This window comes from Ptychodera flava, chromosome 16 (genome assembly GCF_041260155.1).
Source record: "Ptychodera flava strain L36383 chromosome 16, AS_Pfla_20210202, whole genome shotgun sequence".
Classification (NCBI taxonomy): Eukaryota; Metazoa; Hemichordata; class Enteropneusta; family Ptychoderidae; genus Ptychodera; species Ptychodera flava.
Genome location: NC_091943.1, coordinates 1,724,609 through 1,868,668, shown reverse-complemented (window position 1 = coordinate 1,868,668; position 144,060 = coordinate 1,724,609). Strand labels below are relative to the sequence as shown.

Sequence of the window (144,060 nt, the reverse complement as noted above, 5' to 3'; positions counted from 1 at the left end):
CAAACTGCAAAAACATTTTGTATTTCAAATACAACATTCGTTGAAGCAAGTTATCTTTAAATGGAAACTCCATCTACAACAGATAAATTAATTGATTTTAGTGAACCGAAATTTCTGAATATCGCCACCGTTTCAACGTCTTTTTTTTTTTTTTTGGTGATGCGAGGTCGTTTGATTCGTAGCGTCATAAACGCGTTCGGAGCGCTAGAATCTATATTGTTATGCAGTGTTTACACATAAGCAAACAAGCATTACTTCGTGCTGAAGAAATTGTTTTAATTCGCAGAGAAAGTTTACACAATATGGCAGCAAAGCGACCTACTGGTATTAACAACTTGTCCGATTATATCGAAATAATCGATCTTGATTCAGCCAGCGCCCTCAATGCTGTGCAGAAAGTCAAGAAAATCAATGTGAGACCCGCGAAAAACTCCGACGTCTTGCGTTCTGACTACGACGGCGAGGCTGGTGCACCGAACAAGAACTCGAGGGTGCCCATCCTTGTCAAGGTCGACGGAAGAGTGAAAGATGAAGGGCGGTCTCTGGAATCTGACGTCGTTGGTCGTACAGCTTGGGATGAAAGTACGGAAACGGCGAAGGGAAGGAAGAAATCCTGCCGTAAAGGAAGTAAGAAGAAGAACGGTGGCGAGGGTAAGAAACGCCGCGGCGAGAAGAAGAATGCCAAGCGCCACGATGATGGCGATGTACCAAGCGAAAGGAATGCCCAAAAGGGAGAATCTACCGATGACGAACCAGCCCTGTCTTGCTTCTCGGCTTTTGCTGCTCGATTCACTGAACTGAAGCAATGGTTTCTCCTGAAACTCGGCCGTACTGTGTCCATCGGTCCAACCTTATCAATGACTTCCATGTCACCTCAAGTAGGTTCAAGGCCTCAGTCTGCACTGGAGAACTCCTTCAAGACTCCGAAGTCTTCCCAGGACAGCGGGGTCGGCAACGATGCAGGGAAATGGACTAATGGTAAGTTTTTAAAGAAGAGAAGCCATGACTATGTTTGTTTCGGCAATTGACTTGTAAAGCAAATCCATTATCAACTAAGCTATGGAGTACGAGTCTACGCTGACCCTGCTGTACACCACAGTACCACTTGCGTCGGTGATCGGTCATGCCCTGTGGGAGAAAGCTGAGTCTTACTGACTTGGCGTAAAAACGAAAACAAAGTTTGCTGATTCCACCAGAATTTGCATATGTGACTAGCACAGTTACGTGCGGTTGATACATAGCGGCCGCCGCTATGTATCATACCATGCGCGCGGCGTACTGTGTAGCAGACGACAAAATGTAGTCATCGGAGGCGGCTAATATTTGACACGTAAAAACTGATGTTTATGTGGTATTGGTTAAAAATATAATACAACTGATTTAGAATAATGAAAACGACAAAAACTACGGAGAAGTTTTAAAAAACGTACCTGAGGTAAAGGCATAATGCTGTATATAAAGTCTTTGCAGTGGGAAGTAAATTAATTGTGTCGTTAGAACTTATTGTAGACTCCCTAGAATATCGTCAATCAGCACAACAACAAATCCTCGGGGGATTTCGGGTCAAAATCAGAAACGATCGTAAAATTTCGGGATGTGAAAAATGCGCTCGGGAAATGACATGTTTTTATCGATATCTCGCGATCCGCGCGCAGTGGCCACGTCAAATATCGGTCGTTGGCATTAAAAAAATGTGCTGTAAAAATGTTACCAAGTAGGAGTGCCTCTTTAAGGCCAAAAAATTAATTCTTCTGTTCCGATAATATGGTTTTCAAAAATAGAGTAGGTATAGTCGACAGGAATTTTTTTTCCAAAATATTTTTATTTTAAAATATGCATTTGCGGGGGTTAAGGGCGGTCAAACACTGGCTACAACATTTCCAGAAAAATGTATCATACATATAAAAGGAAAAAAAAACATAAACTACATCTTCGTTGAACGCGTGATATAACGGTTTTTATTCTTTCTTTTATTTTTACTTCCGTGTTTACGTGTTTACGTGTTTATCGGAGCAGCAAAAATTTTTTTTTTGTTCGGCCTAAGAAAGATTCGATCGACACCAAGAGGTGGCTGAGAACGCTGTTCGCGAAAACATGTTCGCGATGGGTTTCTTCGCAGAGGGCGCACAATTTTTATTGCACATCGGTGGGCAAGGGCGTTGATATTCCTTTTTACCGAGCGACACGGCAAAAGTCAAGCGAGCGGAGCTAGACCTTAGGAATGTAGAATTATCGGAATTCGGTTGTTCTGGGTGGGGAGTTTCGTATGGGTAAAGTGAATATTATTTAGCAGAAAGGGGGATTGGTAACGTTTCAATGAGGCAAATGGAAAAATGATAAAGTTTTGAACTATTCCGGAACTGAAGCCACGACATGATGTTTCAGTTGTTACTTTATCGTTTTATTTTGTTTGTGGTCAGCAAATACATTGGTTTTGTTTTACATATGAAATAATATTTGATTAACACCAAAGGGTAGCCAACAAAGCTGTTCCGACGAACAGGTGTCACATTCAATTTCTTTATGCATGGAAGGGCATTTGGTTCTCCTATGAGCAGGTACGGAAATTTTGATTTTGTTGTCCAACTCTGAAAAGCTCAATATGCGGGGGTATATAGAATATTGTAACACACCTCATCCGCAGTCTGTATTCTAATTCGCCAATTGATAGTCACGTGGGATGCGTTCTTTTTGTGCTGATCCACGTAAACGACGTCATCAGGCATCATTTGTTTGAACTGTTGCATGCCAGGCATCAGTTCCGAAAAATGATGCCCGCTGACGTCAAAAACGACATTGACGCGAACGCGGACCGGAATGTAAACAAAGATGTCGTCTGCGGCCGATCGAAACGATAGTCGAGAAATCCTTGGTTTATCCTATTTTCTGAAGAAGAATTGAATGCTTTGGTTTCCAACAAGGACTCGATACGGACAAAACTATAATCAACGGTGTATTGAACGTTTTGCAGATCCTTTTGGGAAAAACTTTTTCTTACTGAACCACTCCAACATATTACATCGTAGGCGTACATGCGTCAAGTTTTGTGTATAGTACGTTCTTATGCATGGCTACGGAGGAGATGTGTTACAAAACACATATTGACTGGCCATGAGGGCAACAGCATACGTCTGTACCCCTCGGGCCTGTGAGTCACCCCCAAAACAGACTGTTTTCCTCGGCCTACGGCCTCGGGAAACAGTCTGTTTTAGGGGGTGACTCACAGTCCCTCGGGGTACAGACGTATGCTGTTGCCCTCATGGCCAGTCAATATGTGTATACTGAATTCGCTTATTTCGGGAAGTTCACACTGGGGAGAGCAAAACTTTTTGTCAGAGAGAGGGGATCGGTGACAATGCCGGCAAGTAAACGAACAGTAAGTTTATTTACTTGTTCAGGTATAGAGGCAGTGACTATGTCTCTGTAGGCTATCGATGTGTTTGCTTTTAATAAGCAAACTCATTTTTGTCGTACATGTAACATAAGATTCGATAGACACACAGGGACAGCTAGCAAAAATGTCATCAAAAACATCTTCGCAATTGGTTTCCTAGCGAGCGAGCGAGCTTTACTCTTCGTATCGGCGGGGTGAAACATAGAATTTGTTGTTTTTTAAGGGGCGGGGGAATTCCCCATGAGGAGAGTACAATTACGCGGCGGAAGGAGTATACTGATGAGCTTTTATAATGGCGAAAGGGGCACGTTCGGAATGGGGTGAGGACTAGCGGGGGAAAGGGAGTTCCAAGTTGAGAGTTGGGTTGGCAGCTAGGACTGTAGTAACTGGGCAAACTGCTTACAACTTTCACGCTTCCTTTCGAATTGACTTTTCTCCAAAACGCGTTAGAATGATACGTTTTCATGAAACAATCTCTGAGAACAATTTGTCATTAAAAGGCCAGTTGACTGCCCCGATATAGTTTTCAGTGTGGTATGTACTAGTTGAGCAATTGAGGTGTATTCAAACATAAATATATTTTGGCAAAGAAAAAAGAGCAAATTATGATAATTGCGTTGAGGCCAAAAATAGATATGTTAGATATTCTTCAGATGGTAGATCAGCACGATGTAATCACAGTTACCTGTTACAAACACACTACAAAGTCGAATGTTGAGAGTTATCCGGAAAATTTCCTCATCTCGACCTCATTTTTTTATTTTGCAGGAAATGCTCCGTCCTACAGCGGAAAACTCGACGGACATGCTATAAACATCGTCGCAAAGTCTTCAATCATTGATGGCCGCAAGAGCTTGTCTTACAAACTCGAGTTTGACGTCTCCAAGCCGGTCAAGGAGCCCCCCACCTACCTGAGTCTGCTGAAACGAAGACCAGTGATGCCACTCACGGCTTACGCCCTCAACGATAAAATCAAGAGGGCGGAGGAGAGGCGAAGAAAAGCCGAGGAAGAGAAGAGTGCGAAGGCAGCGGCCATGAGCAAACGACTCAGTGCTGATATCGTTGAAGAGGATGGAGAAACGGCTATTCCGAGAGCAGAAATGGAAAGGAAGAAGATGGAAGCTGAGAGGGAGCGACGAGACTACTGTGAGCAACTAAGAAACCGAATCCAAGAACAGAAGAAAACGCAGGAGATCAATAATAAGGGCAAATTTTTTCCATAAGACGTTGCTGTCGTTTGAGAGAGAAAGATTGCATACTAAAGAAGGATGCACAGAGGAGCTACAAAAAAAATAACAAATATAAATCAGCAAATATAAAATATACAAAGGGCAAAAACATGAAGCTGCACAGGGGCACCAGTGTCTCGGTCAGTGGTGAATAAGACTCAGTGTTCGTAATGTCAACTTGTCTTGAAGAGGATGGTGAATCAGAGAGAGGTGATGTTGACCAAGAGAAGTGGACGGAAGAGAGATGAGCTGAAAGAAAACTGATCTGAGAAGAAAGGAATCGGCTCAATGGTGTAACTGTTTTAGTCTGAAGTATACGAGACCCATCGGAATGACTTCAGACGGTCCACTTGTTTTGAATACGATATTCAATCATAGAAAAAGATGACCCTGGTGGAGAAATGCAGGCAAAACAGAGAGAAGTTGCAATTTAGCTGATCTACGAAAAGAGGAAACGGTGCCTCAGTGCCAATGCCTCATTCTGTCATAGTGTATGGGACTCAGTGTTCGTACCGTCCACTTATCTTTAATTGGATGGTGAGTGATAGGAGGAGATGATGTTGAGGCAGATGTGTAGAAGAAACAAAGATAAACTGAAAGAAAGCTGAACTGAGGAGAGAGAAAACGGCACAGCACTGTCACTCTCTCAGTCCATAATGAATGAGACTCAGTGTTTGTACCGTCTTCTAGAGTTGAACGTCATGCAAGGCTGAAGATGACGATGACGGAGAGATGAAGAAGAAACAGACTGAGATAAACTGGATGAAAGCTGATCTGAGAAGAAAGAAAACCCGCACAGCAGTGCCACCGTCTCGGTTCGTAATGAATGAGACTCAGTTGTCTTTCAGTCTACATGTATTGAAGAGGATGGCGAATCAGAGAAGGAGATGATGTTGAGGGAGAGATGCAGTAGAGACAGAGATATTAAGCTAAAAGAAATGTGATCTGAGAAGAGAGAAAACGGCACAGCAGTGCCAGTCTCTCGGTTCATAATCAATAAGTTACAGTGTTCATACCGTCTACATGTGTTGAAGAGGATTGTGACTAGGAGGAGGAGATGACGGTGAGGGAGAGATGCGATAGAAACAGAAATAAGCTGAAAGAAAGCTGATCTTAATGCTCTAAAGGATAATGAACAAAAATGTGTAAAATATACATTAAAAATGAAATGGCTCACCATGCCTAAGTCTGTAGTGAATGAGACTCGGTGTTCGTACCGTCCACTTGTCTTGAATTTTATGGTGACTTATAGAAGGGATGATGTTGACGGAGAGATACAGCAAAAATAAAGATAAACTGAAAGAAAGCTGATCTGAGGAGAGAGAACACGGCACAGCTGTGCCACTGTCTCAGTCCGTAATGAATTGGACTCAGTTTTCGTACAGTGTATCTATCTTGAAGAGGATGTGAATCAGATGTAAATCAGAGAAGTATGTGATGTTGAGGGAGAGACGCAGAAGAAACAGAGCCTACGAAAGAGACCACAACGGAGTTTGACAAGAAATGTATTGAACGCAACTCAACAAAAAAAGTTTAAAATATAGAATGAGGAAAAAATGAAAACAGAGCAACTGTCTCAGTCCGAAGGGAATGTGACCTAGTGTTCCTACAGTCTACTTGAAGTGGGCGGTAAATCAGAGAAGGAGATGAAGTTGAGGAAGAGATTCAGAGGAAACACAGAGAATATGAAAGAGAGCAGATGTAAGAGAGGACAAATGACTTTTTTCCAGAGTATTTAAAAGGATAACTAAAATATATAATGAAAAAATTGCAATGGCGCAGCAGTGCCACTGTCTCACTCTGTACAGTGACATGCCTCAGTCTGTAAAGAATGGAATTCAGTGTTAGTACCGTCCACTTGAAGAGGATGGGGAATCAGGGAAGGAGATGATGTTGATGAAACGAGGCGAAAGAAACAGAGAGAAAGTGAAGGAAAGCAGTCCGAAGAAGAGAGGACACACGATTTCACTGAGAAAAATTCAAAAGGAAAATTAACAAAAAAAGTTCAATATATGAAATGGAAAAAAAATAAATGGCACAGCAGTGCAACTTGTCTCAGCGAATAAAACAAAGTGTTGATACCGACCACTTGTCTTGAAGAGGATGGAAATTCAGAGAAGGCGGTGGATGATGTTGAAGGAGAGATGCAGAAAAAATAACAGGGAGACTCTGAAAGATATCTGATCTAAGAAGAGGACATATGGGTTCACTTAAAAACATTTAAAAGGGAAATCAACCGCAGAGTGTAGGATATAAACCCAAAAAATGTAAATGGCTCAGCGGTGTCACTGTCTTAGGCTGTATTGTATTCGAATCGGTCTTAATACCGTCTATTTGACTTGAAGATGATGGTGAATTAGAGAAGGTAATGATGAGGGGAAATGCAGAAGAAGCTGAGAGAAGCTGAAAGGGAGCTGATATAAGAAAAGAAGGCACAGAAACTCACCAAGAAACATTCAAATATAATTAAAAATATATTATCAAAAAGTTTTAATTATTGAAACTTGAAACAATGTGTAAAATAATAAAAAACACAAATATATTAGAGGACAATCACTTGGATGGAGATCTAATGAGATAATTAAAACTCAGTGGACGAGAAGTAAACAAAATGAAGAGTGTATTTGTTTTACACATTAGGAATAAATTAATAGGAATAATATTTAAAAATGACAACTTGTTATCCTTAAATATTCAGATTTTTCATGGTTGTCGGAGAAGGAGAAGTCTATTTTTAAATGCAACAAAAAGAATTGAAGATGCGTCCAAAGTTGTAGATTTAAATAGAGCTTTTATAACTGATACTCGAAGAAACAGTCTCTGTTTTAATGCGACATAATACAATAACATTGAGTAAATTTGTGTTTGGCTTTTACAACCATCCCTACACGCATAAACATGGCAGTCTATCGCACCAAGGTTAATTTGGACGAATTTTTCGACACGACCTTTGAAAGCATACTTAAAATCTGGTCAGCATCATGGTAATTGTTTCAAGCTCCATTAACTGAAATGTTTAATGTTTTCCAATTCCCTTTCGCATTGTTTGTAAAATACAGTTTCCAATTTTGCTATTCAAATCATGTGGAAAATGCTGTATTCATTACGCGATTGATTGATTGATTGATTGATTGATTGATTGATTGATTTTATTTGACGGGTCAACAGGCCCAAACGCCTAATAACAGACTCCAAGAAAATAAATACAAGCAAGCAAGCAAGCAAACAGTACACTATCAACGAGCAGAATAAAAAATTAAAAATACAATATGCACAGAGAATGGACCCTAAGAATAAAAATATCTGGACACAAACGTCTTAAAAGCAGTACTGGGTAAAAAAATCCACAGGAAGGTCATTACATAGTGTAATAGATCTAGAGATAATTATTAAGCAAATTTCTAAGATTCAATCTGCAACGTGGAACTTGAAATAAAGACGGGGCCCTGAGGCGCCTAAGTGGTGCATAAATTGGCAATTAATATGTAAGGTAGGGACAAGAAAATCTCCCTGTAACTATTTAGTTATAAAAAGTCAGATCTAAAATCTTCCGGCGGAGCGAGAGAGAAAGGAGATTAAATGCATACAGGACTATTTGTAATTTCAGACACATATATTTCAGAAAACTTTTTTGAACTTTCTCTACATTGTCACTCAAATATTGACAGTTTGGAGACCATACCACAGAGCAGTACTCTAATCTGATTCTTACGAAAGATACATACAATGATGTCAAGCTCTCGGAGAAGAAAGTGTATTACAGGATCTCTTTATCAAACCGAGCATTATGAAAGCTCGTTTACACATTTCTTCAATATGCCTTTTAAAGGATATATCAAAAATTAAGATAACAACCAAGTCTGATCTCAGACACGTTGTCAGACAATCATCGATAGAATAATAGTACAAAACAACATCTCTCTTGTTGGTGAAGGAAATAACATTGCATTTCAGAACATTAAGGTTATTACAAAGTACACCAATTAACAACCCTCAACAAATCCTCATGTAACAGAGCACAATCCCCTATAGAGTGAATTTCGCGAAAGAATTTAGAGTCGTCAGCATACATACTGATCTGACTGTGAAGAAGGACATTGGGAAGGTCGTTAATGTATAAGACAAAAAGCAGGGGTCCTAAAATTGAACCCTGAGGCATCCCAGATGGGACATGGGTGCTAAAGGATGATTTACCATGTATCTGTCTGTAAAATAAAAAGTAAAACGTTTAAGAAGTGGACAACACAGACCAAATGAACTGAGCTAATTTTGACACAGCAGTTTGTGGTTGACAGTGTCAAAGGCCCTAGCAAAGTCAATATAAATGGTGCCGACTTGATTCATTAGAGAGAAAATCAACAAATGAAACTAAATTAGTTGCAGTTGATCGTCCCTTAACAAAACCGTGTTGGTACTTACAACATATTGGTGAACATAGCTTTCATTTTCGTCGACAAAATCATTTCACAGAATGCACTATTGACAAGGCTGATATCCAGTGCCTCAACACACCGATGGGAGAAGGAAAAAGATTTGGTATTTGTTTTGTAGTACTAAAATTATGAAAATATTGTCATAAACTACGTAGCTACTGTCCCTCTTAAATACCATAAGGCATTCTAGCGTAGCTTAGTTAGGCTTTCCAACCGTAGTGGACATTTATAACTATAAACAGTCCAATGTCAAAAGATCAAAGGAACTCGAATGCAAGTTTTTTTGTGAGAGTTTCTATGAAATCTTGTTTGATACTTTCTAATCAAGCATGATTTACTTTTTGCATGGACCTATGTGGTGTATTGGCGTTGGTAAGATCATTTTACTCGTAGAAGCACCATGACTTCATTCAGAGGGTTGGTTTGTGTGGCCAAGAATATACTAGTATGCTCGATCCGAAAAGAACTCGAAACCTACGTGTTGAATATCGCAAACATTTTCCTGTTGTTTAGTTGAAGCTCGTGGCGCTTTTTGTATATGCATGTCATTCTATAATGCTGGTTCACGGCTTTGCCGATAGGATAACAGCTCCTGACCAGAGTAGCTTCGAGATGTTTAAACATTTATGGAATGACTTTTAAAAACTAGTAAACTTTCTGCCTTGTTTACTACAGTGTCGCAGCTTCCGAGTCATTGTCGCAGTTTTGGACGGTTGGTAACCACTCTTCTGTTTATGAATACTCCTACCTGTTGTCATGACCAGCTTGACTTGAAACGAGGTTCACGTAGGCCTAAAGACTTGAAACAAAGAATGTTGCATCAAAATTAAAGGTAGTTTGCAGGGAAAACAAACCAGGGGAGCAAGTAGACCACCATGCTAAAAAATCATCAAAGAGAGCGAAAGTTACATTTGATACAAGGTTGTCTGAGATCAGTATAGAAGTTTAAAGAAATCCAGCGGGTATACCGATAGATCTAGAGCTCATGAATCTATATACTTAGCATTTACATGTGATCTGCAGGGGAGTAGTGGTTGTTTTAATCAAAATGTAGGATGGTTTCTCGATATTGAATGGCATGAATGAGGCCTTCTACACGACTTCAGAGTACACAACGCGGAATACTTATACCTGAAGGTGAAGGTGTACAGTGTTCTACAATGATGACTACTGAGAACACTAGCTACATCAATTACTGTGTGTCACTCCGTTGATAATCAGACATAGAATATACCCTCTGATAAATATGTAAAATTTACCGGTGAACATCTTTGGAAAGTTAGACTTACTGGCTATCACTACCCTGCAATTTGCGAATAATTACTTCTGCAATGAAATCTGAAAATCGTCGACGGGCTTACTTGAAGAACTCCTGGATCAATGTTCATTATGAAAACAATAGGATTTTCTCAAGAGACTACCATGTCCACACAGCTTTAGGAATCAATTTGATGTTTCTAGGATCATGCTGATTCATAAAATTAATCCGTGTAGGCCCTGTACTATTCAATATTGCCCTTCGACGCCAACCAATGGCTATGTGATGACAAATCAATTTTCAAGTAGTTCTTGTTCACCAACATTACTACAAAACTGCCCTCCCTTATTTTAGACGAGAGAACAAACGCGTGCTTCCACGAGGGACAGTTTGTTCTTTGGTGAGAGTCGCCTGTGAATAGACTGTTCGGAGCCACTCACATGTGGCATGGTGCTTCACAACTGTTAGACAAATATGTTTAAGTTTACATTTGTTAGGTATTATTCCTCTGTACTACTTTTGTCTATATTATTGCGTGAATACATTATTCACCCACGATCTGATATATAAGAGAGGCGTCATGGATCTGCACTTTACACCATGTGAGGGCGTATTAGGCTCCCCTGATCGCCAAACTCAACTGCAGCCAATAATAAATGAGCTGATCAGAAAATGGTCGGTAAGATCGATATTCGTATGAAACTGAAATAATTACAATCGAGTAAGGAAACATTTTGAAGGATCGGGTGCTGGACGATATTTTAGTGCATAGCATCTGCATTAATGTCATATTTATAATCATGTTGATTGAAAAAGGTACTCGTGTCTTTTGCACAAACGAATTTCAAGGTAAATGGTTGGAAATTAATTGACTGCATTTAGTTAGCTGTCTGGCATTCACCGCCCGGCATTCATTCAGAATGTAACACACACACATTCAATTCTTTTTGTTCTATTCGTAAAATAATTCCTTTTTCTTCGACAACAATGAAAAATCTCAATATTAAAGGATAACAAGCTGTAATTAGATAACAAAAATTCTTATTACTTTATTCCTATTGTGTAAAACAAATGCACTTCATATTTATTACTTCTCGTCCATTAAGTTTCAATTATCTCATCAGATCTCCATCCAAATGATCGTCCTTTCATATTTTAGTGGTTTTTTATGTTCACATATTTTTTCAAGTTTCCATATTAAACTTTTTGATTTATATATTTTCAATAATATTTGACTGTTTCTTGGTAAATTACTGTGTCCTCTCTACTAAGATCAGCTTTCTTTCACGTTTTCCCCAACAACATCTTCTCTGATTCACTATTATCTTCAAGTAGACGGTAAGCTTAGAATGGTGAGTCACATTCACTATTGACTGAGACAGTGGCACTGCGGCACCGTTTCCTCTCTTCTTAGATCAGCTTTCTTTCGGTTGCTTTCTGTTTTTCTACGCCTTACGTTCAACATCATCTTCTTCTCTAATTTACAATCATCTTCAAGACAAGTGGAAGGTACGTACACTGATGTTCCTTCACTACAGACAGAGACAGTGGAAAAGCTGCGCAGTTTCTTTTTTATTGACTTTTACACGTTTTTGTTGATATTCCTTCCGAATGTTCCTTGGCGAAGTCCTGTATCACCTCTTCTTAGATCTTGCTCTCTACAGCTTTTCTCAATTTTTTCTGCATTTATCGATCCCTTTATCTGATTCATCATCCTCTTGAAGACAGGTAGACAGAACGAATAGTGAGTCTCATTCACTACAAACTGAGATAGTGCCCTCTGCGCCGTTTGCTCTCTTCTTAGATAAGTTTTTCAGCTTCTCTCTGTTTCCTTCAAGTTTCCCACAATTTCATCTCCTTCTCTGATTCACTATAATCTTGAATACAGATGAGTCTAGTTTACTACAGACTTAGACATTGGCATTGCAGCGCAAGCGCTGTTTCAATTTGTTTTTATTTTAATTCATGATTCTGCACGAACTCATGTGTGCCCCCTTCCTAGATCAGCTTTCTTTAGGGTTCTCTCATTTTCTTCTGCATCTCTCCCTCAAAATAATCTCCTTCTCTGATTCACCATCTTCTTCAAGTAAAGTGTATGCTATCGACACTGAGTCTTGTTCGCTAAGACAAGTAGCACTTCTGTGCCTTTTCATTTTCTTTTCCATTTTTTCCATGTGACGTATTGTTTACTGATTTCCCTTTTGAATGTCTTTAGATCAACCTCCTTCAGCTTTTCTCTGTTTATTCTGCATATGTCCATCAACATCATCTCTTCTCTGATTAAACATCCACTTCATTTGACTGTAATAAAACTGAGTGGCATTCAATACTGATTGAGACAGTGGCACTGCCGCGCCATTTCAATTTTGTCATTTTATATTTTACAGTCTTTAAGTTTTACTTATGAATGTTTCTTTGTGGACTTCTGTGTCCTCTCTGCATCGGCCAACATTTCATTCAGTGTTTCTGTTTCTTCTCCACAGCTCCTTCGACATTATCCTCTTCTCTGATTCTCCACCTACTTCAAGACAAATAACAGGTACGAACTATTTTGCCGTTTCCTCTCTTTTTACATTAGTTTTCTTTCAGCTTCCCTCTTTATTTGCATCATTCCCTCAACATTATTTCCTTTTCTGATTCACCATCCATTCCAAGACAAAGTGGATGGTTCGAACAGTGAGTCTCATTCACCACAGACTGTCATGCTGGCAATGCAGCGCCATTCCAATTTCCATTTTATTTTAACTGCTTTGGTTGATTTTCCCATTTATTGGTTTTTGATCAACTCCTGTGTCCCATCTTCTTAGATCAGCTTTCATTTAGCTTCTCTCTGTTTGTTCTGCATCTCTCCCTAAACATCATTTTCTTCTCTGATTCACCATCTTCTCCAAGACAAGTAAGCGGTAGGAACACTGAGCCTCACTCACTGTGGACTGAGTGTCGTTTTCTCTTTTCTCAGATCAATTATCTCAAAGTTTCTCTTTTTTTTCTGCATTTCTCCCTTAACTCATCGCCTTCTATCATTTAACATCCAATTCAAAACAAAGGGACATAACGAACACAGAGTCCCTTTTACTGGTGACTGAGACTGCTGTGCCGTTTGCTCTCTTCTTTGATCAGCTAAAGTTCAGCTTCTCTCAGTTTCTCCAGCATCGCTCCCTGAAAAATGTCCTCAAGACAGCTTGACAGTCAGAACACTGAGTCTCATTCAGTAAAAACTGAGACAGTGGCACTGCTGCACCGTTTCCTCTCTTCTTCGATCAGGTATATTTCAGCTTCTCTCTGTTTCTTCTCCATGTTTCCGCCAACATCATATCCTGCTCTGATTCATCATCCTCTTCAAGACAAGTAGAAGTACGAACACTGAGTCTCATTCGCTACAGACTGAGACAGTGACACTGTTGCTCCATTTGGTCTCTTCTACAACACTTTTCTTTCAACTTCTCTTTCTTTCTTCAACATCTCTCCCTCGAAATCATATTCTTCTCTGATACAGCATCGTCTTCAATACAAGTTGGTGGTATAAACACCGCGCCTCCTTCACCACAGAGTAAGTCAGTGGGTGATGAGCTGCCATTTCCCCTCTTCTTACATAAGCTTTCTTTCAGCTTCCATTTCTTTCTTCAGCATCTTTCTCTAGACATCATCATCTTCCCTGATTTACCATCGTCTTCAAGACAAGTGGATAGTACGTACACTGGCTCTCGTTCACTTATGACTGAAACAGTGGCACTGCGGCACCATTTCATTGTATTCTGTTTTAGTTGATTTTGCTTTTTAATGTTTTTTTTTTGTGAATTCATGTGTCTGCTCTTCTTAGGTCAGTTTTCTTTACGAGTCTATGTTTCTTCTGCATGTTTGCCTCAACATCATCTCCTTGTCTGATTCACACTCCTCTGCAAAACAAGTACACGGTACGAACATTGAGTCTCATTCACTACAGACTGAGACAGTGCAACTGCTGCGCCGCTTGCTTTCTTCTAGATTGTCAGCTTTCCAGCAGCTTCGCTCTCTTTCTCTTTCACATCTCTCCCTCAACACCACATCCTTCTCTGATACAGCATCATCTTCAAGACAAGTGAACGGCGCGTACACTGAGTCTCATTAACTATAGACTGAAACAGTGGCACTGTGTCATTTGCTCTCCTCTTAGACTGACGTTCTTTCAACTTCTCTCTCTTTCGGCTCTGCTTCTCCCGCTCAACATCTTCTCCTTTTCTGATTCAAGATCATCTTTGAGACAAATGTAACTGTACGTACACTGAGTCTCATTCATTTCAGATTGACAGTAGCACTGCTGTACCATTTCCTCTCTTCTACAATGACCTTTCTTTCAGCTTCTCTGTGTTTCTCCTGCATCTCTCCGTCGACGTCATCTCCATCTCTGATTCACCGTCCTCTTCAATTTGATAGTAGGAACACTGTGTCCTATTTGCCACAGACTAATACACTGGCGCCCTTGGTGTTTCATGTTTTCCCTATTTTATATTTTACATTTTTGTTGATTTTCATTTGTTTTTGTTTTTATTAGCTCCTGTGTACCTTCTTCTTTAGTGTCCACACACACACTCTCTCTCTCTATCTCTCCATCTCTCTCCAGCGACGGTATCAGCTCATGAAAAAATATCGTCTTTATTATTGATCTCCTGCGTTCTCTTCTGTTCTTGGATTCGGTTTCTTAGTTGCTCACAGTAATCTCGTCGCTCCCTCTCGGCTTCCATCTTCTTCCTTTCCATTTCTGCTCTCGGAATAGCCGTATCTCCATCCTCTTCAACGATATCAGCACTGAGTCGTTTGCTCATGGCCGCAGCCTTCGCACTCTTCTCTTCCTCGACTTTTCTTCGCCTCTCCTCCGCCCTCTTGATTTTATCGTTGAGGGCGTAAGCCGTGAGTGGCATCACTGGTCTTCGCTTCAGCAGACTCAGGTAGGTTGGAGGCTCCTTGACCGGCTTGGAGACTTCAAACTCGAGTTTGTAAGACAAGCTTTTGCGGCCATCAATGATTGACGACTTGTTGACGATGTTTGTAGCATGTCCGTCGAGTTTTCCGCTGTAGGAAGGAGCATTTCCTGCAAAATGAAAGGATGCGGTCGAGATGAGCAAATTTTCGGGTGAACTCTCAAGCGTTCGACATTGTAGTATGTTTGTAATGTGTAAACGTGCTTTGCATCGCCCTGACCTACCACTTGAAGGATCTCTAACAAACCTGCAGCTGTTTTTGACCTTAACTCAAGTACCACAATATGTCTCTGCCTGTTTGACTTATTCCTATTATCTTTTCCCAAAAGATATTAATGTTTGAATACACCTCAATTGCTCAACTGGTATATAGGATACTAAAATCGATACCAGGGGCAATCAACCGGCGTTTTAACGAGAAATTGTTCCTGGAGCTGTTTTTCATGAAAACGTATTATTGTCAGGCGTTTTGGAGAAACTAAATTCGAAAGGAATGTCGTAAGCAGCTTGCCCATTTACTAGAGTCCTAGCCGCCAACAAACTCTCAACAAAGAACTCCCCTCCACCAGCTAGTCCTCACCCCATTACGAACGTTCCCCAGTGCCCTTTCGCCATTATAAAAGCTACACAGTATACGCCTCCCGCTGTGCAATTTTGCTTTCCCAATGGGGAAAGTAGTAAATAAACGTGGGCAACTGGGATGAAGTAAGAATTTTACACCCCATTTTATTCATTTATCTACATGAAGCGAAGGAAAAATTAACCATCCATGTAACTAAAGTGTGACCCTGACCTATATACGAACTCACGCACGCGCAGCAGTGCATTGTCCTGAACTAAGCGGGAAATTCCCTGCTGAGCATGTTTATACACGTTCCGAAGGTGTACGGGAAATTCCGTGTGAGTCATCACCATCAAACTAGCCTATATAAAGGACCCCCGTTTTCAGTCCGGCCGGCCGGTCGCGGAGTCTAGCTGATGTTGACACGAGAGTTCCTATCGGTGGCGAACTTGTTCACCTGATAGATAAAATTTTAGTAATTTCCTCTGAACTTAAAATGTGACGGAAGACCATTACTTCAAATAATATAGACGTTTCAGATGAATGGTACTGATATCTAAAGTGTTCACTCTTTTATCTCTACGTACAAATGTAGTTCCTAAGTCGTTCTCTATTCTATTCCCACCAACAAAACATTCAATACTCATTTCCCCTCCCCGATCTTTATCAATACTTATGATAATATCACAAGTTGTTCTGTTATCTGTTTTCATAGCATAATATCCAACCAAATCGTCAAATTCATCTCCGTAGCTAACTTTACACATCTAATGAGAACTGTACCATGTTGAAGTATTTTCATATTATCAGTCATCTGTTGATTTACAGTCTGTAAAGTTAATTCAGCTGCCTCATCACCGACACTTTTAAGACCCAGTTTCTTTAAAGTTGTGTCCCAAAATAATCTAACTGGAACTCCGCTAGCTGTATACGAGCAATAATTCTCCCCCTCGTTTATCCACCTTCTTAGTGTATTATCTGCCTTCATTATTGTATTAAGAGGACTAATTTTAAGATGAATTGGTATACCAAGAAGTGCAATGTATGGATTTGTAGGAGTAAGCCAACTACAAAAATCTAACAATTTATATTTGTTTACATTGCTATCAAAATAAATCACATTCGGAGTTCCTGGTGGTTCAGCAACACCTCCTGCAATTTCACTATCCAATATATCTAAGATGTTACGCGGCACATTATAAGGCATGAATTTCTGACTATCCCCATCCCATGTCAGAGCAAAAGGAGTAGGATCATTCGAAGCCTTTGTGGCGTCAATTACAGTTTCATCAATGTCTTTAAGTTCGGAAAATTCTACAGCATGTTCGTGGGGTGGCGCCGCGGCATTGGCTAAAACGAAATATTTTTCGCGGTCTTTATAACGAAGGACGTAATCCTTATTATGATTAGCAGCCATTTTAGTATTATTGTTAACTTTAACATCACTCAGATCTTCAAGCTCAAGATTTTGCATACGAATTGTACCTAGACCGAAGCCACTTGGATCAGACATACTCCGTAGGGACCTATATACAGTGAAAATTAAAATAATACCTTGTAATATACACAACCATGGCTTCAGCTATAGGAATGACAGTTCTCGGTGCTGTATTAAATGCAACGGCATTCACAGGAGGAAATATTATCGGACAAAAGCTTTCCAGGAATGGTGATGCTCTTATTGAAGAGAGGGTCCGACATGATAAAGCATTAGAAAAATTTTTTGAACATGATCGCAACGTCTGGTCAGAAAAAAGATTACTACAGGCTGACTGGGAAAGAGAAAATCAGCAAAGGATGCACATGCTGCGGCAGAATTAAGAGATACAGATGTAGAAATCCTGGAAGAAGCAGAAGCGGTGCAAAGCAACTCTACGTCAGGCCGTTCCGAAGGGCAGTTCAATTCTCAGATTATTATCACCCCAGCCCTGAGCAAAAGAAATATGAGATGATCTATATTGCTGGAGGATTAGTCGTGGGATGGTTTATGTTACACCGGTAGGGGGCTCCTTCGGAACCGTTCCGACAGGGCTTCAGAACGACTACAGCAATTCAATACAAAAGCTAATTGGCCAGTTATTGAAATCGATCATGTTCCCATCCTGATCTGTTATCCAGATACGCATTGAATTCATGTAATCTCCCCCTTTTCTCAATGGCATAGAAATTGCTCCGTTTTTAAAATCGTAAGTAACCTTTTCACTTATTTCTCTCGTATCCCGGATGGGAAGTATTTGTAAACAGTTCGATACTTTCCCCTGTATGTATCCTCCGGAGGCACCCGAACCAAATGAAACATAATTTCCAGTAACATCGACTACATCTGAATGAACTATATATTTAGTGACTGTTAAGAAATCCACTTTTCTTCGGACTCATAGTATTTTTATAACTGGGTTGTCCTCAGGTTTATCTGAAAAACCACTACGTTGGCAAAGCTACCTGTAGCATTGAAATAAACTTTAACATCTTTAGCCAAAGTTAGAAGAACGTGGTTTGTCGGCAGATGTTTTTCAAAATTAATTTTTTGCTTCAACCCGATTGCTTTGTTTAACGTATCGATATTGTAGTTACCTGGACGTATTGATTTAGTCTTCTTCGGTTGGTCACCTTCTTGATATTTTATTACATTATTCGTCGATGTTATGTTATGCCATGAATTATATAGTCCGCACTCTAGCAGTCTTATCTTCGTAAACTGTGTCGTGTCAATGCAAGGGTAAAAATTAACAGTGACTGGTTCACCTGTTTGGCTTTCAATCCAAATGATCATTGTTGTGCGCTGTATATATTACTAAGTATAAATGTTCGATGAATATTATTATTATTCCGAAGGTGCCCATTACGAAGTATAAGGTTCTGCAGGAATAATATTTTTCTGTTCAAGGAGATCTTTGGTTGCTACCGCGGCAGCAGTCGCACCGCCTAATTTTGCCAATCGAGTCAAATTTGGACGACTTGGATCGCCAACCTCTATTTTCAGAAATTTGCTGGAGATCATAAGATATCCCATCGCAAGTCCTGCGATTACAATACCATCGTACATTGTGTTTACAACTGTTTTAATATCCATGATTGCTGACTAGTATATAAATAAAAAATAAAATAAAAATATGGGAGTTAATCCATCTCATACAATGTAGAGGAGCTGGGTCCTCCCTCCCCCTCCCCCTCCCCTCCCCTCCCCTCGGAACCCCTGTCGGAACTGTTCCGGAGGGAGCTGCTACGTGCTCTGTTTTTTTTCGCTTTCTGGGGAGGATCTTTCCGATCTGGACTCGATCGATTAACGGGACAGGGGGTATGCCGAGCACGCCCCCAATATAGCCCTAATGCAGTCAATGAAACTCCCACAATTCCTAAAACAAGATAACATTTATTATACCAGCGTGAATTATTATCACACTGTTCTTTCATTGTAGGTGGTAGGTCTGCTACCGCATCGCTCCCCCCTCTCCCCCCCTCCATTGCTTTTAGTTTCTTCTCCCTGTTTTGCCTGTTCCATTCCGCTAGTCGCTTCCCTGAAGCAACTCTCCCTGGATGCTTCGGCGGTAACGTCACTTTCTCTATGTTGCGCTGTGTCGGAATCGTTTCCGTTTCCGGTGTGGGCCCCGTCGTCGGCGGGCTTCTGACGGAGTCCCTGGCGGAGCCGTTTGCTGAGTCGGCGAAGTTGAATCCATTTATTTCAGGTACTATATTAAACCGATTTTTTTAAAATTTAAATGTTTACCCGTAATTAAACCGTGGAAATTACAGCAATCAGGGCCCCCATGTGTACCCTATCCGTCCTGATAATCGTTTTATTTCACTGTTTAGAATAAAATCCTTTTTAAGATCAGTGGCATAGTTATCTCGATCATCGATTGGAACTACCTGACTGATTGCACGGGCTCCTAGATCTATGAAACTTTGAGTGATGGTATCACTTATAAGAGAACTGTATTTCGCTTCATAGACTTTAAAGGCTCGTGTTATGAATTCATCTTTCCACGTTTCCACTTCTCTAACTGTAAACTCCTTACCAAAAAATAACTTACTTTGACACTTGCGATGACACAGAGTATTTTTTCACGTTTTGTCTCTATTATGGATCGATTATTGTCCGAAGGCACCGAAGGCGCCGAAGCCCCTTCGGAATGCGCTGCCATATTTGCAGCTGCCGATGACTTTATTAAATTCTCCATTGTTTGCAGTATGTTATCTATTCTTAGTAAAAATAAAAAATTCGTTTAAACCTGAATCCGAAATAAAGTATTAACATAGTCTGGAATGTTAGTACCCCTAACGTTCCAACAGGGATTCCGGGAAAATTCTCCTCCATTTAATTCTATCTGTATATAGAAACACAAATAATGAGTACAGACCTATTCCCAGTTGCTTTTCAATTGAATAAGACGAGCATACCAACAGTACAGCATGCTGATATTCCTTCCAAACCGGACGGGGGAGTAAAACCTATTCTCATTGACTTAGAATATATGTAACGCCAACAGATAAATTTACTTTTCATCCACGGGATATATTTAAAGATAACGTAATCACTCATCGATCAGCGAAAGAAAGTAATGTCTGGCTGGGCAGTCCAAAGATGAAATACTGGGACCAGCAACTGAATTTCGCTGTATGGTGTAGCACTACTGGTTGTGGTATATCATTCACCCATCTCTTCGATAAGAAATTTCCTCCGCAAATACGATCATTCTGCCGTTTCCATGTATATTTTACAATACGTCGTATCCTTCATGAAATGGGCGTTGCACTTCCAGACGATACCCCCACCTTCAAAGCGGGCGACAATCCATACAATCTCGTCCAATATGAACTTCTATGTACAGAATTTGGAAATATAAGTCCAACGAAGTCCGACTTTCGTTATCGAAAAGGTCAAAATAAAGGTCTTGGTTATGGTTATGAATATTACACTAATCGTGGTCCCGTTCGACAGCCAAAGCGATATACAACGGTCATGACTTTTTCCTCTCCGCCAACGGAGGCGTTTTCTATACACATACCATTTTTGGAAAGAAAAAACATGTACTGCCCGACAAAGACAGACCACACTATTATTTCTTCCGAAATGATGGATCGGAGGGACAATACAATAGTTTCATTCCTCTGAAGGGAGACTCGGGACTAACAAAGGCCGGTCTCGCCCGCCTCAATGAAAGCCTTGAAGCCTACGTATATTGTATACTTGGCGCACAAGCAAATATTCGTAGTACCATTGTGGGCGATACTGGCAGTGCAGAGCAAGTCCGAAAAGAATTCGGCATTCTCCTCGAAGATGAAATTCGTAATACCGACAAAGTAATCAGTTATAGGCGATATCAAGACACAATAATGAATACTGGTGTCAAACTTGATATGGCAGTCTCGCCCAATTTACTTCTCTTGCCGTCTGAGATGGTCATTCTTTCGGGCCCGGCAATCTCGGGTTATAATAATGAATTGCAATACGCTACAGAATCTATGGTCTTCGGGGTGAACGGTGATATAAACACGGAAGTTCGAGAAAGTGCTGTACACGAGATGGAGGGGGGAGATCCTGTGAAGTGGCAAGACGAGCCCGGAGAGTCACCACCACCTCACAATGACACGACTCGGGGACCCCCTCCCCTCCCCTCCCCGGAACGGGCAGCATCTGCAGACCCTATTCACGAATATGGTAAAATTGGTTTGTTATCTTTAGCAATATTCATTACTATTGTAGGTACTGGAATAAAGTCACTAACTATATAGTTCATTCAGATGCTGTCGATGTGACTGGGTTTCATCTAACTCGAACCAGTAACTTAAAAGAACTAGAAGAGATTCATTAATTTACAGTATATAGATCCAGAGGAAATGTCAATATACGTAACCCCACCATTCAACATGATTATAACTGGACCGACATATTCTGGCAAAACAGAATTTATGTTGGACCTCCTCACCGGTCCGTACTTAAGGAAATTCGAATATGTGATATTCATTTGCCCAACATTCATGAATAATAAAGCGTATAATAGAAGATTCATTTTCACCGATGATAATGTGTTTATATTTCCAGTCGGACTCGATGCAGTGGATGATACATTAACCTACGTACATAAGAATGGGCTGGAACGAACACTTTAATAATCCTCGATGACTGCGCCTCGTCCAAAGATATGAAGAAGCGCAGTAACGTTTTAGTCCAACTTGGTTTCAGCGCAAGACACGACGGATTATCTGTCTGGGTTCTGACTCAACAATATACTAGTATTAGTAAACCATTCAGGGAAAACATACAGATGTTAGTACTATTTTACACACCGAACAAGATAGACAACAAAACTATTATAAAAGAATATGGAATGGAGGTGTCAGAACGGGAAGCCGTGGGCCTAATCAAGCAATTGAAAAGTAGGCCATTCAGTAAACTAGTATTTCGTTTACGGAATCCGTACGACATAAAATTATTCGTATAATATAGCAATTATGGAAGCTGAAGCCGAAGGCACCCCCGAAGGAACTCTTAGAGAATTATATTACAACCCGAAAACTGGTTTTGGAGGTGTACAAAAATTGTATGACGCAGCACGGGCCAGCGGACTCCACGTCACTAAGAAAGAGGTGAAGGACTGGTTAAAACTCAGCTAACTTATAATCTACATAAACCGGTACCTCGTTCTCATGCTACGGGCGGCCGACGCGTTTTTGTAACATCGATAGACTCACAGTGGCAAGCAGACCTTGTGAATTCCCTGCAGCATTCGCAAAAGAGAATCATAACATTCGATACATGCTAACAGTAATCGATGTACTCAGTAAATATGCCTGGGCTAGGCCAATACAGTCAAAACGGCCGATGACACTCTGAAGGCACTACAAGATGTGATTAAGAAATCTGGGAGAAGGCCCGACAAACTTCAGACAGATGAGGGGCGGGAATTTACTAATCAAAATGCAGGGGTGGCTCCAGGAGTCAGGCATTCATTGGTTTCACACCTACAGTGACAAAAAAGCTAGCGTCGTTGAACGTTTTAATCGGACCCTCAAGACGATGATGTGGAAATACTTTACATACAGACAGACACGTGAATGGCTTTCTATTCTACCCCACCTTCTCGAGAATTACAATAACACCGTTCACGGAAGTATCAAATGAAACCCAGGGACGTAACAGAGGAGAACGATTGGCAGGCATTTTATACACTATTCGGTCCTGAGTTAGCAGCCGGGGAGCCAACCCTGAATTCAAGCCGGGAGAACGTGTCCGAATTACAAAATACAAGACCACTTTTAAGAAAGGATATTTGCCAAATTGGACAGAGGAGATTTTCGTAGTTTCAAAAGTTTGTGTACGCAGCTGGCTTGGGAACACCACCAGTTTACAAAATAAAAGATCTGAATGGAGAGGAAATACTCGGCACTTTCTATTCTGATGAACTTCAGAGCGCACCTTCAGAACGTGGTGCCGACGAGCTGTACAGAGTAAAGAAGATTTTGAAGACGAAAAAAATTAGAGGAAAGAAATATTATCTGATAAAATGGAAAGGTTATCCAGAAAGTTTCAATAGTTGGGAGCCGGAGGAAAATGTTATTAGAACTTCGTAAGTTCCTGTGCTGGTACTACGTAAGTACTTCGTAAGTTCCTGTCCATGGTACTTGTCAAGTACTACGTAAGTACTAACGTAAGTATTTACGAAAGTTATTCAATAAGTACCATGGAAAAAGTCTTAATTTCTTGAAAGCCGAAAGTGTCAGTTTACCACCCCACTTCCACCCCCCACCTGGCCAAGTATTTATCATGTACTGTCGTAAGTAATGTTCACTTACTGCATCTTTTTCGGCCGTATGTGGATGAGGTGGTACCCCCTCAGTTCCTGAACATATTAAGTTTGCAAGATCTTCAAAACGACTTCTCATGTTACCACAGTCCGTTCTTTCGAGTCCCCCTTGTTCAGCTTTATCGATAAGTTCTGGTTGAAGTATAATGTACACAACTGACATAAGCCATAGACAAGTAACTTCAAAGTCCGGTGTTACAGAACCGTAGGGTTTCATAATGTCAAGTGCTCGTAGGTCAAACGAAGCATTATAAGCACACACAGATTCACAAGCGTTAAGAAGTTTGTGTAGGTTCTTTAGTGAGACTCGAGGTTGTTCTAGTTGTTCTTGACCAGGTGGGAAGTACGCTTTTTCAAGTTCCTCCTCCTTGAAACCGTCTATTAAAAATCCCTGGCTGCCGCTATCGCGTGAGCTGCCCCATGCAATTCCAAGTCAAAGCTCGTGGATATTCTACTGGTCCGACTGTCTCGGTATCAATTGTTGGATTAAGTATATTCTTGAGAACGAGGGGGGTAAGAGCGTTCCGAATTACCAAACATGGAAGTCTGTAGTCGTGGCAAATTTCTAAGAAAGTCTGTTTGAACTTATTGTGAATCTCTTCTAGTTCTTCTAAGGCGGCTATTTCGTACGACCTGGCTCGAGTCAACACATTCCGCCTGCAATAATCCCAAGGCATATCTTTGAATATGATAATGAAACTGGGTAAATGGTCAAATGCTCTAGAAACAATCTTTTTTTCTTCCACTCCGTGGAAACGCCCCGGATTCGAGAAAAAGTCAGATGTTGAATTATGGAAGAGTCACAAATAATGTATTGTTCTGAAGGGAGGGGGGTTTCCTCCCTCCTCCTCCCAGCCTGACATTGTAAACTAAGCGTATGTTCTATAAACTGGTTCTGAAAATCGGCAATCGAACGTGGGTGACACGCCCATTATAAAAGTCGGCAATGTTGCTGGAAAAACTAGTGTCAAATTCTGGTACGTGATACGGATCCAAATTTACTGCATCGTAACTCTTACCACTTCCAGTTGGTCCATTTATGAATATGTATGACATTTTTGGGATACTATATCATAGAAATTTTTTTTAAATTTTTTTTTTATTAAGATATATACGATAAGACAATGACAATCCTTTCTATTTCAGATGCAATAAAAATACTTGAAACCGGAGAAACATCAAAATTGATGATGGAGGCAAATTAGTATTTGGTGAATATGTAGATCCTTTCATATACGTAGACAGTGAGCTAGAAGTAGTTTTCAACATCGGACCTAAATATGGTTCGGGAGGAGATCCAGCTACATGTGATGGGGTGTGTGTCCGTTGGCAACCGAGTCTTCAAAAGTTTACTGATTTAATAATATTCCGTACCCTAGGTGAAAGTTTCGATGCATCTACTGCTAAAAGTTATGCTCTAAGCCTGGCCGCTCACTCCAAGAATAATTCCTGCGGATTTTACAATCCATCTAAAGTGTATCAGAAGCGAGGGAGCGAGGGGCCTCAGCCAGTGGCGTATTTTAAATTTCAGTTTAAAAGCGCTACATGTATTGATATGGTTCAAGAAATTGACTGTGCTTTTAAAACAGTGAGTCCGTTACTACCAGTCCGAGAAAATCCTGCTATTGTACCTCGTAATATCCGAAAAGGTAGTAAGATAGAATTCTTAGCATTTAAACCGCGCTTAAGTAAGTGTGCTCTTTCTTTCACTGTTGAGAGATTAATATTTTGTGCTGCGCCTAATAAACCAGAAATTCAAGATGTGGAAGAACTAGTCGACTTAGAAAGATTAGGTGAGATATATAAACAAATAAATGCTGACAAAAATATTATAGTGGATTTTGATGACCTATCATAGAATAATTATTTTTTCATTTTAAAAAATTTTAGGATAGTATATATCATAAAGATTATTATGGCCCGTCGATTACATACAGCATTCAAGGGAGCAGTTTTACGAAAAGAATTTCCTGAAGTCAAGCGAGTCAAGGATATCGGGGAGCTGGTGGATATTGAAGGTATGGTCAAAGGGGCCCGAAAGATGTACTCTGTTTATACCGAAATGGAAGTCAAATTATCGGATCCGAAAACTGGTAATACACAACCGCGTTCATTGTATGTTAAATTAAATGATACATACACAAAAGATGTAGAGGATCGGGATCGGATGTGGGGCAACAATTAATAGATCGCTACGATCGTATGCTTGATACAATTGAAAATGTTGAGGGTTCTGGTCTCGTTCTCGAGGAGATACTTAATTTTGAAGTAATTCTAGTAGAAGTTTTACTCGGGGCTGGGGCTGGCGCAGTCCAACTTCCCAGATGGTTAAAAAATAAGCATTGTGTGAGCGATCTGGTGCTACCTTCGGGCAGCGAGAACTGTTTTCAATACGCCATCGTAGCAAGTTTAAAGTTGGCCGACCCCGAGTTTCGTGAAAAGAAATGTGGTCAGGTAAGGAGAAAATGGAATACGTACGCCCCATTTATGGCTGACTACTGTTGGGAAGGTATTCCCTTTCCTACGCCCGCCGATCTGACTGTATTCAGGCGCTTCGAGCAGCAAAATCCAGGCATCAAACTTCAAGTATTTCAGATCTACGAAAATGATCCCGCTCCCCCGTCCGACATAACTGTGTTATATAGTGCCCCTGGCGGAGCCGAAGGCGGAGCCCGTTCCGAAGGTGATAGGAATCAAATAGCAAATATCTTACTGATAGTTGGCGAAGACGGCGGCCGTTCTCACTTCGTACCAATTACTGCTGAAAATCGCCTTCGTAATTCTCGTACTAATCGAAAGAATGAGCGCAGACGGAAGTGTATTTGTATGGTTTGTAAAAGAGGTTTTAAGTCAACAGAAGAATTAGAAAAACATCAGGTATACTGTGGAACAGACACTGCCCAGCCAGATTTTCCTAAGGAAGTGTGTCAATTTGAAGGACATCGGAAGAAGGTTCCTTCTCCCTACGTCGTCTATGCAGATACTGAGGCAATTATTGAGAAGGGGACCGGTCGACACATTCCAATTTGTCTTTCGTATGTTATGGTGGAACGGGGGTGGGGACCTTCGGAACGAGGCCCGGGCCGACCCACTGTTTATGGTAAAAGAACATTCACAGGTCTCTCCTGTGTTACAGACTTTCTAAAGGATATGAAAGAACGGGCCGAGTATTATTCTAAATCGTATTATTGGAAAATAATACCGATGAGGGATCCTTCTAATTACCGGCGCGACGGATGTGATCCAGTCTGTATTGCATGTGGAGAGCCGGCAGGATACCGAGTAGTGAAGGAGGAGGCGACCTTCTATTGCGAAGGATGCCGGCCGTCGAGAACCATTCCTATCTACTTTCACAACCTCAAGGGATACGATGGTTCTTTTATTTTGAAAGAATTACATGAAATCGTTACCGAAGGAGATGATGGGGGTTCCGGACCAGAGCCTAAAATCATAGCTAAGACGAGCAATGGAGGAATTATGGGTCTCTCGAAAACATTTATTTTTCACGCCTCAATTGTTGTTGCCGGAGGGAAGAGGGAGATAAGAACGTTTCTTTTCTATAAAGTTTATGGACAGTGCTCAGTTGATGATGGGGTCATTGGCGAAGTTGGCAAAAACTGTGCCGGAGACCCACGGGTGGACGGCGGCGCCACTTTCGTACCCGACATTCAAAGGGCGAAAGGTTTCTTCCCCTACGAATATTTAGACTCGGTTGACAGATTAGAAGAGGGTGAGCTCCCGGAGAGGGGGGAATTTTATAGCGAATTGACGGAAGAGGGGATTTCAGAGTCTGATTACGAACATGCATTAAGAGTATGGGACGAAGTTGGATGTAAAACGATTCGTGATTATATGGAATTCTATTGTGAGACTGACGTTCTACTTCTTGCAAATATATTTGAAAATTTTCGTGACACATGTTTAGAAGCATATAAGTTAGATCCAGCCCACTATATGTCAGCGCCCGGCTTGACATGGGATGCTATGTTACTTTACACAGGTAATAAATTGGGCTCATTCAAGATGCTGAGCAGATGAATTTCGTACAGAGGGGGATTCGAGGCGGTATCAGCCAGTGTAATATTCATTATTTACAGACAAATCATCCTGCTTACGGGAATTACGATCCAGAGAAGCCAGTGACCGAAATAAAATATCTCGATGCAAACAATCTCTACGGCTGGGCAATGAGTCAGGCAATGCCTACGGGCGGACTTCATTGGATGACGATGGAAGAGTGGGAGGAATGGGAAGGCGGAGCCGGCGGAGCGGGGGGCGGAGCCGGAGGGTGGGGACCTGGTTCCACCTTTCCACCAAGTTTTCTAGAAGTAGACTTAGAATACCCAGCCGAATTACATGAAGAACACAGCGATTTGCCATTAGCACCGCATCACTATGAATTTCCGAGGCAGGGCGGTCGACTGATTACAAGTGTGATGGATAGAGAGTCCTATGTCTTACACTACAAGTTGCTGGAATTCTATCTTCGGATGGAATGAGATTGAAAAGATTTATCGGGTGCTTGCTTTCGATGAAGCTCCATGTCTCGCGAAATATATCGACTTTAACACTAAAATGAGGGCAAACGGGAAGACAGATTTTGAAAAGAATTTCTATAAGCTGATGAATAATGCAATGTTCGGTAAGACAATAGAAGATGTTCGAAAGTACAGAGACTTTAATTTGTTTCGGACTGGAACGGCACGGATAGTGGACGTAAAAAGATTCAGAAGTATAATCCAAAGATGAAACATATAACTTTCATAACTTCCGAAGAGGATGGCGATTCCTGCGACAGTGCCCTACTGGAACTGAAAACGGATGAGCATAGATATGTAAAACCAGTTTTCATCGGCGCCGCAGTACTGGAACTTTCTAAGCTGCTTATGTATGAGACGCATTACAATTACTTTCGGGCTCAGTTCCCTGGAATACGATTAGCCTACATGGATACTGACAGTTTTGTTTACAGTGTACCAATACCCTCCCCGGATCCGGACGTAACTTTCAATGATATAGTTCGGGAAGATGTGGAAAAGAATGGTGAGAAGTCTATATATGATACTAGTGGGATGAGTGGACCCATGGTGGCCCCCAACTTTCCGAAGATTAATAAAAAGTGATAGGTAAATTTAAAGATGAGTTGAATGGTGAACCTATTCTTGATTTTGTCGGCATACGCTCGAAAGTGTATGCTTTTCGAACTCCAACTTCGGAGACGAAAAAAAATAAAGGGGTGAAAGATGTTTGTGTTAGAAAACATTTAAACTTTGAAGATTATAAAGATCTATTTGAAACTGGGAAGAAGCCCGAGCCGGCACAATTTGTACAGTTTGTACGGAAAAAGGCTGGAGAAATCCGTAGTGAAAAGCGTAGTAAAATCATGATGGCGCCAAATGATATCAAACGTGTGCAGCTATATATCCAGACACGGGCGAATGGTTGGCAGAAACATGGCCGATAGGACGGACGACGGGTCATGGTTAAAATTGTAAAGACATTAATCTACTATTTTCAATAGAGACTAGGGCATCACTGATAACATAAATGTGGGCAAATATATTATCATTGTGAGCGTCATCGCCACCCCACGCGGTATCTTTCTTCAGGATCTCAAGTTGAATTCCGTCCTTTGTGTTCATTACTTTTAAACCATTTCCATGAAACTCAATATCTTTAAAACTACGCAGATCGATAAACAGACAGAATTTATTCTTCAAATAATCGGCCTCATCTATATCAATTTCACACCAATCTTTATCTTCAGCAAAATACCGTCGCACCTCTCGCCAAAATTGTCTTGGTATCATCTTCTGAGCGTACACTTTATTTGCAATGCCTTCGATTGATACAGACACAGATTCAATGGAGGGGTTAAAGAAAAGTTCACTGTTCAGTTCTGACTGATTCTGATTTTTAGTGAAGAGTATAGCGATACCTCTAATGCTACGTCGTGGTACATTTATATTTTCATTGATAACCGTGTCCGATTCTTTGAATGGGATTGTTCTAAAATAATGTATATGCTCGTAAAGGTAACTTTTTCCACCGTTGTAATAACCAGCAGTTGACCTCGCGAGATCGAGGTCAGAAATTGTCTCGTATTCCATTTGAATGTTTTTTAATTTATAATTGGTTGTAATAAACTGATTACTGACAAGTAATTGGGGGGCGGGTGCCAACGTAATTTCCCATTCAATATGACTCCCTAACGCTTTTGGATATGCAACTCCATGGCCTGTTATGAGGGGATGAGTGAGACGAATAGCATATTTTGTTTTATATGTGTCGAAAAGTAAATTATCGCCCACGACGGCAGCATCTGCATCGGTCGCAACCGCTTCTTAATTTTCTTAGATTTTCGTTCTGAATTCCGTACAGTGTCATGTTCGTTCTCTCCTTTTTATGTTTGAAGAGATCACGATAGCATTCAATAAAGTTATATTTACTCAAATCGGAAAGTGTCTGCCCCTCGAATGTGAGTTTCATTCGCTCCACCAAAATTTTTGCAACATTTTGTACTACACGGGTAGTTCCACCTCCCGTTACTTCGAGATCAAAACCAGGTCGAAAGTATCTGGAACTAAGAGTACTCCGCTTTCTAACTTCGGACATCGTATGATAAGTGTCTGGCCTGGATCTGCCTCACTTGGATTATGAGCAATCACGTGATGAGTTCTTTCTGACTTCGTTCCATTCGGTATTCGGTTGGTGAAAGTCGGTGATAATGTTCTATCGTACCCCATTTTCGTGTAATGTATATAGTAGAAGAAAAAAAGAAATTAATCACATCTTTACGTAAATATTTCCGTCTGACTGAAAGATAAATCGATTGCCTGTGTCGCGAATCAATCGAAGAACCCAATATTCTTGGAGATGATGAGCCTCTTGGTCATCCTCAGTATCCTGGAATACAGCTATGAATTCTAGTCGCTTAAAGAAGTTAGTCTTTTGACATTCCTTCACGAAAGCTAATATGTTATGATATAGATTATCATCTTTGAGTCGGACACCTGGATTTGCTCGAAGTATATGTCGATTTACTCGTCGGAGTTTGCACCATTCCAATTCGACAGAGAAACCAAACAGGTCTTTATTTTTAGAAAGAAACTTTGCAATATTCTTTTCACCAACATGTCGATGCCATATTAATACATAATTTTATTATAATGACTAATGTTAAACCAGTTAAAAATATCCATAGCTGTTCTCCAACAAATCCGACAACCGATCCTGCTGTTTTTAATAGAAAACTGACGAGGGAACCGATTAGACTGGGTATTGCAGCAGCACTTTTTGCGGCCAAGGTTTTTAACCATTCGCCAAATTGCTTTACAATTTCTTTCGCTTTTGTATATACTTTGGGCGGACCTGAACCAGACCCGCCAGTTCCTGCTCCCCCTCCCCCTCCTCCTACTTTAGTTACAGCCAGGGCAATTGTTGATATTGTCATTCCAAGGGCAGTCAGTATTGCAGCGATTGTTATACCATTTCGTTTAAATAACTCTGTCAGCTTCAGCCTGAGTGTCAATTCTGGATCGGAAATTACATCACGAAGAGACCTAGTTGTAGCGAGACTTTCACGTGCCTCACTGATCTTACCATTTTCGTATTCAATTCGATTGTCAATTTTAGCTTCTCTTGTTATGAGTTCAGCTAGTAGTTTCTTGGCTTTTTCTTTTCCTTGGGTGTGATCTTCAGGAATTTCCTTTAACTGTTTTTCAGCTTCTCTTTTCAATAGCCTTATTTTAACTTTTTCGTTGTTAAGGTCGCTAATACGCATATTCGCAATCCTTAATTCATCATTAATAGCTCTATATTCTGGTTTAGATTGTTCCATTGTTCGATTTTATTTTCAAAAGCTTGTATTTTATCTGCATTACCAGAAGCATCTTGCCGTAAGACTGTCAGTTCATCTTTGTATATACCCATGTCTTCTGGCGTCATCTTCTCAGCCGGTATTTTATCGGTTATCACATCTTCAGAATGCAATTCACGACTCACATTTTCGGGCTCACTATAATTATATACTTTCCTTACAAATTCAGATCCTCCTTCTACTCTTTTTACTGTCTCGAGTGATCTAAATCCACGTCCTGTAGTTTTTTGATAGCCTGAGGTTTTTATAATACAGCTTTCCATACCTAATCTTTGCATTCAAAAATAATTCGTTTCGTGCTGCTTCATCAGTAATATTATTCTCATTTAAGAATTTTTCAGCCACTTGTATTTCGATTGTTACTCTCTGTCTAGTCGAAGGATCTACCTGCGGGCTCTTCGCGCTTGAGCTATCCCGGTAAGGATCGACTTCTGCAAGGGCATTATCATCGTCTATAAAGAATGTTTCAGCAGTAGCGTCATCATCATCATTTACATTTGCATCATCTAAACCCTGGAGTGGTATATCTTCTCCTCCTTCTGCCATATTGTATTTCTATATTACTACAATTATTTTTTTTATCATCCCTTACATATACAGTAAAAATGCACATCTCAGTTGTTGAAAGCGTTGAACAATTGGCTGATTACATAGAAAGAACAAGTGCTGCATATCGACGAAGTTATAAATTAATGGGTCGAATTGATATGGCTCTCAATATTACTAAGGGAATTCTTGTAAGTTCTGCTGTAATAGCGGCAATTCCAACAGTTCCAGTTCTTTTAGCTTTAACTCCTATACCAGGTGTTGTTATTGATGTAATACAAGGAAAAACGGGTGTAGCAAAGAGACGAGAGAAATATAAACATTATTATGTTCAATATAAACAGCTGCTTACACAAATACAAGAAAAAGGTGCAACAACAGAGGCTCCGGGGTCAGAACTTATTCAGGATATATTTCATCAGGCGCTAGAAATTCAAAACAAGAAGGATTTAGTCCGCCGCTGGAGCGATATCTACGATATTATGGATTGAATGGATATGAAAGTTAGTTCGTACCGATAGGAACTTCGTGTTCAACATCAGCTAGACTCCGCGACCGGCCGGCCGGACTGAAAACGGGGTCCTTTATATAGGCTATTTTGATGGTGATGACTCACACGGAATTTCCCGTACACCTTCGGAACGTGTATAAACATGCTCAGCAGGGAATTTCCCGCTTAGTTCAGGACAATGCACTGCTGCGCGTGCGTGAGTTCGTATACAGGTCAGGGTCACACTTTAGTTACATGGATGGTTAATTTTCCTTCGCTTCATGTAGATAAATGAATAAAATGGGGTGTAAAATTCTTACTTCATCCCAGTTGCCCACGTTTACTTTACTACTGGGGAACTTCCTTCTCCCTGAAGAAACAGCAAATTCTTTGTTTCACCCCGCCGATACGAATGGAAATAAAGCCCGCCCCCTAGGAAACCGATTGCGAAAATGTTTTCCGGAACACCGTTGTTAGCTGCCCCTGTGTATCAATCGAACCATACGACAACAACGAGTTTGCTTATTACAAACGAATGCATTGATTGTCCACAGAAATATAGTCGCTGCCCCTACACCTGAACAAGTAAATAAACCTACAGTACATGTATTTGCCGGCATCGTCGACGATTCCTCTCCCTGGAAAAATGCTACTCTCGATCCCCTGTGGGTACTTCCCGAAATAACAGAATTCAATATTCTATACCTCCATATGTTGGATTTTTCACAGTTGCCCTCTGGAAAACAAATTTAAAATGAAAAATTTCCGTACCTGCCGATATGAGAAACAAATGTCCGTCCCATTAAGGCCGAACAAAAACATACTGTGCTGTTCAGATAACCCAACCTACCCTATTTTTACCTGCCGCCCCTAAACTTTTTAGAGCTACGTAAACAGGGAAGTAGACAAAAGAAGAAAAAAAAAGACGTTAAATCACGCGTTCGTTACTTCGCGTTTGGTATTTGCTTAAACGAGGGTATCTTTTATGTTTTCATTCCTCAGGTATGATACTTTTTTCTGGAAATGCTATGGCCAATGTTTGACTGCTCTGAACGCCTGAAAAATGCATATATAAAAATAAAAATATTTTGGAAAAATTCCCTGTCAACCTATCTACCCTATTTTCGAAAACCATGTTATCGGAACAGCACAATTTATTTTATTGGCCCAAGAAACTGAATGTGGACACCTGTTAATCAGAACAGATTTTCGGCTATCCCTTTGTGTTGATCGAATTTTATTTCGTATGTAAGACAAGAGAGATTGATTTGCTGATCACAAACAAAATAAATCGATAAATGAAAGACAGAAGAAAGTCGCGGCTGCAGTTCCTGAACAGTTCATAAAACTTATTATCTGACCATTTACCTCGGTGAAACGTTGCCACATTCTCTTCCCCTTTCTGCTGAATGATTTTGCTTTACCAGTACGAAACTTCCCAATGTGATAAGAATTGCCCACACTCGACGGAGAAACCTAATGCAAAAATTTGCTTTCGAGAACATCCTGTTTACGGCGTCTAGGTGGTGATGGATGTTTTCATAAGATGTACAACAACAGAAAAATATTTGCTCACTACAAACCAGTAAATTGTCGAAACAAACATAGTTATGGTTTCTCTATTTTAAAAACTTACTATTAGTCCATTTGCCTGCATCGTTGCCGACTCCGCTGTCCTGGGAAGACTTCGGAGTCTTGAAGGAGTTCTCCAGCGCAGACTGAGGCCTTGAACCTACTTGAGGTGACATGGATGTCATGGATGAGGTTTGACCGATGGACACAGTACGGCCGAGTTTCAGGAGAAACCATTGCTTCAGTCCAGTGAATCGAGCAGCAAAAGCCGAGAAGCAAGACGGGGTTGGTTCGTCATCGGTAGATTCTCCCTTTTGGGCATTCCTTTCGCTTGTTACATCGCCATCATCGCGACACTTAGCGTTCTTCTTCTCGCCGCGGCGTTTTTTACCCTCGCCACCGTTCTTCTTCTTGCTTCCTTTACGGCAGGATTTCTTGCTTCCCTTCGCCGTTTCCGTACTTTCATTCCAAGCTGTACGACCAACGACGTCAGATTCCAAAGACCGCCCCTCAGTTTTCACACTTCCGTCGACCTTGACGAGGATTGGCACCCTGGAGTTCTTGTTCGGTGCTCCAGCCTCGCCGTCGTAGTCAGAACGCAAGACGTCGGAGGTTTTCGCGGGTCTCACATTGATTTTCTTGACTTTCTGCACAGCATTGAGGCGCTGGCTGAATCAAGATCGATTATTTCGATGTCATCGGACAAGTTGTTAATACCAGTAAGTCGCTTTGCTGCCATAGTGAGTAAACTTTCTCTGCGAATTAAAACAATTTCTTCAGCACGAAGTAATGCTTGTTTGCTTATGTGTAAACACTACATAACAATATAGATTCTAGCGCTCCGAACGCGTTTATGACGCTACGAATCATACGACCTCGCATCACCAAAAAAAGACGTTAACGAAACGGTGGCGATATTCAGAAATTTCGGTTCACTAAAATCAATTAATTTATCTGTTGTAGATGAAGTTATTTCATTTCCACGTTTATAAAGATTACTTGCTTAAACGCATGTTGTATTTAAAATACAAAACGGTTTTGCAGTTTGATTATTTCAAATACGACGCGTTCGAGGAGGTACCACGTGATCGGCATCGGAAGCAATCTGCAGCGCTCTCTCCGCGGCCGCGCGGCCGATAGAGATACAGATGTCATCGCTTGAAGCACAGTGATACACAGACAGTAGCTACCAGTGTTCTCATTCTTTTTTCATTTTTTTCTTTTTCCTTTGAAATCAAAACGTTAAAAAATCAAGATCTTAAATGTGCTTTACGAATATGGTTCAAACAAAGTTATCTGACTCCTGTTACTTTCTCCGAGTCTTTGACTGGACTGGCCTATTTACGTTCGACTTTATTATTGCTGTTTGTCTTTATCTCTATCATCTCTATCATTATATTATGGTCTCAGAGAGAGAGAGAGAGGGGGGAGGGAGGGGGAGCGTGTAGGTGAAGTAATGAGCGAATTAAGGCCTGCACGCAAACACACATGCCGGAATCACAGTACCTGGATCCGGGTCCGTGCGAAATCGAGCAGCTCATTTTGCCTAAATGTTTATTTTAGAGAAAGTGAAAATATCACGAATATGTTATTTATTTTACTTGTATGCATGTAGACATTTACTAATATTTAAATAAACAGATATAGCCGTACTTACGTCGCCGCTTCTTAAACATATGGGTTTGTAAATGATTTTTATTTTTGATTTGGAAAGGGAATCACTAAAAGTTTACTCGATGAAAGTTTGAGCAAAAGTTATAGTCTTTCAGTTTTGATACGCGCACTTTACTACTGATCGGAAACTTTACCGCCAAAATGTTACTTAATCACCTTTTATTATCGCTATGAATGAATGAATGCTTTATTTCACCAGATGCTTCACAGTATGTACAATAATGAAAATTATCAGAAAACTGTGTATTACTGAAATTGTACAAAGTCAAAGAAAAGAAAAGAACATTGCAATATTGTAAAATCTGGTGGGGGCCATGAAAATAGTCTAAAAGGACTAGTCGAGTTCATGGCCCGTGAGTATACTAATAACTATTCGGTACAAGCTTAAGTGTGATGGAGGATAGAAACAAACACAGATTTAATGTAAATTCAGTAAGTGATGTTTCAATGCAGACTTGAAAACTTGTCTACTTGACAATTGTTTGAGATAGTCAGGCAGCGAATTCCAGTGTTTCACAGCTGCATACCTAATGTTATGTTGTGAAATTGTCAAATTTGAGCCTGGAATACGAAAATTTTCAACTTGTGTTAATCGTGTTGGATACGAGTGCTTTGGAATCTCAAAATAGTGTTCAACTGTATGAGGAAGATTGTTATGTTTCAAATCATAAACAAACATACAAGTACAATAATTACTCAGTTTGTAGATATCTAAAATATTCAGTTTGTAAAACAGAGGTTCGGAATGAGCAATGAAATGAGAAAAGGTAATTGAGCGAACAATCCGTTTCTGAAGGCGAAAAATTGGCTCTAAATAGCTGGAAAAGTGTTTCCCCAGATTTCCAAACAGTACATTATATGAGGTAAGATAAAGCATTATATAGTTGAATGAGAATGGATTTTGGAACATAGTGTCTTAGTCGTGTAATGATACCAATTTTGGGTGTAATTACTTCAATGACCGTTCGTATATGATATTTCCATGACAAAGATGAATCTATTGTAACTCCTAAATAGCTTGCACAAGAAACTTGTTCTATTGTATCATTCCCAATTGACAGATTTCCTTCAAATGTGGTGTTTCGCTGTGGTGTCTTTATGATCATATAATTGGTTTTGTCAACGTTGACTGTGAGTTTGTTGGCCATACACCAACTGATAATTTCGTTAAATTTGGCGTTAATTTGAGTAAGATTTACATTCTGGGTACGTAGAGATTTAAAAATATTTGTATCATCTGCAAAAAGTCTACAATTAAAATAGTCTGTTGAATTACAAATATCGTTAATATATACCAAGAATAAAGTCGGACCCAGAATGGAACCCTGCGGTACACCACATTTGATTTGCCTGTAACAAGAAGATTTACCATTGACAATTACAAATTGATTACGATTTGTTAAATAACTATGAAATAACTTTAGTGATGGACCTCGCACTCCATAATGATGTAGTTTGTTAAGAAGGATATCATGATCTATAGTGTCAAATACGGTGGCCCCTACACGCCATGGAACTCTACTACTTTTGAATATAAACTCTAATTTTTCTTGACAATATCTTTAATATTTGCAAGAGATTTTATTTCTCCACCGCAAACTTTTAATTTTGTACGGGCAACTTTATCTTAACATTATCTTAACTTTAACTTCTCGAAAGTAGTTTTAGTTTTAACAATAAAGAAAATATGTTTCTCAAAAGTATTTTTTATTTTGTACAACAAACGTAAAATTTTTTCAAGATAACAAACTCCCCTACACGTCATGGAAATTTATTTTTTTTGAACATTAACTCATATTTCTTGGCAATATATTTAATATTTGTAAGAAATTTTATTTCTCCACAGCAAACGTTTATTTCTGAACGGGGAAACTTTATTTTTGGGGTAAACTGTTTTTAAAAACTTTTAACAAAAACACTTTAACTTTTAAAAAATAACTTTAACTTTGAACAAAATATTTGTTTCTCAAAAACGTTTTTTATTTCGAAAAGAAGTAAAAATTGTTCACAGCAAGAGTTGAAGATTTTTGCTGAGCGCGAACTGAGTTACTTAAATGACATAACCTTATGTTTTTAGAGCAGAAAACTTAAATTCTTAAAGAAAAGTTTTATTTTTCAAGAGTAAAATTAATTTCTTTATGGAAAAAAGATTTCTCAGAGCAGCAAATTGAAATACAGAGAATAAAACTTTTTTCTCAATGGAGAGAAATTATTTTCTGAAGACAACAAAACTAATTCCTTCAAGATATATTTTCTACATATGAGTGTGGTTTAAGAATTTGGTAAAACTGAACTGAGAAAGAACGAAAAAGGGATGAAAAAGTCAAACTTACTTTTCTTCAGAGCGAAATTTATTTCTGAGAGGAGAAATATTTCATGTGAGGGCGCAATTACCTATAATGCATAGCAAACTCTTTCTAGCGAGGGTAAACATATTTTGGGGAAGAGTAAAACATTTTTTCGACGAGCAAAACTATTTTAACGGCGGCGGAAGTTAAAGTATCCCACCATGCAACACCCAAGTTTGATGACCCAGAGTCTCCGAGTTGGTAGCCGGTATCGTGTCGGCTACATGGACGATCTGCCCTCCGAGACAACCATGACTGACTTCATCGGCGACACGGGCACGCCAGCCCGGCCCTACCCTGCCTGCGTACGATGCTGCGTGTTGGGGCCGTATAACGCCGGGAACTCACAACATCGTACACAGGGCTACGGGCACGCGGGTCAGTTGCCACTTGTCTGAGTCCCCGAAGAACGGTTTTATGTTTGAGTGATTCATCCTGACGGCAGACGGTGTGCGACGGGACCGCATTGGGGTTCTTCATTTAGCTCTGCATGGCATAGCCCTGCGTACAGGTCTGTGTGTTCGTCCCGGCGTTTAATACGCCGGGAACACACAGACCTGTACGCAGGGCTATGCATGGCAGGGCTGTGTTACCGGCGTTATACAGTCTCCCACCACTTAACACCGGCAAGACACAGCCAATGTGAGTGATATTCATCTTTTCTAAGAGGAGAAGCCAGATTCGTAATTTATAGAAACTGAAACTGAACCGAGCCCGCCAGATTTGACCACAGTCGCGGACTGGTTTTGACTTTCACGTGTGGTGTGCGGGGTCAAAAACGTGAAAGTCAACCAGCCCTTAAAAGGCATATCCCGTCCGAAAACACCACAGCTGTGGACCCACAACTGCTGTATTGAACCACACCCGACTGTGGTCAAATCTGGCGGGCCAGGTTCAGTTTCAGTCGAAGACTCTATCAATTACGAATCTGGCTGATAGAAAAGATGACTATCACACAACATAACATTAACAACACAGCAACTGATGAAGGAATAGCTCTGCATGGCAGGGCTGTGTGTTACCGGCACAACGTCTGCAGTCAGGACGAATCACTCAAAGACAAAACCGTTCTTCGGGGACTCAGACAAGTGGCAACAGTTAAACTGACTCGTTTGCGTGCCCGTGCCCATAGCCCTGCGTACGATGCTGTGTGTTCTCGGCGTTATACGGCCCCAACACACAGCATCGTACGCAGGCAGGGTAGGGCCGGGCTAGCTGCAGTACAGTACGGCAAACCGTCCGACCCAAATACCGAGGTAAAACCTCGAGGTGTACTGTACTGCAGCTAGGGCTGGGCTAGCGTGCCTGTATCGCCGATGAAGTCAGTCATGGTTGTCTCGGAGACTCTGGGTCATCAAACTTGGGTGTTGCATGGTGGGATACTTTAACTTCCGCCGCCGTTAAAATAAAGTTTTGCTCGTCGGAAAAATGTTTTACTCTTCCCCAAAATATGTTTACTCTCGCTAGAAAGAGTTTGCTATGCATTTTAGGTAATTGCGCCCTCACATGAAATATTTCTCCTCTCAGAAACAAATTTCGCTCTGAAGAAAAGTAAGTTTGACTTTTTCATCCTTCCTTCTTCATTCTTTCTCAGTTCAGTTTTACCAAATTCTTGAACCACACTCATATGTAGAAAATATATCTTGAAAGAATTACTTTTGTTGTCTTCAGAAAATAATTTCTCGCCATTGAGAAAAAAGTTTTATTCTCTGTATTTGCTGCTCTGAGAAAATCTTTTTTCCATAAAGAAATTAATTTTACTCTTGGAAAAATAAAACTTTTCTTTAAGAATTTAAGTTTTCTGCTCTAAAGACATAAGGTTATGTCATTTAAGTAACTCAGTTCGCGCTTAGCAAAAATCTTCAACTCTTGCTGTGAACAATTTTTACTTCTTTTCGAATAAAAAACGTTTTTGAGAAACAAATATTTTGTTGAAAGTTAGTCATTTTTTTAAAAGTTAAAGTTTTTTTTGTTAAAAGTTTTAAAAAAACAGTTTACCCCAAAAATAAAGTTTCCCCGTTGAGAAATATAAGTTTGCTGTGGAGAAATAAAATTTCTTATACATATTAAATATATTGCCAAGAAATATGAGTTTATGTTCAAAAGTAATAAATTTCCATGACGTGTAGGGGAGTTTGTTATCTTGAAAAATTTTTACTTTTGTTGTACAAAATAAAAAATACTTTTGAGAAACATATTTTGTTTATGGTTAAAACTAAAACTACTTTCGAGAAGTTAAAGTTAAGATAATGTTAAGATAAAGTTGTCCGTACAAAATTAAAAGTTTGCGGTGGAGAAATAAAATCTCTTACAAATATTAAAGATATTGTCAAGAAAAATTAGAGTTTATATTCAAAAGTAATAGAGTTCCTTGGCGTGTAGGGGCCACCGTAGTCAAAGGCTTTTTTCAAATCAACAAAAATACCTAATGTTACATAGCCAAGGTCCATCTTCTCTATAAGATCAGCAACAATGTCAGCGAGGGCAACTTTAGGACTGTATTTTTTGCGAAATCCATACTGCGTATCAATTAAAATATCGTACTTGTCCAGAAAAGAAACCAGTTGTTTGTTGATAACTGCTTCAAAAATTTTACTAAAGACGGGCAGAATTGAAATTGGCCTGTAATTACCAACATCAAATGGACAACCTTTTTTATAAAGAGGGGTAATTTTTGCAACTTTTAGACTATCAGGGAAAACACCATTTGAAATCGAAAGATTGATAATATGCGAAAGAGGGCCAGCGATATACTCAGCTGCATGGATAGTCAAAAGAGGATGAGTAAAATCATAACCAGGTGTTTTTGAGGAATCCAGGGAGAGTATTTCTTTCCTAATGTCTCCTGGAACAACTGGTTGAAAAAAGAAAGAATTGCTACGACTCTGCTTCAAATAATTCTGGAAATTGATATCAGTGGAAATTTTGGACGCCAAATTGGGCCCAATATCAGAGAAATACTCACAAAATTCATTTGCAATATCTGTACTCTCTGTTATCACCTTGCCGCCAATTTCACTGAGTTCTAATTTGTTTGGGGCCATACTACTCCCATTATTTCTATTGAGAATTTCATTTATAACATTCCATGTTTTTCCAGAATTCCCACTTACAGAGTTTAATTTATTACAATAATACATTTTCTTTGCGTGTTTTAAAACCTTGGTTAAGACATTACGGTAATTCTTATATATCATTATAACATCATCGTTCATGGGACGCTTCTTACTCTTTGAGAAAAGCAAATGTTTTTTCTTGATAGAAATAAGCAATCCTTTTGTTATCCATGGTTTCCGAATTGACTTACTACGGTGTTTTTTTGTCGTCAAGGGTACATGTTTCATAGCAATAGCGTGAAATTTTTCATGAAATATATTGTAGGCATCATTCGCATCACTGCAATCATACACTTCCTGCCATGAAGTACTACTCAAGTCAGTCAAAAAGGACTCACGATTGTAACTAGAAAAATCGAAACATGTGTGTTGCGTATGCTGTTTGAATACATGCTTCAACCCTTTTACAATTGCAAAAATGGACAGGTGATCTGAAATGTCAGTTTCGATGGAACCGCATTCCAGAAAGTGATCTGTTATATTGGTAATCAAGTGGTCTATTGTTGTACATGTATTATCAGTTATCCTGGTTGGGGTGTTAATTACTTGATGGAAGTTATACGAATTCAAAAGTGTTGAATAAGAAGTATTTGAATGAGACGATGAAGACGTATCGATATTGAAGTCTCCAACAATTATGCAATTTTTGTCTTTCGATGAAAGGCATTCAATGACTTTCTCAAAGCTTTCAAGAAAGTCAGATGTCGGAGTATTGGGCTTTCTATAAACTACACCAAAGACAACATTTTTCTTTGCAATTGTAACTTCAAAGAAAAGTGACTCACAGCTTGCAATATGCAAATTAACCATTTGTGAGTGGGCAAGTGAGGAATGGATGTACATTGCGACACCTCCACCCTGGCCACATTCCCGATTACATGTGTACAGCTGATATGATGGCAGTTGAAAAAGTGACTGATTTACATTTCTGTAATTACATTACTATCATTATTAGTTCCAGCAACTTGAAGGTAGAATTCATCTCGGGGAGCTATTTTCTACTCATTCCTAACCAACAGCTTCGAAGACATCATTTGAAACCTTTTAAGAAAGTGAGTTTTCATCCGCCTGTCTCCCTGTACATCCAAAACTTCGAATTTTGAATAGTTTGAAGGATTTCCTCTCTTATTCAAATCGTTGCCACATTGCCGCCGAGTTTATTCGTGATGATGAAACGTGATTTGAGGGAAACTTTGAGACAAACAAGAATCTTATTCCAAAAGTGCACACTGTCTTGAAGCGCACTTTTCGGTCCGCCCAATGTTTATTATTATTAAGAAATGAAACAAATTGTCCTTCAGTAGTCTTTCTGTGACACATTTATACTATAAATATTATATTATACGGTTACATGGTCTCTCAATTCCGCTTACCCGATAGGCCTATTGGCCGGAGGCCACAAGTACTGAATAAACTGAAATTGTGAATTGTGAATTCCGCTTACCCGGCTTGAAAGCTGTGGAAATTATTATCGAATCAGAATACATGATGTGTACCCGATTAAGTTGACACATGTATATGAAGAAACGACAAGGGATTCGATTTGATTGGATGTAGTCGATAAAAAGTGAGTAGATGATATGATAAGATTTTGATATTATACGGGAGTTTCAATGGCCATGCTGTTCACCTGTACGATTACGTTTTACAAATTATGTGTGTATCAACTCAATCGGAAAAAGATACTGTTACCTACAAGTGTGTGTTCCCTGATGTTCCCAAAGTAAATAAAAATGCATGGTACTTCCATTCACAACTAACTATCACATGATAACAAAGGCAACGTCCATTACATAAATTAGTGCATGAGAAACAAAGGTGTTTGCCTGCATGTAAATTATTCACCGAGGTAGAATTAAAAAAATACGGATTTTATTTCTTATTAAATTAAGTTTGGATGAGCTAAACTATCAGTCGACGTGTCAGACAAATCGTTGACTAAGTTTATGAATAAATCTTTATGGTTGATACACTAATCAAACACGCTTGAAACTAGAAATTGTTGTTCGGAAGGGCTTATCCTGATCACAAGGAAGCATCCTATCTGTTCAGAGGAATCCTGGATCACAGTCCCCTGTGATCTATTCCGCTCTTGGACTATGCGCCCCATAGACGTGTGTACATATGCTTGAGAATTAAGGTTTTTTCTCGCTTATGTACACACGTCTAAGGCGAATAGTCCCAGAGCTGAATATCAGCTCACGAGTGACTGTGCCTGGATCTTGCCTGTAGCCTGGTGGCACAAGACCACTAATTCATTTCCCATAGGCCACCACAGTAGCGTTGAGCTCGATTTTCCTATTTTAAAACATTCAGCGGCACGAATCCTCTTAACAGGTGTTAGGTCAATGTCAGCTAAACTACTGATTAATTTTTCGTGTGGGCAAGTCCACGGAAATTTTGAGATAGCGATGAAAATAGCGCCCTCAGTGGTGTTTTCGACAAATTTCAGGCTTATTGTTATGATTTCTATTAGCCCTAGAACTCCTCATATTACCACCAAATGCTTCAGCCATTATTCACAACAGTCTGCATTTTGATTCAGGCAGAAAAATATCTTTACAAAAATTCTTGACGTTAAAGCTCAAACTTAACAAGCATCCATGCAGATATCAAAACTTCAAGGGCTGCACTATTTTTTTTCCGAACTATCTTCGTGAATTAGTGATCTTGTGCCTGGTGATCGATTGGTGGCCCTCAACGAGCTGCTTCCGCTTCTCCTTCGTTTACTAATTTCCCATAATACGTTGCAATTGCATAAAGAGCCAAGATGGCATCTTTCGTGCGTTCCGCATGCCAACTATCAACTACCGGCAGACGGTATGTACCGAAACTGTTGCGTCGGCAAGAAACATTCATAGCAGAAATACGTCTAGCCTCAGGAAGCGCCAAATCTCGTAGCAAGGGTTTTGGTTTCAAGATTGGCGTAGGCCTTTCTGCCGTTGCGGCTTCTGCTGCCGTGACGTTCACATCACTGAACTACTTCTTCCAAAGGGAGAACAAGCTGCTTGCTGCTTCTCGGGAATCAGAGTCGGAAAGCGTGAGTGCTCCGACATATCGCGTACAAGGACCGGGGGATAATGACGGTCTACGCCTTACAATCTATCAATACCAGACCTGTCCGTTCTGCCGCAAAGTACGAGCATATCTGGATTTTTACGGCCTCACCTATGACGTTGTCGAGGTCAACCCAGTTCTCAGGAAAGAGGTGAAGTTCTCTACCTATCGTAAAGTGCCAATAGTGATGGCAGGGAATGAGAGAAGCGTCAAGGTAGGATAACTTTGACGTCATGACGACACTGGACACCGGCAAACAAGACTCGACCCCATACGCTTTACGTCCATCAACTTTCATGTATAAAAGTTTCAGTACTAATATTGTTGTTGTTTTCGTAGACTTTAACTTTCAATTCTTTACCTGTCCCCCGATTATCATCAGTGGTTCAGAACGATAATGATAGTGATGATTATCACCATGCTTACACTCCAGAAGTGTACATGTATACTTTTAATATAGCAGAAATGTTATATGTATTTGCATCCAGTGTCACGATTTCAGGCGTAATAGTGAAAGCGAAATTGTTACGACCAATATTTACACGCATGTTCCTTAAAGTTATACAGTATGATTCTTATGCAACCGTGATATATTTCGTCACACATGCAGTGCTGTGGTCACTGATAATGCCAGCCGTTGTGAGTGACAAGTTGTTTGGGTTGGGTTGGGTCTCAGACCATTCCATAGGGAACCATTTACTCACTGAAATAATTATAAATGTTGTGAGTTATTTTAAAATCCATCTTTCTCTCTGTTCCTACAGCAATTCAATGACTCATCCGTCATTATCAGTGCGCTGCATGCCTACAGACTCGGCGAGAACAAGAATCTGGATGACATTGTCAGCTTTTTCCCCGAAATCATAAGTAAAAATGAGAAAGGCAAAGAAAAAACTGAATATGGCAACAGATATGAGATAATGCTTGGCAAGCCACAGCCTAGTAATGACAGAAAGTAAGTGTTTCTGGTGTTGTTTAGTGGTTTAAGCTTAAAGGGAAACAGTCGTTGGAACTGTGCCTGCGCGAATTTCTTTGTTTACAAACAATGTATTTCGTCCACAACATCTAGATGCACCTCATCATCATATCTGCAACAATGAACTTATACGATTTAGATTGTGATAGACATGTTTTAACTTTCATCAATCACCATCATACCTTGGATACAGTGTTTACAGTGGTGGTATGGGTCCCATACGACTAGGACCAGGAAATCCGACCACATTACCCCCATACTCATGCAACTTCACTGGCTTCCAGTACATCATCGCATTGTATACAAACTTTTGCTGATTACTTACAAAGCCCTAGCTCCACAATAGCTCAGGAATTTAATAACACCTTGTGCCTCATCACGTGTTCTTTGTTCATCTGATAAATGCCTTCTGCACACACCTAGATGGAATCTAACTACCTATGGTCGCCGCTCCTTCTCTGTAGCAGCTCCTGTCCTTTGGAACTCTTTGCCCCTGGACATAAAAACCTCTCCTAATGTCAGCATTTTCAAAAGACGCTTAAAAACTTAAATCTTCCAGAGAGCATTTTCATTGTAACTCTAAGCGCCACTGAGCATTGTTTAACTTTGGATATTAGGCGCTATACAAATTTTCTAGATAGATAGATTTGAGCGCAGTTCTGACCACTGTATCCCTTTAAGACTCATTTCTTCAAGAGAGCTTACATGTAACCTGTAGTGCAAAGCACCAGTGAACATTGCTGATGGATACTGGGAGCTATATAAATTATTTGTCATATCGTAGATTAGCCATGAGTGTCATACATACAGGAAGAGCAGTGGCAACTTTCTTACTCTTTTATCATGTTTAGAGGAAAACATCCCACTACTGAAATTCTGATAATATCTAATCACGACAATTTAATAATATATATTCAATCAGAAGAAAAATCTCAAATTCCCCTGCAAGGGAAAATGACAATTCTTGACCGCGGACATCAGGGAACTTGCAGTTTTTCACGTCATTTTTGCGTCACACTGCCATGAGAACAAAATATTGAAGTGTGGATTTTTCAACCTTTACATCAGTATTCAAAGTTTCAACATCATGTCAATGACAAACACTAAGTTCTGTCCTTTGTCACATAATTTCTGCATTGTTCACTGTCCTGTATAGTCAAATCCCAATTCACCTCACTCGCGTGCGTGAGGTGAAAGTGACGTCACTCCGCGGTCAAGAATACCGGTAATAAATATAGTAATGTGTTTCCTCTGGTGAAAACCAACTCAACTCCAATTTGAAATACAGTAGTTAAAATTCCCCCTTTGGTGAATTTCATGGCAGTTTTCATGAGAGGTGCTTCTAGGAACTTAAGTATAGTCCTTCATGAATTGTCATCCCGAAATGATTTTGTCATGTCAGTCAGTTGCCTAATAGCTTAATATTTCTCTTTTTACTGTTCAGAGAAGAGAAGAAATGGCGTCGCTGGGTGGACGCCGTGTTTGTCCACACTCTGTCGCCCAACGTGTACAGAACCCCTGCAGAAGCATTGCAAGCATTTGATTACATCAGCGAGACGGGGAATTTCAACAGTTTTGAGAAGTACACTGCTAAATATGTGGGTGCAGCCGGGATGTACTTTGTTAGCAAGTACCTGAAGAACAAGTAAGAACTAGTAACTTAATAAAACCAATCCTACCACATCAAGCAGAGTTTGAACTTAAATTTGGGCAAAGCAAAGTGTAGTTCAGTTTCTTGTGTCTGAACTTCCATCCATATAACTTTTGTTGATACATCACCAGTATTGTGTATTGATAAAAACAACTTGGTCATAACTTGAAGTCCCTCACTCAATTTCCCTAGTATGTAGTTTCACCCACTCAACTGAAAGCAATTTTGATGTCACAAGTATGGTGATAAAGTGGTTGCGTACTACTCGACGAAAGCGTGTAAAAATGACTTGAAATGCACTCTCTTTGAATAAAAAAATGTTTTCCTTGCAGATATTTACAGAGAAAAGTTACAGGACAGGTGTTGGTGTAATGAGTATTATGCAAGGTTTGTCAGTGAAGGTAAACACACACACAGTCAGTAAACAAACAATTTTATGTACTGTATTTATATCCTGCAGGTGGCATTTGAAAGACGATGTGCGAGAGTCCTTGTATGATGGCGCTGAAAAATGGATGAGGGGTGTAGGCACCAAGAGGGACTTCATGGGAGGTGATGAACCAAATCTGGCTGATCTTGTGAGTTTCCTGTTTTTATTTTCCATCGTCCACTTTCAACCATCATGTGCATGCTAGGGTTAACATCAGCATTTCCAAACACAAAATAGTTTATGCTGGTTGCTTACACTTTATCCTTGATAACAGAGTTACACTCAGCTGTGAGATGGGGAATAATTAAGAATGTGAATGACGTAGAATTTATCAGTGCAAACATCAAAGTGTGAATGAAAATAACTCTGTGTCATAAGAAGATGCACTCCTTTGTGAAACCAAAGTTCAATAAAACAAAGCAAACATTGTCACTGGAACTTGTTCAAAATACTTGATATTGTTGCAGTTTCTATTTCCACCTCAGTATGTGCATGGCCTCAGTCGTCAATCCTTGGTATTTCAAGTCACATCAGTACATGACAGCTAAATTGACAACATCGATATGGAAAGAATCAAACTATCCATTGACAAAAATGAAGTCACACCAAAGCCAAAGCGATCAAATTTAACTGAAATAGCTGTATTCCATAGACTGTCATACCAAATGTATAGTTCAACTCCTTTGAGTGTTTTCTGCTAGTGTCAGTGCAGAACAGTTTGTCTGCAGAGAGCGCAAAGCAGAAACGTTTACCTCAGGTTTCTGCAACACATCCAGAAATTCTCCAACCAAGTCTCTTGCATTTATCCACAGGCAATGTATGGAGTGATCAGTGCCATAGAGGGCTTTGATGCATTCAACGACATGATGAAGAATACGTCTATTGAACCTTGGTATCGAAAGATGAGCAATTCCGTCAAGTCACATGCAGGTGCTAGGTGATGACATCATTGACAAGAAAACCCTTGGATCCATTATGGTGATCTTCCACACAAGTTTTACAACAGACACTTCCATACACAGGGACAGTGGCCGAAATTGTGATACTTTTTCAGCATGTTTGTCTGTTCAGAGTTTTAATGAGATTTTTGAATATTACATGTATTTTAAAAATGAATTTCACTCAAATGTAAAGCATGTGTGCTGTAGCTAGTGTTCTCAATAGCTTTGGAAAACAGAGGGGTGATAATGTATCAATTCCAAATTATTTTATTGTGAAAATATACTCTTTCGTATGGTTATTAACATATGAATAAATTGCTTGAAAACAGACAAAGAGCCACCCCCCTTCAAAATCCCCTTGTGATGAACAGTGAACTAGGAATTCAGGTTTAGGTCTTGTTTTTTAGCTACTATAGACTATAGTCTATAGAAGCTATTGGGATGGGTATCCGTCCGTCGTCGTCAGTCTGTATGTATGTATGTATGTATGTATGTCCGTTTGTGAGGCGTCCGTCCACTCAAATATCTTGAGAACCGCAGTACTTACTGATTTGATATTTGTTTTGTAGATGTAAAGTATGATTTTGAGAAACTATTTTTTTTAATTTTTTGATATTGTTGAAAATAGGCAAATTAATGCCAAAAAAGGTGTTTTTGGTAAAAAATCTTCTTCTTCAAAACCGCTGGTCAGACAGCTTTGTTATTTGGTATAAAGATCCCTAGGGGTAACCCAACTTAGATTTGTTCAAATTGTGATGAAATATGCAAATGTGTATTTTTAAGGAATTTTTTTATCATTTTGGTCAAAATTTGACTTACATGTATGTAATTCTTGTTCTGTATAAACCCTATCAATTCACCCAGAAAAAATAATTAATATGATTTTAAATAATTGAATTAGTTAGGAAATCATCAAAGCCAAAATAATTTTAGTGTAGAATTATTAGAAAGTTCAACCTTTTTTGACAGTTCATAGTGAAATGCTTACCATCTTGGAGGATTAACCCTTTTCCTGCCAGACAGTACTAAGACTATTACTTCCCCATCAGCCAAGTCAGTAAAAAGCGGTATTAAGCCAAAACATGACGTATTTTCACCCGCTTGGCTTGGTATGTTATAGCATCTTTAGTCCAAAAAAATCAAGTTTACAGTATTTATGTTTTCAACAGCCTTCAAATGTACAGTATTATGTTAAAATACACTATATGGAATATGATGTGTTTCATTAATTTTAATCATCTTGACCTGATGGTGAAATATGGACTTGGCAGGAAAAGGGTTAAAACATGTAAAGGCAACTTTCCTGAATCCCAACTTTGACATATTCTGAACCGTCATTTATTGTGCCCTGTATGTTATCTATAAGAAATTGCTCAAAATAGTCAATAGAGATAGAGATAGATATAGAGAAAGTTCTAATTTCCAATTATGGTTGACTTGGTAAAGATAAAATAAAAGTACTTTTTGAGGAAAAAAATAGAGTGGTCAATTAAAAGAGTGGTCAAAGTGATAGGGTTTTTATGGTACAGCTGGGCTGTAAGATTCCTCATGTGCTATTTATAGCAATTATGCAATCTGTGTAAACAGTGCAATGAAAGTTACATGATTCCTTATAATGCTTTTGATGACCTTGAACTTCTTAATTTTCAAACATTTGTCTCTTCAGTGTGCTTTCTCTGAGTATGTACAGTCTCAACTTATTCAACAGAACTCACTTACAATGTTAATAAAAGATATCCACCTTCTTCATCAATACATGTGTCACAACACAGCAGAGCTCTGTCAACTGTTGAGTTGCTTGTTCTTTCAAAACCGCTGGTCAGACAGCTTTAATATTTGGTTTACAGGTCCCTAGGATGACCTAAGTGAGATAATTTCATACAGTCAGGAAATACTTAATTTTGTATCCATGTCTATAGTAGCTTCAGGGACTTTGGCCCTATGTTTTTTCAATACTTTTACAGTACATCTTACATACTCTGAACCGTGGACAAATTTCAAACAATGCAATAAACCGTGTTCATAAGCAAAACTAGCAGTAAGTTCTGTGATGCCAAAATACATATGAAAAGATCAAAAAGGCGTTTTCTAATGTCTCATTGCTTGTTCATTGTGAAAACTCTAGCTCTTTGTAGTTTATGCTATGCTGTGTAATGTTTTGCAATTGGTCTTGATGGTTTTATCAAATATCTTTTTAAAAGCAAAATCATTTAAATCTACCGTTATTTTAGTACTGGCCTATCATATCATAATGTGTATGCTCTACTTGCATCAAAACGACAAACCTTGTTTGTAAAGCTCACACACTAGCTCTTCCTCACTACCTCAAATTGTATCCAGTGTTTTAGTTAGACCAGTACCCCGGTAAATGTTACCGGGGTTCCCCTTGGTATATCAATCTAATCAGATTTAGGGACAGCAGCAATGTTACCGGGGTTCCCAAATCATTTACCAATATTCCCCAACCTTAGCAAAAACACTGTTATTTGGTCAAAACATTTTAACAAACGATGTGAAATCTATTTCATTCTACTAGTAATGGATATGTATTCCTGCAAATCATAGGACAAGGAGAAATTCTGTATTACCGTAAAACCCATATAATGCCACCTATCTATTTGACTCCAAACAGAAATGAAATTTCATCGATTCAAGCTGGTTTAGTGAGTCATCAAAAATTCTCTTCAGTCATTACTTGTAATATTGACAGACTTAACATATCCCACAAGCCAAATGTGGTCTATTGAAAGTTTATCTGTTTGAGGGCATCCTTTTTTGAAATGTATCTGCATAATAGTTACAATTATTATAGTGTGTTTTGAAAGAAATTGAGCAATTCATCAATAACATTGCCAAGAATAATAAACAAGTATAATATTAGGTGCTTGACATAACCATGCTAATTCCTGGACACTTAGATCCAAAACTTTGCCTATAAATAAATATCTCTCAGGAAACTGCAAATTAGATTGTGATCAAGGCAATACTAAGTTCCCCCATGGTAGAAAACATCTAGGGCCACAATACTGGATAATGGGATACATTATCAGTAATAATCTTGGGGATGATGTCACAAATTTCACGAGTATTTACGAGGCTATAATATAATTCTACATAAAACGATCCACATCTACAAATTCTTTAGCGCTGCCATAACTATAAAATAATAGTAATAACGTACCCCCTCCCTACTCACCCGAGTAAACTTTGCACTCAATAATGCACTTGCTTTATCTACCGGTAGTACTGGTACATCATGTCGTGCAAAGTTTGCTTTCCTCCATTATGAGCCACGAGGGATTCATCTCATTTAATTGGGTTTTATTAAGTGATAGGAAATCCTGCATGCAGCCACCTAGCTGTGAAGTGACAGTGAGATACTGGAAATAGTGATGATTTGTAAGTGAGAGTCAGGAAGGGAAACTTGCATGGAAAATATAGTGTGTATGTAATTTTACAGTGGATGTGATGTGATTTGACACTGAACAATGGGTAGGTGCGATATGAGTAACTTAATGTGCTTTCAGTTTCTCTTGATGTTTGTCATTAACTGAAAGTCTGCAGGTGTGGACAAAAGTGATTTTCAGTATGCAATAAAAATTTCTCTGTTAAGAATTCCAGTGGTGCTTAGTAGTGTTAACTGCCATGTGAGACATCTATGACATGTTAAACAGTATTAAAAAATATCAAATTCTGCTTGTCTTATGAAACTTCATAACAACATGAGAAAGGAACTTTTTTCTCAAAGTGAATATTGTGTACCCAGATTTAAGGGATAAAGTTCCCCTTTTTTGGTAATATTCTACATCATAAATACCACCTTAAAATCATGAACCCATTATTTTTTTCTTAATCATGCATAGTATTTGCATCAAATGAACGATTGGCTTGATACCATGGTTTTCAGTTTGTCAGAGACGAAAAAGGCCCATCAGCATGCATTTGTTGTCAATAACAAATTGTGTCAGTGCTTTCCTTTACCATTTCCAAGGAAAAGCCAGGTTGAAAACATGTTCAGAGAACACCCTCTCTGTGTGTTTTCAGGTCTCTTTTCTGTAATAAACTTCAAAAATATTGCAGAATGGACAAACAAAACGCCAAAATGCATTTTTTGTCCCCCAGTGTAGACAGACAAGAAGTGCCATTTTGTGCAACTGGTCAGAATGAACATTTGATTTTTTTCAGCAAATAAAGTACACTTCAGTTACTCCACTTGATGTGAACGATTTTTACAGTGACCTTGTCACGAGTCTTTCTTGTGAATTGTGATTTGTTGGCAATAAAGTATATTTGAAGTATCATTATTTATTGCAAGGTCGGTCTTTTATAAGGTTGTGTCAGAATTCATTCAACAATCGGAACTCAGAAAGTTTAATATACATGTAGGTCATGCGAAATCAACTTTATAAAGTGGGGCATCAAGACATTTTGGAAAACACAATGTTTGAAATTCACTGCAGGTTTGGAGCAGTTATAAAATCACTCCTATGTGAATCATTCTCGTGTACAATATACATAACCAGTTCTTGAATTCACCTTGCAGACACATTCTCACCTGTTGAACCTTTACTAATCAGTAAGCAAGATCTGATCTGGTCTGATAGAAAGTCTGTTAAGTAAACTTTTGAAGAGGCACATTTCTTGATAGGTCTATCCAATTGACTTTGTGTGGAGGGATTATTGATATCATTGAATTTTAAATTTGCTGCAACAATTTGATTTCTGATTGTACCTGTGAGAAATATGCATTCTTGCGCCAAGTTTGCCATAGAGTACCAATGGAACACTAGCTAATGAGTAGCTTCTGATTTCAACAGATATGGCAACCAACTCTGTGCTGTAAAAGCAATAGTATCAGTGCAATGCTCTGAGTCAATATTTAAGTCACCTTCACTTGCACCTGCACAGTTATGCCTAACCAAGTGATATGATACGCGTGAAGAAAGTAAATGTGGTGTTCTTGCTACTAATTGTGTGCCATTCACATGTGGTTCTAGACTGGAAGATCCATCACTCGAGGGCGCTCTCTACGCTCCCCCTCTTACCAGGGGAAAGTCCTCGAGCAATGGATCTTTCAGTCTAGTGTGGTTCATATTGTGGCATAAGTGTAAACCTCAAACATACTTTGATAAACACATTACACGAAACACACTACACTACACAAGGAAGGGTGTGCATTTGAGGGCAATGGCATATGGTTACGTCAACCAAATTCTCATCAGCTAGAGCTTTTTAGCTCCACCAACGACCACAAAAATCAAGGCAGTTGCACAAGAAGCTGATGCTGCAAAGAGGTCTATGGTTTACAACAATGTTCATTAAGCAATGGTATGAATCAGCAATTTCTGCAATGTTGATCCACAAGCCCACTGCTGTTGCACTTGGCCAATCACCCTCCAAACATCAGCACCCTTACAGTGTGTACTGACTACGCAGGAAACAGCTGTCCTCCAACTGTACACAGATCAAGTAGCGTACAGGAGAAGCACGCTGCAGCAACAGAGCAGTATACAGCAACAAGAACAGTCTACCCATCATTGTGAGGATCAACTACTTGCCTGTAATACTACTGGTGGTCCAGTCCCGGTTCCCAGACACTTCGCACCAAAACCACTTCGCACCATACCATCTCGTCCCATACCATTTCGCACCAAAACCACTTCGCACCAAAACAACCTCGTACCAAAACCTCTTTGTCCCAAAAATCACGTCGCCCAAAACCATTGTGACCCGAAAAAAAAACACGACTTAACTCCCCAATTTATCGGTAACCGTTAAAAGCTGAAAATCACCAACCACTGCCAGTGAAGTTTTAACCACCTTTCCTACCATCCCAGGACTGAAATCTTGAAATTGTACACATTTCGAGAAAATGACATCGCATCGTGCAATACCGCGCACGGCACCTGAAATGTACCATTTAGGCCTAGTAGTTTCTTTTTTCTAATAAATCGTATGGTTTCATGGAAGAATAAATGGTTCGTGGTAGCCAAGTTGCAGGTAAAAACAACGTTATGATACATCGTGACATCGATGTTTTAGGACGAGTTGAAGGAACTATACGGTAAGCGAAGTGGTTTTAGTACGAGGTGGTACTTGGGGCGAAGTGGCGTTGGACGAGGTAGTACTTGGGACGAGGTGGTTTTGGTGCGAAATGGTTTTGGGACGAAGTTGTGTGGGGCGAAGTGGTTTTGGTGCGAAGTGTCTGGACCCCAACTAACCAGGCCATAGGGTTACCATTTCTGAAGCTACTTACAATGTAAAGGGATACAGATCGGAACTGCACTCAAAGGTCATATGGGACGATAGGACCAATGTAAACACTGTATCCATGTTACGATTGATGAAAGTTAAAACATGTCTGTCATAATCTACATTGTATAATTTAAATGTTGCAGCAATGATGACAGGGTGCGTCAAGATATCACACATAAAATACAATTGTTTGTAAACAAGAAACTTGCACAGGCGCATTTCTGATGACAGTTTTCCCTGTAACTACCACAGCTGAGCCCGGGTAGACTGTTGTTTTGATTGTACCAATACTGCTTGGTTGCTGCAATACTACTACTGCCATCATTTGGACCAGTCACTTGGATCAACTGGCGGTCCAAACTAACTAAGACCATAGGGTTACTATTACTGAAGCTACTTAACTGAGAAGGACACTACATGGTAACCATGCTCTCTTCAAATCACAAAGGACAACTCATCATATGGCTTTACTGAACCATCAGCTTTATTCCTGGCAACATTTATATCATACAACACAAAGACAGATGTTATTCTTTGACAGCATATTTCCTCATTGGATAAAGTCTTTGTTTTCTCTGTTGTTTCTTTGTCTTTCTTTTCAGTTCACCAGGTGTCAGCGCCCTCCTCATGGCTCGGGTCTTCTTCAGTCTCAGATCCAGGGGCTTGTATTTCTTGCCCTTGTAGAATTTACGCAGATTTTCTTTCTGAGTTTGGTTCATGACTGTGAGAATCCTTGCGATACCCTTGCGAACCATTCGACTGGAATGAAACAAATATTTCGATGATTCATTGTTCATTTTGTTGTTCATGTTTGATGTGGCAAAACTAGTATTTGCCATAGATCATGTTCAATGTTGCAATAGACTTGTAAATCTTGCATAGCTTGGGTTATTGCATGAAGGTGTCGCACCACAAGAAAAGCACATTGTCTACTGCGTTGACATGCACTACACGCATGTCACAAATTTTGACATCTACACTCAAGTCACAAATTTCACTCAAATCACACGAGCTCCCCATATTCATACAAAGCAAATCTTGTAAACGCATCACATAGCAGGCTGGATATGAAAATGAAGTACTGGAAGAGTTTTGATGAGAGGAAAAGTCAACCCTTGTGCAAGGTGTATGGTGGTAGTGATACCAGGTGTGTAACCTGATTATAGAATACAACAGTATTGTGGTACAGAGTACCAAACTAAATAGCTGCCTTCAACAGGTAAGGCATTTTTTTAAATTTTACACTTGTGAATCAATTCATTGTAGTCAATGTCAATAAAAGCAAACAATTTGACAAATTAAGGTATGTCAAAATGTGCAATATCTGTGACTTTCTGTTGTCTTACAGTAAGCCAAATGAATTGTTAACCATGACTTCAGTTGGACTTTATCCTACTTGTTACACACCAATATCAGACTGCACTCTGTGTTTCCTCTGGCTTCTGAAATTTTATAGTAAATTTACGAATTGGGTATCGAAACTTTTCGTAAATTTTGAAATTTATAAGTAAACTTAACCGTTCCAATACCGAATATCATTCAATCAAATTCAATTTAAGTACCACATGTGCTTAGAACGATTTTCAGGTTTGGGGGCCTTCAGCTCTCAATCAACTAGCTGCTTCCTTGCATTCGTATATTTACGAATCAACAATGAAAAAAATTAGTAAATCATCTAAAAAATTAGTAATTTTATGAATTTGAGAGTGGCAGAGGAAACACAGTCTATATGTAATATGTACAATTTCTGATCTCGGAGTCAATGTGTAAATATCTTGTTTCATCACATTAGCCTGATACAGATGCATGTAACATAGAAATTTTTTTGAATCAAAGATCAAAGAGAACACTATTGAATGTGTTGCATTAAATTGGCTTCATGTCCTCCTGTATAACACCCAACCCTCACGGAGGTACATAACCAAATTCCTGTTTGTACTTAAATCACTTGGAGATAAAATTTCTAAAGGTGCACAAAGCTCTCACAGTAGTGCAGGGGTTCCACGGCATGAAATAATTGACCACCGTCACTTACATTTTTGCTAGTTTTGAGGCAGCGCCACCAGTGACCTTGGCAACTCGGAGTTGGGACAGCTCTTCTTTCAGCTTGTTGAGCTGTTCCTCCATCTCCTCTTTCTTCTTGCCCCGCAACTCGTGTGCCTTGATCTTCGTCTGTGAAAGCGAGTAGAGCATACATTATTGATATCCATATTCAAATATGTATTGTACAGAACCTATGTCATCAGCTCTTTCCATTTACCAGATGTCCCTGTCATGTTATTGGACATCTTACATCTTGCTCAGAGTTCCTTTGGTTCTAAAAGCATTCACCAGTGCTTACAAATGTTAAAGAAACAGTGACCTAATAAATTTGCCAAGCTGTTCCTTTAACCCTTTCACCACCATGGTTTGTCCCAAATCCATTGTTTTCTATGGTAAAGTTGGACCTATATACAGGGAACTGGGGGTGAAAGGGTTAAGTACCCTTCTGAACACAAACACTGGCAGCTAAGCTTTACAGCACACACTGTCTTTTACTTAAGGGCCCTGTCACACCTTGATTATTTAGCCAGCGTAGGCCGACGAGTCAAAATTTCTCTAAAATGCTGGCTACTATTAAATGTTGGGCATATACATAGAGTGTTCATAATGTACTCATAGGTTATAATACCTTTTGGGTATGCTAGACAATTATCTTGACACATTTCGACTTATGAGTAACTTACAAGTAATGGGTGTCAACGGGCGCATAACCTACCTACAACTTGTGGCCCCCTTGTGCGGGACGTATGAGCCATATATGTTGGGATACGTAGAAAAGTTGTGTGCATGCACAAGATACCAACGTGCTTCAGCGCACTCTTAACCAATAGGGAACTTCAGATGACGAAGTAATTTGCATACACTGAGCGGGAGTTTCTGTGTTAGCGCTGGGTTTGGAAAGCTGTTAGCCACTGTGGCGAATAGTTTCAAATTTTATTAGCCACAGACAAATTTTATTAGCCACACATTTTTTACGAAAACAAAGCTTTCTATAATGCTATAATCTCCAATGTCGGTTGCATGCACAAGAATAAACTATCAACACATCAACCTTGTATCCAATGTCTTCATTTTAACACTGGAAATTGCTTGATTCTGGACCACGATGTAGCCCTGCGTACGATGCTGTGTGTTCCGCTACAGCTAATCGCCCGTGAGCGGGGCGATTAGCTGTAGCGGTTCACACAGCATCGTACGCAGGGCTAGACCCCGATGCAAATCGAAAGCAGCACGCAACGTTGAGACCACGATTAAAATGAACTGCAACACGGAAGGTTGGGACCGCGATGCAAATCAACAGCATGACAGCAACACTGAACGTTCAGACTGCGATTAAAATAGAAGTTTGGTTACACGTAATTACGTTCCATCAGTACACGTAGCGTCTTTGTCACGTCATACAAGACGTCGCGTAAATGTGGCACAGACGTTCGGAACATCATCAAACGACACTTCCACATGTAGTCTTAATTCTGTGTAGTAATTTTTAGATTTTCATGGTGATTTGCGGGAATTTAGACAGGAAATCTCGTTAAGTACTAGTATGAGTATCATTGTAAATTAGCAAACATCTTTGATATCAGAAAATTCCGTAGAGTTCACCTGCACAAGACGTACGCGCTAAGATTTCCTGACAGAAATGAAATGTTGTCCAATTCACCTTTTTACCTGAAGCTGTCACAAAAATTTCCGTAAACCACATAAATAACTGTATTACAGAAAATCGGTAAATTTAATGCGAGGATACAACGAGCTTGAATAGTCCTCGCCTAGAGAAACGAATTTCGTATGTTTCTGAAAAAACAATACGGCAAAATCAACCAAAAAAATTACAACTGAGCATGGATACGCGGAACGTCGAGAACGGAACGGAACGTCGAGACCGCGATGCAAATCGACAACAACACGGAATGCGTCGCTGGGATGGCGATTTTAATTAACATCAATAGGGGCCCATGAGGACCGCGATGCAAATCGACCACCATTAAATAAGACCTCGATTAAAATGCGCAACACGGAACGTCTAGACCACCATGCAAATAAATTTCAACACCGAACTTTGTGACCACGATTAAAATGTTAATGCGTGTGTCTGCTGTAGCAAAAGTTTCAATTCTCGCGAGTGTTCGCTTTGCTTGCTGTACACTAGACAAAATGACGTCAAATTTATCGCGAGACTAGGGCTCGATTGCGTCTGCCTGCATTTTCAATTCTCGCGATAGTCATTTATGTGCATGCTGTACACTATACAAATTGACGTCAAATCTCTCGCGAGACTTGGCTCGATTGCAATTGCGTACGTCGGAGAGAACAATACGGAAGTGGATATAGTTTTTTTCGGGAATCGCCGAAAGAGAAGCGCAGATCAACAAAAGACTAAAAACCCCACGTTTTTGCTTATTTTGCGGAATTTTTTCAACAAAAATCACTTTCGCCACTGTGGCGAATTAGGATCGATTTTTCTTCGCCACTGCTGATTTCAATTCGCATTTGCGAACGTGGCGAATGGGCAGCGCGAACACAGAGTTTTAGATAATGATGATTGAACCATGCATGCAATGAGAAAAGTTCTTGGGACAAGTTTATTTTCATATGAAATGGTTTTGGGACAAACTTGTGTGGGGCGACCTGCTTTAGATGTGAAGTGTCAGGAGCCCAGACTGCCTTCCCCGATATGCATGATCTTTGAAATTAGGACCAATACTTTTTTCCGAGATGAAAGTAATGAGTTGAAGTAGTGAGTTTCATTTTTAATGTTCTATATTCACAATTTAGAATTCTGGATGCATGAAATGTAGTGTATGTAACATAGGCTATACAACACAGGTGATTGGAGAAAAATTCTGCTGACAATCAAATTGTATTCAAGGAGTGGGAGACATCGTAGCATGAGAATCTACATGTTGTATATCAGTTACAATATTAATCGAAGTTATTAGTCCAATTCCACCCTATACTTTCACATATGTAAATTAATTTATCAATGGGTGACCTACAATGTGAATGAATGAATAAATGAATGGCAGCAACATCCAATGTAGGTTGGTATTTATATGCATGCTGTTTCTGACAGGATCTAGATTAATGCATTGATTACCAAAGAAAGCAACACGACCTTTGGGTACCACTGGGCAAAATTATTTGGTGACAGTTCAAGTGTTACTACTGTACTGTGTCATTACATGAGTTTGGAACACCGACCCAGTGAGAGTGACTGAGAATATACTTAATTAAGACAGGAATTACAATATTCTGTGATCTTAAGGGCAAGTTTCTTATCGACTTTATCTCTGAGCAAATTGACTAGCCATGCACAAATTGACTAGTCATGCACAACTTTCAAGGGAGAACAAAGGACTAAAATCACATAGACCGTCAATGTCAACAACCACCAGTGCGAGAACCAGGGATTGATTAGACTGCCCGTTCAGTTTTAGAACCTCACTGCATCGATGCATTGACGTAAAAAACAGACCCCCAATTGCTCCAGGATCGAAGGTCGTCCTCTTTCTGTCTCCCTCTATATTCTATTATTTACTTGACAATAAATCATACGTGACACCATTTATAAACCCTAGGCCCGGTAGTAGCACAAACTGTTCCGATATCGGAAGAAAATGGCGTCTTCCATGTTGTAAACAAATCACCCGGCAAAGATATTCGGATAAACCATTGTTATCGTTTGTTTATACATAATCTTCAAACACAAATTTGATTTTAGATTGTATTACTGTCACTTAATAGCTTTTGGACGCAGGAAAGCTTTCGATATGGTGAGATGATGGCGGATATTGCACACCGACCACCTTACACTCACCATCTTGAATGCTGGTCAAAGCGGAAGAGACCGACTGCAATACCCATGACCCTACGAGAATTTCAATTTCCCATAATTCCAGAGGAAAGTAAGCGACAACTTGTGCGTTAATTGTCCAAACTTCAGATATTTTCGATGTATCTTTGCTACAGGGTTTTTATAAACGTAGAGAACAGAGAAAAACGCCATCGTACGAACAACTCTACCCATGTAATATCAAGGAGCAATTTTGTATTGACATTCATGGAATAAGGTGATACTGAAAACGAGGCAGATCGCCATATTAGAAGGAGTGTCTCCAAAAGAATCAGGAAGTGAGTGAGTTCTACATCGTCTGTTGTGTGTCCAACTTCTTTACTTTTTGTGTTTTTCGGAGAGAACTGTTTTAAAATGTCTAAGAGCTCTGCTAGCACAAAGTTTAGGAATGTCAACGTTGATGAGTTCGACGAAAATAATTTCCGTGAGGATGAAGTAGACGAAATTGCAGGCGGACCTGATGAAACAGAAGTCGTGGGTTTCCTAAACCAATATCCTTTATCATATGTAATCGCGTTCCCACCTTGACGAAAGGTGTCAAAAGGTGCATCTTTTAATTATTATTGTCTCGTATTTTTCTTTCTACGTTATTTGTGTCTTCAGTTAACCTTCTAAGGCTATCTTGATGTTCAAGAGGTCCAATTCTATCGACGTTGTCCAAATTTGAAGAGCCCACAAAAATGAGGAAGTTACTTTATCCAATATAGTTGTAGATTAATTATCTTAATAATGTAAAAAGTGTGAACCCCCTCTGATGGTTGAATCAAAAGTCTGAATTACAGGTTCAAAACGGGATCAAAGTGTACTACAATTTAGATAAACTTGTTTGTTGGAAAGTTGCTCATTTCCGGTCAATTGGCAGGTACCACACCTCACTGCCAGCAGACTTTGTGGGCATTTGCTCTGAACTTGTGTATCAGTTAAATTTGTTGATTGTCAACAAAAATGTGACAGTGACTCCTTATCTACTGCCTGTTATAATTGTCTTAGCTATATCAAATGAGAGAACAGTAGTACTTCAAGAAATTAAACCATGCTGCATATGTGCATTCGTGAGATTGGAATGGGAATTTCTGGAGTACTGATACAATCAATAAACTGCAAATAATATTGCAGGGTTGCTGGGTCAAAACATCTGACTTGTGCTGTAAAAGTGTGATGATTCAAACATAGACACTGATATTCTAACAGTGCGTAGGTATTTGATATATGGATTGAAGACATCAAATAAAAATAGAACTTGAGAGGCTTTGAACTTAGTCACAAATTTATTGAAAATTGGACTTGCATGTGGCAAAAGTTTTCTCAAAAAATTTGAATTTCTACCCTGTAATGTTTAAAGAGCAACAAATCACTGAAAACTTTGAAATTATTTGAAATGTTTTCCGCCGTCCATTCAGGTAACTGTAAACTTTCACCTATCCAGCCAAAACTTTATCAGGCCCAGGCAGGTCAGCAAGCAGTTATTTTTCCTACTTTTCATACATAAATGGTATATAAACGTAGGTACGAAAATTTATTAATTCATATTTATTTGTACATTCATTCATTTGTTAAGTTTATATGCCAATATTCAAACTTCAGGATTTGATGTGGTTAAAAAAGATGGAAAGGATATACAGTGATATACCTTTTTGTTTTGTGTTTATTTGTTTTATGCTGTTAGACTGTAGCTTGCATAACAAGAAAAACTATTTTGTAGTACAGTTTTAAACAATATTTCAGCTTGAAAGTGGTTTTGTGTACTGCTTCTGTTGGCCAGCTAACTGGAAATGAACCAGATGAATGATAATTTTAAAATATGATTTTCATTTATTTATTTGTTTGTCTGATTTTAATGAATAGTAATCATTGTTTTTTTGTCAGATTTCCAGAAATACCGGTAGTAATCATATAATTTAAAATAAGCCATATAGCTGGTGTAAAAGCAGACTGCCAGATGTTTTCTTTGGATTACTGATTGTTTGAACATAGTTGTCCACTTTGACTACCAAGCTAAAAGTTATTTTGAGCCCTGTATGTTGCGCAACTATGACAAAATCCTGTAATTTGCTAGTCATTTTCTGTGTGTGATAGCTATTTCAAAATTTACAGTAATGTACTGACCTTAACAGAATGATTCACAAAAAAGAATGTGGAGGCATTAAAAGCAGTTCTCCGAAATCCTCCAATAGGTTCTAAAAACCAGGCTATTAAGGTGAGTATGTGACTTGGTACAATCATTCCTGAATATTTTTGTTTTAGCAAGAGACTATGGAACATGGAGAATGAAGAGTTAATCAGCTAACATGATTGTTAAATTAATTCTATGACATCTTGTTATCAGATCTTACAATATCTTGTATGGGACTCACAGTAGTAGCATCATACATATTTATGCATTTTCAAATATTGCCAAACTTGTCCTAGCTCATGGCATTATTGATATTTCTGTTTCATATTCAATAATGTGTAAATGAAGGTCATATTTTTCCAAAGTTACCGAGTACTTTACGAAAAATCTGCGCAGATATTTTTAACTATCCTGATTTGAACATTCGTTGACCCTTATCCTGTCAGACATGTCACTTCTCCATCTGCCGAGTCAGTAAAAACAGTAGTGTGCCAAAACCTATAGGTATTTTCACCTATGTGGTACAGTATACCAGGTTCAGTCTGCAAAATGATGTTTACACAAATTACAGTATCTGTATTCAGGAGCTGTCTGTTTCAGTGCAACATATTGGTCATAACCAACTTGACCTGATGGTGGAATATGAATTTGACAGGATAAGAGTTACTTTCTGCCATGGCATTATGAGGAAATGTGAAACAATATCCTACATACGTTGCTTTTCTGTGTCTCTCTCCTGACAGGACAAGGCATTAGGCATTGTGATAAGGGTACTCTCAGCATTCAAGGCCGGTGAAATAGAAAAAGCAGTCAATGAACTTGATAAAGACACAATAGATGTCCTTATGAAATACATCTACAGAGGTTTTGAAAATGTAACAGATAACAGTGGTGCTACACTGCTTTCATGGCATGAGAAGGTAATTCGTTTTTAAGAAATCGGTGCAACAGGTAAACTTAAAGGTATACAGTCACCTGTAATCTATATATGCCCATATATGGTCAAAGGGTCGTTCCTTGGTATTCCAAATGCCCATGTGAGGGTGCTATTTTTAAAAAGCGGCCACCTGCTTAAAATCTGTGATTGGTTAAATTTTCTCTTTCCATTGTAACTGTGGCAAAATTGGAACAGGTGACAGTATAGCTTTAAAGTGCTGAGGCAAGGATTGTTGATATGACTGCTAGTGTTGACGTCTTGACATCCATGTATAAAGCCTGTTTCACATTTCCAGTTTTCACATCAGCTTTACCACTTTTTTTGGCGTATTTAGTCTTTTTCAACCCTTTCATCACCATGGTTCAGCCCAATGTTGGGGGTGAAAAGGTTGATTAGATACCTTATCTTGGAATGTTTGGTATCAGTTTCTACAATGTGGAAGTGAGGACATGAGGTACTATCAATGTAAAGACAATGCAAATGTATGATTGCAGTTTCTGCTATATTGACCAAATTTATTTTCGTTTTTGATCCTGATAAGTTTTGTGAATATGTAATAAGATGACAGAAGCTCCTGGCGAGACAGTGAAAGTGCAACATACTCTGTGTGTTTGCACACGGCTGGAGATGTATTCTGCGGCTGTTCCCACATGACAGCAGAATACTCCGCAGGTCCGAGTGCAAATACTGTGAGTACAAAGCACTTGCACTCTCACCATGGGGTTCTGTTATTATTACATATATTAATATGGAAATATAAACAAAATGATACCCAGTGCAAGGTGTTCTTCATGACATCTAAAGTTTGGTGGAGTTATTTGTGCCAAGTTCCTACTTTTGTAACCAAGTTTAATGTATAATGATGTCAGTGTTTTTTTATTGGCTACTTATGCCACACCCCGTTTCTGATTTAGCAAAGTTATTTACATGTTACTTGTGTTGGCGGAACAGCTCTTGCTCTAGCTTGTAGATGACCATTTTCAGTTTGCTTACATAAAGCATGGAGGTAGTAAAGATACTACTTTTTCACAAGCAAAAGTAGTCCGGTTACGAGTGCTTATTAACATAAGGTTATCACATGTTTTTGGTATTGAACTGCAGTGCAAATACCGATGGTACATGCTCTGATGCAAGTAAACTGTGGTACATGTGAAATAATGAGTACCATTGTGACCACATGAAATAAAAAAAAATTACCTATTTTGTTTGTCTCACAGGTTGTAAACGTTGGTGGTGTTGGATGTATTGTGAGAGTCCTAACAGACAGAAAATCTGTGTAAGTTCAGCTCCTTCAGCTCACCAGCAATCTTGAAAACACATGTTTTATCCAGAGATGTCAATCGGTCATCATCATCATCATCATCAGAGAGCGACAGTTGTGCAGAATAGTAACGCTTAATGCCATAGTCTTCCAAAATGGTCTCCAGCTGTGTAGTCTGTGAACAGTATATACTATAACTGATCTCTAGGAACATTGTTAAATCCTTGCTTACATCATAGTGTACACAGGTTACTTTTGAGACTTTTACAGGTATACAGTCACCTGTAATCTAAATATGCCCATATATGGTCAAAGGGGTGTTCCTTGATATTCAAAATGCCCTTTTGAGGGCGCTGTTTTTAAAAAGCGGCCACCCGCTTAAAATCTGTGATTGGTTAGATTATCTCTGTCCATGGTAACTGTGGCAAAATTAGAACAGGTGATCGTATACCTTTAACAAAAATCTTCAAAAGGGCAAGGTCACCATCTCTTGACATTTATTTTTTTGTAAATTTTGCACTCAAGTTATATTTGTTGGACACCCAGAAATATGTTGACTGTGGTCAAAATAATATAACTTTCCTGAGGAGAGACCTGGCTTTCATTTCAAGAAATACCAACGTGCTAAAGGTTGTTCAAAGAAACTGTCAAACTCTGTGTACAACAATGTTTTTGATAAGGATGGTAAACTGGTAAATGTTACACTACACGTATAGCAAGATTGTGGATAATACTCGCATATCATACCTGGACATATTTCAATTCATTGTTGATTCAGATAGACCATTTTATTCTTTCTCAATCCAAAGCTACAAAAAAGATGACAACGTATGTCCCTTTAATCAAGCTAAAATTTAATTCTGTACAGATTTGGTTTGTACTTCATCTTACTAAGTACGAACTATCAGCAAACACTAGAATATCTTTTGTGTTTGGTTGAAATATGCACTTTTTCGTTGTTATATCAGGTATTTCAAATTTCAAAATCTTATTACTGCGCTTTTTAACTCATGAGTTATGTGGACATAAAGGGGCGTAGTCCGAGTCTATTATGTTATGTTTGTTATTCAGAATGGAATTATCAAACATTAGAGCACTTTTTGTCTCCAGCCTGTGGAACAATGAAGATAATGGTGAATTAAAAATTTCATACTTAAAATAACCGTTCTTGTGTCATTTATTTGTGATGACGTCAGTGCTGCTTTCTACAGAGGCAGTTATGTTGTTTATGAGTATTATTTGGAATTTTGTTCTATTTCAGCCGTCAATTATATTGCTGAAAAACTTTCTGAAAAAGTGCTCAAGAACATTATTCAGTTAACTAAACTCAAGCAGGAAAAAAAGGAACAGTATAATTGTGGCGTCTACCAGAAATGTATATGTGAATGAAGTGAAGGATGCTCTGATGAAGTGTAATCCTTAGCATTGGGTAAAGTTTGGTTTGATTCGACATCCATGGATAATCAAGATTATTTTGAATTTACGGTTGAGTTTCGTGACATGAAAAACATGTGCAGTGCTCATCAACACTGTTAAAAAAGACAAATGAACTTCAAGGCCTTATAGTAAATGCTCAATCTTTCATTGCACAGCTAAGATTTATGCTGTAAGATAGTGCAACAGTATAACTAGCTACTGGTGTGTTCTTTCACAGTGGCCTTCCAATTAGAAGAGCGCCCTCAGTGGCAGTTGAGGTGAACACTAAATTTGCCAGGTTACGTGATTGAGGACAATCTGTGAAAATCAGATTTAATCAGAACTTTTTCTTGTTCTTTGCTGTTTACGTTGGCTGATAGTTGTAGTGAGGCGACAGTCAGCTAAGGAGAATATCAAAGAACAAGCAAAAGTGAAAAGCTCGCCATCTCTACATTTGACTTTAATCACATGGGATTGTAGACTGCATGTGCAGCATAGGGTATTCAGGCTCCGATGATGATGATCAGATGGTGATGATGATGATGATTAAACAATAAAAATGAAGAAAAATAAAAATATATTTGGACTCAGTAAAGTTGTTGTTGTTGTTATTATTGTTGATAGTATTTGCAGAAAACAACAAATTATGCACTGCAAAATTCAATACAGCCTTACTGTAGAAATTGAGGTATTAAAGTTACCTCCATGCTATACACATGCGCTGCAAAATTCAATACAGCCTAAAGTTAGGCTGTATTGAATTTTGCAGCGCATGTGTATAGTATACTATAAAGGCTGTAATGAATTTTGCAGTGCATGTGTATAGTTTGGCTGTATTGAATTTGCCACCCATACTTTGTTCTTTTCTACAAATACTATCAACAACAACAATAACAACAACAACAACTTTACTGAGTCCGATTATATTTTTATTTTTCTTCATTTTCAAATATTTAATCATCATCATCGTCACCATCTGATCATCATCATCGGAGCCTGAATACCCTATGTGTGCAGGGGCAGAAATTGTAAGTAAACAGTTGTAGCTGTGCTACGGATGGACGTAGCCACAAAATTCAATTTGAGCATCACTTTTAGTGATGATTTATGCCCCTTAATCCTGATGGTATGATTTTCCTCTCTGGAAAGACCATCAGTTTTGCTGTCCATGCTTTTGGCAAATGTTTTCTCACCAAAGTGGTCATAGGGTGATACCAATGTGCAAGCTAATATTAAAGTTGATGTGCCTGTGAGTGACATTCAATTGTCAGAAGCGAGCAAAAAGTATACAACACTCTGAGGTTATTTACTAACAGCTTCCTGGTTGTGTTCTGACCTTCAACCCAACCTTCAGACTTTTAAAAACCTTTAGCTCATCACAAAAGCTGCCCATGCAATTGGCATACATTTTCCCAGGCATAAAATATCAATTGAGTATTTGTAATTAATTAATCAAGGGTATATTTTTATTGTTTACAATCATGGATGTTGGTACATAAAAAGAAAGTAGTTGTTTTAGCTTAATTAACAATGCATGACATTTACCGTATGTTTTACTGTTAACTAAAATGGCAGCAGAGCCTGAGAATGTCAAAATTGTAAACACCCTGGATGTGACAAATTTTTACACAAGGTGGTGGCCTCTGCCAATTTCTCTCTTTTACTATATACATTGTAGGCAGACAGTATGTAACACAGAGTGTGGTACTAAGTCCATCTGATGAAAATTTTAGAAAATAACTTGATGGGATGACTGACAAAACTTTGCAAGAGTCAATCTAAGTTGTACCTGTAATCATTGATTGACAAAAAGAGCACCTCAAGAACACATATTCGGACTCTCAACATTTTACAATTCTTTTCTGATATACCACTTGTGGGGGTTCATTTTATAGCTCTTGGTGTAAGAAAACTTTTCATCAGCTTAGTTTTTCAAAATTCGAAAACTATATTTTTCTCCATAGAGTTAATACAGGGATGATGGCCATTTTGAATTTTAAATATTGGTAAATCTTGGGTTATTTGTTTTCTAGTACCAAAATTTGCATGGTGACCTCCCGATTTTTATTCTTGATTTTGAAAGAGAATGGTTATAAGATTTTTTAAGGAAAGTTTGAGCAAAAGTTTGTCTTTCACTTTCAAGTCGCATACTACCTTGAAGATAAAACAGAGCTTCAGTTTCATAGATAAAACAAGTAAAACATAGGGCCAAAGTCCCTGAAGCTACTATGGACATGGATACAAAATTAAGTATTTCCTGACTGTATGAAATTATCTCATTAAGGTCATCCTAGGAACCTGTAAACCAAATATTAAAGCTGTCTGACCAGCGGTTTTGAAAAACAAGTGACCCAACAGTTGACAGAGCTCTGCTGTGTTATGTAGAGAATAACTTTTTGTGACACATGTTTTGATGAAGAAGGTGGATATCTTTGATAGCTCATTTTAGGATGGCCTGACCAAAAATGGCAAAATTAGCTGCAAAAATACAAAATTGAAGATTTCATCATAATTTCAATATATTACATTAAGATAAAGCCTAGGAACCTGTATACCAAATATCAAAGCTATCAGATGAGTAACTTTTGAGAAACAAATATTTTGACCAAAAATGGCAAAAATTGACCAAAAAATAAAAAATTGAAGATTTAATCAAATTTCAAGATATCACACAAAGACAACTCCTAGGAACCTGTGTACCAAATATCAAAGGCATCAGACAAGTAGATTTTGAGAAACACATTTTTTGACCAAAAATGGCAAAAGTACAAAATTGCAGATTTCCTCATATATTCAATATATCATATTTAGTTCATCTGTAGGAACCTGTATACCAAATATCAAAGCTGTCAGACGAGCAGTTTGATGAAATAAATTTTTGACCAAAAATGACACAAAAATTCTTTAAAAATACATATTTGTATATTTCATCGCAATTTGAACAAATCTAAGTTTGGTTATACCTAGGGACCTGTATACCAAATAACAAAGCTGTCTGACCAGCGGTTATAAAGAAGAAGATTTTTTACCAAAAATGCCTTTTTTGCGCTAATTTGCATATTTTCAACAATATCAAAAAATTAAAAAAGAAGTTTCTCATAATCATATTTTTCATCTACACAAATATCAAATCAGTAAGTACTGCAGTTCTCAAGATATTTGAGTGGACGGACGCTTCACAAACGGACATACATACATACATACATACATACATACATACATACATACATACAGACTGACGATGGACGCCGGACGGATACCCATCCCAATAGCTTTGATAAAATAACTTTTTGACCAAAAATAACAAAAAAATTCCTTAAAAATACAAATTTGCAAATTTCATCACAATGTGAACAAATCTAAATAAGGTAATCCCTACGGAGCTGTATACCAAATATCAAAGCTGTCAGACAAGCGGTTTTGATGAAATAACTTTTTGACCAAAAATGACCAAAAAATCCCTTACAAATACAAATTTGCATATTTTTCATCACAATGTGAACAACTCTAACTTAGGTCATCCCAAGGGATCTGTATACCAAATATCAAAGCTGTCAGATGAACGATTTTGATGAAAGAAAGTTTTGACCAAAAATGACAAAAAAATTCCTTAAAAATACAGAATTGCATATTTCATCGTAATTTGAACAAATCTAAGTTGGGTTATCCATAGGGACCTGCATACAAAATAACAAAGCTGTCTGACCAGCGGTTATGAAGAAGAAGATTTTTTACCAAAAATGCCTTTTTGGAGCTAATTTGCATATTTTCAGCAATATCAAAAAATTTAAAAAAAAACAGTTTCTCATAATCATATTTTTCATCTACAGAACAAATATATAATCAGTAAGTACTGCGGTTCTCAAGATATTTGAGTGGACGGACGCCTCACAAACAGACAGACATACATACACATATATATACATATATACAGACATACATACATACAGACTGACGACGGACGCTGGACAGATACCCATCCCAATAGCTTCTATAGACTATAGTCTATAATAGCTAAAAATGTCCCAATCATTGTTTAACGTTCGCCCTCATAATTTTGTCACGAGCACATATTATGGTGAAATTAGAAAACTGAAAATTTATGCTAGATTAAGGGATACTGGTAGTTTTAATAGGCTCACAGAAATAACACCAATAATGCTGTTGTACCTTTGAAGCAAATTATCATCATGGTATTCTACCAACTTTGTAGGTTCAAAAACTTTTCTGAAGAGATGAATAAATAATATAAATATATATATATATACGTGACGTGTGGTAAGTTTAGATAAGTTCAAGTTTTGTAAGTTTTGTCATTGTAAATTTTGTCCATTGCAAACATAAAGTGTGTTTTCCTGCCATGTTGAATTAAGGACTATGAATTTTAATGCCATTCCAGGATTGCATGGTAGGCCTGTTTTTTACGACAAAATTTAGGTTTTCAGGGCATTGTGAGATCTTTGTCAGACTCCAAACAAGTGATTCGATGCAACTATAAATATCACCATATGGACAAAAATAAAGTTTTCCAGCTGTCAGTGGTGCAGAGCCATCCAGATAGATTAATTAAATTGTCCATCTTGCATCCAGTGTTTGAAATCAAGCATTCTCTGTCAACTTACTTATACTCTGTAATCTCTAGTCACATGTGGTCTACAAGTCACTCAAGATGACCGAACTTGAATATTTCCAAATCATGATACAATCTGCATATCAACACAGCTTTTCGCTGATATCACTGGTCTGACATCTTTCGAGTACAATTTGTGGCTTCTCGGGAAAGCCTTTATTAAGTTTCATGAACAGTCACTGCAAAATTTGCATATGCACATTTTTGATAAATTTTTCAATATTTTGCTATTTTTTTTTCAAAAATTGCCTGTTATGAAATAAATTGAATGACAATTACACATTTGGTTTTTCAGGTGCTGTGAACTAACTCTCTCAGTTTTGTGAAATTGGTAATATACATTTGCAATTTTCTAGGACTAATTTTTCTCATTTCACGTCAAAAATCATTTTCTTTGATATGGCTGACCTTACAGTTTGAAAATTTGATATTTACTTTTTTAGGGAATAATTCATCAAGGTTTATTAACCCTTTGAGTGCTGTAATTTTTCCCATCAAAATGTTAGTGCAACATTTTACCAATTTTTATGAAATTTTTGTAATTTTTTGACAATTGTGGACCAAGCAGACATCACATTTCATTGGCTACAGTTTTTTATCAAAATTTTGGCAAAAATCTGAAAAATTCGACCGGGACACATTTTATAAAGGCAACAAAAATTGATATTGGCGCAAAATTGGTATATTGAAAATTTTTGAGAATGTTTTCTCATTTTTTGCTCAATCTCCTAGAAATTATTTCATTGAATAACAATAAAATTTTAATTATATATGACTGAGGATTTCCCTTATACATTTTTTGTACAAACAATAACATTTGTGAATGCAAAGTTTTTGGGGGCTAATTTTCTCATTGTCATGAAAGCAACTTTTTCTGTACACCTCTGGTCTTGGCAGCTTGCAAAATTTCATATGTAGCTTCTTGGAGACTCCCTTATTAAGTTGTGTAAAAAGTAAGGCTTTCTTATGTTTGGTCAAAGCTTATTCCTCTGATAGCATTTGTGTTACACTTTGTGAAATTCAATATGTAGCTTCTTACATGTAACGTGTCAAGTTCTTTGACAGGTCTCAGGCAGGTCTCAGGTCATGATCCTGTTTAGCGCCCTCTAGGATTCATGATTATTTGTCCTTCGTTTTACCAGTAGTCCGTTGATCAACATGGCGGTCAGACGGTGATTTGACTTTGTGGAGGGAAGTTCATTTTGAATACCCAGTTGCTTGTACTGCAGTGGTATAGAAGCAGTCAGTGACAGTCATTCCATCATGTCAAGCAAGACTTCCAATTTCCACCCGGGTGGAACTCTTGACAACCTCCCGAAGAGTTTTGTTTCGTCGTTACGAGTTTTGTTCGATATTCTTGACGAAGAAGGCAGGGGCGTCGTTTTGCTGTCGGATATCGAAAGCCGGTGGAAAGGTGACGGAATCCCGGAATTGCCATCAGGTGTTTTGGATTGCCTTAGAAAGGTGTCGCCAAAAAATGGAAGCCTTAGCTTTGAGAGGTTTTGCGCTGGACTGAAAATAGCGTTACTGAGGAGCAGGTCAGATTCAAATTTGAAACGGGACTTCAGACCTCGAACGTCTACAGGTGTCAATAATGTGCCACCAAAATTTCATCGCAACAGCAAACAGAAGCCGTACGCATGCGAGCAAAAAGTATGTCCCATCTTGAACGGCATTTGAAAAATGGCGACAAAAATTTAATAACTGAACAGCCTCAACAGAGAAACGAAAAACACCTTGAAACTTTCAATGCGCCGGCTAGTAAAAACAACATCGTGTACACACTCAGGAACTGGCAAAAAGAGCAGCTGCTGAAATCAGCAGGGAATCGCGACCCCGGTGACGGGAGACCGGCTAATGCAGAAAATCCACCAATTATTCGGGAAGAGGGTATGTTTAATGTCGTTAATCTTACATTTAATAAGTAAAAGTTGGTAGAAAACAGCGAGAAATTCCATACATTCCTTCAATGTTACTTCACCATTTTTAAAATCCAGCCCACTGAAACTTGAGTAACAAAAGATGCGGAGGAATTCTGTCAGGAATAACCAAAAAAATGTGAGTGCCCGTATATGACTTGTACAGAACACAATGCACTGATTGTACCAGTGCACAGTGTCCGTACTGCAAGTAGTCATATTTTGAAGAAGTCAACTTTTTTCCATTTTGTTATTGTTGTTGTTGTTGTTGTTGTGTATCATCTTTCATATTTTTGCTTGTTCTAAAATGTTCAGTTTCAGGTTTTTTCATTTTCTATTAATTTACTTTTCTTGTGTTTTTGTTTGATTCACATAATCCATTTTCATTTTAATAGTACATTTTCATTCAAAGAGTGAAATAGTAGGTAGTTAGCCAGCCCCCACCCCCTCCCCCCAACACATGCAGACGTTTTATCAGTATCATTTGAAGTAAGGTATAATGCGTAATAAATTGCAAATGCTATTTCTCTGCTTCAAAAACATGTCAAGTGAAAGTATTTACTGTGTAAAGTATTGCAGTGATATGGTATGCAGAGTAGGTAAAGATGTACAATGTTGTTTTTACATTGTCTCAAGGTATCTCACTGTTTTTAAACATGTTGTTAAAAACAAGTCCAACATTTCTCACCTCAATCCACCATGTGTTCGGAATTTTGATCCCCACTCATAAATGTCACATACATACCCTGTATGGATGGAATTCATTTAAATTTAATTATTTATAGTTTCTACATCAGGTTCTCCTATAACATTACACTGGTACATTTATTCACTGTCAATTAAATTGTACTATCGATTTTGTCTAGCTTTTAATATATCATCATGTATAAAATACAAACATGCTACTTTTCAGAGCTGTGTACGACATTGTTTTTTCTATAACAATTTAACTGAGATGTGAAATAGTGAAGAATTTCAAACTGGCAAAAGTAAAGGCCCTGCCCAAAGAGTGAAACAAATGCTCATGATAATTTAAATGTGGCTTGGTCCCAGAGACCAACCATTCATGAGAGCTAAATTGACCTCATGCAAACAAACTGGGAGAAGCAGTAGAGTTTGTTAAGTCAATACTGTCACATAATGTTCAACAGAAACTAAACAATTTCAGGTCTTACCCACAGTATGCAAAATATTTAGTGTTTAATTTCTAGACCGGAGATTAGACTGAAGTCTAACCAAATATGAACCATTTACAAACATATCTATTGATCTGGTTATTTGCCACTGACTTGGCACAGACCCTTACAGCATATACAGTAGAATGGTTAATTGTATTTTGTGCATACCAGGCAGTATGCAAAGTCTGATTCCTTCAAAGAATAGTAATGCACTAATTACAGGGTGATTATTATGTGTGTCTTCTATGAATCATGTGACAACCATTTTAAAGTAATATACACCCTATTAAAAATGAACGTTTTAAAAATATCCTCATATTTTGTTCAAACTATTCTCTTTCACAATCAATAAAATAATCTGGAGTAACTGTGCAAATATTTGGATGCAAATGATAATGTTCTCGATTTCTGCCATTTTGGCTGCCATTTTCTCTGGTAGCTCTTTTGTAAAGAACTCAAAATTTAGATTTCAGGAAGACAGTTCAGTGGAAAACTCAACTTATTTTCTAAACATCCCTGAAAAGATAGTCCATACAAATTGTAAAGTGGCAAAGAATTGCACAAGGAACAATATTTTTCTGTAAATGACAACAGAGTACAGAACATTAAATTGAATATTTTCATTTGTTTTGACAGTAACGATAAATCCAAAATACATTATTTTAAATATTCTCAAAAAAGAAAATAGCAGGTATTGCTGATTATTTTTTCAAAAGTAATAAATTTTATTCATCCATTTGATTTTTGAGGTGTCAATATATGAGGTTGAAGTTGAGATTTTTTATGTTGTTTTTGTCTCCAAAGCTACCATGAGTACCAAAATGGTTGGAAAATCCTAGACATATGAATCTTTGGTTCCTAGAAAATTGAACCATACAAACAAAAACTTGCATTTTACTTGACAGCGACATGAATGCTGAAAAAATTTGCCGACTGACCAAAATGCATTTTTTTCCTTCCAGCTGTTGCTGTAGGTAAACAATACCAACAGCGTAGTGCTGTTCAATTAAGTACACAAAATGTTTGGGATTTTCCAATTATTTTCAAAGTCATAAAATCTAAACTACAGAGAGTATCTAATACTGGGTGTTCTTTCTGACAACACCAATATTTACCCGAGATCAGTTTAAGTAGCGATGGTTAGTTTTCAGGCACAAAGAATGGCTGTACTCCAAACAATACCACCATTATACCATTTCTATTGTTCTGGGTTTTGCATGGATTCCATCCAACAGTAAACTGAGTAAAACATCAAAGCAAATTATCCATGTTTTGAACCATGTACCAGTACATGTATAATGATCAGGATGAATTTATAATCAGCGATAAACCTCAAATAAATCAAATAATACTTGTTTTCTTTTTAAGATTTAAATAACTAGAAATATTTATGCTCTCAGAAAAAAGGTATTTTTTGTACCTGAGCCAGACAGAAAAAAATTTGTGCCCAACAAAAACAGGAAGCAAAATTTAAAAAAAAATAAAATTTATAATTTTTATCAACAGGCAAATTTTTCAAATAATTCTACAATATTAAAATGCCACCTTATTGTTAACGTATACGTTATGAGATGGGAACAACTAAGTATAAAAACAAGGACAAATTCCCAGACTACCGGTAGTAATGAAATAACAAGAAACCACCAAAGAAAACTTTTCAATGGTGAAATATTTTTACCTTATTTTCCAGTATGTTTAAAACAAAAATTTCACAATTAAAGTTGATTTAAAAGAACAATACATTATTTTCATCTGGTGTGAGGGGTCATTTTCATCAGACTGGCAAAGTTTTTGTCTAGTTTTAACCATCACACATGATTAATACATGCACCATGGTGAGAAAAAGCTCCAGCATACATCTTATTGTTTTTTTGCCACTTTCAAATGCCTTTATCAATATCAACACTTTACTCAGACAGTATAACTTTGTAATAACACAGATCTTGAACAAAAGAATCACTGGGTATTAAGACTGGCACAATTGAAGAGAAGAAGTAATTATGTAGGTCCCATGGGAAGTGATTGTACTTGTCCGTATATTCAGTTGTAAAGAAATGTTAACCTCAGTGACATGGTACAACAATATGTGTCAAGTTCTGAAAATCCCTGGTCCCTCGGGTAATGTCACCGTTTGACCTTTCCTCCCCATTTTCCACTGTGTAGACAGGTCCAACTTTTCTACAGAAAACAAAGAGAATTGAGCCAAACAATTGTGGTGAAAGGGTGAAATGGCCATGAAGTGAGTTATTTGCCCCAATCATCCCAAAGTTATCCCAATGTTACACTAGTGGACCTGGCAATGGAATTCTCTCGGTATTGGTCATAATAGAGTAAGTTACAGGCCACAGTTGACTACCAATTGCGATCAATGTTGAATTTTTCAGTCATTGAATTTGAATAAAGTCAACTCACCCACTCCATGAGGTGAAAAGGTAAACAGTACAATGTAATAAAAAATCATTAAAATTAGATACAGTCTATTATAGTAAAACAATTTTCTAAGGGTGATAAATATATTCAAAAGAATTTTCCTAGACAATTGTTTTGGTTTACGCAAAAATTTATTTCTTAAATGGCATTTCTGTACTAACATTGAATTTGGGATCATCCATTCGGCTAGTGTATTGCAGTAGCATAGAATTTGTTGTATGCATAAACATTTGTAGAAGATTTTGCTGTGTACACTGCTACATCATTTCCTTGCTGTAAAATCACCAACATTTCTGCCAAAGTTCTTGTCATTATCTGTGTTCTACCTCAGGATCAGTCCCCCTCCCCTTTCTCCCTCCCCATTTGCACATTGGCCATGACACTTTAGACTTCATCCTTGCATGGTAAACAGTCTACTTTCTATGCTTATACATTGGCCATGACATATTACTGTACACTGTTACAGTACTGTACTGTAACTGTACACTGTTTTCACCAAGCTTTCGAGAGCAGCGTGTTGTGCTATAGTCAATAATGACATCTGATTTTCCCATACAAATGCTGCTATTCATCTTTAAGAGGAACTATTGATGACCCAACAAATGGACTAATCTTTTGTTGTGCCTGTGATATTTATGGCTTCTCTAACTGCTGTGGCCCATAAATTTCCATTTTAAGGTCATTCCAATCATCCAAAGGGCCTGTTACTTTTCATTTGAAACTTGATAATGACCATGTTCCCTGGGGAGTTAAAATGGTTCTCCAATTCAGAATATAGCGCGAGGTAGATAATATTGGTTTTATTGAACTTTTTCTCTATTGCCAAATGAAAAAAACAGGAAGACCTATGGCTGCCCAAACTGAATTTACAAGAACTAGCCATCATAAAGGAAATATTCAATGCAAGTCAATATTGATATAAACACTGTTGTATTTAAACAGCTTCAAGGGGACACCATGAACTGATCATTGGCTGTCTAGTAAACAGAAAACACGCACAAAATAAAATGACATTGGCACATGTATTGACTTTTTTAATGTTTAATCAAAAAATCAATAAACCTTGATTCTGCAAAAGCTGTAAAATACAGGTAGTCGTATTGAACCCTTCAGATCCCTGATGGCTCTGAAAGTTCAATGTTTGTTTGTTCAACTTGGAAATTTATGAAATTGAAGGTGAAATTGTAGTAGAGGCTTGAAGATTTTAGACCAGCTCACATAATTTTCACCACCGGCATCAATAACTGTGAATGTTCTGGATATGATGTTGAACAAGACGATATAGATTTTGTGATGTGGTAGAAAAAGCAGACCAGTGTATTTCCCATGTTATATCAAGATGTACTTCTATTACGTTGTTGTAAAGATTTGAGGCTTAGAAAAAAGACAGCAAAAAATGCTACAAACATATGGTACATAATGAAAAGGGAAATATACTGGGTATTACATCTAATATGATGCTGTCATTAATTAATTAAATGTATTCCTTCCGTGACAAAAACCTACAACGTTCAAAGGAGCTTTGGTGACAGTGTTTGCATCCTTCAAATGCTAAATCTAACAGTTATTAGGTGTTGAGATGTGTGTGGTATTTTACACTCATAAGAGTGAGACTGGCTTATCACATTACCTCGATATTTTTCAAAATACAACTCTGTATTTCTTCTGTCATTGATTATCTTTAATTTAACACTGAAGGGAAATTTAAGAGACTTGTAAAACACTCCCACAGATTCATGATATTGGCACTTTTACATGTAAAGTGTGAAGGAGAGAGTCATTTCGAAAAGAAAATTTCAAACTTTTTCACATTGTGTAACTATCAGCTTCAGATGTCAATCGAGACAGTACAGTGAGTCCACTGACTGATCTGTCTTCACCTATTAATTCAAAGCTTGAAGGGTCAGTAACACAGCATTGTGCCAAAAACGCTAAGTTAACCAAACACAATGAAAAAAGTTACACAGACACAGAACCTCAGGAAGACAGCTGATGCGTGAATCTGTGTGAATAGAGTCAAGTATTTTCCCAGTCATTAAAATGTATCCCATAGCTGGCTTCAGGTTCATCACATTTTGAATTCCTCTGTGTATGTTAGTTTTGATTACCTAGGCACAGGATGTCACAAAGTAAATTCAAAGCTGGGGTAAATGGTTGGCGAAATCAGAGATTTATTCATGTTTTCTCAATACACCTGGCTAACTGTGACCACCACTTTATTTTCACACAGACGACATGGCCTTTTCCTGCTGGCTTCATGGAATCCTTTATTTGTCTGTTTGTACTCTTTGGCAGAGATAATACCTTTCTGATGTTCAGAATCATGTTCCAGAGCTCTGCGCAATTGAATGAAAAAACTGACTTTGTGTAATGTGTTATGCAATATCATAGCTACGGGGAAGCACACGTGTTTTCTGCTTATTGTACCATCATCAGGTAACAGAGTTTGCACGGTTTATGGTAACAGGCTGAAAAGAAACATTTGTGAAAAAGTAATAAAAAAGGGGAATTGAAATTTCATCTTTTTGATACAGAAATATTTAGTTTCATTTCAATACACCTTGCTTTATCTGTTGACTTTAGCAGTTGTGTGTTGTGTACAGATATATATATTACAGTGTGCATAATAGCCAAATCCAAGGACAGTGTTTTCAGTGTTTAAGTTTCCAAATTACAAATGTCTTTTTACTGGTGGAATTTAAAATGACTTTTAAGGTTAATGTCATATTTACACTTTAAGATTATATATTTATGTCTCTACAGTCGTTTTCAGGATTATGTCACCTATACAATTACTGTACCAAATTATCAATTTAACCTTTGACCCTATTTGCATTATCAACAATTCTGACAGGTTATCGCATTTGCACTCGCTTAAAATAGATGCTTTCTCAGAAAAATTTTGAGTTATTATTAATGTTTGAAGACAATGGCGCTTTTCCAATCAAGTTTCTCTGTGTGTAGTCATGAATCTTTTCCTTGCTTTGTAGGCTATGTAGTCAACATTTAGGCGTTTGAAGGCATATAGCTCCAAAATTGCAACTGAAGACTTCACTTCAATGGTAGATTTGGCCAAATTTGGTTAATCTCACAAATAAATTTAAGAAACCTTTATGTAATGCTTTAAAGGGACATAAGCTGTAACTTGTGGCAAGTTTTTCAGTATTCTGTTCCTGTACATCAACTACCATGTCTGACCCTAATCCGTTTGTCATGCTGAAATTTCGAGCACTCTTTTTGTCAACACAGCTTGTATGTTATGTAGTGATCATTGTTTATTGTTTAAAAATGAATTCTAGTCCGGACTTGAATAAAATTTTCAACAATAACAATGGAAATTATACTCATATAGGTAGTGTTGATGATGCTAAATATTTGGCATTATATTAGAGTTTAGGGATTCAATGCAGAAAGTGTAGGGAAACCACAAAACAAAAGTTCTGAAAGAATAGTCAAAAGATACAGCTTATGGAGCTTTAAGCAAGATTACTAGCTTCCTATGCAAATTTACAGCAATCACAAAACCTGAGAAATTTTCTGAAAATTTGATTAGTTTTGAATATTTTTTACATTCATAATATGAAGCATGTAAACTTTGACGAATCAGGCCACTTGTTACAAAAGTCATTGTTCAAAGGTTTGGTTTGATGGCAAATATTTGGTCCAAGTAACATATATCCATGTTCAGCCATCTTGTTTCTTCCTTTGCTGCAGCTCGTAGGGACAATGCATCCAGTAAAATCGGCAGATCTTATGAGGCTCCGACATCTACATCTAATCTGATCAAAAAGCAACCAAAACATAGGAGAGAAGCCAGGAGACACACCGTGGCCAATGGCATCGACTACAATATGGTGAGTCAAGCCTGTACATTGAACTCTTGAATTCCCATCATACATCTGCAATAAAAAAAATAATTTTTTGTCATCTAAGTTAGTTTATCTGTTTACTTTCTTTTCTGGTTAATTGTTCAAAATGTGTTTGCAAAATTGCCTGACCAGCCCATATTTGTCGTTAATAAACATTGAAATTATTCGTAAAGTTATGCATAGTTAGTGTAATAGACTCATTAAATTTTGGGTTCAATGTTTCTTGGCAAGATTTCAAGCTGAATTCCAAACTGGATTGCCATTGTGTTTCTCTCAGAAATGAGCTCGTAATTAAAATTTGAATTCAGAGGAAATTGTAAAGCATTTTATGCACAATTTTACGGTGTGTATAATGTCATCATTTGTTGCTCACAATGTACTGTTTGATGCGTAAACATCAAATTAAAAGATGGCTGTATGGCCTTGGTACTTTTTTCTGTCTGATATAAATAGATTGCACCAACAGATTTACTTCACCATCAAAGGGAAGAGGTAACGTCTTCAAAATCACCAATTGAATATCAGCTGTAGAGATAGAACTTTGTGGAGATGTGGGAATGTTTGGAGTCCTCAGTGAGGCCTCGTGTGAAAATTTGACGAATTCCATACTTCTTGTTTACAAAAAAGATATGGCCCTGCCATCATTAAAAGGCAGTGTGAATGCGATACTGCAGTGTACTCCAAGATAGCAATGCTGTGAACCAGATAAGGGCAATGAGTCTGTGTAGCATCTGCTTTCAAGTGTACCTAACCTCACTACAAATTTAAAGGTCTATAGACAAATCAAATTCTTTCACCTACACTGCAGGAACAACAATACATCCTCAATATGCTAGGCTGATCTGCCATGCTCAGAGTGACAGTGAAATCACCCATGAAACCTTATTGCGCTGAAAAAAATGGAGGCAGCTAGGCAATCTAATGTGAAAAGCTTGGCATTTGGAACTTGTTTTCCAATGCTTTGCTGTGGTAGATTGACAGTATATAAATGTGTTGAATTCTTTTATAAAGTTCTTTCATTTCAGCCCCACTTTTTTTCCTGTTTCATCAAAAATCAAGAATATTCTGAGGTTGTCTGATGGAGACATAGCTATTAATATTACACATGCAAATGAGTCAAATTCACAGTCTGTAGATTTGGTTGAAGACAGTCATTTTCAATAACTTTTCATACAACTCTGCCTATGTTGCATAATAACAGTCTAATTTATTTGGTGAAAATTTCAGCTTTTGATTAGCATGACTCTGCAATAATTGCAGCACTTTCACTTACATACTCAGCCCACAGGCTGACTGTGCGTGGCCCAGGAGCTACAATTATTACAAAAAGGCGAGTCTTTACAGTGACATATGTGCAGTCTGCAGAACATGGTACAGCTTGAATTAACCTTCTTTAGATCCTCTCTGCAGTTTTGGTATGACACGTTTTGAGTAGTAACACAACTGCAGAGTTCTAGACAAGAATTTGCCAAAATGCTCAACTGTAGTGTATTATGTTTAGCCAAACCTTACAGACTCATATGAAACACATTAAAGGTTTTATGAATCGCTGAGTTGTCAATGCTGATGCTTGAGATAAAATTACAACGTCTCTTTATCCATAGCTTTGTAGCAATTAACATTCCTGTTACTGCATCTACATTTAACATTCATGATAGTGTTTCTGACTTTAACAATATACTAACACTATTTTTTCCACTTGCTGTCTATTTCACATCCTCTAAGCCAAAACAAGATGGAGATTTACTTGAAGAAGTATGTGCCTCTAAAAAATCCTTAAATATAGTTCTGAATTCCGCCTGGTTCTAGTATAATTAAATAGATCTGTTACCACTTGAGTTCTGTTTCACATGCAACATTTCCATTTCCATGAAAACGATCTCTCAGACAGACAATTAAAAAGGGACAATAGCTCTGTGTAAACCTTTGTTCCCAGACAAAGCATGTTGGAACAAAGGAGAAACGATGATTCATATGATATGTATTGTAATTGTGTAAAAAATTATTATATTGAAATGTACATGGTTTGACGACATTGATACTTGTTGTATTGTTTTTACATTAAATTTACACCATCTCAACACGAGTATAACAGCCACTGGAAAGACAGAGCAGCAAGGTTCTCAAATGATGAAAAGTGCTCAGCAGTACAGCTGTTTTATATAAGGTAGAATGCGCCTTGGGGAAAGATATGAGGATCTCAAACTTTTACAATTCTTTTCTGATCTACCATTTATGGGGGCTCATTTTGAAGCGCTTGGAGAAAGAAAAACTTTCACCAGCTTAGTGTTTTGAAAATTGAAAATATTATTTTTTTCTCGATAGAGTTAACACAGGGATTGCGGCCATTTTGAATTTCAAATATCGGTAAATCTTAGATAATTTGTTTATCTGGTACTTAAGTTCCACTGTGACACCTGATTTTTATTCTTGATTTTGAAAAATGAATGGTTGAAAAATTCCTTGACGAAAGTTTGAGCAAAAGTTTTAAGTCTTTCACTTTCTAGGCGCATCCCTTTGAACAAAGAAAATCACACATCCTTCTACACCAACTGCACGGCTCTCCTTGCAAAATCACATAACCATGAACATTGAGTCAATAGAAGGTCACCAGTCTACTATACATACACACAACAATCCTCATTATGGATCAAAGAACCTCAGCTAAAAATGGGAATGTGACCTTCCACACCATTGAAACGCTTGCTGTAACTGTACAGTACATGTACCGTATCGTGATTGCAAGGAAAAGGAAATGAATGCACGTGAATACAGAACACAAAATGTTTTGCATCTCGGGACAATGCTGATTGTAATTTAGTTCCTCGTGATTATAGTGTATGGTGCGGAAACTCTATTCTGAAATCTCACAACATCTGCAAAGCAATTGCAGTCATGAATGGATCCAAAATGCAATATGCTGAATTATTAATGTATGGTAGTCTGATTTGTCATGTGACCAATCCATTAGTGATGCTAAAATTACTCATTTCTTGCTTTGAAATAATTTGGGCATGCAAAATATCGTAAAAAATTCACATGCAGCCATGTTATGCTATATTTATATTTCCATCAAATTTGTTAATGAAGTGTGTAGTAGTAATATGGACAAATGTGATATTTCAGAATGGCCATTAGTCTTCCATTGTGATGTATACTGTTAGTGTTAGCATGTGTTCATATATTTTGCTTTTAGTCAATTTGTGATGATTAGTCTGGAAATATTTTGTAATGACATAATATCTCACCTGTTGAATATTTTGGTGCATATTGATGATTTCTCCAAATCTCCAATAAATATTTGATAAAGATGTGAGTAATTAATGATGAAGAAAAGGGAAAAACGGTCACTTCGTAATGTGGCATGTTGATGTTATGCAGTGACTTGAATAGACGCAAACATTTGTACTGTATAACCTGCATGCCTGTATATTATGAATTAATTAGATGTATCATAGTAGGTGTCTTCTCGGTACATATGATAACGCACAGCGCACTGTAGTTGTTATGAAGTTTATCTGTGCCATCATAGTTCACATCCAAAGGTAGTGTTAGTTTAATGGTTGGACCCATAGACTCTCTCACAATCCCCTATAGACTATTATGCGCAATGTGACAACTCTCCCTTCCTTTTTCCCTAAAAAAGTTAAGGAGGAAAGGTTTTCTCAGCTTTATCTCTTAAAACATTGATTAGATGGAGGCAAATTTTCCATAGGAGAACAATGGAGTAAAATCATGTGAATAATCTTTGTCCACATGCACTGAAGTGAGAGTCAGAGATAGAGCACTGTTCCTTTAATTAAGCCTTGTGTCACTGTCTGTGCACAGTGAACTTGTATCACTGGCAAGGCAATGCCAACGGGTACTTTGCTAGACCAAAGGACACACCAGAGTATAGCAGAGGGTATAACGCTGCACAATGAATGGACGAGGGGCCGTGAGAGAGTCTTGACCAGTCCATACAATTGTTTATTTTTGTAAACTTACAAAAGCTGTAGCTGTGCATGCATCCTCAGCTAATCATCAACAGATGGTATCTGTAGTATGTCATGTATCAATGGTTTTCACTGTAACCATTGGCTGTGTTTACTTTCTCATTTTCATGATTTTGTAAACTGTGCTGGCATATTGTGTATGACTAGTGATGAAGGTATAGGCTAGAATGAAAAGTTTTGTACTATCCCATACTTCAGTCAGCATCATGACAAAAGTACATCAGCTGTTCAACACGTCATAAATTCCTGCCAATCAAGTGATATCAAACGTTAAATAACCACAGGTATTAAAATCTGATTGTGCAAGTTAAGCTCCATGGAAAGTAACGGCATAAATTTGAATTTGTCAAAAAGAATTTTTAATGAGTGACAACAGATGGGCTTTCTATCAGATCACTTAGTCTTTTGTGTCAATAAGCCAATAACTACAGCAAATCAGTGATAACACAGTAAACTTATAGCAGTATGATGCAGCACTGTTATATGGGTCAAGAGACAAAAAGGATTTGAAGTGTCTCTCAGTGAGAACTCAACAATCCGAATGTTTCAGGGTGAAAGTCTGAAATTTGACCATGACAGGTTTATGAATCGGTGTCACAGTGTGTTTGTTATCTCTGCATGCAAAGCCCAGGATCTGTCGCCACATGCTAAGATAAACATCCCAAGGCAATCTCATAGAGAAAAGAAAAAAACATAATCTGCTGAACAATGATTTATGATCCTTACATTTCATAGGACATAATTCGTTCTTCTGATATAAATGACATGCAAGTGATAATATGTACATAGATGTACTTAGCACTGGGACATGTAATATCATGCACCAAGCAAATTAATGAATTATAATTTATGTATATCAATGTACAAATGTAAACATAGAAATATCTAACAAATTCCAGCTATCCAAATTTTGAATACAATCATTTTTCAACCATTCTGATTTTGCGGTCCTAACAGTTATTATAGCAGTGCTGGTATTGTATCCATTCATGCATACGTCATGTGATATATATAGTTGTGAAATAAAGCTAAGGTGGTCATGTGACCTGTGGGTATTACTTTACCAAATCTCCGGTCCTTGACTGTAGAGGGGGACATCACTTGGGTGCCTACCTGTAAATTCACTCGTGTCAAGTGAAAACTGAGTTGTTTAACCCTTTCACCGCCATGGTTTGAACCAGTCCAGTTGTTTTCTGTGGTAAAATTGGACCACTAAATAGGGAAAGGGGGGTGCAAGTGTTAAACAATGTAAAATTTCCTTGTTATTCAAACACAATATGCCAGCACCAAAGAAGCATCATTAGTTTGATTAAATTTTATTTTGAGAAAATATCAAAAGTCACTGTATACCAGTCTCAGTCAGATAGAAAATACTACCATCAACATGTTTAATACCTTCAATATTATCTTACACGGTCACTCTAATTGTAGAGTGAAAAATTCAGGTTTTTATAATATTACATTGATGGACCCATACACATACTTCCCAGATGCCACCATGAGTCAAATTTTCATGCATAAAACAACTCACCATGGTGATGAATTCCTCATTTTCAGTTGAAAAAGATGAAAGAGCTGGAACAAGAGAAAGACATCCTCTTACAAGGCATGGAGGTTGTAGAGAGAGCCAGGGAGTGGTACCAGACGCAGATTGTCGCCATTCAAGACAGACAAAAATATTTTAACAGGGACCATACTGAAAATGTAAGTCAAGTTATTTAGTATAGGTATAACAAAAATTCACAAAGTCACAAAGTACTGCAGCATGTTGTTATAAAATTAAGGTAACTTGAAGTGGAAAATCATTTTGTAACATCTTTGAAACATTAAATTTCAACACAAATGATCATCATTGGATTTTGCAATTACTGGTATGCACAGATCATGAGAAACTGATAATGTCACTGTGGCATTTTCTGAGAAATTTTGCAATTCAGTGACCTAGTTCATATGAAGTCCCAAAGACAGAACGTTCAGCATTGGCACTCCTGTTACCAAACTGGGGATTTCTGATGCTATAAGAAAGCATATAGCATGAGCAATGTAATGGCACGTACCTTGCTTCTTGTGTGCTCCCTGGAATATTGTCAGTCAGGAGGATAGCCTTTGGATCATGTCAGCTTAAAATCAGAAACAATTTGTTGTTACCATGAATAACTGTAGGGTCAAATATTAGCTGCTGACCACAAAACATCAAGTTTTACAGAATTTTACAAAAGACAGTGCCATTTCAATTATAGGTCACCTCATGTGAATATCATTTTAATTGGACAGAGTGCAATACATCAGCATCATTTTCCATTAATTTCATTTTGTATCTTTGTTACATGATACAGCATTTAAACATTTGTGATCAATGCGGTATTTCTTCAGAACTGTTATGTCTGCAGAATGCAAGTAAAAAGTTGTGCTTCTGTTTGTACATTCAAACCCAGTGCCATTGATTCTTTCTATCGATTTTACAGCATCTAACATTTTTCACTCATTATTTTGAATAGTACACAAGACGAAATTGAAAGAGTGACTGATTTCTAGAATCTTAGAGACAAATTTGTAATTTGTAATTCTGTGATCATTACTTTGCTCAAAAAGGTACTTTTTTTGAGGAACGAATACCATGACTAAATTCATATCAACTCAGACAGAAATAATTCTTGAAAATTAAGTTTTTCCATGAAAGTCAACCAACACCGTAACTTTCAAATATCACCTTGTGCAGTGTAGTTGTGTATTAGTTTTGTGGAAGATCATGTCATGTTGTTCATGATGAGGTCAGTTTAAAGTTGCAGTCTTTCACATAATTACATGTACTTCTACATATCTTCCAGGATCTGCCGGTGGAATCCTATGCTGATAGGCTGAAATTCCAGAAAGCCAGAATTTTTGAATCCAACAGACAACTGAGTGCACTCATGGAGAGTTCAGCTAAGGTATAAACACATCAAAAATTACACATTCAACAGAAATTTGCATATTTCCATATATGGTAAAACAGGCATGTTAGTCATGCTTTCTTTTCAAATGCATGTAACACTTGAGTTTAGGTGATGCACTTTTTCACAGAATCGCCAATGATTGGTCACCAAAAGTCATGTGACTGAACTCCTTTAACCTGTTCCCCTTCAATTACCTGTGAATAGGTCCACAATAACCATTGATAACAACGGCTGTAGGTCCAAACCATGGATTTAGAAGGGTCAAGCCTGATATTTAGAATCATGTCTGTTTCTTTCATTTTGTGCGCAAGATCTGCAGTACATGATGTTCAGAGGGTTTATGACCACCAACCCATTGGATGCTCAGCATGCCAATCAAATGTGCAGTCAAGTCAACTTGTCAAAACTGATGTGGCGACAACAACATACCTAATTGTTTTACTTTTTATGAATATTTTCGATGATACACTGTCAAGTCAAATAACTGTTAGTACTCAGTAAAAGCTCATAGCTATATTTTCAAGAGGAAAGTTGCTCATACCATGTGCAAGAAAAGTCATTTTTCTAACGTAAAGCCTGCCATATGACTTGTCATTATCCAAGCTCATTTTGTCACACTTCATAGCAAAAGAAATTGCAATGTCATAAGATTTGTCATGAGCAATGTTATCAGTTTAACAACATTCAATCCTATGATTACTTCACAGAATTTCTTGCCACACATGAATCTAGCCATAGACAGCCACTCTGAGCCCAATCCTGAGAAAGACGCCATGATCAAGGCATTGAAAGAGCAAAACAGACAACTGACACAGGCAAGTCCAACAGTAATAAATGAATAAATGACACAGTACAGAGTAAGCTCAAGATGTGATTTCCTCACCACCAACACTCTTACCATGTTACAATTTGAGTAGACTGCACATGAATTTGACATTTTTGTTGAAATATAGAAATTACCAGTGATTGAAAATACCAACGAAAACTGCTCAAACATTGCATGAAGAAAGTTTGAACTTTCTCTTTTGAAAAAGGTGAAATAGGGCAAATACAAGATCAAAGGACAGTGGTACAACTGCTTGTTCTGTTGTTTCCAAGTTCTGACAATTTTAAACGTATTGGGATCTGAATCACATTTTGCACTGGCCCAAGCCTGATTTATGCAACTTAAACTGGCTTGAATGTTATCAAGTTTTGTGTTTATTTTTTCCAGGAAGTTTCCAAGAGGAGTGAAAAAGTGACCCAACTTGAGAGGGAAAAACAGGCCCTGATCCGTGAACTCTTTGAAAGCAGAGCTAAGAATCAGCCGAGAGACTTGGCAGATAACTCTACATTCATGTGAAATTTTCAAAGTGGAGGATCTTTTCACCCATTGCAACTACAGGTTAAAGGTGAAGGGTGAAAGTTCACAGAGCCTGATGGGAAAAGCCATACAAGTCGGAGAATTAGACTTTAGGGCTGAGATAATTAGTGTCATCAGCAGCTCCTATATATACTTTAGTAACAGTACAGTACAGAGACTCTGAGGGATTATCTATGCAGTTTTGCTCTGAATATTCACATATTATAACAAACATCCGTACTTAGAACTTGTGTCAGATTATAGCAGCTGTTACAAAGTATCTTTAACTGCCAGAATGAAAGACACCTTGAAAAATTTAAAATAAACTTACATGACGGTATATTTATATGCATCAGGTAGTACAGGGAGCCCACAAGTTGGTACTCAGGTACAATCACTCAGTGAAGACAGTTACTTGTACTGTTTTGAGGCTGAAGTTTTAAGTCATGCAAATGCATTGTACATGTTTAGGTCATTTAACTGTTTTTAGAAGGGCTGCCAGACCCACATAAACATAGACATGGCAGTGTCACTAGTCCACTGACCTTGGACAAAGGTTCATAGAATGCTGCTAACAAAAAGGCAAATTAGTGTACAGTACAGCAGAAGGGAGACTGACAAAAAATGCATTTCTTTTCATTATGATAAGATGAGGAAAACCATGTAGTGCACTTTTACCCAAAATCAAGGAAGAAATACTTCAATTCCAAGAGCCTGTCCTTGTGTTGTGTGATTGTGGGGTCAAGTCTTTGTGTCTGTCATACTACCTCAAGAGGGCGCTGTCTCATTCCACTGCCCCTTGCTTTGAGTGAAATGTCCTGTGATGTATACAGCTCTTAGAATAACCCCTGCAGCAGAAACTTAATTTTTTTAAGTCAAAATCATGCAAAAGAGAAAATTAGATTAAGAAGCATTTACAATTGTCACTTTCAGAAGGGTGTTTAATCGTCAGCATTTCCCTTGAGAAAAAATACACTATGCTTCAAGCAAAGAAATGAATTGGTTGAAGCAAAAGTTATGTATTTTGAAAACTATATCTGTATTACTGAAAATCCCTTCCTTTACTATTAGCTTTCCAGAAATTACAGGTTTACCCAGAACAGTATAGCTACTCAGTATACCAACAACTTTAAAAGACCAATAATATAATGCTGTTGTACATCCTTCTAGAATGATCTATTAGAGATCATCATAGAGAGAGACATCATGTTTAAGTTTTGAAACTCATATTCAGTACATTCTCTCAATGTGTGATTTGAATCCAAACTGCCAAAATGCTTTAAAGAGAGAAAAAAATTCAATCTTTGAGAGTATGTGAGTATGGGAGTTTGAATAGCTTATTTTTTGTATGAAATAGTGAATTTGTATGTATGTTTTAGTCCCGTTGTATATATTTGAATGTTTGTAATATTTGGATGAAATATCCGTGACTGGATTATGAATTGTACTTGACATATTCAAGGACATTATGATACTTGATTAGCATCCTTTAATTCAATTAGCTCTGAGTCCTGTCATCTATCAACACATACATACCAGTACGCCCTTTGGCAGTTTGTTGCTCATTGGTGCTTTCTCAATGTCACCCAAGGAAATCTAGGAAAATGTCACTTTTCATCATTTAGGAAACTTTGGCCAAGTTTGAGTGGCATATTTAATGGCAAGGGAAAACAACACTTCCATGTGTCACATTGTTCAAGTTGTCCATCGCTGTAAAGGGTTTGCAAATGTGGTGTAAATTTTGCTTGCAATACCAGAGCATTGGTTTGTATTACATGTAAACAGTTTGTTTCTTGTATTTCTGTTGGTGGTAACATTTGTAAGTAACTTTATGCCACTGTGTTGGTGAGCAAATCATGACAGTTAAGAACAAAGCTTTGATAAGCTCCATTGAATATAATATTAAGTAGTGTGCTTATGCAGGAATGGAAAGCCGTTAGTAACATGTGACAATGCTCTTAGGATTCATGAAAACCAACACCATTGTATTGCACTGTATCGATGAAATCATCGTCAGGATCTTTTAATAATGGTGTTGTCAGAGTCACGTTGATGTAGTATAATTTATGTGAATGCCTGTAGTGTTGTTCCTTTCACATTTAATGTTAATCTCATAAATTGTTTATCTCATTGACATCTTCATTCCTCCGTGCCTCTGTCTGTCCTCTACAACACTAAACACTGGTGTCATCAATTCTTTCCATTCTACTGTGATGGGAACATTCAACACAAGCAACTCTAGCCCGCACATGGCAATCATGATGTTATGGGATTCAAAAGTAGATCACAAGCGAGTGTCATCAATCATACAGTCGGTGTTGCTCTGGATTTTCATGGGTCTAGAGCCTTTCATGATGAATGTAAATTGTTGAATGTGTAAAGAGGTGGTCTGATGTGTACTTTGATGTACTTGAGGGGCATGCTAAATTTCTTCAATGTGTGGACAGGGAGTTTATGGAACATGGGCACACACCTGACTGACATGTCCCTAGTTTGCTGTCTACTAGACTTGCCATATTATGTGATGCATGTCCCATAGATGCACCAGAGTTTTATCACTTCCCACAACACACCGTGCAAGATGCGAGGTGCATGAATATTCCACCTTAAAACCGAATCATATCATCACAATACAATTTTATTTCTGGAGCAATGCTTATAAATAAAATTTGCATAAATGAGTACTACTCCACCTTGCATTTTGCACAAAGAGCCCAATAGTGTAGCCCTCATAGTCCACAAATCAATCAACAATGACTGTATCGTCAATCTTCACACAATGTGGTATATCTAAAATTTTTGAGACAACATAAGCAATACCAGACCACAGACGCTTTTGATGTATTTTATTACTTTGTATCTTATATTTCTCTTGGAACACAGACTTATTTATATGCTACTTATTTATCCTGAAATAAAAGTCAATGTTCAATAAATGTCAGTGCTCCTGTACCTGAATATTTTGAGTAGCATAAATTACATTTCCTGTGGGCTGTTCACAATGTCATGACATAAAACATGAAAATGGTAATGGTTTCTCTAAATTTCACACGGTTATAAGTGTCTTGACAAATGTAATGTTCCTTGCATAGTGATGTTTCAGTTATTCATGTGATCACTGAAGAAGGGGGTTTGTTGATAGAACAGAGTAAGCCTTGTAGATCACTACAGAATTGTCGCTTCAAATATTTATGTTTCATGTCTTCATCCAAACTTTACAACTGAAGGCATAAGAATTGTCCATACAAGTCTAGGGATGTAGAAAATTTTGGTTACAGGTGGCAAAAATAAAGTACAGGCAGTTACATGTAGTGAATATGCACATAAAGTTTGTGCAAAATGTCCTGATTTTTTAACTAAAACTGAATTCTCACAGCCAGCAAATTTTAGCTGACAGCTGGTTGTTTTTGCCGGCTGCCAGGTATTTTCTACATATCTGAAGTCTCCATAAGATCCCAGACAAGGATGTACATGTATGTGTTTGCCGTGGTTGACAATGTCATAACACAAACTTACACTGATTTCAAACTTGGGAAAAAGATGACCCATTAAATTACAGATCCAACTATATATATATGTACAGTATACTACATTTATATGACACACTGAATTGTAAACTGAATTCATTCTAAATTATCAACAGAAATTGGAATTTACATCAGATATCCAATTTTTGTCAGAAAATTTCATACTTTTAGCCTATCATTTCTTGAAAATGTGTGCCAAGAAAACATTTTCATCTGTTACAAACTCTTTTATCACATGATATCGATAATAAGCTGATAGGCATACCATGACACCATGAAAAGTGAGGTAAACGTTGCAATTTCGAAAAAGGTTTTTCACCTCAAAAATGTTTGGCGTTCTGATATAATTCAGACATTTATATTGCACAGTGAAGAGACCAGCTTGATGAGTAATCACAATGACCTGGAATTCATGGTTGATATGCATGAGGCATATGACACTGTAAATCTTCGCATGGAATTATGGTCAATAGCAGTGTCAATTTACCCCTCCAAAAATGTAACACTATATTTCCAGTTGTCTGCATGGTTATTGAAATCCCATCTTGAAGGTTCTTCCTTGACATTGTAAAATAGACATAATATTGTCTGATTGGATTTATAATAATATACATTTATCTTCCATTTTCAACAGAATTCAGAATAATTTGTTCAATTATGATTTGTATTTGTAAAAGTATACATTCATCTTCCATTTTTGATAGAGTTCAGAGTAACTTGTTCAATCATGATTTCTAGTTTTGCTCTGCTCTTGCTTGTTCACTGGCTCGTTCCTGTCGACTTTCTTCAAGGAACTCACGAATCTTGGCATTGAGGTTGTCACTTCTCTCTTCTAGAATGCTTACGCAAGAGTCCAGCTGGTCTAGAGTTTCATCTAAAGCTTTCAATTCTGGGGAAAAATGGGAATAAAAGTGAGAAATCACCATTTGAAGCATATGCCTTGCAATGTCACAATCAATATTGGTGTGTACGTGTGCACAAGACAAGTTTTACACAACTGAAAATTTTTACTACTCGTTAGCTGTTGCCGAGTTGAGGGAAATTCTTTACATAAATGACAAATAATACATTTGGTTAATTTGTATTCTGACACTAAAATTGAAGAGGTGCAATGTAGCACAGTCCCTCGTGTGTGAAGGGAATGTGACTGTAGTAATGAGGCTGACTGTGTAATGTCACACAAATAAAAAACTTTTTTTTAAGATGATTCAGGCACTCCAAAATTTGAATATTATCATGAAAGTTGATAGATTGTGAACTGTCCCTTGTGCTTTCTCTGTGTAAACTATCAACATAGAGTCACAGACAAGTGCTCTGAACAAGCACAAAGTCAGTGTGTTTGTACCAACAATCGAACAAGGCTGAACAAAGCCACAGGCTTAACTTAGCATTTGCCAAAGATGTCATACTGCAGTCTGCTACAAAGCGGAACTAATGGAGTGCTATGGCAAAAGTGACTGTCCACAATTTAGAAAGTGGTTATTAAAAACATTTATATTACATGTATTAGATGAAGAGGCTAACAAAAATAGCAGATGCTTGTCCATTCTATGGAGGTGGTAGAGCTCTCTACTACCTCCATGTCCAGTCCATTAGAATGGATATGAGGAGTTGACGATTATAAAAGCAATATCAAGAAATTTGAACAGAAGAATGCCAGGAAGACAACTACACTGGTAAATATGTGTAAAGTGGTTATTAAAAACATAAATAAACAATAATTTAAAATAAATGTAAAAAAAATTTATACATGTTAAAAGTACGTAAATATACACAAATTCTACATTACATTTATGATTATAAATTTAGTTGGGAGCTCTTTGAGAAAGCATCTAAATGAGTTATTAATAGGATTGGATTTTATTTGCTAAGGTACCAAAATGTATTTTAGAGGACATTTCTATTTATGATCATGACTGACAATGTAGTAAATAGCCTGAAATATCATAGAGTCATATACAGCAATAATCCACTGCCATTGAATCTGTTCAAAAAATGCATTAATATTTCTGTAATGACATTCAGTGACTCATCACGTGTGTGTTTATATGCTGGTACTACATTGACCTTTAACACTGTGCACCCTTGAAACTAATTAGTATTCTAAACTCTCACATACTAGGCCCTATCAGTACATGTCCTCAAAATCAGTGTTATGAAAACAATGATTTTGATTAGTTTTACAGCAACTTAGACCAAAAATAAAACATTCTTAGGCCAAGAAAAATAAAAAGTTTGTTTCTCATCCTCCCGCGTGTCAATTCAAATCTCTCAATTCAAACCCGCCACGTCCTTTTTTTCTGCTCATGAGGAAATAAAATTTAAAAAACGCAAAAATACTCGACAATAGTGCATAACACAGTGCTGTATAAAACAGAACCATGAAAATAATTGATGATAACATTCCATTCAGAACTGTAAACATATGTCACTGTTATATCACAATGTCAAAACTGTGCATTGCTGCACTAAAAGTCAAACCGCAAAACTGTTGCTATACAAAAATATTAAGTAACACTGCTGTGCATTTATCTCTGGGTGCATTCCTATGTTGTTTTCATGTTTTTTGCGTGTTCTTGTTGATTGAAGAACAAAAAAAATTTGAGAGTAAAAAACCCTGCGGCACCACATCATTTTTGAAATATGTCTAGGATGAGAAACAAACGTTTTATTTTTTTTGGCCTTATTGTGTTAGTAATGCTGGTTGATTAAACTCAACCACCTCTATCTAAATATATAACGTCTGACTATAATGAACTTTAAACTACTGCACATATTGTTGCATGTAAAAGCTCTGGGCTATTAGTAAAGAGACAGTAGGAAGTCCCCTGCCAGCCACATGGTAAAATGATGAGCAAAACAGCCAGTCATTTGACGAAATTGTGAAGTTTGGTGATAATATCTCCTCTTCTACAGAGTTCTACTGAAATGAGAGAAATAGTACATGGTCCTGATATGGGCAAACAGAGATACATGTATGGCTGTTTCTATCTAGAATACAAAAGTTCATGGGCCATTTACAGTCCCTTAATTGGGAAGATTCCGAGTGACATTACAGTTTCATCATTATCACACAAAAATAAAAAATTGTTTGAAATTTTAGATGACTTTCAGAAATCACTCTTACAGCAAAGGTGAAATTGATACTTTGTTATCACGCTTTCACCCACGTTATGATTGAAACTATGTAAAGCACATACCAAAGGATCCAAGCATGAGTTGCAGTAAATCTAGCTGCAATAATCATAGCTACAATTATTGCAGCTACCAACAACCTTGCGTCAGTTCCGTTGCACAACTTTCCCCGTTGATTTTGATTGTTGGCTAAAGACCTGCAGCAACCTAGATTTGTACATCCATGCTGACAGTAACACGAACATGTGTAATACAAAAATAGTCTCCAATTCAAGGCGAATCCATCATATTCCTTACCTTCAGCTTCATCGTGGGCAAGCGTAAAATCTTCCGCATTCATGTTTTTCGAATGGCTGTCCCTGTCGCCTCTACCACCGCCCTCTCCTCCTCTTGGATCACCCATCCTGCAGCTGCTGCAATGCTGTATACTGGTATATCCTTGTTCACGATCTACCGCCCTCACACGCTCGCAGTTTGGCTGAAAGCGATGCTAATTTTAGCTCTGTAATGCTGTTTGAAAGGCACGTGGCGGTTGGTGTACACTTTTCCTCCAGGATGAGACAAAACGAGCAGACTATCCGAACATTTCTTTTTTTAAGCTATATAGCTCATGAAAGTCTACTCAACCAAATGTAAGAATGGATAAATACCAGAGCCATGTGAAAAAATCGACCCTTTATCGCGAAAAAAACGGTAAAAATACTCTAAAATACTATTTACGAATTGTCCAATGACAAGGTCTTTTACGAAAAGGTAAATGGCAAATACCATATTTTATGGGGATGAGGTTGTTTTTATTTTCAGTTGATACAAAATAATCCCAACTTTTATCAAAGCTTACTCGCTAATTTAGGACTTTACGTTTTTTTCAGAGAGAATACGAGTTTTCGGAGCATTAATACTCCAACAGAAGTCGAAAAAATTGACAATTAATGTTTGTTTTAAAACTGAATTCGGCGATCGTACCCTCTTATAGAAATAGTCGAATAGCCTATTTCATTCGCGTTGCAGTCACAACGACCACTATCTATCAGCAAGGTACAAGAGGTAAGTAATCAGCAAGCATCCGCTTCGTTTAACGGTAAATATCGACTTTAATTTAAGGAAACGAATCTAATGATCTATCTAGATTTTTCTGTCGAAAAATCTGAGTAAATGAGAGAAGTGAACCTCCAGGACGAAAGTTGAAACGTTGGTAAATATTTTGAAACGAAAAATCAAAATGGCGTCCCGTGTGTTGTGGTCGGTCGGTTCTATTGTCCAAAATAACGAATTGTTCTGTACTTTTCACGAGACAGTTTATAGAACTGATTCAAGATTATCTGTGCTTAAACATGTGTTTTTGCATGATTTGTGGCGCATATCGTAGCGTTCCAATGGCGTCAATTTTGCCACGTTCACAAATTTCAGCTTGCTCAAGTTTAGTGCCCGTTTCCAGCAGAATATTTGCCACAACAACTTGCTAACATGTAAATCGCGTAACCGGCGGAGTCCCCTTTGTTGGATCATGTGTGGAGTTTATAGAACACAGTCTTAGTGCTACCTCCATGGTTTATGACTGCTGTTCACGTAAAATCCTTTTACAGAATAGTGATCAGAGAGCCCGCACTTAAAAACGGATATGTCTGTCCATCGTGTGTACCACACGTTTGCTAATTTGGCGTTTTGCTGTGGTGACTGAGGAGCTAATATAGTCATGGTGTAGACTAAACAATTTCACGTAAATGCTGACTACACAATAATGAGAGCGGATATGTCTGTCCATCGGGTGTACCACACGTTTGCTGATTTGGCGTTTTGCTGTCGTGACTGAGGAGCTAAATTTAGTGATGGTGTAGACAAAACAATTTCACATAAATGCTGACTACACAATAATGAGAGTACCATATAAAAGAACTGAACATGTATGTTTTTCAGATAATCATAAGTTTGGAACGGTCTTTGTTGCATATCGCTAACCATACAGGATGAATTACTTTCTTAAAAATGTTACTGCAGATGCATTTGATAAGTAAGAAATGATTCCACAACTACGATTGCTGCGAACAAGACAAATGTAATGTGATTGTATTTCAGCTTTTTGTGAAAAACTGCATCGGCAGTAGTGATTGACTTTGAAAGAGAGCTGGTATTGTGCTTATTATCTTGTCCTCTTGTCGCCAGAACAGTTCAAGTCAACAGTATACACTGTTCATGTATGTATTACTGGTGAACTCTTTACATCTGTCAGGATAACAAGTGGATTCAAAATGGCTGAAAACAACATCCAGGAAGAGGAATTGTTGGATTACGATGAAGATGAACAGCAGGAGACTACACAAGAGGCAGGGGGTGATGTGGACAAGAAGAAGGATGTCAAAGGAACCTATGTATCAATACACAGTTCAGGATTTAGGGATTTTCTTCTGAAACCTGAGTTACTACGGGCTATCGTGGACTGTGGCTTTGAACATCCATCAGAAGGTAAGAGAATGCATGAGTAGCATTATTGATGTTAAACTTATGACCTTTATCAAAGTCGTGAATTTAAATTAATACTTTAATACGGTTTGGTCTTTGATTAGACAAGATATTTATCTGTGTAGCCTTCGCAGAAGACATCTTGCCCACACTGTCATTGCTTCAATTTCAAATTTATTCAAAAAGTACACAATGAGAAATCTGAAATTTAGTCTATATTCAGGTGTGAGTCACACTGTCTTCCAGTGCTGAGTATTTTTGACTCATTAGACTGCAACACATTAACTAAAAGTGATATACATTGTTACATTGTGAGCAGAGGGACAAAAGAGGTGTCATCTGTAAATTATAATTTTATTTCCTCTCTTGCTCCACAGTTCAGCATGAGTGTATTCCTCAAGCTATTCTCAGTATGGATGTGCTTTGTCAAGCTAAAAGTGGTATGGGCAAGACTGCTGTCTTTGTCCTCGCTACATTGCAGCAAATTGAACCAGTTGATGGTCAGGTGAGTTTGCAAATTTTATACATGCGCATTTCCAGACGAGAAGACACAACGGCATGGGGGGGGGGGGGGGGGGAATATGAAGTAAACCAATCAAGCCACAGTAATTTTAGTTAGAAAGAACCAACCAGTCATCTTGTGAAATGTAATTAAGTCGCATCTTATTTGTGAGTCATGTACAGTAATTATAATCCCCAACAGAAGAGATTGTATATTAATACTCTTTGCAATTCAAGTTTGCACTGAAGTGCCTCTCTGCTAATATTTCTGTTGGTCGTTCATTAATTTTGAAGTCAATTTGACTCAAAGGTGATTTGTTTTCCAGGTTTCTGTACTGGTTCTGTGTCACACAAGGGAATTGGCATTTCAGATTGCCAAAGAATACGAGAGGTTCTCCAAATACATGCCAACAATCAAAGTTGGTGTGTTCTTTGGTGGAATCAACATCAAGAAAGACGAGATGACCTTGAAGAACAACTGTCCTCACGTAGTGGTTGGAACCCCGGGGCGTATACTGGCATTGGCAAGAAACAAGACCCTCAACCTGAAGCATGTCAAGCATTTCATCTTGGATGAGTGTGATAAGATGCTTGAACAGCTTGGTAAGCCCATGTTATTAGATTGCAACACTACAACAACAGTTTTACAGAGGATATATTTTGCATAAATTGACCATTGCAGGGTTTTCTCTTGATAGCGCAAATATGCCCATATGATGGTGACCCAAGTGCATACTGTGAATTTGCTGTTGTTTGTGCTCCTAAAATGTTAAGTCTGCTCCCTAATTTTGATGAATGGAGCAGAAATTGTCCCTCTTTAGTGAACATGCAGAGAAAACACTACCATCATACTGAAGGATTCAAAGCGATGTATGATTGTAATACGTGAATGTTGCGATATTTCAAAACAGTTCAATGATACAGCGTAAATTAATATTATCATTCTGTGAACAAATACTTGAATGTGGGGAAGGTATGACAAACATGTACTGTAACAGGATATTCAAAGTGTTAACTGAAGTCAAACGCTGCTTACTTTTGCAGACATGCGAAGGGATGTGCAAGATATCTTCCGCCAAACACCTCACGAGAAGCAAGTCATGATGTTCAGCGCTACTCTCAGCAAAGATATCCGACCAGTGTGCAAGAAATTTATGCAAGATGTAATTAGAAAATCATTTCTTATATCAAGTCACGGTATGGTACCACCAGTGTGCTAAAAGTGGTTGAAAAGGCCTCGGGGTCAACGTGAGCTAATGTAGGTGGTGTACTTCATGTTCCAAATGAAGTAAAGGGTTGTGGCAGCCAGCTTTGAAGCAGACGGGCAAGGCATCCGTGTTAAGCAGCAGGCAGAAGATGTCATCTGGAAAAGGGCAACTAAAATTTCAGAATAAAAGCCTCATATTTGTTCAATTTATCGCGATGATATCGGACTGTCAGGGAATCGTGTGGAGTCACTAGTTTAAAGCTTCTTTGCTGATCATCTCCGGAATCACCGTGCAGTGCTCTGGAAGAAGCCATCAGCTCGACCTACATTTTGATTTTCCATGAAATCATAGAAAAGCAGAGAAGCACGCAGTCAGTTCACCATTTAGATAGTTGAGTGCCCGTTCACCAGAAGAAATAAGTATTATGCAGTCCGCCCACATTCACCATTATTTGTAGCTAGCTAGCCATCGCAGTATTGCAGAAGAAATAAAGTTCTTTCACATCAAGCTTCACCGGTATTCAAAGAAGAAATATAAAATGTTTGCATCAACCTCCTGTCCCATCAGGCATAGTGTAGGTCCTAGCTTACGTTCCTGCTGTAGGGTATTAGAGTAGGGTTAGTTCATCAATATATATCAGCACCAAGTCAAGTTGGTCCTGTCTCTACAAGTCGCATTCTGAACTGTCAGTTATGCAGTGTGTGCTGCCAGTTGGAAGCAGTCATAATCTTTTTCTGTTCATGCTCTACGATATTTTTTACATCTTGCGAAATTTGCCCGTGAAAGTTTGATCGGTCAGCAGTTGCCACAACGCGCATAGACTGTCTGCAATATCAAAAAGCCTGTTTGCCCAGAAGTTGCTCAACTTGCCTTGCATGCCATGTAAACCCAAGCTACTAGCTGCTGCAGTGAAGCAGAGCTGAGAAAATGGGAGCTCAGTTGGAATTTTCCACCACTATCAACGTGAACCTCCAGATGATGAAAGCATTCCTTGCCTCGGAATACCTGTATCAGGGTCAAATAGTGAATCGAGGAGAAACTCGGTGTACACCCCAGCTCATGTTTGGTTGGTGATTGAGAAAAAAGCCAAACAAGCCTGGACGTCTCTTCCACTCACCTACATCTTCAACAACTACTGTGGACTTCTGTATGTGTGTGTGTTGTGGATCAATCAACACATCAGGGGCTGGAAGTTCGACATGCCGGTTTTTTCATCCGGAAACCAGTCTTGTCTTCTCATCTCAGTGAAATTTTTGTCTTTCAATATCATACATCATGAAATGAAAGATTGATTTATTGTTGTTGTTGAAATAGCATGATGAAATTAGCATGTCATGAGCACATATAAAAGAGTGTAGGTCATCAGTTGTCCATTTCCCAATATTTTTGTTCAAAAAAAAATTGCATTAAGTTAGTCATGGCCCATTTCCTGTTTCTACTCAAGAGTCAGTGTGATTGCACGTTTTGACTCAAGATATATCAAAGTTGTCCCAGGTACTTTCAATTCATAAATTTGAGTCTAGCAGTTCATGCAAATGATAAGATTGTGTTTGAAAAACAGACAAGATGCAAGTCCACATTTTCTGTTTTCATGCTTCCTTGCTCACTGTTTCTTCCATCCAAAGGAACACCATTAACTGCTGTCAGAAAGATCATTGTTGTTTAAAATGTTGAAAAAAGATTTTTAATTTTCAATACAATTCAAATGTTGCCATCAACAAAAGCAAGAAAATTTTGTAGAGTGGGACTTGCATCTTGAATGTGCTTATGCGATGACCAATGCTCTCTAGCAACATTTAATGTAGGGACTACAAAAAAAAAATCTGTTTAGCTTAAATCCACCAAGCAAACTAAATTGGTCAAAACACTTAATCACTGTAAAATTCTCTCAGATATTTCAAAAACAATCAGTTTTTCAATATTATAACAATGCTGAATGTTTATTTATTTGGACAGCAACCGTTCATTATACATGCAAGGTTTTGAACTTCTTGATTTCCTTGATTAATTAAGTGTTTTGACCAATACTGGCTGTCACATTCTTGTGAACAGCGTGATAAAAGTTTTCATATGAATTCCTCCCATAGCCCATGGAAGTGTATGTAGATGATGAAACAAAGTTAACCCTCCATGGACTCCAGCAGTACTATGTAAAGCTCAAGGATAATGAGAAGAACCGCAAATTGTTTGATTTGCTAGATGTGCTAGAATTTAATCAGGTACAAACATGTCACGGTTGAGTTAGAAGCCCTGTAATGTTAAAGGTATATTGTCACCTGTTCTAATTTTGCCACAGTTACCATGGCAACAGAAAATCTAACCAATCACAAATATTAAGCGGGTGGCCGCTTTTTAAAAACAGCGCCCTCACATGGGCATTTTGAATACCAAGGAATATCCCTTTGACCGTATATGGGCATATTTAGATTACAGGTGACTATACCTTTAAGCACGGTGTACTTTAAAAGTAATGATCAGTCCGTCTTCTTTGTGAAGAGTGTGAATGTTGACCTTCCAGACAAATTTGATGATAAACTCTGTATCAGCAACAAATGGGAAAATTAGTTTCATCTGAATTTTACTGACAGCATGTAAATGTGACAAAGGTACCCGACTGCAAGGACTGTTATACATTATGTATAAACTCATTCATGTGGCCTTTTTGATTACAAGCACCACACATTTTGTAAAGACAACTTTAAGGCCTCACAGAAATTTGGCCTCTTTAGTGGTCATTAATGGCTCATAATAGTGCTGTTGTATTGTACCACATTAAGTTTGTGAATGACGTACATCTTTAACAGCAATATATTCGTTGCTGATTCCTGTTGTTATTGGCATGATTTTAGTCAAAATTGTCATGGTTTTCCTACAGGTGGTGATATTTGTCAAGTCAGTTCAGAGGTGCATAGCTTTATCACAGCTTTTAGTAGAGCAGAATTTCCCAGCCATAGCCATTCACCGTGCAATGAATCAGGAAGAGAGGTGAGTACAGCAAACATCAAATGTATTGAGGGTGACATTGGTATTGCTGTAGCAAATTATATCAACAAGTTTTGCATAAGTGTGCAGTGCCAAAGATAGTTGCTCATTACCAATTTAAAGTATTCATGAACCTCAAATCTTGCACAACATTACCCAAAGGATTCAGTAAACCAATGAACTTATTCTTCCAGCTCTGCTAATGAAAAATTATCAAGTACACTTTCGTTTCATATACATCGCAGAGGGCACTTTCATTGTGCATGCTGCTATATGTCATCGTGAGCCAGAGCTGGTATTTCAATGTTCGTGGTCATATTGCCAAACTCAGCCAGCTTCTGTTCACTAGAACCATGAAAAATTTGTAATTTGCTGGTGTGTTGCACTTGAAATAACCTCATAGATCTCAAGTTGCTGCATGAATGCTTATACCTTAACACACCAGCTTTCCCCATCTGTCAAAAAAGTGTGTGCCATGTATCTGTTCTTTTACAGACTGTCTCGCTACCAACAGTTCAAAGATTTCCAGAAAAGAATCCTTGTTGCCACAAATCTGTTTGGCCGTGGCATGGATATTGAGAGAGTCAACATTGCCTTCAATTACGACATGCCAGAAGACTCCAACACATACCTACACAGAGTAAGTTACATTCAATGTCTTGAAGGCAAGCTAATAAACGGAGAGGTGGACCCTGTATTGCAACAAAAGTGACCATAGCTTCCGCTTCATGGAAGTATAGCCGTTTTGGTTTCAAGTGAAACAGATCAACTTCATAGGGCAGAATCTGAGCAACGGAGAAAGTCTTAAAATCTTGTCATGCTTGTAGTATAAATGGGTATCACTCATCTTATCTTCTGTAGGTGGCCCGTGCTGGGAGGTTTGGCACCAAGGGTTTAGCCATCACATTTGTGTCTGATGAAACAGATGCCAAGATTTTGAATGAAGTACAAGACAGATTTGAAGTCAACATTGGAGAACTGCCTGATGAGATTGACATTTCATCCTACAGTAAGTGGCATATTCTACCATGTCAATCAAATAACCTGGTTGGCTCCTTTCTTTGTGAAGTCTGCAATGTGCAAATGTGATGATGCCTTGGAACAAGTATGGCATAAGTAACTGCCATAGCAGTGTACCTCATAATGCAATATGAAATGCTAAAGATGAAACTAATGTAATGCAAATAGTATACCAAAGTGCACGCATCGTTGTGCTGCATTTTTTCAGAGCAAAATGACTAACATTCAGTTGTAGTGACTCTTATGTCCTATTTTTTGCTTTCTTTCAGTTGAACAACGTTAATAACAGTATTACAGCATCATGACCAAGACCAACGTGTTTTAAACAACTTTTAAATTTTTGTTCTGTGTTTTCCCAATCAAGATATTACAAAAAAGCTCATGTGAAGCTTCAACTGTACTGTTTTTTAGTTCGGTAAAAGTTTAGGGCAGTACATTTCAAGCATTTAAACCTGACAGTGAGTCATATATTTGTGTTTAAAAAGTTTTTGATGTATATTGCTTTCAGTTAAGTCTCGAAGGAGAATTAAAATTCGTCTGACCACTGCATTTATTACAAAGAGTAGGGCCTCCTGTTGCCAGCTAGATTTCATAGCTCATGTGAAACAAATTGTGTACGACTATAATTTCCAAAATCTTTGCCGATTAATTTCATACTCAGTAGAGTAATGGACATTTTCCTTGTCAGCTTCTCTGCCACAATCTTTGCAGGAAGGAGTGGTTCGGCCCATTTGTGCAAGTTTCTTGGTCTTCATACAGGGTGGTCTTGTCTTTGTAGATACTTAACCAGATGGTGGAGATTCAAGCATTGAGAAAAAAAAGTTTTTTTCCTTTGTACTGTAATGTAACATTCCTTTTCAGAACTACCCTTTTGAAACAACTTAGTCTGTAATAAAAGATTTTGTATTTCTCAAAAAAAAAAGGTTCGTGGTTTGACTTGCTTCAAATCATACTTTGGTCAAACTTCAATATTAGAAATTCAAAATGGTTGCCAACTGATGAGATGCTGTAGTATTGAAGTGTAAAGTCAACGTATAACTATAGGTACACTACAAGTCAACTTAAAGTGGCAATTTTCAATCTCAGTTTTTCGCATTAGTGGCGTTCTACCAGTCAAACACCTTGCCAGTACAATGTTTGATTTCTGTAACATTAATTACACAAACTGATCTTAACCTTTTGTCATATAAAGTGACATTTTCTGGAGCGTATGCCCATGTGTTGCCTGTTTGATGTCCACTTACACAATGAATGCTGCCATAGCTTCGCTCCCTTTTTAAGGGAGGCTCCACCTTTAAGCTACTTATTTTCTCTAATTCTCATGAATAGGTTTATTACAGTTTGTGGACATTTGCTGAAAGCAAAATATGGCACTGCTTTTTACTTTTTTACTTTGGATTTTAACTCAAGCGTGCCAATTATTGAAGGAAAATCTAAGCAATGAATGTGACCAGCAGTCAAACTGAAGTGATGACGCATTTTGATTAAAACTTTCTAGGAGAAATAGACTTAACACTTTCACTGCGTAATTAATGTTTATACATTCATTCCCGTGCGTAGTTTTCTATGGAATATAGCCTTATACATATTGATTTACATGCATGAGCTGTATCTTTGTAACTAACAGAGTATTGCAATATGACAGAGTATCATAAAAATGCACAAAAGGTCATGTGACACACCTAGAAGGTCAAGTGATCATGGCGGCCATAATGGATATTACAAAAAAATTTCAAAAAATGTTGCATTTTTTGTTATTTCAATACATAAATGTATTTTTTTTTCAGCGTAACTTTTAAAATTACTACTTACGTTCATTAACTCAAACTCTGTGGGGGGGGGACACATACTCTAAAACAAATTCCACATAAATGAGGTTAATATGCATATTTATTACAAGTTCATCTTCGAGCAACAGGTATCATCTGACATTCAAAAGAGGGCTATATTATATATAAGCTTATATACTGGTAGCCAGTCTGATGTGTAAATGTCATTGATAGACCTTCCTGTCTTGCTTGCAATCTCTGTCTTTGCTCAACTGGTTTGGGAACATATTCAAGTTTGATACTAGAGTTGTAATTTGAAATTTGACTTCTGCTATCTCCGTCAAGTTCAGTTTCACGATCAGTGACAATTCCACTATTAGTGTCTAGAAAAACATGCTCAAGGGCTTCGTCGGTGTTAAACTGTGCCCGCATCGCCATTTTTAAATACTCTCTGACAGAAAAACAACAACCGATCACACGATCCTCTGGATTCTTACAAATCACGGCAGAGAAATGACCGAGTATGACGGCATTTGTTTACAATTTGGCGCGCATGCTCTTTTAGGTTTGACCTCTACCTCGTACGCTACGCTAGGCTTGAGGAAATAGCCAACAAACATGATGTATATCAGACAAAGCCAACGTATATCGAACGCATATAAACGCGTACGTTTGTACGGCGCTTATCTGACAAAACGTGCTTATCTGACAAAAATAACTAATTACTGCTTGTAGCCTTACTCATTTGTGGAAAGTAATCCCTCACACAATACTTCGTCTGTTAAAACACACAAACGAAATCTTAATTAGAGCAGTCTAAAATCACAAACATCACAAATAGCCATAAAATAGTTAAAAAATACAGTAAATTTCATTGATTGCGTAAAATCGCCGAGCACCTCAATTAATCAGTGTGTATACATCGATCAACACATAGAGGCTGTCTTAAGGGTAGAGGAGGGCACGAGGTCACATGAGGTCGTGCGCTCTCACCGTGGCGGGAGTATCAAAATCACCCACATCACAATGCGGCAATGGCAAGCAGAGTACTTTTGTTTTTGTTTTTCATCACCTTCCTCGATCGCTAATTTTGCCATTTAAGTAAATAAATTATATTCAATAAACATGCAAATGGGTGATAAGAAAAGCACCTACATGTTGCAACACGGATTTATCTCCATGGGCCCAGTAAGCTTAAGTTTTGTACAGTGAGCGAGCGCGAGCCCGGCCGATGGAAGAACAACAAAAATAAAAAAACTATGTCAACAATTTGAGAGTAGTTTACAGAAACAAAATCCTTCGTATAGAAGAATTCGTATTAACGTTAAATTGGCACACTCTGTGCACAACATCGTACGAAGCGACGACATGTACCGCGCGCATGAAGTGCGCTGGCTAAAGTGACTCCCCAGGGTATTGCTAAAAAGAGTTTGTCAGATAAGCACGTTTTGTCAGATAAGCGCCGTACATACGTTCTTGGCGCGTTTACGCGCCTCCCACCCAGTCTGGCAGTTTGGCGCAGAATGCGCCTTCCCGCGGTGAAAGTGTTAAAGGAAGTCTCTTACACCTTTTCTGTCAATGAGACAGAAAAAGCACAAGGGACTGTCTACAGTCTAGAAATCTGGAGTGATGTCTCTGTGATTTTCATCCAGATATGGAAGCAGCAATAAATTTTCCCGCAAAATCATTGGCACAACTTTTATTGATAAAACATTGAAATCCACACACAACCAGTATGTCCAGCAAAGACAGATACTAATATAATACATAACTATAACATCAACTGCCTCGGCTTATCATGCATTATATTAACTAGATGTAAAAATCTGCAGTGCAAAGAAATAAGAAATACATTCATAATGGCAATCTTCAATGACAGAATTGCATTGAGTACTTTCAATTATACAGTCTTCAATCTGTAATCATTTATTTTGTAAGGGAACAGAAATGACTAATTTTCAAACCAAATCAACCACTAGTGTGTATTACCAAAACGTTTCAAAATAGGGAAAAAAATCAACATGACACTATAAAGAAAACAGCACAAAGTGAAAAGTTTCTATGTAATCCCCACTTAGGGTGAGCTTACTAGTCAGCACAGTAAGAACTGCCCTTATCAGCTGTCTAGAAACACAGTGGTAACTCAATGGGGGAAAATTTTGAAACAACCAGACAACTTCATCTGCTCCACAAGCTTCAAAGGAGTCCACACAAACTGCAGACCACAAATTGTCAAAATCTCAGTGTCTGTAAAACTAACCCTTGGCTTGTTCTACCTTCATCAGTCTGGTGAAATTCTCTACCAGCTCAAACTGAAAATATTCAGTGGTTGTGGATTTGCTGGCATAATTGTAGGCTCACTTCCAGTATCGACGTTAATTTGTAATTCTTTCAGTCTCTCCATCTCCTGTTTTGTATGATCTAGCTTGATAACTTCAGTTTTCTCTTCATATATCTTGTACAACCTCCGTGACTCAATAATAGCAAGGCCATAGTGATGCTTGGCCTTTTCCTTGTCACCGACTTTCATGTAAACATCTGCTATATTTTCCTCCACCCAAGCAATGCCTACATCCAGGGTTGACATATTTTTTGCAACTTCTTTCCTTATTTCCAAACACTCCTCCAGCTTCTTCAAGGCTTCCTGAAATTGACCTGCCTTCATCAGTGTGTTGCCAAGGCAATGGAGTGCTTCAGCCGTAAACTGATGTTTGGGGCCAAGATGTTCTTTTCTATGTGCGACAGCTTTCTTGTGCCACTTCAGAGCTTCTTCAAAATCTTCCAGGAAGGTGTAGACCTCCCCAAAGCAAGTGTACACGAGAGACGCATTTTTATGATCCAGTCCCATGCGTTTAACCATGTGATATGCTTTCTTGGTGTACTTCATTGCCTCAACACTATTGCCGCAGTAACAATGCTGCATGGCGACATTGCATAGGGAGGCGATGTTTGTATTTGATGGTCTCTCATCGAACCTCATCTTGGTCTCCAAACCTTTGCAAGCATACTCAAAACCTCTGGGATCACCAAGGCTCTGGTAGACGTAACTGATATTGTTGTACATGGCTCCAATCACAGGATGCAGACCCCACATACGCTGACGACGTTGTAAAGCCTCACTAGAATACTTCTCACTCAATCTGCAATTACCTGTAAAATGAAAATATATATACACTTAGGCCAAGGAAAATGAAACGTTTGTTTCTCATCTTAGATATATTTCAAAAATGATTCAGTGACATGGGTTTTTTTCTTCTCAATTTTTTTTTATTCTTCAACCAACAAGAACGCGCAAAAAAAAAACCATGAAAGCAACATAGGAATGCACACAGAGATAAATTTACGTAGTATTTTTGTATGGCAACAATTCTGTGGTTTGACTTTTAATGCAGCAATGCAGTTATGACAGCTTAATATAACAGTGACATATGTGTGTACAGTTCTGAATGGAATATAAGTGTCAGTTATTTTGTTTACAGTTCTGTTTTATACAGCACTGTGTTGTGCACTATCGTCGCACATTTTTGCATTTATTTTTTCATTTTATTCCTCATGAGCAGGAAAATGGTCGACGCGGCAGGTCTGAATTGACGCGTGCGCGGATGAGAAACAAACTTTTTATTTTTTTCTTTACCTTATCCCCGGCATTGTTTTCATTCTAAGATGCTGTTCAAATGCCATCTACATGCATACAGAAACCGATTACACACCGTGTACGCTAATTCTTACAATCAAACTGACTTACCAATACAGCAATGCACAATTCCAAGACTAGCCAAAGTTCCACACATGAATCGCTGGGTGCAAATCAACCTGTGCTTCAGAGATTCAGGAACATCTTTCCCAATAGCTGCATATTCCTTTTCTTCATTTTCCAGTTTTTCCAAAACTCTCCTGAACATGGCAAGGGCAACATCAAACCATCTGAAAACAATAATAGACCATGCTTTGAGCTTTGAATCGTAAGATGTCATTGTATAGAGCACACTAGTCAAATTAAAACATTTTTTGGCGTTTACATAAGACAATTTTTCGATTATGACTTACGTCGGGGTCACGAAATTGTGAGCGTGGATTTGGAAGTACATGTATTCAGTAAGAAAACAAAAGATACAACAACATTGAACAGTAGAGGCGCTGAACAAGTGCGTTTGAGGCGTCTGATATGCTACTTCAGCAGTTGAATTCAAAGTTCGATACCTGTATCTCACAAAAATACATCAAATTATAGATGAACCAAAAAAGCAGCAATTTATAGATGAAAAATGATGACAAACCACCTTTTGAGGTCTTAATAATAACATTACTACATTTGCATTTGTTCAATCTATAAACACAGAGCAAAGTAATTCATTTCTGGTAGAAAACTATTCTAGGTCAAGACTCCACGAAAAAAGTGAAAAAAGAAAAGGTCTTGAGGCGAAAAGAATTGCCAGAAAAGGAACTGGGGGACTGGTGGTAAAACAACCTGAAACCGGAAGTTGAAAACGACAGGTGCCAGGAGAGTTTTGGGGGTGGGGGAATTTTTAGAAATTGAGTCAACCAACCTTTCCATGACAAAAGTTAAGTATTTCTAGTGATTCACTGGCGAAGGATTTTATGACCCGTCACCACAATGACCTTCTGTCTGTATAATATCACAGGTAGTGGTAGTTTTAATCAAAGAAATCAAAAAGTTCAAACAATATAAATTACCTAGATGTTATTTATTTTATTGACTCTTTTTGCAGATGATTCTGTGTTTTGAAGTCACATACACATTGAACTTACTCAATTGCTTCTTTCTCCATACCCCTGTCATGGAAATTGAATCCAATGTGAGAGTATAGCCAGGCAAGATCTTCACTGTCTCCGAGAGGTTCAAGAATTTCCAGGGATTTCATGTAAGCCGCATATGCTGCTTCAAAATTACTGCCAATAAAACCCAACACTTGGCCATAAGATGACCACATCAGACCAAGATTTCTGGCGTCATCATGGGCTTCAGCATAGACAGCTGCTGAGTTGACACAAGCTTCATAAAATCTTATGGCTTCTTTACCAAAGAAATTGGTGAGAAGGTATTCTGCATGGTAGGCCAGCTTGATGAACAGATTGTAGTGTTCTTGTGAGCAGTTGACAGCTTCTTTCAGCAGTTTCTCAATGTTGTGAATTTCTTGGATAAACAGTGGTAGCTTCTTGCAGTTGTTGGCTTCCACCAGAGGTGCCAGTCGTTGGACCAATAATGCGTAAAACTCGCAATACCTGTCTCTCGTCAGTTCTTCATTCCGAAGACCGGAATACTGCTCTTCCATGAAGTGACGCAAAAAGGCATGAATTGTCACCCTCTGCTGAGCATTGCGAGTTTCTATGGATAGCAGAGAGCGTTTTCTCAGAGGAAGTAGAGCATCTTGTTTAACAAACGCTGTGGATTCCTTTCCAAGGACGTGGGCAGCTGCATCAACCCCAAAATCACTTGGGAAATAACCAAGTGTTACGTAGTATTCCTTGAGAATATCTGTTAAATGAGCTACTGCTCTTTTGACAACACTCTCTAGGCCATGGTCAGTGTCAGCATTTGCACAGTCCAAGGTATGAACTTGACATTCTTTAAGAGAACTACACAGCTCATCAGGCGTCATAATATCATTCTGCAGTATCCTGGCCGACAGAACCAGAGCCAGTGGTATTCCTTCACACAGCCCAACCAATTCGACCAATTCTTCCTCTTCAAAGTGGATTTCAGGAACCAAACACTTTATCAGATGCTGGGAATCACTGGACGAAAGTGGTCGCAACTTCACACTGAGACAGATCTTGTCAAGACTAAGAAACTTGAGCTGGAAGCGGCTGATTAAAACAATAAAGATGTCGTCAGTTTCACGATCACTCCCCATTTCTTCACACAATAATTGGAAATCTGTCTGCAACTCCCTGTCTCCAGTACCAGCGACTGCTTCGACGTGATCAAAAACCACCAGATGGATACCTTCCAATTTACCAAAACCACGAGTTGTGTTAGGTGTATCTTGAACTTGACTAAGACTGAACATCAGTTTGGTTCTGACAGTAACTATATCAGACAGTCCTGCCAGATTGATGTAGTGGTCTGTCAGGCTTCGATCACAACCTGCGACATCAATCTTCAATTCTTCAACTACTTTTTCCATAAGAGTTGATTTACCAATTCCAGGGGCTCCATTGATTTGTACGATGCGGATAGGATCGGTTTCTCCAGTGTCGCTACAGTCACCTTCTGAGAGTCCCATCCATGTCTTCATCTGCTGAATGATCGCCATTTTCTCCGAGACTCTACCAATGAAGGTGCCGTTGCCATTCTGATCAGAGTCATTGTGGTTGCTAAGATCAGTACCTACCAAACACTGTGACACCTCTCCAGTCAGTTTTTCCATGTTCGATCTTTACCAATGATCTATAACAAATTAATAAAACCATCAGATATTTAAGCAATAACCCACGTGCAGGTGGGTATACACGATATTTTGGCACGTTTTGCGACATTTAGAACGCACCGATTTATATTAAACTTGTGTGTTTCAGTCGTCTATATTTGGGCATCATTGTCATTTATGCCCCAAGTACAGAAAACTGTCGTCTGAGAGATCGAATGTAGGAAATTCAGCGCCTGAAACAGAGCTTTTTTTACATTTTTAACATTTTATAAGTTGGGATTACGTTGACTACACACGCTCACAGTATCTAACGACAACATACGCATTCCGTTCATTAATATTACATTTTATTCATAGTACAACGCGAACTCTAACTTGTTCCAGTAAAATTTGCGAATCGGTTGTCTTCTACTTGAACCAAGTCAGCTGTTTCATTTGGGAAATATTTTTCGTCAGCTCAGTAATGCATTCGGCCGATGTCCAGTGAAGCAGACGACAAAAAGTGACAGTGCAAGAATGACAAAGTAAGGAAGGTACAGTTAGGTATTTTTGCAACGAGAATGAAAATGTCCACACATGTGTTTGCAAAATGCTAAATTAACCATTTATCTATTTATTTATTTCATTATTACCCCCACATTTTCCCTGCAAGTTAAATGCGCTCCCCCTTCACTGGTTTCCGCATTGACCCTCTATGCTTGTTTGGGGGTCCGTTTTAGCACTGGTAAAACATTAGTTTAGTATCGGTGGAATTAGCTCTTGTCCGACCAGATGGTGACATGATACAATATATACGCGATTCACTTTATATAGTACCGGTTCAAAAACTCAATTTCGTTTCAGCTGCGCCTTCTACGCTTTTATTTCATTTGCTTTGGCAGCCTGTGGCCGTTACCCTGGTACTAAAATATTCAGAACACGATTGTAACTAATTTGGAAAATTGGATGAGAGAAATTATTAGGAAATGTACGAAATCGAAATTTTTACGGCTGAAATTTTACAAAATGATTGAATAGTGTAAAATTTTAAATATTGTTCTCATCGAACAAAACAACGAAAACGCAACGATTATTGCATACCTCTTTCATCGGATTCATTTTCATGAAAAAAAGTTCATTTTTGTGTAAATGTACTGAAGAAACGAGACAAAATGCTTAAATTTCTCTAATTGACGACTTTTGAGTCAGGACACTTTTGAAATGCCCCTGCCATTTTCGTGAATTAAGGCTTCATAAACATTAAATTGAGTCAGGGCACATTTTAAATGACCCTGACTGACTTAACTGTAAATCAATCGAAAAGCTTCATTTGTTCGAGCAAAAGTGACAAACTGATATTACTAGTGTTCCAGTAATGAAGATACTCCGGACAAGCTCACCCATTTTCATTCAAATATGAATATTGTTCCTATGTTTTGAACAATATTGCATTAGATACTATCATGCACTCTTACTCAAAACATTACAACAACATCGTACATTTTGAATAAAATTTTAAAGATGGTAAGCAAATATGGTGTAATATTAGACAAATTTCTAAAATTCTTGAGAATTGCGCCAATCCAATTATCCCAATTTAGTTCCAATCGTGTTTCAGCCAAACAGTGTCACCGCATTTCTTCTCATATGTATCAGATAATTAGAAATTAAGTCGGAAGAAAGATTTCAAAAAAAAACTAAAGAAATGTCATGTTCTGTATCCGATGTCAATGACTACTCATGTTTAACAAGTGAAAAAATTGCCACCGATGTCAAAAGAGGGTTTTAGGGTTTACTGTTACCTAGTGACGCCCGTAGTGACGTCACAGTGCTACCGTTGACATGCTACAAAATCGGTCCTAAGTTTTTTACAACACATAAGAAATAACGTGTACAGAATTATTCGTAATTAAAAATGGTATAGCTTAATTATGGCAGGCATTCAACGCCATATTATGCACTCAAACACAAGAAGCAAACCACCGTACACTCAAACTTCATCCGAACTTCCGCCGTCAGCAGTGCTAGTAAATGCCATGTATGCTAGGCAATGCTACACTCAAAAACAAACAGAAAATTGCAATAACTGCTGTATCGAGTAACGTTGGCCAGTTTCCAGAAACAATTTGTTGTAAACACGACTTAAGGTAATATGCGTCTCGAAAGTGAAAGACTTACATGTAAATATTTTGCTCAAACTTTCCTCATGAAACTTTCGACGATTCTATTACGAAAGCAAGAATAATAAAAATCACGAGTCACCCTACAATTTTTGTACTACAGAGAGTTAACTATCGATTTCCCGATATTTAAAATTCAAAGTAGCCGTCATCCCTGTGTTAACTCTACGGAGAAAAATCAATTTTTCGATGTTAGAAAAACTAAGACAGTGAAAACTTCAAGTTTTCTTTCGTCAAGAGCTTTAAAATGAGCCCCACAAGTTGTAGGTCATATGAGAATTGTTGGAATTTGAAAGCCCGAATGTCTGAACCCCCCCCCCCCCCCCCCCAGGCGCGTTCTACGGTGAGAGCGACCAGGTCAAAAGTAAAAGCTTACATGTCTTTGACGACAATTTTAAGCACTTGCTGTAGATGATTCAATACTTACTCTCTACGAACAATAATATACTGACAAGAAAGAGGGCTCTAGAATCATTGATTTATAAATACAACACATACTCTTGGGCATAAATTCTTCATTTTATAAGGCATGCTATGAAAGCGTCGTCTCATAAATTAGTAATGCTATAGCGTTGACAATACAGTAGACGAATACACCTCGATTTTTGCGATGTGAGGAGACATTTTTAGGCAAAGGAGAAGTACATTGCATCACGTCCGCTGTAGTGCTACAATGCAATGCTGAATGTTTTAGTTCTGCAATCTGAAATTTATGATATGCGTTGGATAATTTGTATAAGTGCTCGACTTTTATACCGAATTTTCGCTCACTGTATTTTGTCTAGAAACTAATGATTGCCAAGTAGCCCCAGTCCAACCCTTTCATACAAATACTTCAAGCTCTGGGCTTTATTATGGTTGACTTAACTTTATAAGTCCGCCTATTGTCCAAAATGAATAACAACTTGCGCAGTGTGTTTAAAGTGTACTTAAGAACTGGAACTGCCATTTTGAAATGTTTTCCCCATAATGTTCCCTATTTTCTATTCCGCAATATTCAACCGATTTGGATTATGACAAAATTGAGATGCTGGAGACAGTATCGGTGAGGTTTACACTACATTGCATTGGGTGATGTTCTTCAGCTTGGTACTTTGCTGTGGGGAAAATAAATCGACGCTCGATCTGCCCACATTTTTCTTCTTCTCCTGAGTATTTCATGATTAATAGAACGTGAACCAGACTGTCCTCCGATACTGGAGACCTACATATACAATCAACTGAAACTGTGAAAAGCCCCAAAAATTGCAATGCACACAATAATCCCTGAAAGTTTGTAAAAATAGACGATGTTTGAACCCGCCTTGTCTTTGGATGTTACTTTAAAGCGTTTTTACTGCAGTGCAGCCTATAGGCCTACCTTACCTTCGTTGACGATGCCCAGTGTTCCCGATCTGTCTCGTTTGTGGCTTGAGTATTCGTCCGACGTGTCCGTACGAGTTGTGAAACTCTAAAACTGCCTAAGTAGTCTTAAAACGTTAACCGCGTTGCTATGCTCTAGGGAAATTGACATCTGCGTTGCTCCAAAACGGCAAAAGTGAAAGCGCGCGTCATCCGTCAGAGTCGAGTCACTTTCACTGAATCGGGGAATTCCCTTTTCGCCATCGTCAACATTATTAAAACTGTTGGCTATCACGGGATCATATTTGATCAGCCAACAGTGGAGCACAATTTCGTGGGAAAATAGGCTATTCCTAAAAATCATGGTGTCCCAATATTTCAAACTCTTTGTATTTATGCAATTATATCACCTCCTTTACTGAAGTTGCCACTTGACCTCAGATATGGTGACCTCATAAAATTGCGCCCTCTATGGCAAAGGATCTCTCCTCTCTCTGCAGTATTAATCTCTCTCTCTCTTTCTCTCTCTGCAGTTTTAGTGAGGTAAACACTTTCGTAATATCGAGAGCCAACTCTGTGATTGTATATTCTAAACACTCGTGGTAAGTTGTGATCGGCAAAACCTGGTCATTTTCCTTTTGCCCGTCCGCCTCCCGGAAATCACTTTAATCGCGGACTTTTCTTGGAAGAAGCGTATCAAATGCCAATTTTGGAGGGGTTTAGAATTAGGGTTAGGGTTAGCTATAGGGTTAGCTTACTTAAAAGTGTTGTACCTAAGAAAAAAAATTGGGTTGGGCCTTAAGAAAAAATATGTAGTTTACCCCAAATACGCATAAAATAAAGTGCGCAAGGTATTGATTTTTTTGGAAAAAAGAAGAGACGTTGAATACATGAATCATATATGAAGTTTGCAAATAGAAGAGCAATTTAGCTATCTTACCATGAAAGCAAAGCTGTCTCATATAATCTGTTCCGAAGAAGTGTCACTTGACCTTAGATGACCCCGACGGAGAGGCGATTATGTTCGCCCTCTAGTCGTCCAAGACATACCAGAACGCCAATTTCAGCGTTATGTGTCGGCATTCTCATCAATAAGGTTTCATTCCTATGATTTGTCTGTTGTGAGGAATAAATGTTTGTGAAATAGCAAATACAGACTAAGGCCTCGTTCAAAAAAAATTAGTGAGGGGGGCTGGAGGAATCGCGATTGAAATCTTATTTTTTTTCAGATCCCCTCTCAATACCCTCAAAAATTTTCAAGTCCCCCCAATACCCTGAAAAAATTTTCAAATCCCCCCCAAATAACCACATAGCCGCATATTTATAGGGAATGCACGCAGAGTAAAAATAAACATGTAATGTGTCGTTCTGCATGCAGATGTTCAACACCATTTAGTAACACATTTTTTTCTTTACTGTTCAAAGTTTTACTTTTGTGTTTTTGTACAATGAGATGTGAAAATTTCATTCACTGCATGAACTTGAAATTGGTTTTATATATTGATTTTAAGTGATTTTAGAAAAACTGACTTTTCATCGTACATTTGTATAAGATCAAGTATAGTGACCCCATCTTTTTCTCTAATATTTGATTGTTCTCATATGCCAGAATTCAAAAATCCATGGTAACCGTTAGTCACCTAGTCCTCTATGTGTTGCTCTCTGGCTGGATATTGTGTACAAGTAATTGTATGTTTCACTGTCAATTGAGTGTCCTAAGACCGAAACTCTTCTTAAACTACATCAGAGTCAGAGCTACATGTATCACTATCACTGCAAGTGTAGTAACAGGGCAGTAGTTGTATTAACTTTATATTTTGACAATATTTTTGTTCAGTTTATACAATTGCATTCTTGTTCTACTCCCTACAGCATGTTGAGCTGTCCAGTATTCAGCTTGCCAACACAGCCTACATGTACCGTGCATTTGTATCATTCAATTATCACCAATATTTAGACAAATGGGCTTTGTTGACAAACTGAATATTGTGTTTTTCAGCATGCTGTAGAGAGACACCAAGAAACTGTGTTTGATACATTGCATAGAAATATTGAAAAATTATCGACAGTTGCAGCTCCTGCCCCATTACAAGGCCAACTTGTTTTACGAAAATTTAATGGCATTCATACATTTTTAGATTTTTTCGAGATTAAAGACATAAAATGCGACAAAACGGTTCTAGATTTTGTTTAATTATTACTAACATTAGAACCATTGGACGACATCAAATGTTGGTAGTCAAAATATTTTCAGGTCCCCCCCCTACAGGTAGAGCAAAATTTTCAAGTCCCCCCTCCACTACCCCAAAAATTTTCAAATCCCCCTGAATTCCTCCAGCCCCCACCCCACCCCTCACCATTTTTTTTTGAACGCGGCCTAACTTCAGATCAAATGTATTTTGCAAGGGCGCCCGAAACTTTTAATACTCCTTGCAAACAAGTCATGTGTCAAATGCTGTCAAGACAGTATGACATTACTCCTATTGCACTGACAATTTCAAAGTTCTGCTCGTATAGTTAGATGTTGAGATAAAGACTTGTTCGTTCATTCATTCATTCATTTCCATCACCATCAAACTCATTTTATTATATAATCAGGGCCTCGTCCAGGAATCTAAAACTACTAGTATGCTTGGTTGACAGGAGCGCTTGTTATCGACCGCTATACCTTCCTTGCCGGAATGAAACACCCAGAAATTACCTGGCACTTCGTCCTAAGTCCAAATAAATTCTTTGTTTGCGTCTACTCAAAACTCCGAAAGTGGGCGGATAAGCAGTTTAAAAAAACACATGGAATCAATATTCCATTATTTGATAGTTTTGTCATACAACCTGCTCATTCCTGTAACTATATGCTGCTGGGAACACAATTTTACTTCACTGTATTGTTCGATGGTTGTAATATGACTGCTGTAAGGAAGTGTTTTGGCGCAATGTGAACGTTGATAGCTTGGTTTCGCAACATAATATCGTAAACCATGAAAAATTCTACAAAAAAAAACTTTGCCGGTTTTGTCTCGGAAACCTCTGAAATTTACTTACCCAGTCATATCACTCAAGAGAACAGTATATGCTTCCAACATTTACATGTGAGAAACAAATATATCCTGCGGGTGGTTGCGGCACCGCAACCCTGCACAATATGTAAAACTTCGGTTACTGTAATGTAAGACCTAAACAAGTACAAATATAGTATGGAATTGTATACTGATATCGTTGCACGGTTATTGCGTATACATTCAAGGCGTCGCTTCATTGTTGCATAAATTTTGATGCATTGCATATCCTACGCAATGAATTGTCAGCAAGGCTATTATGATATACCAATACTCCAGAGAAAATATTTTTAAAAAGTGTACAAATTATTTTGTTTTAGAGAACAACACTGAAAATAAAAAGTTCCAGCTATTGTCCCTCTATATCAAATGCTTCTAAATATACATTATGGTAAGTACACATCTTGATATGTATGTGAAAAGTGTGATTCTAGTTTGAAGCATTCTCATATGTTAAATTATTAAAACATTTATTATTATTTATTATTTAAACAATTATTATTATGTCAAATTTAACAAACAATTATGAAGTCTTTTGGAAAAAGTTGATCACTGATGAAAATAATAAACTAAGAATGTATGCCAAAATAAAACGTAATTTAGATTAGAACCCTACTTAACACAGTTGCAAGGTGAGAAAAGAAAATTGCTCACCAAACTTCGCATTAGCAATCATGATCTAGCAATTGAAAAAGGGAGACACACTGTTCCAAAAACCCCAATTACTGAAAGATACTGCAATCAGTGTAACACCAACAGTATTGAAGATGAAACACACTTTTTATTAGTCTGTCAGAAATACAAAGTCCAAAGAACGAACTTTTTCAGTAAAATCAATTTCCCAAACGACGATACTGAAAATCAGCTTATTTCTCTACTAACAAAACAAGAGTTATCTTTTAATGAACAACTTGCAGATTATATTTTTACTTTATATAAACAAAGAAATACCTAGTTATATTTATTATTAGCTACTATTATTATACTGTAATACTTTATCTTTATTGAAGAAAATTTTAACTTATTTTTGTATCACACTTTTATTGCCACAAATGTGATGTAAATCCTATATTTACAAGCAAGCAATAAAATATTATTATTATTATTATTATGTTTGCAAATATATACATATAATGTCATAAATCATAAACTTGGGTTGTCAGTTGATGAAAAACATATCACTATCTACCTAATAGTATAGACCCTAAAAATTGTACATTACTGGCGAGGAGTAGTGATAAAAGCTGGGAACTTAACCAATAATGTGGATATGGTGGGCTGTATAGTATTAAAATTGTACTGGCTATCACAACTTTCGTATTCATGCCTTTTTGATAAAAATACGCAGCCAGAGAGGTTTAAAAACTAGGCACGAAAAGTTCGATGCCTTTTTACTTCGCAATGAATGTTCTACATACTTTTACTGTAATGTATATTGTGGTAAATACGATTGTACTGAATCGCATCAAAATATTTACGAATGAGAAAATCAGAGATTCTTAGAATTTGTTTTTGAATGTTTGTGTCAAATGCTTGTGTGACAAAGTTGTCGGTGTTGCATGAATGGCTGTTATTGAAGCTAATAGTCTGAATCGATAATATGCCTTTTCTATGGTGTTCACCTATTGGCGAGCACCAATTTCGTCGTTCTTACAGTTGCAATTTTCAAAAACGTAATCTAAATTTTCGGGCAAATGTTTATTTTCACACGAAAACGTTTCAAAAGAATTATCGAAAATATGTTGGATGTGTAACAACCCTAAGCTTAATAACACGGAAATTCACTGAGAATTTGACCGAATGAATTGGTCTGAGTTGCGTCATATCGAAAATATGAAGTCGATTGTGACAGGGTTTGGCATGCAAACTGGCTGATCGTTCAACGAAAGAACTGGTCTGAGCCACATCATGGAAATCGAAAGAAAAACAAGATTGCTGTATTGGAACTTGGAAACTGTTGCCCTTTGTGTCTTTTATTCTCATCGTTACTTCAATTTTGAGTTAGTGGGAAACAATGAGTTGAACTGTCCCCTTGGCCGTCGTTATAGGCACCAATGTAGCAATGCAACGGATCGTTAGGATCAAACTGTTCCGGTAAAAATTTCTACCAACTTAACTGAAGATGTTTAGTGGTTGTACATTTGCTGACATAATTATCGGCTTTCTACCCGTTTCAACGCAACTTTGTAATTCTATTAATCTTTCTGTTTCTCCTTTTGTTTGATCTATCTTTACAGTTATTTCTTGTTTGTCTTCATATATATCTTGCAATCTCTGCGATTCAGCGATGGCAAGACCATAATGTTTTTTAGCTTTTTCCTTATCACCGACTTCCATGTAAGCATTCGCAATGCTTTCTTCCACCCTAACAATCCCTACATCACAGGTTGGCATATTTTTGGCAATATCTTTTCTAATTTGCAAACACTCATTTAATTCCTTCAAGGCTTCCTCAGATTGACCAGATTTCATCAGTGTGTTGCCAAGGCAATGGAGTGCTTCAGCCGTGAACTGATGTTTTAGGCCGAAATTAGCCTTTCTGTGAGTGACAGATTTCCTGTGCCACTCCAAAGCTTCCTCGAAATGTCCACTGAGAGTGTGGACCTCCCCAAGGCAGGTGTACACAAGAGATGCATAATTGTGATCCAGTCCCATGCGTTTTACCATTTTATGTGCTTTTTCGGTGTACTTCATAGCCACAACACTATTGTCATGGCAACAGTGCTGCATGGCGACATTGCATAGGGAGGAGATGTTCGTTTTTGATGGTCTCTCATCGAACCTCATCTTGGTCTCCAAACCTTTGCGAGCATACTCGAAACCTCTGGGATCACCAAGGCTCTGGTAGACGTAACTGATATTGTTGTACATGGCTCCAATCACAGGATGCAGTCCCCACATACGCTGACGACGTTCTAAAGATTCATTAGAATACCTCTCACTCAGTGTCCAATTACCTGAGAATGAAAAATAATGTTCACATTTCCTGAAACCAAGGTGGAGTGACCGTGCCGAAACAGCTGAAACATTTATGATGCATTCCAACGGCTTACATACTATGAACATGGTAGCTCGGGAGATACACGATTTAGAATCACCTTACCAGCAGTTTATTTATTTATTTCCATACAATGGAAAGACTGAAAATGCAGCGGCAACCATGCTAGCAATTTCACCATTTACTATAAACCACTGTCCCTCCAGAGATCACGTCTGAATCAATAAATTGATATCAAGTCCCGCGTTATGTTTCAAATCAACCAATTGAATCATCGTAGGGTCGCATTTGAGCGACTTACCTATACAGCAATGCACTATTCCAAGACTAGCCAAAGTTCCACACATGAGTCGTTCAGTACGAATCAGTCTCCGCTTCAGTTTTCAGGGACATTCTTTCCTTCTAAAATATATTCCTTCTCTTGTATTTTCACTTTCTCCAGAACTCTCCTGAACATGGCCAGAGCAACATCAAACCTCCTGAAAGTGAAAAATGATAGTTTCCTTATAAAGGGCGGTGGTCGTCGGAACGGCGCTCGAAGGTCGCTAGGGACCCCTACGACCGATATAAACACTGTATACAAGCTACGTTGGCGATTGATGAAAGTTAAACATGTTGGTCTTAATGTACATCGTAAAATTTAAATGTTGCAGCTATTTTGACATGATGTATCTATATATATTTATCTTAAATGCTTCGTCACTTTAAAGTCATGTTGTATTATTCCTCATTATCAGTATATTTGGGCCATGGACTTGACTAGTTTGTAAGAACTATTTCCATGGTCCTCACCAGGGATGTTAAAACATTTTGATGACAAACACTGTTGTAACTTGCTATTACCATTTTTTATTTATATTCTTTCACTGTATGATGTGTCTTGTAACCTTTCCCCTGGTGAAATAAAACAAATTCATATATAATACATCGTTTGTAAACAACAAGTTGCACATGCGCAGTTCCGACGACCACTTCCCTTTAAGTGATTTGTCATTATTTGTCACTGTAAAAAAAATTATCCGGCAATATTTTAAAAATATTGTAGTTCCATTCGATTGTTACTGCACTCTCACATTGTCACAGGTAATCTCGTTCAATCAAGATTACTATTGTTGCAATATTTTACATAAATGGCTTCCTACTATTCGACTATTTGTTCTTGTATCTAAACAAATCATAGATCTTACAGGCGTTAATTAAGAGACACAGAAACTCACTCAATTGCTTCTTTCTCCATACCCCTGTAATGGAAATTGACTCCTATGTGAGAGTATAACCAGGCAAGATCTTCACTGTCTCCGAGAGGTTCAAGAATTTCCAGAGATTTCATGTAAGCCGTATATGCCGCTTCAAAATTACTGCCAATAAAACCCAACACTTGGCCATAAGATGACCACATCAGACCAAGATTTCTGGCGTCGTGATGGGCTTTAGCATATACAGCTGCAGAGTTGACACAAGCTTCATAAAATCCTATGGCTTCTTTACCTAAAAGTTGGTCAGAAGGTATTCTGCATGGTACGGCCAGCTTGGTGAAGAGATTGTAGTGTTCTTGTGAGCAGTTGACAGCTTCTTTCAGCAGTTTCTCAATGTTGTGAATTTCTTGGATAAAGAGTGGTAGCTTCTTGCAGTTGTTGGCTTCCACCAGAGGTGCCAGTCGTTTGACCAATAATGCGTAAAACTCGCAATACCTGTCTCTCGTCAGTTCTTCATTCCGAAGACCGGAATACTGCTCTTCCATGAATTGACGCAAAAAGGCATGAATTGTCACCCTCTGCTGAGCATTGCGAGTTTCTATGGATAGCAGAGAGCGTTTTCCTCAGAGGGAGTAGAGCATCTTGTTTAACAAACGCTGTGGATTCCTTTCCAAGGACGTGGGCAGCTGCATCCACCCCAAAATCACTTGGGAAATAACCAAGTGTTACGTAGTATTCCTTGAGAATATCTGTTAAATGAGTTACTGCTGCGTTAACAACGCCTTCTAGGCCATGGTCAGTGTCAGCATTTGCACAGTCCAAGGTATGAACTTGACATTCTTTAAGAGAACTGCACAGTTCATCAAGCGTCATAATATCGTTCTGCAGTATCCTGGCCGACAGAACCAGAGCCAGTGGTATTCCTTCACACAGTTCTACCAACTCGACCAATTCTTCTTCATCAATGTGGATTTCAGGGACCAAACACTTTATCAGATGTTGAGAATCATCTGATGAAAGTGGTTGCAACTTCACATCATAGCAGATTTTACCAAGATTCAGAAACTTGAGATGAAAGCGGCTGACTAATACAACCAGTATATTTTCACTTTCAATCACCATTTCTTCAAACAGCAACTGTAAGTCTGTCTGTAACTTTCGGTCTCCAGAACCGGCAACTGCCTCAACTTGATCAAAGACAACCAGCTTTAAATCATAAGGTATATCAGGCGTATCCTGTACTTGGGCTAGTTTACGTGTAAGCATCAATTTGTTTTTTACTGTTACTATATCAGACAGTCCTGCCAGATTGATGTAGTGGTATGTCAGGCTTGAATCATGACCTGCGACATGAATCTTCAATTCTTCCACAACTTTCTCCATAAGAGTTGATTTACCAATTCCAGGGGCTCCATTGATTTGTAGGATACGGTTAGATTCAGCTATGTCACCACAGTTATCTTCTTGAAGTTCCATCCAATTTTTTATGTGATGAAAAATTGTCTTCCTCTCTAAGATTCGACCAATAAAGGTGTTTTTGTTCTGATCAGCATGCTCCCCATTGTGTGAGACTTCTTTGATTAATTGTTCCATCTTTCTCCTTCACAAATGATCTGTAATAGACAAAGAAAGTTACCCTGGTCAAGGATTTTGCTGTACACTCTTTACTTTAGAGATGCACCGGCTAAGATTTCAACATTCTCTGCTACATTTCTTTCACCTTTTCCCTGCACTAAGCAGTAAAGCACCAAGCAATTGACAGTTTTTTTGTTAGCACCAGTCGTTGTAATATCAGAGAATTTACAAAATTTCATGTTGGAGTCCACAAAATAGTTTACATGACTTCCTTTCTAGTAACATCAGTGCAAAAGGAGTTCACAAATTTATGATTAATATCGGGCCAATCTTTTTTCACTTCATTATTCCGTTATAATAACTTGCAAAATAGGTATTTTGTCCAATATTTTCAAAAAATTACACGACCTGTTTTGAAAAAAATTAGAACAAATTTTATGAAAATAATATGTACTTGTTACAATCTGTGTTCTGATGAAAACTAGAGAAATTCAATGCCAATAATTACTTCACCCGGCACCAGTCGGAACTACTGCTAGCCAAAAACATGCAAAATCGTTCCAAATATTTCAGACAGCAGTGTTTCGCAACCGATGCCATCGTTGTGTCAAACATACCATCGTCATGAACTCTTGTAGTGTAGTATTCCTACACGAGCTGCCATGGAAACTCGGTGTTAGAAATTTAAGATAACTGGAAAAATAAATTTGCTAAAAAGAATGTAACACCTAACACTTTCAAAACGACAGGTTAAATTTCAAATGTACACACTTGGTATATAGCATTTGTGTATACCTTCTTTTTAAGGACACTTGCCTCGGAAATACGCACCGATACAAAGAATAACATATTCATAGTCAATTTGAGCAATTTGGCAATACTGATTTTTTACCAATTGATGAGTATTCCCAATATTCTTGGGCGAAAGAAATGTTCAATTTTTAAAAAGACAAGCTGGGAAATTTTCATTTTATAAACTGCGATGGTCTTAATTAACTATTCAATTTTAACATTTACTATCGCGCATTAATTTTCAATACAGATGTTATATTTGCTAAGACAAGGTACAAACGTCGACTGTCCTACGTATACTTTGTAGTAAAGTGCTTTGCATTACTTAAGGTAGTATGCGCCTCAAAAGTGAAAGACTTAAACTTTTGCTCGACCCTTCCTCAAGGAATCTTTCAATCATTCTCTCTCAAAATAAAAATAAAAAGCAAGAGTCACCGTGCAAATGTTAGTACGAGAGAAACAAATTGCCCAAGATTTACCGATATTTGAAAGTCAAAATGGCCGCCATCCCTGTGTTAACTCTATGGTGAAAAAATATAATTTTCGAAAACTAAGTCAGTGAACGTTTTTCTTTCTTCAAGAGCTTCAAAATGGGCCCCCACAGGTGGTAGATCAAAAAGAGAATTGTAAAATTTTCAGAGTCTGAATACGAACGAAAACCAAATGTCCTTATCTTCTGCACACTGTGTCAAAAATTAAACCGTTGTAGTACCTTTTACTCACACACCATCATCTTGCATCTTCACAGTCGCTTTGAGTTCGGTTGACAGTTGTCCAAATTAAAAAAGAAATGTGTAATGCGACTATACATATACTGAAATGTCCATCACGACATTATTGTATCCGTTAGAAGGTTACCTTTTACAATACTCCGCGATCAGTAGTACTTTAAATATACAAATCTCACAGTCATTTGAAACAATCTGGATGAAGTCATACTGAGGCACCTATGAGCAGGCTGTGCGGGAGATGTTTGATGAAAAGCGCGAGAAATCCTAATTGTCAAGTCAAAATACCGGTAGGGTTAGACCCATCACAAATTGAAACAGATTTTTTTCCCTTCAGAATGCATTTTGGAAAGGTACCCAGAAAAACATATCAAAGTTTACTCGAATCTACCATGGGAAAATATGTCTAATTTGCATAAATCAAATATGGCTGCCAGCCGTCCTACAAAATACCATAATTAGCCATATATCACATGTTAAACAAGCTATTTCAGTGATTTCAAAGTCCGACACTGCTTATTTTGCACGGGGTATCATTTTGCAGATATAGTGTTGTGTATAGGTAGTTCATTAATTTGCACAATTCCAATATGGCAGCTAACATCCCTCGTAAATTATGCATATATATATCAAAGCTGTCTGACCCAAGTCAGACAGGAAACGTGGAAATATGCGTCCCGAGCAAATTTTATGCTAATGTCAGCCAAAGTAAAATAATAACAATGTCAAAAATCGGTAATATGCAGATTAATTCTAATTATCTCGCTGACTAAACTGTTCTCAGTTCATTCATATACTTTAACTTATACACTAAATATTTAAGTTGAGTGTGACGTATTTTTTTAAATACCACGGTAGTCTTCAAGACAGAAGGGCAGAGAGAGACAAACAGACAGAGAGCAATCACCTGAGTCCCGTCTGTAAACACTGGAACCAACACTGGGCCATGGAAGGCAGCACTAGTAAAAATTTGAGATAGCTGATGTAAATTTGCAAAGATTTTCAACCTATCCAGTCTTTTTCTGAACTATAGTACACTATTAACAAGGTCTGTAACCTACCTGTAAACCACTATGAAGCGCCCTGTCTCGTTCGCATAAGTATTCGAACGAGTTCTCAGAGCTCTCGATCTGCCAATACACTGAACTTCTTTGGACAGTGATGATTCTCCCGAGAGAGACACTCACATCTCAATCTCCGTATGTTGTTCTAAAACAGTGCAAGGGGCGTATATGTGCACTGAATTCTCATAGACTTTTTCGGGGAATTTTCTTTGCATCATAAATGTTAATTATTAATCTGGTTCAACTGGATTGTTTATTTTTAGGTACCAACAAAATACCAAGTAAGCACGTGGTGTGGTATCCCAGGAAACGGAAATATGGCAAAATATTTACACTCCACTCTCTTATCGCCCCCAGTCATGAAGAACCGCATTCCAGCAAAAATGTGTCTATTTATCGACCCCAAACAATAAATTAACTGACAATAAATTACCGAAATGACCATATAACTTAACGTTCGCCTTCTACAGTGGTATTTCACTCCCTCGCCAATTAATATTAGTGGCGGACCATTTAATATATTGGGGGACGCTAGACGATTGAGGGGGGGGGGGGCTGGAAGATTGATGAAATAGCATTAATTACCTGACCCATTGACACTTGAGCAAATTTTACCATGATGATATTTAATACTTACTGTCTCATGCAACTGTTCCGAGCAAGTGGCACTTGACGTAAAATGACCAGCGATAGTTTCGTTCGATAGTGCCTTCAACACCAGGAACCACGTCCAAGCTGGACTATATGCATTCTATGTCGATATTCTCATGCTTGCAAACTCGAATACTGTAAGTCGTCAATTCCCGGTGTGCTTTGATAAATGGTAACACACACACACACACACACACACACACACACACACACACACATATATATATATATATATATATATATATATATATATATATATATATATATATATATATATATTATATATACTTTATTCAGTACTTTAGGCCACCAACCTTTATGTACTACAAAATTTTACGGAAAGAAACAGTATCAGTCGCCTTATGTGACAATGAAAGCACATTTTCTTCTCTGTCAACATTCTATTTTGTTACAAGACTTTCACGCTTTTGAAATGAGTAAAAGAGATATTTTCCAAGATTCTCCAGTACATTTTGATTTTCTGATTGCATAAGTAGCACCCAAAAATTTCCATTCACTTACAGGTGCTGTGTAAATCGTCTCCTAATAGCTTCATATTTTGGACATATCATTGCAAATGATATTCGTCCTCTATGCAATTACAAACAAAAGGACATAATCTTTTTTCTCGAGGGATTCCACTCTCTCTACCCTTTTCAATAAGAAGACAATGTGATGATACTCTAGAACGAGAAAGGGCATTTCTATATATTCTATTTGAAATAAAAGAAAGATACAATTCACTGGTAAAGTTATTTTTGAACTTGCTGTATGTCATTAATTTCGAGCTATTACTCATATCTGAACACGATTCTTGTATGGAAATGTCATAACATCTCTGTTTAAATTGGTGAAGAAAAATATTGCAGTTAACACGATGAGGACTTAACCAAACTTCTGCAAACCCATTTCTACATAGCAAATTTTTAATATACAATGCTAAGCAGTTGAAACCTTTTCCAGCACGGTCATATTGATATTCATAGCAATCTCTAACAACGGGTCTGCAATCAACGCTGATACAACGAAACCAAAATCCCAATACTTGCATGTCGATACATATTCTAATAGGGAAAAATGGTATTGATAAATACACATTTTAATAAAGTGGCATATATATACTGCCTGAAGATACATGATATTTATTTTTCTAGATAACTTAAAACTTATACACTCACTGCAAGCAAATTATTTGTCTTCCACTGACTAGATAGTAATATATTTCAACCATTGTTAAGGCCAATTTCAAGTTTTGATCGTTAGTTTGGCTGTTGAGATAAAGAAAGATCATGTTTTACGTATATGTACATCTGCAATTCATAAATGTAAAAACGTAAAAATATCAATCAGGCCTCAGTTCCCGCCCGGGACTCCCGTGACCCCTTGTTATACGACTTTAGAGTGAATTTACGTCATTTGATCTGGTCACTGTCAATGACAATACTATTTCCGCTGATTGAAATGAAACTCCCTCTCATCATGCAATGAACTGCGTGCATGCAGGAGCCCGACAAAACTACAATGTCACATTACCGATCATTATTGCACCTTCAGGCTTTCCCAACCTGAACATCCAAAAATTGTACTGGCACTTCTAGTGATTCAAAATTACAGTCACGTTCTTGATATGTAAAGACACAGTTATTCCAATTGAAGGCGGTTGCAGCTGCAAAGTACATAAGTTTGACTCAGTGAAATGAGACCTCATGTACATTTATATCAACTAAATATTGTGACATTGTATGCTGATACTAGACACTTGTGCTGATACTAGACACTTGTTATATTTCTATTAATTAAATGAAACACGTCCACATCTACATTTACAGAAATAATTTTAAATGTTATGCTGATATTGTTATAGGTTGTAAGTCTTCGATCAATTAAAGTTTAATAAGTTGTAACTTCACGGCATTTTCCTTTATTGTTGCGTTTGTAAAACACTCCGTCTTGTTTTGTTCTTAAGGTAGTATGCGCTCGAAAGTGAAAGATTAAACTTTAGCTCAAACTTCTCTCAAGGAATCTTTCGACAGTTCTCTTTCAAAATCAAGAATAAAAATCGGGTGTCATCGTGCAAATTTTGGTACTAGAGAAAGAAATCCCCATTCAAGATTAGTTGTTAGAAGTTAGATGTTGAGATAAAGACGTTTAACGTTAATTTATGATTCACCGTGTTACTTATTCATTCATTCATTCATGCGTTCAATCATTCATTCATTCATTCATTCATTCATGCGTTCAATCATTCATTCATTCATTCATTCATTTCATTCATTCATTCATTTAAACAAGCAAACAGAAACTAACAATCAGGCCTGAGTTCATGTTTATCATTGGTGCTTGCCTAACAACGGAATAGAAGTCAATCGAATTACGACTGTTCTTCACCGGTAAACTCATTTTATTATATAATCAGGGCCTCGTCCTGGACTCTATAACTACTAGTATGCTTGGTTGACAAGAGCGCTTGTTATCGACCGCTATACTTTCCAGGCTTGCCCAAATGAAACACCCAGAAATTATACCAGGCACGTCGTACTAAGACCAAAATAAATTCTTTGTTTGCGTCTACTCAAAATTCTGAAAGGTGGGTGGATAAACAGTTAAAAAAACACATGAAATCAATATTCCATTATTTGATAGTTTTGTCATACAACCTGCTCATTCCTGTAAGTGTATGCTGCTGGGAATACAATTTTACTTCACTGTATTGTTCGATGGTTGTAATATGACTGCTGTAAGGAAGTATTTTGGCGCAATGTGAACGTTGATAGCTTGGTTTCGCAACAGAATATCGTAAACCATGAAAAATTATACAAAAAAAACTTTGTGGGTTTTGTCTCTGAAAACTCAGAAATTCACTCACTCTGGCATATCACTCAAAAGAACACTAATGTGTAAGAAACAAATATATCCTGCGGGTGGTTGCGACACCGCAACCCTGCACAATATGTAAAACTTCGGTTACTGTAATGTAAGACCTAAACAAGTACAAATATAATATGAAATTATATACTGATATCGTTGCACGGTTATTGCGTAAATTCATTGCATATCCTACGCAATGAATTGTCAGCAAGGCTTTTATGATATACCAATACCCCAGGGAAAATATTTTAAAAAGTGTACAAATTATATAGAGAACAACAATACTGAAAATAAAAAGTTCCAGCTATTGTCCCTCTAGATCAAATGCTTCTAAATATACGTTATACAGAGCAAAAAGTTGGAAATCTTATGCATATGGGGTAAGTACACATCTTGAAATGTACGTGAAAAGTGTGATTCTGATTTGAAGCATTCTCATATATTTGCAAAGATATACATATAATGTCATAAATCACAAACTTTATCACCTATTGTCAGTGGATGAAAAATATATCACAATCTACCTTTTAGCACAGGCGGCCCAAAAACTATTGCTGAGTTTTTCTCACTGTTTTCTCTATCATTTTGTCTCCTTAATTTTCTTCATGCTGTGACTGATCGGAGTAAATAAAATAAATGGTTATGTAACCTAGCCTAGCCTCTGTGACTCTTTATTTATTTTACACCCCACCACAAGGACGTATGGGGGGTTTACACGTGGGAGTTAAGTCCGGAGTAGACACCGGAATAAATATAAACCTGTGACACTTGGACGTGTGAACAGACACACCGAACTAACAAAGAACTAAATTAATTCGGTGTCAGAGGGCTGGTCCAGGTTCGGTGCTCCGTACTAAACAATGGCCTATTTACACGTGTGACCAGAACACCGAACTAAACGCCGAACTATATCCTGTCTTCGGTTCGGTCATTACCACAATGGACGGTGTTCAAGTAAGAAGCTCTCGCGATCGCGGCAACAATTGGTCACAGGAAGAGATCAGGCTACTAATTTCAATCTGGAGAGACGAAAACGTCATCAGTATGATGGACGGCACGTTGAAGGATCGGCAAGTGTATGAAGACGTCGCTGCCAAGGCCAGGGAGAAGGGACTCGAGAGGACAGCGGAACAATGCCACAACAAAATCAAATGGTTGCGAGCTCAGTTCAAGTCCGTGTCCGACAACAACCGTTAACCGTCATAGTGGCAGAGCTAGAAAAACGATGCCATTTTACGATGAGTTGTTAGTAAAGGGAAAGCAACTGATAGTAAAGGGAAAGCAACTCCACACATCGTTCATATTTGGGTTGTTTGCGTTTTGTGTATGATATTGTGTATAATATAAGTGTACATCATGTTTGGCTGTTTTATGTAAAATGTCGCTTAGCCATGGCGGGTACGATATAGTGGGGATAGAAACCGTATGTGGCCTGTATACGGTAGTATGGTTACAGAAAGTATCCGATGAAGTCTGGCGCTTATAAGTGTGTCGCCTATATTTTTGTTCCATCTATATTCGGTTATTTGTTGGTTTTTGAACAGTTTTTTTAGTGTTTCGTCTTTTTCAAGTTAACTCCAGTTTTATGTCAGGGCCTTCTTGATTTTTGTTGTGTCGATGTACGGGCTATACGTTGTTATGAAGACTATTGTATTGTTGGTGGCGTTCTTGGTTTCTTTTGTTGTTCAAGCAGTCTTTTCCTGCTTTATGATCTGTCTCTCTGATAATGCGTTCTATTTCATTTTTTTTATATTGTCGATCTTGTAATTTTTCACTAATTTTTTTTCACTAAATTGTGTGACTTTCTGTGTAAAATCGGTTTCGTTGTTACGTGTTCTGATGTATGGTAATGTTTCACCTTTGATCAGACCGTTGAATGTTGCTGCCAGATGGCATGAGTTTCTTTGTAAGAACTGGAAAATATCTGTTGGTTTTGTGTGTGTCTTGATGTCGAGAATATTCTCTTTGTTGTACCGACGACCTTTGTAGATAGTCAGGTCTAAATATGTGATTTCTTGAGAGGAGCTTTCAAACGAAAATTTGAAAGTAGGATGCATTTTGTTGATGTTTGATATGAATTCATTGAGTTCGTGTTGTGTTCCGATGAAAAATCAGAAAAACATCGTCCCTGAACCTCAGCCAGGTCGGTATTTGTTGTTTGCGTTTCAGTATTATTCTCATTTCTGTCTGGTGAAATGAAGGCCTAATATCTGCTATTTCTGGCGAACAACCCATCGAGATTATTTCCGTATAAGAGCATCCCCATATTTGCCGGTAGAATTCATCGTTGAATTCAAATGTGTTGTTTATTAAGATTATTTCTAGCAGAGCTATCATGTATTTCGTTGTTGGTTACTTGATTATGTAATTGTTTGATGATCTTTCCTGATTTAATGCTCTGCCAACTGATTCAATTGCCTCATAATGTGGTGTATTCGTGTTCATGGAAATCCAGTGTTACTAGTGTCGCATTGGCCGGAACTTTGATTGCCTCAATTTTCCGTATAAGAGTCTGTATTGTAGGTGTCTGTCTAGGTGTTTCATCTTAACATGAAATAGATAATGACATCAGACGGGGCGAGGCCAACAATATTCTCTCCTAGTAAATTTCTTCGCCGAAGGCGTCACGATTGGTTGACACACAAAAAGAGCGTAGACAGCAGCTACATGATGTGTGGGTCCGCCATTGCAAACAAGCGATTGTTTTCTAGCCCAGATATTGCTGAGGGCGCTTGACCCGAACTAAATTCATACCTTGTATGACGTGTAAACGTGAGATCGCTTAGATCGCTGATAAGGAATATTTACAGAACGACTAATCAGATTCCCTCAGGTTTAAAAAAATACACGTGTAAACCCACCTTCATACACATATGTTGTAATTAATTAGTCAACACAACTAATTATGCTAATCCGTGGACTTATCAGGGATTTTACGGGTTGGTCAACATCGCGAAAGATAGGAAAGGTTACTAAAATTGATTACATCTCTATCTTTGCAATGTTGACCAACCCTTGATAAGCCCTCGGATTAGCATAATTAGTTGTGTTGACTAATTAATTACAAGATGTGTATATGAGAGATAAACGTCCTTGTAATGGGGTGTAAAATAAATAAAGAGTCAAGAGGCTATAGGTTAGGCTATATAGTCTTTATTTTATTTACTACGATCAGTCAGAGCATGAAGAAAAGGAGAGGGACTGACAGTGACAGAGAGTTTAAAACTGAGAAAAACTCAATAATAAGCTTATCAATAGTGTATGGACCGCCTGTGCTTTTAGTGAAGACGCTAATAATTGTGCATTACTGGCGAAGAGTATTGATAAATTAACCCATAGTGTGGATATGGTTGGCTATACAGTATTAAAATTGTACCACTTATCAGAACTGTTGCATTCATGCTTTTTTTGATAAAAACATGCAATCAGGGAGGTTAAAACTAGGCACGAGAAGTTCGATGCCTTCTTAATTCGCAATGAATGTTCTACATACTTTTAATATATATCGTGGTAAATACGATCGTACTGAATCGCATCAAAACCTTTACGAATAAGAAAGTCAGAGATTCTTAGAATTTGTTTTTGAATGTTTGTGTCAAATGCTTGTGTGACAAATTTTGTCGGTGTTGTATGAATGACTGTTGTTGAAGCTAATATTCTGAATCAATAATATGTCTTTTCTATGGTGTTCACCTTAACATAGGCGGGCGAGCAGTAATTTCGTCGTTCTTACAATTGCAATTTCCAAAAACGTTATCTAAATGTTCGGGCAAATGTTTATTTTCACACGAAAACGTTTCAAAAAGAATTATTGGAAATATGTTGGATGTGTTACAACCCTAAGCTTAATAACACGGAAATTCACTGAGACTGACCGAATGAATTGGTCTGAGTCGCATCATATCGAAAATATGAAGTTGATTGTAACAAACTTTGGCATGCAAACTGGCTGATCGTTCAACGAAAGAACTGGTCTGAGCCACATCATGGGAAATCGAAAGAAAAACAAGACTGCTGTATTGGAACTTGGAAACTGCTGCCCTTTGCGGTTTTTTATACTCATCGTTACTTCAATTTTGAGTTAGTAGGAATGAGAATTGTCCCACTTAGCCGTCGTTATAGGCATCGATGTAGCAATGCAATGGAACATAAGGATCAAAATGTTCTGGTAGAAATTTTCTACCAACTCAAGCTGAATATGTTTAATGGTTGTACATTTGCTGACATAATTATCGGCTCTCTACCCGTTTCAACGCAAATCTGTAATTCTTTTAATCTTTCTATTTCTGCTTTTGTTTTATCTATCTTTACTGTTATTTCTTTTTTGTCTTCATATATATCTTGCAATCTCTGCGATTCTGCGATGGCAAGACCATAATGCTTTTTAGCTTTTTTCTTATCACCGACTTCCATGTAAGCATTCGCTTTACTTTCTTCCACCCCAACAATCCCTACATCCAAGTTTGGCATATTTTTCGCAACCTCTTTTCTAATTTCTAAACACTCATTCAATTCTTTCAAGGCTTCCTCTGATCGACCAGATTTTATCAGTGTGTTGCCAAGGCAATGGAGTGCTTCAGCCGTGAACTGATGTTTTGGGCCAAGATGTTCTTTTCTATGTGCGACAGCTTTCTTGTGCCACTCCAAGGCTTCCTCGAAATGTCCACTGAGAGTGTGGACCTCCCCAAGGCAAGTGTACACGAGAGACGCATTGTTGTGATCCAGTCCCATGCGTTTGACCATGAAATAGGCTTTTTCGGTGTACTTCATGGCCTCTACACTGTTGTCATGGGAACAGTGCTGCATGGCGACATTGCATAAGGAGGCGATGTTCGTATTTGATGGTCTCTCATCAAACCTCATCTTGGTCTCCAAACCTTTGCAAGCATACTCAAAACCTCTGGGATCACCAAGGCTCTGGTAGACGTAACTGATATTGTTGTACATGGCTCCGATCACAGGATGCAGACCCCACATACGCTGACGACGTTCTAAAGATTCACTAGAATACTTCTCACTCAGTTTCCAATTACCTGACAATGCAAAACAAATGTACATAGTTACCTGAAACATTGCATTTGCATTCCACACGGTTATGACTATCATGACTTAAAGTTGCTTTCTATACAGAAATATCGGGGGCACCATGATGAAGCTATCATCTGTGATGCATTCCAACAACTTACATGTTATTACTGTGGTTTTACGACTTATCCGGACACCAAACTTGCCAATTACCCAGCAACTTCGCTGACGATATTGAGACTTTGATCGGTAATTACCAAAGCACTTTGGTAATTCACCTCAAACTTGATACTTGATCTGGCTGCATGAGTGCTCCATGGGGTACACAATGTGTATACAAAGTTACTGATAAGTATCATACTAGTGCCATAAAACTAATTTGTGACCAAGGGTTGGCATTCCACTGAACAGCATTCCTCAGTAAAACCAACATATGTACATGTGTGCTGTTCGTCCGTGTTATATGTAAAACTCAACTATGGAGAGGTTAGGAGAGTATAATGGTCGTTAGAGTTTGTTAAATTACTTTTCAGAGCAGTAAAACTATTACTAACATTAAAACAAGCTGACATTGGAATTCCTGTTACAGCATTGTGAGGAAAATCCTAGATTATCCAGTTTATTTATAAACCTATGACCCTCCATCTCCATCACCTAAATAGAATAGTCCCACTCCATGCATCCGCCATTGGTTTTCCTCCTCTAAAACCTGCAGTTTCATTCATTTGAAGCAATTATCCTTTCATCTGTGAAGAGTTTTTACCGATGACTATTACAACTTTCACTGCCAGTTGTTGTTTTCATAAGATGCAGACCAATTGATACTGAGATACGCTGAGTTGCTTTTACGTGCAGGCAATGCAGATGCCACTTCACAGCTCACACTGTGCTGTTGATCGGCAAAGTACAAGACGTCTTTGTTTCACTTTTTTTTATTTCAAGATATGATTCATGTGAAAATTTTACCAAATGTCACTGATGAGATTGTGTTTTCAATTTCATTTGATGCAGGGATATGAAATACTGTGTCAGTTTAGCTCGGAATCATTGCTGAGTTTTGCTGCCTTTATGGCAATGGTTGTCTATCAGCATAAATGTGATCGAGGAATGCCCGTTCATGAAGATAGAGAGATTGAAAATCTTTTCTGTATTCTAGCTTCCTTTACAATTTCTGCAGGTGTAAGTCGATTTAGGAAAGTGATTGAAAGTTTGAGTGGTGTTCAATAATTGTGCCTAAATCAGCACGAATGGAGCAGAAAAAATTTAAGTAGGACTATTCAATCAGACATGATGTCCATTGAAGTTACAGAAATCTTTTTGGTGCAGTGGGCAGGTTTACTGCAATGCAAGTTGTATCTGTCCTGTGCCATTTTCATCACTTTGTTGAGCAATTTTTTGTATGGGTACACTGTTGAAAACTTTGAGTGCAAACTCATGTCTCAAATTGGTTTATGCTATCACTGTATGCACTGAGATGTCGGCGTCTGTGTTTACACTGTGCCACCCATGGAGTTACTGCAGCCAGATCAAGTATCAAGTTTGAGGTGAATTACCAAAGTGCTTTGGTAATTACTGATCAAAGTCTCAATATCATCAGCGAAGTTGCTGGGTAATTAGCAAGTTTGGTGTCCGGATAAGTTGTAAAACCACTGTAATATGGTAGCGTGAACTTCTTGACCAGTCCCTAAAGGAAAATGCATGATTTAGAATCACCTTACCAGCAACTTATCTGTTTATTTTCCATACAACGGGAAGACTGGAAATAAAGCGTCAACCATGGTAGAAATTTGGTCATTACTAAATCACAGTCCCTCCAGAGATCGCATATGAATCAATTAATGGATATCAAATCCAGCGTTATGTTTCAAAACAACAAACTGAACAATCGTAGGGTCGTATTTGAGTGACTTACCGATACAGCAATGCACTATTCCAAGACTAGCCAAAGTTCCACACATGAGTCGTTCAGTACGAATCGGTCTCCGCTTCAAGTTTTCAGGGGCATTCTTTCCTTCTAAACTATATTCCTTCTCTTGTATTTTCACTTTCTCCAGAACTCTTCTGAACATGGCAAGGGCAACATCAAACCTCCTGAAAGTGCAAAATGATAGTTTCCTTATATAATAAGTGATTTGTAATTATTTGTCATGGTAAAGAACCGATCCGGCAATATTTTAAAAATATTGTAGTTCCATTCTATTGTCTCTGCACCTTCACACTCGTTCAATCAAGATAACGTTTCCAAACATTAACCCTTATGACTACTGCAATTTTTCCCACCAAAATTGTTGTGTGCAACATTTTACCAATATTGTAAATTTTTCTGAAACTTTTGACAATTTTGGATCAAATGAACATCACTTTTTATTGGCTTGAGATTTTTAGCAAAATTTTAGCAAAATTTAGAAAAAAGTTGTCTGGTGAATATTTTGATATAGCCGACAAAAATTGACTTTTGCACTCAAAGGCTTAACTGTTATTGAAATATTTTACATGGTGGTTTCGTACTATTCGACTTCGCAAATATTTGGTCTTGTATCTAAACAAAATCATAGGTCGTACACTCATTCATTCATTAAGAGACACAGAAACTCACTCAATTGCTTCTTTCTCCATACCCCTGTCATGGAAATTGAATCCAATGTGAGAGTATAGCCAGGCAAGATCTTCACTGTCTCCGAGAGGTTCAAGAATTTCCAGCGATTTCATGTAAGCCGTATATGCCGCATCAAAATTATTGCCAATAAAACCCAACACTTGGCCATAAGATGACCACATCAGACCAAGATTTCTGGCGTCATCATGGGCTTCAGCATAGACTGCTGCTGAGTTGACACAAGCTTCATAAAATCTTATGGCTTCTTTACCAAAGAAATTGGTGAGAAGGTATTCTGCATGGTAGGCCAGCTTGATGAAGAGATTGTAATGTTCTTGTGAGCAGTTGACAGCTTCTTTCAGCAATTTCTCAATGTTGTGAATTTCTTGGATAAACAGTGGTAGCTTCTTGCAGTTGTTGGCTTCCACCAGAGGTGCCAGTCGTTGGACCAATAATGCGTAAAACTCGCAATACCTGTCTCTCGTCAGTTCTTCATTCCGAAGACCGGAATACTGCTCTTCCATGAAGTGACGCAAAAAGGCATGAATTGTCACCCTCTGCTGAGCATTGCGAGTTTCTATGGATAGCAGAGAGCGTTTTCTCAGAGGAAGTAGAGCATCTTGTTTAGCAAACGCTGTGGATTCCTTTCCAAGGACGTGGGCAGCTGCATCAACCCCAAAATCACTTGGGAAATAACCAAGTGTTACGTAGTATTCTTTGAGAATATCTGTTAAATGAGATACTGCTGTTTTGACAACACCCTCTAGGCCATGTTCAGTGTCAGCTTTTACCTGATCCAAGGTACAAACTTGACTTTTATTAAGAGAACTGCACAGTTCATGAGACGTCATAACATGATTCTGCAGTATCCTGGCCGACAGAACCAACGCCAGTGGTATTCCTTCACACAGTTCTACTAACGTACGCAATTCTTCTTCATCAATGTGGATTTCAGGGACCAAACACTTTATCAGATGCTGAGAATCATCGGATGAAAGTGGTGGCAACTTCACATCATAGCAGATTTTACCAAGACTCAGAAACTTGAGATGAAAGCGGCTAATTAATACAACCAGTATATTACCACTTTCAATCACCATTTCTTCACACAGCAACTGGAAGTCTGTCTGTAACTTTCGGTCTCCAGTACCGGCAACTGCCTCAACTTGATCAAAGACAACCAGATGTAAGTCATAAGGTGTATCAGGCGCATCCTGTACTTGGGCTAGTTTACGTGTAAGCATCAATTTGTTTTTTACTGTTACTATATCAGACAGTCCTGCCAGATTGATGTAGTGGTACGCCAGGCTTAAATCATGACCTGCGACATGAATCTTCAATTCTTCCACTACTTTTTCCATTAGAGTTGATTTACCAATTCCAGGGGCTCCATTGATTTGTAGGATACGGTTCGGTTCATCTATGTCACCACAGTCATCTTCTTGGAGTTCCATCCAATTTGTTATATGCTGAACGATTGTCTTCCTCTCTAAGCTTCGACCGATGAAGGTGTTTTTGTTCTGATCAGTATGCTCTTCACTGTGTGAGACTTCTTTTGTTAATTTTTCCATCTTTCTTCTTTACAAATGATCTGTAATAGGTGAATACAGTCATCTTGGTCAAGGATTTTGTTTTGCACTCTTTACTTCAGAGATTCGCCGGCTAAGATTTCAACACCCTATTCTATATTTCTTTCACCTTTACGCTGCACCAAGCAGTCAAGCACCAAGCAATCAACACTCTTTTTGTTTTGTAGCAGTCGCTGTAATATCAGAGAATTTACAAAATTTCATGTAGAGGTCCACAAACTAGTGTACATGACTTCCTTTCTAGTAACATCAGTGCAAAAGGAGTTCACAAATTTTTGATGAATATAGGGCAAATCTTTTTTGACATCACTATACCGTCATAATATTTGCAAAATATTTATTTTGTCCGATATTTTCAAAAACTTACACGACCTTTTTTGAAATAATGAGAACAAATTTTATGAAAACAGTATGTACTTGTTACAGTCTGTGTTTTGATGAAGACTATAGAAATTCAATGCCAATTACTTCACCCTGCACCAGTCGGAACTACTGCTAGCCCTTGTAGTGTAGTATTCCTACACGAGCTGGAAACTCAGTGTTAGAAATTTAAGATAACTAGAAAAATAAAGCGCGGTTAAGGAATTTAACACCTAACACTTTCAAAACGTCAGAGTAAATTTCAAATGTACACACTTGGTATAGCACTTTTTGTATACTTTCACTTGCCTCGGAAATACGCACCCGATACAAATATTCATAGTCATTTTGAGCAATTTGGCAATACTGATTTTTGACCAATGGATGAGTATTCCCCATATTTTTGGGAGAGAGAAATATCCAATTAAAAAAAAAGACAAGCTGGGAAATTTTCATTTTATAAACTGCCATTGTCTTCATTAGCTATTCAGTTTTAACATTTACTACGCGCATTAAATTTCAATACTGATGTTACATTTGCTAAGATAAACGTCAACTGTCCTACGTATACTTTGTAGATAAGTGCTTTGCATTACTCAAGGTAGTATGCGGCTCGAAAGTGAAAGACTTTTACTGACATACCATCGTCTTTCATCTTCACAGCCGATTTGAGTTTGTTGACAGTTGTCCAAATTTTTAAAAAAATGTGTAATTCGACGATAAATGTACTGAAATGTCCATCATGACATTATTTGTATCCGTCAGAAGGTTACCTTTTACAATACTCCGCGATCAGTAGTACTTTATTACATATGTAAATCTTACAATCATTTGAAAAATTCTGGATTAAGTCATACTAAAGCACCTGTGCGCAAGCTGTACCCGAGATGTTTTGATGAAAAGCGCGGGAAATCCTAAAAGAAATGCAAACATTCAACGTACGGAGAAACATGATTGGGGTCATCCCTCATAAATTATGCATATATAAAGCTTTCTGACCCTAGTCAGGCGGGAAACGTGGAAATGTATATCCTGAGCAAGTTTTATACTAATGCCAGCCATTGTCAAAATATTAACAAGGTCAAAAATCGGTAAATATGCAGATTCTAATTATCTCGCTGACTAAACTGTTCTCAGTCCATTCATATACTTGGTAACGGCACTTGTAAACTTATTATTTCAGTTGAGTCTGAGAGGCTTTTTTTAAAATCGTCTTCAAAGACAGACGGACAGAGACAGACGAACAGACAGAGCAATCACCTCAGTCCCGTCTGTAAACACTGGAACCAACACTGGGTCATGGAAGACGGTAAAACATTTGAGATAGTTGGTGTAAGTTTGCAAAGATTTTCAACCAATCCAGTCTTTTTCTGAACCATAGTACACTGTTAGCAAGGTCTGTAACCTACCTGTAAACCACTATGAAGTGTCCTGTCTCGTTCGCATAAGAATCCGCACGCGTTCTCAGAGCTCCTGATCTGCCAATATTCCGTCTACTTAACTTCTTAGAACAGTGATGATTCTCCCGAGAGAGACACTCACATCTGAATCTTCGAATGTTGTTCCGAAACAGTGGAAGTGGCATACATGTGTAGTGAATTCCCTTAGACTTTTTCAGGGAATTTTCTTGGCGCCATCATAAATATTAATTATTAAACCGGTTCATGCAATGGATTGTTTATTTTATAAGTCAATAAAAGTACAAATGAAACACCAAGTAAGCACGAGGTGTAGTATTTCACCTCCCGGGAAACGGAAATATGGCAAAATATTTGCGCTCCACTCTCTTATCGCCCCCAGTCATGAAGAACTGCATTCCAGCAAGAATGTGTCTATTTATCGACCCCAAACAATAAATTAACTGACAATAAATTACCGAAATGACCATATAACTTAACGTTCGCCTTCTACAGTGGTATTTCACTCCCTCTCCACTTTTAGTTGCGGAACCATTTAATATATTGGGGGGGGGGGGCTGGAAGATTGATGAAGTAGCATTGTTTTTTTTACCTGATCCATTGACATTTGAGCAAATTTTACCATGATGATATTTAAAAATTTACTGTCTCATACAACTGTTCTGAGCAAGTGTCACTTGACGTAACATGACCAGCGATAGTTTCGTTCGATAGTGCCTTCAACGCAGAGCACCATGTCCGAGTAGCTATGGCACAGGGAACTGAGTAATCTTGTTGTTGTTGTTGTTGTTGTTGTTGTTGTTGATGATGATGATGATGATGATGATGACGATAATAAAAAGTATTAAAAAACAATGTGTCATTCCTTGCTGTTGTTTGTCGATGTTGTAGATAATTGTAAAAGAAAACTGTAATCGTGACAAAAAAACGACGTAGGTCGCCCAACGTCACTGCCGAGGCAGTATCGTATACCGTACTGTGGAATGCTGCATTTTATAGCCAGCAATCAAGAAAACTAGTAGTTTACTTGAAAACAGGGTAATTACTGAACAAAACATTTTTCTTCCAGAATATCTGACTTAAGAAATTTACATGTTTGACCACCTAAGTTGGTCAGTAGTAGTCTCAATATTGTTAGATTTATAGTAGCATCAAAACTTGAATTTTTGGTAGGATGCCTTTCATGAGATTCCTGTTTGGACATTCTTGAAATTTTCTCAAACCTACCTTCCAATTAGGTAAAAACACAGAAATTCAAAATGATGTGAATACATACATTAATTTTGCCAATGTATTTCTTGGGCAGGGTAAAGAAAATAGTTTTTTTTATGTTTTCATTTGTGATACCATAAATACTGTGTTTGCTTTTCATCATTTTTCGGAAAACCTGCACACCAAAGGAAGGCAAACACAGATTTTTATTAGAGCAGCCTAATCCTGTTGAAAATTTGATGCGTTCATTCAAATGTCTAAGCTTACACATACAATGTACTTTTACTCGATATTATAAAAAGTCAATTTTTCTGTTTCTACTTTATTACTTGAAAGGTGATCTTCAATGGTATCAGTCAGGACAAGACCGAAAGATCTGTGGCTGGAGGGTGCTCCCTACGCTATGTGGAGAGCGCCCTCGAGTGACGGCTCCTCCAATCTAAAGTCACGACTAGCTGGTAGTTTTCTAGTTCTGTAAGCAAATGTTTAAGATAGTGACTCGGGTTCCTTTGTAAATTTTAGCGATTTTGTGATTATTTCATATTCTGAACCCTGAAATATGATCTTTTTATTAGAGAAAACTGTGAGATAACATTGTACTGGAAAATGTCTTAAATTTTAGTGAAAACACGGCCTTCTAACCACTGCGCGAGTTATTATTTTCTTTTTGTTTTAACGGTCCGGATTACTGTCAGCGTTATCGTTATACCTTGAGGAGATTATGTAAATTTTTACGCACCATGTTGCGCATGCGCGCACATCTTCATAAGAGACGCTATCCAACATGGCTGATGACTGCCGGCAGTATAGATATGGCAGTATAAGCAGTGTAGAAAACGCAAACGGGGGCCGAAGAAGCAAAATGGAAAGCTGATGGACGCGATGTTGTGTGTTTGCCGCTACAGCTAACACACAGCATCGTACACAGGGCTAGCGAGAGAGTTGCCGACATCGACGGTTATTACGAAAAGTGAATAAAAGACTGGCATTTTTGGAAGCGATCGAGTAGCTGAGGTAGGCAGGGATACGACTTGGGCCCAAGAACGCTGAATTTCGACAGTAATTTGGCTTTTTACGTCAAGTCCCAAAATGGATTTGAAGTCACCGACCCTACGTACGGTCTTTGCAGGGTTGTGGTGAGCGAGGCGATTAGCTGTAGCGGAACACATAGCATCGTACCACAGGCGTGCTGTTTTCTGGGTAGTTTCTATAAGTGTAGTTTATTCTACGTTTCGACGTTCTCTTCCGTAGCCTAATCACCAAGGTAAGAAACAGAATTATCTGGCCTGCCAAGAAAACTGCACGTTCTAGTCGAAAAATAAACACAAATCCTTCATTGAGTTACCTAGTTAGATGCGGAAGGATCTCGGCTGTCCAAAAAACACACTCATGTCACGATAAAATGAAAACTTTCGAAGAAATCTGCCGCGTTTTGACAACATCGGCGTTTCTGATGGCCACCGGACGGTGTCTGCACATATAGAAAGTGGTGCATCTCAGTCTGATGCCGTTGATGGCGTTGCTCACGGACCAATCAGCGATGCGGACGGCGTACAATTATGATAATGAGTTGCGTTATTACAACGTTGGACGCCAGAAATGCCTAGTTTGTCAAAACACGGCAGATTTCTCCTAAAGTTGTCATTTTATCGTGACATGGACATGAGAGTGTTTTTTGGACAGTCGAGAGCCTTCCGCGTCGAAAGAGGTAACTGACTGTAGGATTCGTGTTTATTTTTCGACTAGAGCGGGCAGTTTTCTTGGCAGACCGGATAATTCTGTTTCTTACCTTGGTGATTAGGCTACGGAAGAGAACGTCGAAACGTAGAATAAACTACACTTATAGAAACTACCCAGAAAACAGCACGCCTGTGCATCGTACGCCGGGCTATAGATTACACTGCCGTCCAAAGAGAATCTATTTATCTTCACTGGAAAA

General features: G+C 38.0%; 9 protein-coding genes across 12 annotated transcripts; 4 read left to right on the top strand and 5 right to left on the bottom strand.

The window, feature by feature from the left end:
* Window positions 1–44,006: 44,006 nt before the first annotated feature.
* Window positions 44,007–52,623, top strand: LOC139152484 (prostaglandin E synthase 2-like). The gene is made up of 5 exons (XM_070725639.1): window positions 44,007–44,538; window positions 45,089–45,279; window positions 46,745–46,945; window positions 47,412–47,529; window positions 48,194–52,623. Exons 1-5 carry the CDS (start codon window positions 44,038–44,040, stop codon window positions 48,320–48,322), a joined length of 1,140 nt encoding a protein of 379 aa, XP_070581740.1. The 5' UTR covers window positions 44,007–44,037; the 3' UTR covers window positions 48,323–52,623.
* A 2,416-nt stretch (window positions 52,624–55,039) lies between these two features.
* Window positions 55,040–60,572, bottom strand: LOC139152488 (large ribosomal subunit protein uL29-like). Its single transcript, XM_070725641.1, has 3 exons — window positions 60,438–60,572; window positions 56,613–56,749; window positions 55,040–55,336 (listed from the first exon to the last, which is right to left on the bottom strand). Exons 1-3 carry the CDS (start codon window positions 60,438–60,440, stop codon window positions 55,105–55,107), a joined length of 372 nt encoding a protein of 123 aa, XP_070581742.1. The 5' UTR covers window positions 60,441–60,572; the 3' UTR covers window positions 55,040–55,104.
* Window positions 60,573–60,706: 134 nt separating this feature from the next.
* Window positions 60,707–65,946, top strand: LOC139152487 (actin-related protein 2/3 complex subunit 5-C-like). The gene is made up of 4 exons (XM_070725640.1): window positions 60,707–60,965; window positions 62,599–62,670; window positions 63,330–63,506; window positions 64,741–65,946. The coding sequence occupies exons 1-4, from the start codon at window positions 60,828–60,830 to the stop codon at window positions 64,801–64,803; spliced, it is 450 nt and encodes a 149-aa protein (XP_070581741.1). The 5' UTR covers window positions 60,707–60,827; the 3' UTR covers window positions 64,804–65,946.
* A 6,018-nt stretch (window positions 65,947–71,964) lies between these two features.
* Window positions 71,965–91,435, top strand: LOC139152483 (suppressor APC domain-containing protein 2-like). Its single transcript, XM_070725638.1, is given in 7 exon segments — window positions 71,965–72,486; window positions 72,489–72,720; window positions 80,072–80,211; window positions 85,779–85,925; window positions 87,050–87,151; window positions 87,865–87,972; window positions 88,371–91,435. Coding segments are annotated over 7 exon segments (1,251 nt in total). The 5' UTR covers window positions 71,965–72,093; the 3' UTR covers window positions 88,500–91,435.
* On the bottom strand, window positions 91,331–95,614 carry LOC139152482 (UPF0184 protein-like). Its single transcript, XM_070725637.1, has 2 exons — window positions 95,459–95,614; window positions 91,331–92,915 (listed from the first exon to the last, which is right to left on the bottom strand). The coding sequence occupies exons 1-2, from the start codon at window positions 95,562–95,564 to the stop codon at window positions 92,761–92,763; spliced, it is 261 nt and encodes an 86-aa protein (XP_070581738.1). The 5' UTR covers window positions 95,565–95,614; the 3' UTR covers window positions 91,331–92,760.
* Window positions 95,615–95,666: 52 nt separating this feature from the next.
* LOC139152481 (spliceosome RNA helicase DDX39B) lies at window positions 95,667–104,254 on the top strand. 3 transcript variants are annotated; one of them, XM_070725636.1, is made up of 11 exons: window positions 95,667–95,914; window positions 96,034–96,208; window positions 97,392–97,624; window positions 97,999–98,126; window positions 98,449–98,725; window positions 99,167–99,285; window positions 101,418–101,549; window positions 102,206–102,315; window positions 102,808–102,952; window positions 103,174–103,321; window positions 103,602–104,254. In XM_070725636.1, exons 3-11 carry the CDS (start codon window positions 97,411–97,413, stop codon window positions 103,613–103,615), a joined length of 1,287 nt encoding a protein of 428 aa, XP_070581737.1. In that variant the 5' UTR covers window positions 95,667–95,914; window positions 96,034–96,208; window positions 97,392–97,410; the 3' UTR covers window positions 103,616–104,254. The 3 variants fall into 3 exon arrangements, with proteins under 3 accessions (XP_070581737.1, XP_070581736.1, XP_070581735.1); XM_070725635.1 differs by having other exon boundaries at window positions 95,670–95,854; XM_070725634.1 differs by lacking the exons at window positions 95,667–95,914; window positions 96,034–96,208 and adding an exon at window positions 97,114–97,172.
* Window positions 104,255–106,785: 2,531 nt separating this feature from the next.
* LOC139152480 (uncharacterized) lies at window positions 106,786–115,466 on the bottom strand. Its single transcript, XM_070725633.1, has 4 exons — window positions 115,018–115,466; window positions 109,872–111,513; window positions 108,847–109,025; window positions 106,786–108,251 (listed from the first exon to the last, which is right to left on the bottom strand). Exons 2-4 carry the CDS (start codon window positions 111,491–111,493, stop codon window positions 107,401–107,403), a joined length of 2,652 nt encoding a protein of 883 aa, XP_070581734.1. The 5' UTR covers window positions 111,494–111,513; window positions 115,018–115,466; the 3' UTR covers window positions 106,786–107,400.
* Window positions 115,467–118,808: 3,342 nt separating this feature from the next.
* On the bottom strand, window positions 118,809–123,765 carry LOC139152479 (uncharacterized). Of its 2 annotated transcripts, none has more exons than XM_070725630.1 (3): window positions 122,265–123,765; window positions 121,349–121,526; window positions 118,809–121,006 (listed from the first exon to the last, which is right to left on the bottom strand). In XM_070725630.1, exons 2-3 carry the CDS (start codon window positions 121,392–121,394, stop codon window positions 120,162–120,164), a joined length of 891 nt encoding a protein of 296 aa, XP_070581731.1. In that variant the 5' UTR covers window positions 121,395–121,526; window positions 122,265–123,765; the 3' UTR covers window positions 118,809–120,161. The 2 variants fall into 2 exon arrangements, with proteins under 2 accessions (XP_070581731.1, XP_070581732.1); XM_070725631.1 differs by having other exon boundaries at window positions 122,265–123,764.
* A 10,197-nt stretch (window positions 123,766–133,962) lies between these two features.
* LOC139152496 (nephrocystin-3-like) lies at window positions 133,963–141,142 on the bottom strand. The gene is made up of 4 exons (XM_070725654.1): window positions 140,901–141,142; window positions 137,543–139,133; window positions 136,859–137,037; window positions 133,963–134,954 (listed from the first exon to the last, which is right to left on the bottom strand). The coding sequence occupies exons 2-4, from the start codon at window positions 139,111–139,113 to the stop codon at window positions 134,101–134,103; spliced, it is 2,604 nt and encodes an 867-aa protein (XP_070581755.1). The 5' UTR covers window positions 139,114–139,133; window positions 140,901–141,142; the 3' UTR covers window positions 133,963–134,100.
* Window positions 141,143–144,060: the final 2,918 nt, after the last annotated feature.

What these genes read in the sequence shown, in the direction of transcription:
- LOC139152484 (XM_070725639.1), top strand. Translation starts at nt 44,038, where the DNA reads ATGGCATCTTTCGTGCGTTCCGCATGCCAACTATCAACTACCGGCAGA. An exon ending in GGAATGAGAGAAGCGTCAAG is followed by an intron (nt 44,539 to 45,088) that starts GTAGGATAACTT and finishes CTGTTCCTACAG; the next exon opens with CAATTCAATGACTCATCCGT. An exon ending in CAGCCTAGTAATGACAGAAA is followed by an intron (nt 45,280 to 46,744) that starts GTAAGTGTTTCT and finishes TTTACTGTTCAG; the next exon opens with AGAAGAGAAGAAATGGCGTC.
- LOC139152488 (XM_070725641.1), bottom strand. An exon ending in GCCTCAAAACTAGCAAAAAT is followed by an intron (nt 55,337 to 56,612) that starts GTAAGTGACGGT and finishes GTTTCATTCCAG; the next exon opens with TCGAATGGTTCGCAAGGGTA.
- LOC139152487 (XM_070725640.1), top strand. Translation starts at nt 60,828, where the DNA reads ATGTCTAAGAGCTCTGCTAGCACAAAGTTTAGGAATGTCAACGTTGAT. An exon ending in TCGTGGGTTTCCTAAACCAA is followed by an intron (nt 60,966 to 62,598) that starts TATCCTTTATCA and finishes GAATGATTCACA; the next exon opens with AAAAAGAATGTGGAGGCATT. An exon ending in CTAAAAACCAGGCTATTAAG is followed by an intron (nt 62,671 to 63,329) that starts GTGAGTATGTGA and finishes CTCTCCTGACAG; the next exon opens with GACAAGGCATTAGGCATTGT.
- LOC139152482 (XM_070725637.1), bottom strand. Translation starts at nt 95,564, where the DNA reads ATGGGTGATCCAAGAGGAGGAGAGGGCGGTGGTAGAGGCGACAGGGAC. An exon ending in TGCCCACGATGAAGCTGAAG is followed by an intron (nt 92,916 to 95,458) that starts GTAAGGAATATG and finishes ATTTTTCCCCAG; the next exon opens with AATTGAAAGCTTTAGATGAA.
- LOC139152481 (XM_070725634.1), top strand. Translation starts at nt 97,129, where the DNA reads ATGAATTACTTTCTTAAAAATGTTACTGCAGATGCATTTGATAA. An exon ending in GCAATGAATCAGGAAGAGAG is followed by an intron (nt 102,316 to 102,807) that starts GTGAGTACAGCA and finishes GTTCTTTTACAG; the next exon opens with ACTGTCTCGCTACCAACAGT. An exon ending in CCAACACATACCTACACAGA is followed by an intron (nt 102,953 to 103,173) that starts GTAAGTTACATT and finishes TATCTTCTGTAG; the next exon opens with GTGGCCCGTGCTGGGAGGTT.
- LOC139152480 (XM_070725633.1), bottom strand. Translation starts at nt 111,493, where the DNA reads ATGGAAAAACTGACTGGAGAGGTGTCACAGTGTTTGGTAGGTACTGAT. An exon ending in ATGGAGAAAGAAGCAATTGA is followed by an intron (nt 109,026 to 109,871) that starts GTAAGTTCAATG and finishes TATTGTTTTCAG; the next exon opens with ATGGTTTGATGTTGCCCTTG. An exon ending in AATTGTGCATTGCTGTATTG is followed by an intron (nt 108,252 to 108,846) that starts GTAAGTCAGTTT and finishes TTCATTTTACAG; the next exon opens with GTAATTGCAGATTGAGTGAG.
- LOC139152479 (XM_070725630.1), bottom strand. Translation starts at nt 121,394, where the DNA reads ATGTGTGGAACTTTGGCTAGTCTTGGAATAGTGCATTGCTGTATAG. An exon ending in AATAGTGCATTGCTGTATAG is followed by an intron (nt 121,007 to 121,348) that starts GTAAGTCGCTCA and finishes TTTCATTCTCAG; the next exon opens with GTAATTGGACACTGAGTGAG.
- LOC139152496 (XM_070725654.1), bottom strand. Translation starts at nt 139,113, where the DNA reads ATGGAAAAATTAACAAAAGAAGTCTCACACAGTGAAGAGCATACTGAT. An exon ending in ATGGAGAAAGAAGCAATTGA is followed by an intron (nt 137,038 to 137,542) that starts GTGAGTTTCTGT and finishes TTGCACTTTCAG; the next exon opens with GAGGTTTGATGTTGCCCTTG. An exon ending in AATAGTGCATTGCTGTATCG is followed by an intron (nt 134,955 to 136,858) that starts GTAAGTCACTCA and finishes TTGCATTGTCAG; the next exon opens with GTAATTGGAAACTGAGTGAG.